Raw genomic sequence first — 143253 nt, 5'->3', positions numbered from 1 at the left:
ATTGCCCACGGTTGGGGTGCCATGCCACCCTAGCCCACACACAAGCTACCGGGCTGCTGTTAGCTACCACACGCCCAACAACCATGCGGGTTTGGTGCGCTAGCAACTCGACCAGCTAGTTATGCTCGCGTACATGGCGTGTTGGGCAGGTTGCCATGATGCGCATGGCGGCTTGGCCTAGCAGCCATGCTAGCGCTATGCGACTAGTAGCCCTATGGCCCTAGCCCATGCATGACTAGCACAATGCTAGGCCAATGCTTGGCTATGGCTTTGGGGTTTTGGCCTTAAATCGTGTTGTTTGATTATTTTACCCTCTCGTCAATTTCTAAAATCGACTCGACGCTCGACGCTCTAAGTCCGGAATCTGACGTCGAAGTACGTATCCTCTTGTTTGATGTATTAAAACCTTAGGCTTAATTCGTCGCCTTAGTTCAGTTGCACGCTTGGGTGTGACCCATTGGGTTTAGTTAAAGGAAAATTTTGAGATTAATATAATTAATCTCACTGATCGAAGATGGCCTCTAGATCAGCTTTCCGATCACTTGACTTCACTGAATAATTAACTCCGTAGTTAATTCTGAACCCTGTATCGGTATAATACACTTGTTCGAAGGACACTATTCCTTTCAATTTCCTACTTGTCCTTCCGGACAAGTGTGCAATATGCATATTGCCCTTTGTTATGTCGCTTAATGCCTCTTCACGAACTATAAGGTAAGATTTAACTAACGTTATCCTTATTACGTCCAGAAATGTTCCTCGAAATTCCAAGTTTAATTGTCAAGTACTAATAAATTCCAAAATTCATCTGAGCACGACCATGCATTTTCACAGTCTCGCTCTTCGAGAGGCCTTATAAACAACAAAGACATACTAGTATTTCCTTTTGTTAATAGGAGGACATTCCCAATCTTGTATTGTCAAGCTTCACTTACTAAGAGACCTAGCTGCCCGAGTGTCGCCTTTATAATCCTCTTTTACGGCAGACGTTTGACAACACCAAAACAGACTAGTACTCAAACAAGCGAACTTACAATACTCATGGTTGAGGAAAAGGTACCGATAACCATAATGAGATATATACTTATGACGATTCTTAAATCTATTAAAGTATTCTCATAGGTCGTCGATCCGATATAATTCGAAACCAATACCTGTGCAAATGATTTATGATGCTCATGTCCTTGTAGCACAAGAAACGATGCTATAAATCATACTACACACTAATCTCACACTGTCATTAGACATCCAACTTTCAAATGACCTCGATCAAGGATAACTTCGATATGACATTCAATGTTCACTTAATAGGTGTTTCTTTATCCAAGACATTGTCTTGATACCCCATATTGAATATCGTCAAATCGAATAGACTCATTATTTAATTATAAACCACAATTAAATAGTTTATGGAATAATAAGCAAAATTTTATTCCACTATGAAACTTTTCAACGTTTTATTTTATGATAAATGGTTTTCTCAAATGTTTAAGAGTAATACTCTTTAAAAAACATTTATAGAAATCACACCCATATCTAATATGCTTGATTTCTTTTGTGCAATTGTGAATGTTGTGGTTCACTTATTGCACAAGTTTAGTTATGATTACTTTGCAAATCTTATCATCTTCATTATCGAACACTTTCATAATAAGATGATAAAATTCAAGTATGTTATGGATTACATGTGATTTAGGATTTATTGTCCAAGAGATGGCTCCCACTCATCTTCATGATTCTGAGACCTTCAACTCGGCAACCTACAATCATCAAAGTTCAACAACAAACTATCCATTGAACAACTTCACTTTTATTGTCTTAAAGGCAACAATGTTCTCAACATATATTTCAACACACTTTCTAATGATGCTTTTCTTGGATTTTACTCCAACCAGCTCACAATGATTTGGGATCATTTATGATTATGGAAATTTACCTTAAATTCCAGCACATTACACATGGACGTAAGTCCATGTTGCCATTTTCAAGCCACGATGCATCTAAGTTCGTGCTTATAAATGGCTTCCTTATTATGGATCTAATCCTTGCTAAGGTTGTGCTTGCAACATCAACACTCAAATTATATTTGTTTTCATGCATCAAGAATTCATCCTTTTACTTAACCAAGTACTTTGGATGCTCTTGATCATAATCTAACGATCCATTACTTAGATTCAAGTCAATTGGTACTTTATACATGTCATGGTCTAAGAATGTAAGTCATGTGACGATTCCATATCGTAGCAAACATGATGGATTCAAATGCAGAACTATTTCCAATTTGATCCCACTCATGTGACTTTTAGTCAATCTAGTTGAGTCTCACTAAACTATTTGCTATTTGATACGGTTGAAAGTCTCATCTAGAGTCTTTCATGTTTGACTTAGTATTTTCCTAGCATATTCTTAGTTCAAACATTTACTTTGTCTTATACATATGGGTTGAAAGCCTTTTCAAGTCCTTCATGTTTAACACGGTAAATTCCTTTACTCGTTCAAACATTTTATTAAGTCTATTCAATAGATCTTACACTAGGCGAAAAACCCCAATCCCCGCCGGTTCAAACCACATATTCCCCACCGATTTTGAACCGTTCTTGATTTGGGGGGTGCTAAATCCTCAAAGATTTCCTACCGGTTTTAAACCGGTGGCAAAAACAACTTTTCCCACCGGTTTTGGAGTGAACCAGTGGCAAAAACTTCTGAATTATGTTATAGATGGAGCACTTTTCCCACCGGTTTTCAAGTGAACCGGTGGCAAAAGAGCACTTTCCCCACCGGTTTTCAAGTGAACCGGTGGCAAAACTTCATCATTCCCACCAAAAAGTCAGCGCGCCAGTTTGTATTTTGATTTTAATAACATTTGGCACCGGTTAACCGGTGCCCATTATACCTTCAAAACATAAAAATAAAAAATTGCAATTTTTTCACACCAAAATTCATCAGACAATGAACCCAGAAACGTTTCCCTCAAAAAAAAAATTTACACCAAAATTGTAATATACATTAATCACATATATATATATTCATCAAAAAAATTGTTATTTTACACCAAAAAAAACGCAACAATAATGAACCCAGAAAAATCCTTGAATCTTGAATATTTCTTCTTCTATGTGGAGTACTACCTGCATCAATTAAAACACCAAAATTAATAAAATTAGAAGAGAGAAACCTAGAAATTTAAATGAAGTTAGAAGAGAGAAAGTGGGACATTAAAAATGAATTAGTGCGAGTATGTAAAATATCCGAACCAAATTTGAGTGTTATGGCAAGTTGAATACGAGTTTAGCTTGAGCAACTCAATCTAAACATTAAAAAGCATAACCAAAACATTATGATATCATCGAAATGTAAAATCCGAAGATTAATCATAACTTTCAAGTACTTACAAAATCAAAATTTAGGGTTTCAAGTTTCAACTAACAACAAAGAGAGCTCATAATCATGAACACTAATAATCCATAATAAACCCAGAAATCCGCCATTAAAACTAGGTCCACCAACAACACCCCCTGCCACCACCACCGTCACACTCCACCATCTAACCACCTTAACCCCCACCTAGCCACCCAAAACTCACCACTGGCCCACCTGAAACACCACCACCATTGTACCCTACCCTAACCCCCCTAATCCAAGAAAAACCCAGAAAATGTTAGAAAATTCTAGAAAACCGTAAAAAACACAACAATAATGAACCAAGAAAAAAACAAAAAAAAAAACTAAGAAAAAACCAAGAAAACCCTAGAAATTTCGAACCCGGAAAAATCCAGAAACCCAAAACCCAAAAAAACCCAAAGAAACCCGGAAATCCAAAAATAACCCAGAACCCAAAAACCCACAATATTACATCAATTAAACCCAAAAAAATCAAGGCAATTTACCACTTGGTTCTAATGACGGTGGCTAATGCTTGCATGGTTCGAATTATGGACGGCGGCGTAGATGGTTGCTTCTTGATTGGTTTCGAATCTTCATGGTTGTTGAGAAGAGGAAGAAGAATGAGAGATGAGAGGGAAGGAGAGAAGAACGAGAGATCAGAGATGAACGAAGAAAAGTGAGAAAAGAAAATGAAGAGAGGAGAAAGGATGAAGAACAGATGAGTACAGAGAAGAGGGAAAAGAGAGGAGAGAGAAGAACAGATGAGAGGAGATCAGAGAATGAAAAGAGGCGGAGAGTAATTTAAGGGTTTATAAAAGCACTTTTCCCACCGGTTTGTGTTGAACCGGTGGCAAATCTGTTTTCCTAATTTTTTTTTTTTAACAAAAACAATTAGGATTTGGCACCGGTTTATCAGGAACCGGTGGCAAAAGTGATTATCCAAAATCAAGCCCACTATTTTTCCCACCGGTTTTTAAGAACCGGTGGCAAAAGGGGGGTGCCTTTTTCAATTTTTCTACTAGTGTTAATTCCCACTATGTACTAAGTATTGCGTTTAGCTTGGTCCATTATTGAAAAAATACTTTCAAATCTAAGCCATTTAGAGTTAGATAGCCATTTCACAATAGGGTTCTTAAACTTCTTATTGGACCTTATAAAATTAACTTTTGCTCCCATTAAACTTCTTATCTAAAAGAATTTTTATGTATCTCAAAAAGCCAAACCTTTTATTAACTTTACGAGAAAAACACATTTCAATTCCTACATGCAATGCTTTCCTCAATCCATCAATAGATTTCTTGAGCTTGCTTTCAAATCTAGCATTATTTAGATTTACAAAATCCTTTAGACTATATACAGTCTCTTCCAAAATCCCATTTTAGAAAGGCAGTTTCAATTTTTATTTTGTCATATTTCATATGTGCAATTTTTTCTTGAATAATCACGAAAAGACTTAAGCATTTCGATTAGTGAATAGATTTTATTAAAATCAACGCCGTGAATTTAATTATAACCTTTTCAACCAATCTAGCTGTGTATGCATATACATTTCCATATTTGTTAGTTTTCTCCTTGAAAACTTATTTGCGATTGATGGGTCTTTACCCTTCATGCAAATTAATCAAATTTGAAACATGATTTTTCAAACATAGTGTCTATTTCGGATTTTATGGTGTCTAACCATTTCGGAATTTGGATTTGTCATAGCTATCTTACAAGATACTATTCCCTTACTATCCAATATTAAATAGTATGTTTGTAAGTCTTAGGTCCATTTCTAACGTAATAGAAACTTTATAGGATTCAATCCAACCTTTTGGTGAATTCTATACCTATACGGGGTAATTGCATCAAACACTAAGTTTCAAGGCGTAAAGCCCTTTGATTGTTTTGATCGTACCCCAACACTTTTAAAGTTTTGTAAGTATGCAATGAATTCTCTGTAAGGCACATGTAAAGTCCTTTGAATATTCTTGATCAATCATTCTCATGAAGCCCTTCTAAAGTCTTCCGAGATTCTCAGTTCTAGTTTGTTGCTCGTCTCGATTGTCATCGAGTTCATTTTCCTCTCAATTGTCGTTTTGGAAATGTGCTACTTTCCAGAAAGACACCTCTTAGAGCAACAAGTATTATGTTCTCAATATTGGTTGTGGAAGTAATGCCCCTAGTCTCACTTGAATGATTACAAAGAGACTTGTATATTTTCTTTGGGTAAAAGTTCGTTCTGAAACAAATAGTTAACTCTCTTTTGAGCTATCTTAGCCCTTATTGAGCCGCTTAGCTCCCACTGAGCCAATGAGCTCCCACTAAGGCTAAGAGCCCTAGAAATTATAGACACCTAAAAATGTCTCCCCAAAACCAAACCCACTGATGAACAACCTTTCACTGCCGTTATTGGTTGGGTTGAGTATTTAATCTTTGGAGTGCTTAAATCCATATTCAATCCAATACATTTCATAAACCAACCAAATTCTTAGCCCATTTCCCCAAATCAACTTTACTTTCATTTGATTTAATTTCTATTTTATTATTGATTTTCCTTAAAGTACTAACGCGTTTAGTATTTTATAGTTGCATGCAAAAGCAATCAAAGTAAGGAATCATGTTCCTTTTGTTCCTATTATATTTCTAACAATTTTTGTTATGTTTGTCATATATTAATCGTTATTATGGTTAAATTTCTTCCATTGTTAATGTATATTTTATTTGTTTATTGTTGATCACCATATTGCATGTTAATGGGAATATGTAATTGAATATAACGCCTAATAAGATAATTTGGACGACTGGTTTAGGATCCTTTTTAATCTTGTTGTGAATCGAAGTAATCACAATATTTTAGAATTATATGTTGCATTAACATTCAACCAATTTAGCTTAATAATAATTTGGAGCAAATTGAATCTTTGTTAGTATGCCTTTGAGATGGTAGGAATTACTTTTCAAATAAGAATCGAGTAGAGGCCAATATAGGCGAATGTGACTCCATGACTCACTTCGTACCATCATCCCCGATCCTCTTTTCGTGGTCCGAACCATATGGAGTTAGTAATCTCATGGATTATGAATGGTGTAACCTTCACCGGTCAATCATTGTTGCCTATCGTTGTCCCTTTTTCGTGGTTGCTTTTTAGTGATTCGTGAACGGTTTACAAGTTCCTTAAAAACTTGTTGGCGGCTCCCTACTTTCCTTGACCCTAACTTTATAATGTTAATTCCCACTTCCTATGATTGCCAAGCATATTCACAACATGCTTAAGTAGGCGCGCTTCGAACGACACCTACAAACATATACTTGAAAAGATATAAACTATTTCTATCCATAACTGAATATGGTGTTTTTTCTTAGCTTCGACAATATTTTTTAGTGTAACATTAGTCATTGGTGCATATCTTTAAGAACGTTATAGGAAGGGATGTGATCCATCATCGTTCGAGTCATTTTCAAATGGCATCGAGGTCTCCGTGAAGACATACTATATTCTTTGTGGAGCTGATTATGAAATTTAAATTTCATAATCTTGAGATGATCACTCTTGGCTTAAGAAAACATCTCTTAATCTAATCTAGACGTTTTGATTTCTTGCCAAATCGATTCTACACTTCACAGAACTTATGAGATACTCAAGATCCAGTTTGTTTCAAATTTGATGAATATAGATATATTCATTTAAATTCTTGTGAAAACATTGAACTAATGGAATCCTCTTTATCTTTTGGAATTAATTGTCTACACGAAGTACAATAGTTCCTTTCTTTGTCGCTTTCAACAAGTAAGACTTTCTTGTCTTAGAACGATTCTGAATCGATCAACTTTCAAGAGTCTATGTAATAGGGCCTTGAGTATGTTCTTATTGATGTGACACTGCTAAAGATAGTCGGAACACAAATCATGTCCATGATTTGAACCTTGTGATGTTAGGGAAATGTTTGTTTAAATCAAGCATTCTTGACTCATGGCTTGACCAACCATGCCATTCAAATAAAACCAACAACTATTATTTTGTTACTTTGAATGTGAGTCTTTTCGTGTGTAAACAGAATGTATGCTGATTATGGAACATAATAACCATATTTGTTCCAGCCTTAGCTTAAAAGGTCTTTAAACAAAGCAGATAACCTTACAGCTCATGTAGCACTACTTACTTCATTTCAAGCTCGTAAGTCAATAACTTAGCTTAACTTCAATAATTTGGAGGTTACTTCAGAAGTGAAACACTTAAGCAGTATTTAATACTTGTGAAGATAATTTTCTAAGTTAACTACGATAACATGAACTCTTAGGTAGAATTGGAATCTTGAATTCTTTATCTTTGTTCCTTGTTTCCTATATTTCTTATCATACATCATCTGATAACTTTAAGAACTTCTTCTTTAAGTATTTTGACTTTTATACATTGTTAGGCATAATTAAGCATCTAATGCGCCGTAAAACAAAATTCTTTTCCTTTAATTTGTACTTGAATTACTACATCAATGAGCCCCACTCATTAGTGTATAAAGCAAAAAGATATATTGGTTGTCAACTATTGACAAATTGAGTTCTTAACTTAATACTTTGTGTTTATCAAAACTACCTAGTATATTGATTACATGATGTCCAACCGTCCTTTCGGACTTATCCATAAAAGTCATTTAAGAGAAGTTGTATGTTAGAAATGCCTTTTTCCTTTCTTTGAGAACTATTCTCAAAAGATTTCCTTTACCAATTGTTGGAAACATTATAATTCGATTTAGAATTCTACAAATATATATGCAAAGTATAACCATTCATCAAGATAACATAATAAGCTTTGTAATACATGCAGACTAGCAATTTTCAATTAACTTATTAACGTTTCATTCACACATTCATAAGTTTGTCCCATTTTGGCGAGAATAAAACCATTCCAAGATCCCAAAATCAATAAGTGATTAAGCATGCTTTGGCTTGTCTTAACACTTATTATTTAAAGTTAAGCAATCCAATTGCTAATAGTTCCAAACTATTCTTGGATGATAAGTCGTCACATCTAATGCCTTCTTGACGCTTATCTCATTTTCCATAACATCTAAGGACTTCTTACTGATATTGTTGAGTTTAACCAAACTGACGTGTATATGATGCCTTGCTTCGGAAAACCCCTCAACATACCTTACGTCCCTAAGAAAGTGATGATGCCTTGCTTTGGCTTAGCCCATCACCTACTTTCGAAGTTTTAGTAAGTGTCATTTTGGAAAGGCAATTTTAACACAATTTTCTTTAGGACTTAGAGTTTCTATGTTGATTTGATTTAAGTGAATTTAACTAATCATTCAACATAAGAAATCCTAACACATGCATGTAAATATCAATATATATAAGCAATATATAAATTATATATATAAATGCATAATGAACTAGCATGACCCCTTGAAAATTATCTTGAAGCATCCAATCTTCAATCTTCTAGGTCATCTTGGCACCTTTAGGCTCCATCTTCAAAAAAATGTCGTCTTTCTTGACTTCACCATCAAGCATGCAAGAACTAGATACTAGGAGTAATCTAAATTAACTAAGTACAAAAATATTAACGGCACGCAATCCGTATTTAGATTTATAAAAATATGTAACGGAACGCAGTCCGTATTTTCTATCCTAGTCGAGCTATACTAGTCACTTTTACAAAAACCTGCATAAGAAAATTTATAATATTCTATTCACCCATTCACTTCTAAAGTGAATGGCCCATGAAATTTTTACAAACAATACAAGCAATAATACAAAACTTGTTTTCAAACAAACGCACACTAGTTACTAACTTAGGTTGTTAATTCGATTAACATTCCTTATTAAAACTAGTCAAATGTTTATTCAATTATGTGAACTAACGCAATAAAGTTAAGCATAATTAAATCTTAACGAGCTCAAAACCGATTAATGAAGCTCCTACTAATATTCGCATCTATCATAATTAAATTAGTCCGATTAAATTTAATTAACCACATCGAGTCAAATTTTGGTCAAAAATTACGTAATTATGTTAAAACCCAAGGCCTAGCCTCGTTTTTAAAATAAAACACAAAATTGCAAACACGCAAGCCAAACCAGAGGCCAAGCACCCAAGCCATCAAGGCCGGATGCTGCTAGGCTGCCAAGCAAAGGCTGGGTGCTGGGTAGCAGTCCCATAGGCCTTGTGTGCGAGTGCTTGGCCACACAAGCATAGCAGCACACATGCGCGCCATGGGCAGCAGATGCTACTAGGCAGCCCTGACATGCGGGCTGGGTGCTGCCTAGCAACCGCTGCCCTTGCGGCACACTCGCACGACCTCGCACTACCCTACTCGCACACTCTCGTACACACGCACGCACGCACCTAGCTCGTTAGCAACATCGTTGCGGGCTGCGCGAGCAGCCCCTACAAGCCGAGCATAGTGCTGGAGGCTCCAAGCCTTGATTTTTGGCGTGGCTTGGGATTTTAATCTAATTAATATTTGTGTGACTTTGATTAATTCCAAATTGAATTTAGAATTAACATTTAAGAAATTTTGAATTAACATCAAGTTTAACTTAATTAATCCAAGTTTAGTGCAAAAACCAAAATTATTTCCAAGAACCATTCTTTAATAATTTTAGGTCATTCTGATACAATCAAAAATTAAGGCATGTTACATAATTAATTCATCCAAAGACTATAATTAATTATGAATTTATGACAAAACTAGTTGATTAAATTAATCAATCATCCAATGAAAATAATTTCTCTAACAAATGCTCATGCATATTTGAATATTTCAACCTTCCAATGAAGAATAATATTCAAGCATAAATATGAACATTCATGATTCTAATCAATTTTCAAAATGATTAAAACTCAAAGTATGTTCACTTTGGATTTTAGCAAGTCAAGATTCAATCAATAAACCATTAAAGATTCAATCTTTGGCTATTTTAAGGGTTCAAAAATCACATTTGACATAAACTCATACCTTTCAAGCAATCTATTGCAAGAATGAACAATTTTCAAGTTTATGTAAATTTTAGAGCAATCCAATTAAGCAACCAAATCATATCAAATCATGCTTAACAAGGAACATAATTGCAGTAATTAATGTCATAATCAATCACATAATACACTAATTATATACAATAATTAATTAAGGTTTAAAGATTTAAAATTTTCTCGTTCTAAACGAAAAACCCTTCGAAAAACACATTTCTTGGCAGATTTTGGCCTCTGAAAGCCTTTATTAAACACTATGTAGGTAGAGGGATTCCACCCAAAAAACACTATTTTTTAGTCGAAATCTGGGTTGGTACTCATAAATTAGCAATAAAACGATTTTATCTAATAAAACCGAGATCCTAATCTATTAGGTTGCTAATCCAGATTTTTAAATTTATTTTAAATCACCTTAATTAATTTTAGTCGCAAAAATCAAATGCACGAGTTTCGTGATACCGTTGTTGGGTTTTACGGTGCGCAAACACCGCGCGGAACCAAAACTCGCCCAAGGACCACATGCATAAATTAAAGCGACTAAACTAAAACATGCATATAATTAATAAAACAATAAACACATAATAGAGAGAGAGAGAGAGAGAGAGAGAGAAAGGGGGGGGGAAAGACGTTCATACCCTTGAAGCGTGTTTTCCACCTAACACGAACACGAGCCCACGAATGGAGCTAGAGCCTCAAATGCGACTCCTCCAACGCGGTCCACCGACGTGCACAAACTTTGGTCAATATTACTGGCTAGGGTAATATTATCACTACTAACAAGAGGATCACTTTATAAGGATTTCTCAATGGAGATGTCTTTTATAGAGTTCAACTCTTGCAATTAATTCTCAAGGCAAGCTTGGGTATTTATAGGAGAGGCATCTCCCATCCCATTGAAATCTTTTAAAGTGGGACTTTGCAAAGTTGAGAAAAGCTAGCATTTAATTTAATTCTAAATTAAATTAAATAGCTAGAACAAATAGTCAAGCAACACTTGTTCTACAATTAGAAGGGTTAGGTGAGGACCACTTACCATGCCTTGGAGAAGAAGCAAAGAGCCAAAAACCCAAAACATTCCCATGTAGTCGGCCCCAACCATGGGCCTTGATGGCAAGCCCAATTGGCTGTCATTGCCCACGGCTGGGCTACCATGCCACCGCAGCCCACACGCAAGCTAGCGGGCTCCTGCTAGCCACCAAACGCCCAACAGCCATGCGTGCTTAGTGCGCTAGCAGCTCGGCTAGCTAGTCATGCTCGCGCGCATGGCATGCTAGGCTGGCTGTCATGCTGCGCATGGTGGCTTGGCCTAGCAGCCATGCTAGCGCTATACGACTAGCAGACCCTGGCCTAGCCCACACATGACTAGCACGATGCTAGGACAATGCTAGGATACGGCTTTGGGGTTTTGGCCTTAAATCGTGTTGTTTGATTATTTTGTCGTCTCGTCGATTCCTAGAATCGACTCGATGTTCGACGCTCGGCTTTGACGCTCTAAGCTCAGAATCCGACATCAAAGTACGTATCCTCTTATTTAACATATTAAGACCTTCGACTTAATTTGTCGCCTTAGTTTGGTTGCAGCTTGGGTGTGACCCGTTAGGTTCAGTTAAAGGAAAGCTGTGAGATTAATATAATTCATCTCACAGATCGGAGATGGCCTCTAGCCTGACTTTTCGATCACTTGACATCACTGAATAATTAACTCCGTAATTAATTCTGAACCATGTATCGGAATAATACTCTTGTTCGAAGGGCACTATTCCTTTTAAATAATTAACCATCTCATGTTCAATTATTACCCTTTGCTTCAAGGTTTTAAACGCTTTAGTTAACCTTGTTGAGCACAACCAATTAAAAGTGTAAAACTTGATTTACCCCAAATTACCCAAGATAACAAATAAAACCTAGCTTTGGCATGACCTATCACTCACGATCGAGGGGTTGTTGGGTTTTTAATAATTGGAAAAGCAATCTTAATATTTCTGGGACCTAGATTTATTATGTTGTGATTAACTTAGTGAACTCTAGCGCATCATCACAAGCATCAATAAAACCTAGCATGCATAATCTACTAATACATAAATAAACAAGGCATAGTATGGCCCCCTAATCCTAAGAAAACTAATAACACAAAAGCTCCCACTTGAACCTTTATGGATCTCATCCACCTTGCTCCATTGTGCCTTCACTCTATAAACTTCTAAGACTAATGCAACCTGTAATTCTACTTTATTCTATTCACTACTTAAATAAAATAAAATAAATTACAAAAATACTTAATGGTATGCAAACCGTATTTAGATTACAAAAATACATCACGATGCGCAGATCGTATTTAATAATTGGGCCATACTAGTAATTATATAGTAACATAATATCATATATTATAAAATTGTCACATAATAAATATCACGTAAACATGCTTGCCTAAACTACAACATTGAAATGTTCATAATTAAGGAAATATAGTACCAAAATATCTCATATTTTAATCTGTAATTAGATAATATCATATATTATTCATGACCATTTATAAAATAACATATATTTTAAATTAGGCTAAGATAGAATCAAATCTTATTTTAATCTGGAAAGATAAATCATATTTATTCCCTACGATTATCCTAACTTAGGAAATTCTATCCTAATTACTAGCGAATTACAAAATTTTAAATCAATTATCTACTAAGATAATTATGGGATAATCTCATTATTAAACCAATTATTATCCATATGGAATCTTTTACTCAAAATATCCTAACAACCTTATCAAAATTAACAACTTTAATTTTTAAATCATCTCAAAATAAAATCTGATTTTAATTTTGAATTTTAAAATAAAATACATTTTTTTTTAAAAGTCGTGCGCCATCCATCGTGGTGTGGCCAACCGAAGCTAGCCACGGTGGTCGTACACCTTGCGGTGTACGCTGCCGCAAGGAGCAACTTAACAACAGCAGCCGTGCCGCGCAACTCTTGAACAGTGATGCTACTGCCTTATTACTCTCGGACCCCTGCTACCTCGCCCCTGCCCTTTCTCTTGGACCACCACCAGTGGCAGCCACCATGGTTGCGCCACCCAGCCGCGGCTGCTGCCCCAAATAAGCCACAAAAATAGGTTTTTTGTTTTTTTTTAAATTTAATGAAAAACAACACTTATTTAAATTAAATCAATTAGTCCAAGATAATTAAAATTAAAATCACATTCGAGTTTAAAATTAGGGTTCTTCATGAAAATAATTTCCAATTCAATTTAACACTTAAATTAAAACATTGATCATGCAAATTTCATAATTTATACATGAAATCAATTAAATTAAATTCATGAAACAATAAATAATTGAAATTATTCAAAACAAAAAACACCAAAATCGTGTTTAGGGGTTTAGGGTTTCGAATTCTCGGATATAGGGTTTAGGGAGGTTTTAATTTTCGAACATAATTAGGGCAAAATTCGGTCCAAACTTAGGCTAAATTCGAGCAAATTAAATCATATTTAACGATTCCATATGTTAAATCACATTTAAAATAATAATTGACCCATAATTAAATTATTCTCCCTCTTAATTGAATTAAAATTTGTGGACATCAAAGAATTATGATCAATATGCGTACATGCATTAGGCTAACTGATACCACTATTGGGATTTAGATAATCTAAGCGGAATTGCATGAATCATATTCATAAGCATCTAAAATAGGATGTATGCACAACACATAAAAGAAACACATAATTATACCTTTGAAGCGTGATTCCACGAGTGATCGAGCAAGAACAATTTGGGAGAATAAGAACCTCAAACGCGATTCCTCACTTGGTCCACGGGCTAGGATTGAACCTCCACTAATACTAGTTAGTCGAGCACAAACGATTCGAACCACCTTCTACAGAAAGAAGAGGAGAAGACCGAGCCACGAACCACCACTGTCGACCGCCTTGTGTTGGTGGTCCGTATGGACGTACAGATGGGAGGGGAGAGAGGACAGAGAGGCGTGTAAGAGAGGGAGGATTAGGATTTGGTTGCTTGCTTCACAATTCACTAATCTAGTATTATGTGACTTGCATGCCTAACCTAGGCATGACATCTATTTATACATCTCATGTATAATTAGAAACCTAGTGAAGCCCAAATACCTAATCCAACCCAAACTACTCCCTCCTTATTTCTCCATGTGGCCGGCCATATCCATGTGAGGCCAAATTAGTGAGCCTCTTACTTTGTTCAATCCATCACCCTTTTGTGTGACCTCATAGGATCCATTCTATTGGGCTTTAGACTATTTGACTAGCCCAAAGATCATTTATCATATCTAGCAACAAGCAATGACGACCCAAAAGAATGAACTTATCATCTCCATAATATTAATCCATGATATCTCTAGTAATTGCATTTGAAGAAGACATAAATTCTTCAATGCTCATAAAAGCTAAGGTTTCCTATCTTCAAGCTTCCAAAACGACCTTGCTTATAAAGCTCCAACATACCATGTTCCCTCATATGGCTAAGTGTTAGAATCCAACTCCTTTTTTTTGTATTATATGCTCTTTTGATGCTTTCCTAAAATTTACTTTATGTTTTCTAGGCCTTTAATCCCATTATTGTGTTACTGTCATCTCAGTGTTCACTAGGGATTCTATACATGTACTATTTAAAGCTCTTTAGAGGGCGAACGATTAATGAAATCCAAAAGCCTTCTACCAAGTGTTGCCTTGCTCTTATGCTTGTTTGTTATTAGACCTTTATAGATATTGTGTCTTACTTGCATAATAGCTCCCTTCCACACCAAATTGATGCTATAAGAACTCGTGGTTCAGATCCGCTTGTGCCGGCCTTGAAGTATCGGCCGTCAAAAGCCCCGACCACCCACATTTCATGGGCGCTCTTGAGATTAAATTTCCCGGTTGTGTTGCTTAGTTCTCACAAGCCGCACTTCTGCACAAAGACTAGCGTTCTCGCGCCAAAAGGCTAGAGCGCGCCGCATGTTCCGGTGCCCAAAATCCCGGACCGTGACACCAAGTATACAAGCTACCCACTTTTGAACCTTCCATTTCATAACCACAAGAGCACCTTTCACAACCTTCAAATTAAAACATTACCTTCTGCTATGTACTTGCACCCATTTGTGTCAAGGGTGCCAAGAGATATCAAATTCTTCTTAAACTCCGAAACATGATGAACTTTTGTTAAGGTTCTCACAACACTGTCAAACATTTTAATGGCGACCGTCCCAATTCCAATCACCTTGCAAGTAGCATTGTTTCCCATGGTAACATTACCTCCATTATACTCCTTATAGGAGCTAAATATATCTTTCTTGGGGGTCATATGAAAAGAGCAACCCAAATATAAAATTCATTCATCCTTTCCCTTGAATTTCCCATGATTGGAAACCAATGCACCACTATCACTTTCGGTGTCAACATAACTAGCCTCGGTGGTAGTTTGAGGGTCTTTGCCTTTTGTGTTCTTAGCATCATTAGTTCCCAATTTTTTCTTTTTCCATTTCCAACACTCCGTTTTAATGTGGCTTTTAATGAGACAATAATTGCAAGTCTTGTTACGGTTAGGGTTCGGTTTCTTTAACTTAGACCGACCCTTGTTCTTCCCTGCATTACCATTACTAGTAGAACCCTTCTCAAGGTTTCTACCTCTCATAAACAAACCATCATTGGAGTTATTAGATGATTTAGAAATTAATTGATTATCAATTAAGTCCCTTTGGGTTAAAGCATATCTAACATCATCTATACTCAAGTCGTCTCTACCATACAAGATAGTTTCACGAAAATGCTTGTAAGAAGGTGGTAATGAACATAACAATTTAATTGCAAGATATTCATCATCCAATGTCACATCAATATTTTAAAGATCCATGACAATCAAGAAAAATTCATCTAAATGTGACTTAAGTTAATTACCTTCCTAAAGGCGGATATCGTAGAGTCTACTCTTGAGTAGTAGACGGTTGGTGACACTCTTTGCCATGTAAAGAGACTCCAACTTCGACCATACATCCTCCGCAGTAATTTCTGGCAACTTCCCTCAATACTTCTTTCAAGAGGCAAAGTTGTATAGCTGACAAAGCTTTCAAGTCCATCTCTTCCCACTTCTCTTCCGTCATGGTTAACAGTTTCTCTTCTTTCCCTTCAAGGGCCTTGTGCACACCATTTTGTATCAAAATGGCTTTCATTTAATTTCCACAGGCCAAAGTTAATTACCTATCAAACTTCTCAATGTCTAGCTTCATTGTTGACATGAGTACTCAATACTCAAAAACAAAGAATCAAACAATTAACCCCAATAAAAAAAAACCTAAGCTCTTGATACCAATTGTTATGAAATAGAACTGTTTGGGACTTTGAGTTTGATTGTAATAACAATGCAAGTTAAATTGAGAAAGCAATTAAAATTAACAAACTAAAACACACAAGATTTGTATTGGTTCACTCAAAATGAGCTACATCCACTTTAGGGAGGGAGATAGAGCTTTTATTACCAACTTCAATGGAGGAAAGGAATTACAAGTATAACAAGAGATGAAGCTATGTGTGCTAATACACTACATGGTTCAACATCCACACACATGAGAGGACTTTATATACAAATCCTATATCTCATTATTCACCATCATCATTATGACTTAAGAATAAGAAAGTTGCAAGGCACCTATGTCACCATATTTGCATGTGCCCCTAAAGTCAATAAAGTAATCATGACACTAAAGTAATCATGGCATGCAAACTAGACTACTATGCATCATCATGACATGCAAGATTAGACTACTAGGCATCTTCATGAAACTAAAGTCATCATGACTTAGACTAGTCATCACATATAAAACTTTACCATTTCCTCTTCCATCATGTCGTAATCAAACCCCGATTACAAGTCACACATTAACACAACGAATGACTTGGAGATAAAAAAAAATTAAAAGTTATATGCTTACAGGTAGCTGCAAGATTCAGACTACAATACACACATCAACTCCCAAGTCTTAGCAATATTACAAAATATTTTAGAATAAAAACGATAAGTTTTCATAAAAAACCGACTATTAGGCACCTACGTTCTTATACTCTTTGTTATCTGGCTTGATTTCTTGATTTTCTTTGTCCTCACCAAATTCTGTTGTTCCGAAAGGTGAAACGAGACTCTCAACATAACACACTGTTCTATCAATATAATGAGGAAAATTAATATTGTTTCCTGTTTTAGATCTTCTTGAACTGGGTCAATTACACTATGTTGCTTCCTTTTATCTTCCTCATATCGGACTGAACACTTGCTGCTCTCATAGACTTGAAATAGATACATGCCTTTGTCGAGAGAGAAAATTTTCGCCCATGTATCCCAACTAACAAGTGACTTCAACAAGCACCCATTAGTCACAACTAATTGTATCCAACCGTTATCATAAAAATAACGATTGGATACAATTAACGCCATTAATTCTCTAAAAAGGTGGGTGTACGTTAACTTATTGAAAGACGGGTTAAAGTTATCTTATAAAGTATTTAAAGTTACCCTTTATAAAAAAAACCTTATTATTTTTCTAATAATAATAAATTTTATCTTACAAAAAACTTATAATGTATTAAATTAATCATATTAGCCTTTATAGTATGTAATCATGAATCTATAAGAAATTACACATTAAAATAAAATTAAAACCAACGACAAATTAAAAATTATCCTTTAAGGGGTTAAAGTTACCATAAAAATAGTTAAAGTTACCCTCAAACTGACCATCTTACAATAAAATTAACATACACCCGCCTTACACAAAACTTATTGCAATTTTTTATGAGGCGATAACACGTGTATTCTAGGGATACTTTTGGGGATTACATTAGTATAGTATATAGATATAGATTTATTGATTTAATATTGTAAATAAATTCAAACTTTAAATTCATAAATAATATAAGCAAACAATATACGAGTTCGATCTACAAATTTAATTTACACAAACTTATATGGGACAATAGATGCAAGAAGCAACATATTACAATATATGTACATAGTGGCGGATCCAGGATTTCCAATTAGGGGTAGCGTAGCCGTGCGTAGTTGTTTAAGAACATTTAAAACTCTAATTAAAACCAAACTTTATTTTAGGGATTCATATTGAACCCCCCAAAAACGATTAACAAATTAGTAAACCGAATGATTTTTTTTATGCAATGCAACACGTTAGTACATTGTTGTGCTCCGAATTAATTGACGATTTGATTTTGGACATGCATACATTTGACTGAGAACTTATTCAAACAATTACTAAGATATATTATACGTATCAAAAATAACTAAAATAATAATAATACTTTTTATGTTAATTAATAATAGTAATTTTGTACTCCAATTCATATTTAAATTACCATTACGGCTAATAAAATACTTCATACTCCGTAAATAACTTGTAAAATAAAAAAAAATCTTTATTATCAAGAGTAATGAAAAATTAAATTAATTTTAATCTTATTAATGCTTTTCTTATACCTATACATAGTTAAAGAAAAACACTTGTCCATATACTACTATGAAAGTATTGAGTGGCTGATGACTACGTTTATATTCAGTTTGGCAATTGAGTACTCACATAATGTTTACATTCAATTTTAGAATGATTCTTAATTTATTCAGCTCGGCATTACCAACTAAATAATCACTTTGCATCTATACTAATATTTTAAAACTGGAAGTTGGAAAGACACTTGTCCTCTTCTTGTTTTCCAAAAATTTCAGTCAAGCGTTTCTTCTAAACCCTTTTCTCTTCTATCCTAATTGATATGTCTATTTTAAATAGTGATTTTTCCCCCGTCCCTTGGTCATATTTAGAAGTATTTTTGGATCTATGGAGCTATTTTTATTACTAACATGCGTTTTCTATTGTTTTCGCAGCTTTGGTATTGTTTTATAAGAAATTTCAGATTTTGAGGCATTTCCCGGGATTATTTTAGCCACTACGAGCATTGGATATGGAGCGCACTCATATGACCGTTTTCCGAAGCCCAGGACAGTGTTAGAGTAATCGAGCCTGATGATTAAGGGCTCCGCAAAGAAGAAAAAACCAAGGCAATGGACTGAAGTTGTGAAGGTCCAAAGAAGAAGTCGAATTTGGGCCAAGCTAAGAGGTCTAAGGTCGAAAAGTATTAAGGTTGCCCGTGGTCTTGCCCGGCCGGGCGAGAGAAAGAGAAAGAGTTACACCCGGAGGCTCGCCCCGGCGAGGGAGTAGTAGCTGGCATGTGGAGGCACACCTGACCGGGCAGTCGGGCGCGCATATGTGCTGAAGTTTTCGAAGATTGTTTGTATTTAATTGTTCTAGGAAGTTTTGGATTAGTATAAATACGCTTTTGTTAAGCGAGTTTAGGACATTATTCATTAGCTTATTCCAAATTTTTTAGTTTAAGATTTTCTAGCAATTTGTTCTCTTAGATTGCGACTCTTTGGTTTATGCAATTCATATTTTCCTTTTATTTTGGTAACGATTTTCTTCCCTTTTAATTCTAGTAATTTCATTGCTTTAATAAGTTATGTCTATTTTAATTGCTTTGATTAGTTTAATTATGTGTGGGTAGTTTATTTCTAGGGTTCTTGGGGATCCGTAAATAATATGAAGGGATGATTTAATATTGTTGATTGTTAATGTTTTAGATTAATTTACTATTGATTGATTTACTCATGCTATGCAATTAGATTGGGTCGGGTTTAATTGTATGAGTTATACAATATTGATTCGAGATTCGACAGATGAGAATGGATGTTTAGGCTTAGTTTCAATAGGCAGGTTAATTTATAAATGGTTAATTCAATATTCGAGAGATGTGTTTTAATACCTCTAAGTTAATTCTGTGATTGTAATATGTAGCGAAAGCCCTTTATAATCTGGTTAATTTATGCATTGATGATTGATTGTTGTCCTTTATCCCGGAATATTATTAATCAGTGAACCTATGTCGTAGGCTTTATTTTATTGATATTCTCATAGTTTTCATTGCTTAGTTTAGTTATTTCTCTTAGTTTAAAGCATATAAAATCATATTGGTTACTTGGTAATTTAGATTATATTAATTTATCAGGAGTAAAAGGACGTTGTTTCCCTGTGGATTCGACCTTTCCGTATCTGCTTTAGTAAGAGGACTTAAGAATTTCTTTTGATTAGGTGATACGACTTTAGCTTGTCACTAATTCCCAAATGTATTAATCATGCAGTTCATGCCTTTTCCAAGTACAGTTATCGGATTTTATTTGTATCTTTTAGTTCTTTTAAATTTCACTTGTTGCTTATTTTTACTAAATGTTCTTTGCCTTTACCAATGATCATCAATTCAGTTTTTCTCTTCTCCAATTCAAGTTAAGGTTTATATATCATCTCCCTTCCCTTCTTTTTACAGCAATTCAATTTTGGGTCTGAATTGTATTTCTTTTCCCCAATTTTGAATATACTAGGGTGACTAACGCGCGCGCCATAGCTAGCCATGTTTAAGGAGCTTTTTCAGTTGTTGGCTATATTAATGAAGGAAAATATGTAAAAAAAATATTTTTAGAGTATAAATGTCCACACACTATTCTAAATAGTTCCAAAAAAAAAAGGCAATTAACATTAACAAAAGAAAAAAAAAACATTAATGAAGGCTACGCAAAATAAAAACTTGTACATATTAATGAGAGTAAACATGTAAATGCACATTTTAAAGGGTATAATTGGTAGCATACTATTGAATAGAGTAATCTTGTACTTTTTATAAGGTAAGGATTAACTTATTTTTGTTGAAATTATATTACTAGTATTATTTTTAGGGAAATTCTCAATGGTGACCCCTAAATTTTGCTACACCTCAATGGTGACTCTCTTGAAATTGAATTATACAAATTGACCTTTTAAAAGGTTTTTTTTTTTAAATAAAAAAGAAAAACACTTAGAAAAATTAACAACCACTAACCATCAACCCACACCACCATCTCTACCAGCCAGCCACCATATCCCTTCCTCTTTCAGTGCCGGTGACCCCAACTACCCCGACCACTTGGCCTCTAGACCGCCGAACACAGAAGACCATCCCAGGCCACCAAATTACCCTGAACCCCAAACCCCGACCACCGATCTTCCCTCTATTTCTTTCTTCTCCGCCCTCTCCTCCACCCTTTCTCTCTCTTAACTTCTGCCTCCTCCTCACTCAGAATTGAAACCTCAAACCCTAAACCCACCACCCCTCCTCGTCCGAAACAGCCTAGTTCGGAGAAGAACGGTCAGAGGTGATAAAGAATTGTGAGGTTAAAGTTCGGGTCTAGGCGGAGGGAAGGTTAGAGGAGATAATTCAACAGTTCAGGTGGGAGGTTCGGTGTTTCAGATGAGGGGGTTCAGTGGCTCGAGTTATGGTGGAGGTGGTGTTGGATAGGTTTGGTGGGGTATGAGAGTGGAGGTGGTGGCTGGATTGGTCTAGGCGGAGGAGAAAGATAGGGAGGATGTGGTTGCGTTGGGAAAAGGAGAGAGTGGGAGGGTCGTCGGTGGGGTTTGGGGTTTTGGGTGATGGTGGGGCTGGGGTAGCGTCGTCAGCAGGGGGAACGGGGAACCTTAGGTGCTGGCAGTTAAGGGGGTTGAGATGGAGGTGGTGGTGGTGGACTGATGTTGGGGCTAGCTAGGTTGGTGGTGAGGTTAAACTCTTTTGTTTTTCTTTTTTTTTTTAAAAGAAAAAAAATTCTAACCATAGTTAATTTGTATTTACAATTTAATGAAATAAGGTTATAAGTGAAATTGAATTTTTAAATAGGGTCATTTCGTATAATCTATTTTCAAGAGGGTCCCATGTGTGCGTAGCAGAAGTTGGGGGTCACCATTGAGAATTTCTCTTTTTTTCATGAGAAAAATACAAGTTTATTGCCTTGTTAAATAACATTGTAAATCTTTTTAGTAAATTTAGGCCCACAATTCTTGATATGATTACAAAAGTGTCATGCTGGTTGGATAATTTTGATAATTTATTTACAATTTTGTTATTTGATAAACGAATTTTGTTAATCAAGGTGATGGGGATAATTCCAAGTTTCTGATATTGAGAAACATGGAATGTATATCATGGGGTTAAGATCGTACTTTCACATATAGCTAGTTAAGGGTAAAAACATCTTTCTCTAAATTATGTCTAAATTCTATTGGAAAATTTGCCAATTGTAGCCATTTAAAGTTTATATTTTGTAAATTGCAGCCATTTAAAAAATAAATTGCAAATTGCAACCATTTAAAAAATAAATTGTAAATTACAGCCCAAAAGGACAACTAACTTGTTAATTGATACCCAAATTAATTTTTTTCTTGATTTGTGTGCCGAAAAATGTTCCGTTAAGGTTTTAGGGGTCATTATACCTCTTAAAAATCCAAATTGAGCACGAAATTGGCAAAAAATTAACGTAAGTGCCTCGTTTTGCGTATCATAAAATGTATTGATTTGTGGTAATTATTTTTTTGCCGCGAAAGCGAGGCACTTACGTTAATTTTTTGCTAATTTTGAGCTTAATTTGGATCCTTATGGGCCAAATGACCTCTAAAACCTTATTAAAACATTTTTCGGCACATAAATTGAGAAAAAAACTAAATTGGATGGCAATTAACAAGTTGTAAGTTCTTTTGGGCTGCAATTTATTTTTTAAATAGCTACAATTTGCAAAACATAAACTTTAAGTGGCTTCAATTGGCAAAGTTTTCAATTCTATTTGACGGAACGTTAATGAAGTTACCCTCCTTGGCTCCTTCACTCTTTGACAGAAGCAACAAATTTTTCGTTAGTACTCTACTCCTAGCCATTTTACCTCCTCTTCTCTATAGTTGAATTGTTGAAAGCCGTAAATGAAATTGCTGAAGCAAAGGCGTTGCTGTTGGCAGTTGTATTGTTAGGCTGCCGGCCGTGGTGTTGCTGTCGGAGTACATATCACACCTGTTGGAAGTTATTGTTCATTTAGGGTTTTAAAAGTTTTTGCGTTCGTCATAATTGAATTTATTAAGCAGTACTTTAGTTTATATTGGGGCTCCTTTTTTTTTTAGGAAAAATACACTTTAATAATCACAACTATTGATGATTTATTTCTAATAATCCCAACTAAGGTTTATTATCTATAATCTCAACTATGCTATGTGTTTGGCTCTAATAGTCCCAACCGATCAACACCAAATCAACGACTTGTTATAACAAGTTATCACGTGATTGGTCTAAAATTAAAAAAATAAAATAAACACAAAATTCAACCACCTTCCCCCACCGCCAAACCCTAACCCCACCCATAAACACGCCGGCAAGAAGCCGACCACCCCCCTTAACCACCGAACTGGCCAGCCACCCATCTAACCTACCCCCGATGCCCGAAACCACCCAACCAGCCACACCGCACCTGTACACCATCAGCAACATCAACCCCTTAATCCCCTTACCGCCAATTCCAAACTGCTCCACCGCCTACCTTCTCGCCATAATTGCAACGCCGACCTCAATAATCAACAACAACACGCAAGAACAGAGCAAATCGCAATCACCGGCAATGAGAGGGAAGATTGAGGGGTCTGCTGATGAGTCGATGAACGCGTTGATTGCTGCTGTCGGCCGGAATTCCTTAGTGGCGAGCGAGACCTGACTTGCGGCCAGAGTTTGATGCGTTGCTGGAAACCCTTGACTGGATTTGACGCGCTGCTGGAAATTCGGGGATTGAGAAGGTCGGATGGCGAGTTTAGGGGTGGGAAGGGATGACTGACCGTTTTTGGGGGGTTAGGGAGGTGGGAGGTGGCCGGTACCAACAATGTACCAACAATCAATTGGTATTAGTTGAGATTATTAAAATGTATTTTTTTTTTACGAACCTTTGTTTGTCTAAAGAATCACACAACTACACGAGTCTATAATTGGTTTTGCGGTTATGTCTGTGTATGTGAGAGAGGAGAGCAGAGAAGAGGAGCATGGAATTGAGTGAGAAGAATGACCCTCAAATTTCTACTTCGACCGGCGACGGCGGAGGCGGTGGAGGAGGGTATAGCATTGAGAACGTGAAGAGGGCAAAGCTAAATTCGACGTTAGCCGCATTACTCGACGATCCCATTCTCGCCGATGTCCCAAAGAAGCCATCTTTATCAGATGTCGACACCCTTATCAGTTTAGAGCTCGGCAGTGCCATGCGTATCACTGTCCTCAAGCTCGACTCCACTTCTTTTGGTATTCTCTCTCTTTTTCTTCTCTTAGTCATTTTCACAAACAGTTGGTGTGCATTCTCTTATTTGACAAATTTCTGCTCTTTTAGATGTGGTTGTCATGAATTCGGCGACGGTGAAGGATTTGAGGCTTTGTATTAAGAAGAAAGTTAATGAAATGGAACAATCAAAGATGGGTCATCGTCATATTTCTTGGTACTATTCTGTAACTATTAGATTTTTGGAGCATATACTCTTTTTTTTTTTTTTTTTTTTTTTTTTTTTTTTTTTTTGTGATTGTTTAGTTTATTGTTATTATGAGACTTCCTACATTCCTAGCAAAAAGATTAATTGTGAAACCAATTTGGAGTTTGGAAATAAAGGGATTAGCTGAAGTGAATGATTTAGTTAATGATTTACCAAGTTGACAAATAATGGTAAATTATAGTTTGGGGTGCTCTAGAGAACGTTTTCGTAGGTTGCCTTTCAATGAGGTAAAATCAATTATAGTTTGGGGGATGCTCTAGTACTCAGTGCCATTCTTATGCACCTGCCTCCCATGAGATAGGCGGCAGGTAAGAAGATTTGAATCACGGTTTACTGTTGTACTTGATGATGGTGTATTTAAAGCTGAAAATTGTCAATGCGGAGAAGAAACCATTTCTTAGGTTGCCTTGGTAAAATTTGTATGCACAACAACGTTTAATTGTAATACTATAATTAGTCTAATTGTACTTTTCTGACAAATTTGATCTTTAAGTGAAAGCTGCAATAATATAATGGTTTAGTAGTGATTATGTGATGTAGAGTTCCTTGTATGATGAGATTGACTAATGAGTCAAATGGACTGATTCTTCTTCTTGATGAGAGTGTAGAGAACTAGAGATTAATAGAGTGGTATTTGACGCTTCTAAATGCAGTATCAGTTGGATTTTGTTTCAGGTTCCTGAATCAATTTAGCTGCCAATCTGGGTAATTGATTAGTGAAAATATCTAACTGTAAACTTTGTTTTCAATAATAGTATCAGAAACTACCTTTGCAGTAAAGGAGCTGAAGAATCTAGTTCAAGATATCCTTGACATTAGTATTTCCTTAACTTACCTTTCTTGTTCCTATGTTCCTAGGGATAGGGTTTAAGGAGCCCATAAACTAGCTACTGAGGGTAGAAAAGGGCACTAACCCTTCTGTTTGTTTCCCCCTTGCCAAAAAAAATAAAAAAAATCTACCTTTGCTATATCTTGAATTATTTTGAACCAGTCTTTCTCATGGTTTCACTTTAACATGAAATGCTCATGTTTTGGTGCTTGAGGGACACTATACATTAGATTTCAGGGGAAGGTTTACTTCTTACTGTAAACTAATAATTAGCATAAAATATATTTAGACTTTAGAGCATTTTTGTATTTTATTCACTCTAAGCTGGTCTCACCTAAGTAATTAGGCTTTGGTGTTTGTTTAAGCTTGATACAACTATGATAACTGGCATTATATATTAATGTTTCAGTTGCTGTTTGCCACACATATTTTGATGCTTGATAATTAAGTGTATAGAATGTGACGAGCTAGTACTTCAAAGTCATTATAATGCCTTTGTATTCAGCATTTAAACAAATTCTTACAGTTAAAAGATGCTATATTTAACTTTTGAAATTGGATAATTTGGGAGTTAAAAAAAATATAAGAAGTTTTCTTTCTCTTAACCCACTTCCATGCTTGACTTTTAAATCTTTCACGCTGGCTTTTCCTGAAACTACTTAATGTTGAGATTACAGGAAACATGTATGGGCGAATTATTGCCTTTTGTATCATAATGAGAAGCTACTCAATGAAAGTGCGGCTCTTCAGGATTTTGGTATACGCAATAATTCTCAGGTACCCTTTGTTTCCCCAACTTTCCAGTACTTCAAATTTTGAGTTCATGGCATGCTGCACAACTGCGCCTTTTTACCTCAATTTGGAGAGTGCTTGCTTTAAATTTGACTTTTCGAAACAAATAAAAGCATCACTTTGCACGTGTATCTGGTTCTAAGGTGGAAGGATTTATTGGCTTGCATTCCTGTGTTATGCAGGTGCAATTTATACCTTTCATTGCAGCAAGGCAAAATAAGAAGCATACAAAGAGGAAAAAGCATCGTTTTTTCCATGGTTTAAACAAACGCTCATAAGGCTACAGTATATGAGTGCTAGATCACCCATACTTCCTACACTTGACAGCTAAAGTATGGGCTTTATGGACTTGTGCTCTATCTACCTTGATACATATTACTAGGTCCACTTTGCGTGCTGCTGCTCTTATATCTATGATATTGTGTTTCAGTTCTTTGGCTGTAGATGACTTTAGTAGTCCTTGAACAACCTCTTGTGAGTCTGATTTGATGACAATATTGGAGTAGGATTGTGACACTGCGTTAAGAGCTGTAAGGACAGCCAGCCCCTCTGCTTGGCTTGGAGTGCTAGCAAAAACTCGTTCTGCTCCCTGGAAGTTGTCTAGATGCCCTGCTTCTGCTACCCAAGCTATGGCAGCCTGCCATTGTCCTTTTTTGCCCTTTCTTGTCTCCTTTCAGGCTGCATCAACACAAATGGTAATAACAGGTTTGTTAGAGGCCCTGCCGGTGCTCCAGATTGGAGGGATCTTCGCTTTCTTCTGATTTGGTTCTTCTGGTTTTGCCAAGGATTTCTTCTAGGCAAGAGCTTTTTCCCATCTTGTGACGTCTGACTGTGCCTCTCTCTGTACGATGAAGCCTTATGCGATACTATGTGAGTTAAGGAAACATTGTAGGTAAAATTGTACATGATGGTGGTTGTACATGTCCCATACACAAGAAAGATTGCAGTGGGTCATCAATTGTTTAATGTAGCAAAAATCTCCCCAGATGTATCACTTTCTTGTACATAACTCCAGATTTATGTATAATTTCCCTCCACTTTTGTTATTCGTTCTTCGCGAAAGATAATAACTCTCGATCAAACCAACTATTTTTAGACTTTCATGAGCTCAAGAACAGAACAAAAAATATGGAAATAAAATTGATTTTCAGTTTTTGTATGATGGATAAATAACCTCACGAGTCATAGCTATGTTCGGAAGCAAACAATAGCTATGTTCACGTAGTGCATGCTCCCCTTATAGACACCCATGCCAACCCTTTAATCGTCACCACTGTCAACAGCCAATGCCTTACACCATCTCCACCATTGGCATAATCAACCATACCAACAGGCAACGGCACTTTGTTCTCATTGTCCTTCCCTTAAGAGCACCATCAAACACTCATCCGAACATTTAATAGAGGAAGTTCTAGTTTGGCACTCTTAGGAGATAAAGGATGGTTATCGTTTCTACTCATAACACATAGAGCAACATTTTTGTCTTTGGAGGTATGAGGATTTATGACTTGAGCAAATTGCTTCGATATAGCTCATATTGAAGTTTTATTTTAGATCATTCATAGTGATGAGAAAAATTTTCCTCGGCCATGAGAAACTTGGTAAAAATGAATACCAAAACTCATGCCCAACATTTGTTTGAACAAAATTTAATTTTTTAAACTCATACCTTATACCTTGTATGAAGTATAAGCTTGTAGATAGGACTATAGGAGTGTTTATTCGGTTTTCGGTTTGGATTTAGGCCAAATCCAATCCGATCCGAAATAAAATTCGATTTTTAATTTTCAAATCTAATCCGAATTTCTCATCAATCCAATCCGAATTAAAATTCGGTTATTTGAATCCAATCCGAAAATCCGAATTAAAATACATTGTAAATTTTTAGGGCCTAAAGTTATTATGAAAATAAAAATGTAATTATAAAATTTTTAGTCTTGAAAACATAGTTGTACATGATTAATACAAAGTTTTGAAAACATTGTTTTACATAATTTATATTAATGTACTTATCAACATAATTTTACATGATTAATATAAGCAATCCTTATTTATAAAAGCATGGTTTCATATTTCGGTTGATTCGGTTTTTTGGATCCAAACAAGGTCAATCCGATCCGATCCGATCCGAAAATTCGAATTTTCAAAAAATTCAATCCGATCCGATCCAATTTAAAGTTTGGATCCGATCCAAATTGATAATTTGGTTTGGATTGGTTGGATTTCGGTTTTTATCCGAATAATGGACACCCTTACTTGTAGATGCTCCCAAGAGGAGGTGATTATAACTATACCAAACATTTAACAGTCAGATAAACAAAAATATTCATTCTTGAACAAAGCCAACACAAGAGATGCAATAATCAACTTCCAAACCATAGCATTTTGATATCATTCATAATTGCAAACTTGTACCACTCTATAAACTAAAAAAAAAAAAAAACCCTATACTCCATTCCTCCCACTATCCAAAACCCAATGATCCAAATAATCAAATTCAAATTTTGAGTTATATAAACATAATAATTCAGTATAATTCAATTTTAAAATAAACTCAACCGATCTTACTAAACACGACTCGACCTTACCAAATAGGCGAACACGACTCAAGGTCTCACTTGAATTGACACCTCTAGTCCCAAGTTCAAACTGCCCAAATTCCTGAATTGAGTTTCACTCTTTCCCAACTCCGGGCTTCCGAGAAAAAGACTCGCCATCTATCAATCTCATTCTCTCTCCTGAATTCCTCAATCCAATTTTTTCTACCTTTCGGACACTGGGGAGCAACATCTTCAGGTTAGTTCAATCAATCAATCCCTAATTTCATAAATTTAGATCTCACTTGAATTTTTATACACTTTAATTCAATAATTCCAGTTTTTTTTTACGCACAATTTTCTTTTCAATTTCAACATTCTCAGGATTTGAATTCAAAGGCGAAGAAATTCGAAAATCAGCAACAAAAACAACGAAGATCATTGATAAGAGAGTCATTATTGGTTCATATTCGTCGTCAATCGAAGTCCTTAGGACATGAGTACTCCGGCACTTTCTGGAGTATGATCTCTCTCATCACTTTAATTTTGATTAATTTAAGTTTAATTTAGATCTATAAATGTTCATATTTCTAGCTAAGTGATTTTTGTTTAATTATTGAAAGTTCAATTTGCTAGATTAATTGCATTGAATTCATATTGTGCTAAATTGTAAATTCGCCTTTTGTTATATATTTACTGGTGTTGCTATCTTTTTAATGGTGTTGTTGCTTCGTTGTCGGTAGGGCGGGGGCTTATTTACTGGGTTTACGAAGCTGTGTAAAGGGCTTGCGGTGGTGCTTATTGGTGGACACATTTTAGTTCAGCTTTTCCCTCCGGCAGTCACTTATCTTGCTCTTATTCCTGCAAGGTACATTACACTGTCTTTGATGGGATAGATTATGTTTGTTACTTCAAGAATGTTTATGTTTGCTATATTATTGAAAAATGGAAATATGGGTTTTTTTTGTTAGATATACTATGTGGTAATTGGCATATGTGATGAAAGATAGCTATATAAGAATTTTTATGTCTTGAGGCTATGTTGACAATTGTTAATCATATATTAGTCGGTATTCTGAAGGCACTAGTGGCATCCTGTTAGAATTGATAGTTTTTTACTGCCTAAATAACTGGAAGATACACGGTGTGTAGACACTGGGGATTAAAACTGTACGAATGAAGTGTTAGGAGCTTGATTTGTACATAAATTTATTTTATGGGTAGTGAACACTAAATAATAAATATAGGCAAGAACTTGAATTTTGTTGGAACTCTCAAATAGTTTATTTTAACGCTTCTTGAGATCATAATTGTCCATTAATGCAAGAATCTCACTCAAATCATTCTTCATGATGTGATTGTGAAGGATTAACCTCCACCTAAAACGCAATTTTAGCTTTTTTTGGTCCTTGATGAATCTAAGTCAATCAGATGCTCTGTTAACTCCTCTTTGATGCATGTGTGGGATGAAGATTTGGATTTAAATGAATTAGATTCTCACCAAAACTCGAGGATTACATTCGAAGATCACTAGGTTTTCAATTGTTAATTTCTGGAAGTAATGGAAGGAACAAGGAAATGTGAGCGATATGAATTTAATCTGTGACATATAATATGAATTTAACAGAAATCGGAGAATAGCTCCATTATCTAACAATTAGCAAAATACTACAAGATCCATGTTTACTCCACTTGGGTTCACCTTTTGGAGGAAATCCACATTTGAACTCTTTTGATGAATTGTTTATTTCAAGGAGTCATTAGAAATTGATTGGAGTAAGGTCTACTTTTCTCTTGCTGGAAGCATAGCTTTGATCATAAATTTTAGCTGGTCTTGTCCATGATTTTGGCTTTTATTGAAAATAAGATTGAGAGGACGAAGAAGAATATAATTTGGTCTGGCATCTAGCAACATAAGAGATGATCATCTTGTGAGTTGGGATTAGGTGTGGTGTGGTAAGTGAAGGTAAAAAGAGGACGGCCTTGGGAAATTGGTGTCAAAAGGTATTGGCAGTTGTAGGAATATGGTTGTGACGTTTTCCTTGTGATTCTAAGTTCCTTTGGCATTGAGTCCTCAAGAAAATCTTGCATGCAAAGGTGGGATGCTCAAAATGCCTTTATAGTAACACATGGTTCTACTTGGAAGTTTGTTTGATTGTTTTCTAATCTTTTCTCACGTTTAATGAGGTTGAAGATAGGGTATGTTTGTGGTATTCAATTTTGTGAAGATGCTTGAAGGGAAAAGCGGATGGTTTTTTTTCGATAATGTTTTGGATTTACAATTTTGAAGGCTAGTACATGATAGGGAGTTTCAGGGGTTCTCTTCTTCACTGAAGGCTTTGGATTTTCACTTAGTTGCTGTGGAGGATCCTAGGGTATGGATTGGGATTCATCACTCTTTTTCTTGTAATATTTTTTTTTTTTTTTTTTTTTTTTTTTTTTTTTTTATGTTGCTTGAATTGACCCCCTCTATTTCCAGCTTTTCTTGTAGCAAACATCATTTGGAAGGTGAAGAATTCCTCTTAGGCCTTGCCTAGATTTGTTGGTATTGGGCCGGAATAATCATGGAACAATAGTTATGGGACTCCTAAGTCTCTAACTAAGCCTGGAATGAGGGAAAATGTTTGGGCCTGAAACTATTGCCACCTAGATTGAGACTGTCTGCTACATTTCATGACAAAGGTCTTCATTTGACTTGTATAAATCCAATCTTGCATTGTTGCTTTTTGAAGAGGAAGGTTTTTGACATTTACTTAGATCCTTGAGGGGGTTGCGTGAGAATTGCTTCTGCTCTCTTGATTATATGATATATGATGTTTGTGCTTGAGCTGCTTGAACTTTATAGTTCAATGTTTTTGATGGATTTATAACCACAGACTGTTTGATTTGTAGGACTATTCCTTTTGCATGGAACCTCTTAACAGCTGGTTACACTGAACAGACAATATATGGGGTAATTGCGCTGTTCATTTCTTCCTGGCTGACTCTGCTTATCCAAATATTTCTTTTTTATTTAAATTCTAAATTTTAAGATCTCCAGGTGGCAATTAGTGTATTTGCTCTGCTTTTCATGGGCAAGCTGCTTGAGCCGATCTGGGGTTCTAAGGAATTCGTGAAGTTCATATTTATTGTCAACGTTCTTACTTACATTTGTGTCTTCATTACGGCAATAGCTTTGTACTATGCAACTAGGCTGGAAGTTTATCTGTAAGTGCTTTGAAATTGTCAGATTACTGTGACTTTTTTTGCTTTATTCTTGGTTTTTGTGCTTATCATGTAATAGCATATTTTATATGTTTAATAGGTTTTTGGCATTTGGCAGAATATATGTATCCAAAATCCTATGTGTCTTCTATCTCATTATCAACTGTCCCAAGTTGACTGCACATAAATCAAGGGAAAAAAAATGGAGGAGCAATAATTAAGTGCCATGTGTTATTTAAAAACCTATTATGAGCATGTAGAAAGATTATGTAGTACATGAGTTTCTGAGTTAATTTGATTATGTGTATCTTTGGAGTTTGTACAAAATAAACCAACAAGGGATTGTTGATATGGAGTAGATTGGGTATTTTTGAACTAAATGGGAGCAATTTATCATTTTAAGTTTGTTTGTTGTGTATTACATGTTCATTCTGTTTGTCTCATTAAAAACTCTCTCAACCATTGTTTGATTTTCAATAGTGTGGTCCAGCTACCCTGAGGATACCCTCTACCTCATCACTATGTTTGTACTTCTATTAATGAAGATTAGTATCTTGTATTGGAATTATCCATGTCAGAAATTGGCATCTTTCTACTAAGCTCCACTTGAATGCCTTGAATTTATGTAACTGAAACTAAAATAGAAAGCCGCATTAGCTATTTTAAGACATAATGTAACTTAAATTCTGACTTTGATAGTCAACATGAGGCAATCAAAGTAGCAAGGCTTTCCTGTGTGATGGTGCTCCCTAGCATCTTTGGTTTTCTGCGTCATTGATGCCTAACATGCTATTTTTAGCTCTGCCCTGGACAAACTATTTTCTTTGTTTGATCAATTCTCCTCCTTTACTCTCTAACTCGCTTTTCTGCCTGAGTTCTCTTCTTTCAGCTACCTCTCCACTTTGTCATCTCTGTCTTGTCCTCCTTATCCACTCTTGCGACTCTTGAGCTACATCAGATATCTTTTGGCGCACATGTTTGTATCTTGTATGATTTTTGTACCCACTATTGCTCTTCCATTCATTTAGAGTTCATACAAACAAAATTCTGCTACCCAGTTCCAGGACTTTGCACTTTGCCAGCTACCGGTACATTTTTGGTTGTAGTGTTACTGATAGAATTAACAGTTTGTTATCACTGGATTTTTCAATCAAAATTTTATTTTTATTTTTTAAATTTACGGTTCTCAAAGGATCTTATGGTTTTAATAACTTGTTGTACTAATTAGGTTTGACTAGAATATTCTCCTGCACAGTTAAGTATGAGTTTTATTCCTTTTGTAAGCAATTAATGTTGGGTCTTGAAAGTCCTGGGAATAGGGATCTATGATCAGAGTGTATCTGTATAGGTGCCAGTCCATTATTGTCATTTAGGTTTAGGGAAGTGCTTGATTTTGACTTTAGCCATTTTCAGTTATATTCCTTGTCCTAAACCTTATCTGGATGTACAAAATCAGTTTCTTGTTAATCCCTGCACTGCATTAAGCTCTTTCCAATTCATTTACTGATACATAACCTTTTCATCTTCTGCAGCTATATGCCAATCTCTGGCTTCCATGGAGTGCTTGCAGGATTTTTGGTTGGTATCAAGCAAATCGTCCCAGATCAGGAGCTTTCTGTAATTGGCATCAAGGCTAAGGTATTTTTACCTTCCAACAATACTATCCATAAAAAGATGTACAAAATTTACAAACACCTAAATATGCAATACTGAAAATTTAAAATTCTGATTATATCACGGCTTTTGTGTTATTATAATGCAGTGGCTACCGTCTATCATGATTCTTCTGTCGATCATTGCAAGCTTTTTCTTGGCAGATTCGGCAGCTTACCTTCCCATCTTTGGTACATATATGAGCTGGATCTACCTGAGATACTTGCAGAGAAGATCAGAGACTAACTTCAGGGGTGACCCAAGTGACGAGTTTGCATTTGCCACTTTCTTCCCAGAATTTATAAGGTAACATCATTTTCACCTATTTAGGTCTCGGAAAGTAAGTTTCACTTTAAATATATCTGCATTTGATCCTCTTTTGTTGCTGCCAACATGCAGACCAGTTATCAATCCTATATCATCTATTTTCCATCGGTTGTTCTGCGGAAGATCTGATATTTCTAATGATGGCAAGGCTTATGAAATGGGAGGATTTCCACTTCCAGGTTCTGATACTTTTGAGGCATCAAGACGAAGGTAATATGTGTTCTTTTTTCTTTCACAAGCAATTGTCCATGCTATTTCCTGAATCGCATGCAGATGCTCTGTCATTGTGTTTTGACATTTGTGATTTTCATGATAGTTAAAGCCTCGTAATGATTTAAACTGTGCTAAGACTTGTGTCTTATCTATGATTTCTGTTGCCCCAGCATTAAATGAAAAGTTAAGGTTGCTAGGGAGATAGATTGGTACTATATGCATCCTCCAGTTTTAGTTTGTACTATAGATACGTAAGCACCATGTAATGAACTGATTTTTATGCTTAATATTTCTGGTTTAATAATGCAAGTAACTAAACATGAAAGCTTGAAATTTGATTGATAATGGCTGAAAGATTTCAAAAGATAGGGTTAATAGCTTAAGAGGGTGTTTGTTTACGGGAATAAAAGGGGTGGGATAAGGATTAAAAAATAAGGGTAGAAGAAAAGTAGTGTTTGTTTAGAGGGATGGGGATTAGAAGGGGGTTAGGGATGGGATTAAAACACCCACTTTTCCCTTCATTTCTATAACTAAGGGGGGGGGGGGGGGTGGTATAAGGGGAAGGGATAAAAAATGGGTTGAAAAAGTCCAAATAACCACTTAGTGAAATTGAAAGGGCAAGGAGAAAGGGTGGAAGTTAGTAAGGGTATGTTTATAATTTTATTACTTATCCCTAATTTCTTTCCCATACTTACCAAACATGGGATAAAAATTATTTATCCTTGTCCAACCTATCAATCCCCTATTTTTATCCTCCCTTCTTATCCCTCTTATTTCTATCGCTCCAACCAAACGCCCCGTAAGACTATTAGTCTTCAATAGTGAGTTTAGCTCACAAGTCACAACTCTCCAAAATGGCTTTAGGCCATGCCTCTCTCTAGGTTTCCCTAATAAATTTCTGCCTACCTCTTTGCCTTTCCCCTTCTCTTTATTTATACTAAAGCTAAGGACCATAACCTAATAATAATACTAGACTTCCCAAATTACCCCTCCTAAAGTTAGTCTATTACAATACCGCTTCCCTACACTTTCACCTTGTCCTCAAGGTGGTTTATAATCGGCACTTGAAACTCGGCCTCGGCAATAGTGATCTCTAATCCAACTCTTGAATGGGGCAAAACTGAGAGCGAGCTGCAGCGAGAATTTCTGTTCATAGCTGTAAGTTACTATGGCAAAAAAATCTGAATAATGTACCTGCTTGTCATGATAGTTGATTGAATTTTGGGTAGAGTTGGTATTTGTAAGGCTGTAGGTTGGGGAAATTGCAAAGAACATTTTGGTCTAACCCTTGGCCAAAGAAATGAGAGTATGTGTTAGGAGGATGACTACAGGCTGATGGTTTTGGGGGCTCAAGGTTAGAAGAATGATAGTGGAAACTTTGGGTGATGAACTTGGATTTTATAACCAATGTTGGATGGATGGCCCTAAAGTTGACAAGCCCAAAACATGAAGGATAAGGCAAGTCTAATTTGTAAGCAACTTGAACAATCCTTGAGTCACCCCAAAAGGTGATAGATTGGGCTTTGAATGAATAAGCCCACTTACTTGAGAATGGTTTAACCCACGCTGTATTACACCAAATACGAACAGGTTGCCATCCAAGCCATTCTTTAGTTCCTTTGACAATAATACCCTTAATAGATTTCCTTCTTCTCCAAGCTAAGGACAAATTCCACGAAGCTTCTCAAACACTCCACTTCTGAAATTTTCAGCACCCAGTACCACCCTTTTTTACCAACAGACCCGCCGCCAACAAAAGACATCAGTCCACCTTCGACGAGATAACCACCGCCGGTAAAACCACCAGCGAAATCACCACCCCTCTGCTGCGTGAAGCCACCACGACCAACACCACCTCTGCCATGGACGTTCCTGCACTTTCCACCACATTTTTCTACGGCGAGCCACCTATGTCCACCACCACTCCAACCACACGGACCTCCACCAGATTTTTCACCAGCAAAGGAGGGTGAACCATCACCGTTTCTTTCGCTTGAATCCTCTCCAGGTCCGCCGCCAGGCCCGCTTGCTCCGGACCCGCCTTTCACAAAACCTTCTCTGTTCAGGCCACCACTAGCGGTGGTCTTACCACCACGCTCATCTTTTCCAGCCAAAACTCCTGGACTACCGCCTGATCCACTACCATTGGCGCCGCCCTTTTCGAAATACCCTCCTGACCCACCACCGTCAAAAACACCAGCATCTCTCATTCGCACACTACAGAAAACACCGCTAAATTCACGAGCCCCACCACCTTCCGAAGCGCTTGCCCCTCCACCAAAACCAATTGCATCAGAAAACCCATTTTTGCCTCCACCCTTAAACCCATCTCTGAAATCTCCAAGCCTTCCACTAGATTTGACTTCTCTAAAACCCTTATCTACGCAATTCAACTCACCGCCAAGGTTTTCCGAACCACCAAGGGCTACACCCCAACAAAAATTCCATTTTCATCTTCTGACCTAGAGTGTACCTGCTCCACCTCTTCACTATCTGCATTTTCATCTTCGAATTTTGCTGGACGATCTTCTTCCTTAGTCTTCCTTGGAGAAGGGGCTTTGCTAGTGATTTTTTCTAGATCTCTTTGAACCTTTTCAAAGATTTCCTTCGTGATTTCTTCCATCTTCTCTTAGAATTTAGGAGATATCTCAGTCATTTCCTTCTTACTTGGTCGCCACAACTCAGAATATTGGAGCAGCCACTTCTTCAATTCTTGCCAATCACGAAATGGTTGCCATCGGTTCTCGCATTCGAACTGCTGCAATGCTTTGCCGACAAGTCCAATGATAGCAGCCTTCAATTTCACCTCATTTAACTGGAAAAATTGGAAGGAATCCTCAAGCTGAAGGACCCAATCTTGCAAATTTCTTCCATTAAACTCTGGAAGTTGAAGCTCACATCAGACTCTTTGCTCTTCATTGGGATCTGAAATTCCATGTTCTCTCTTGCTGGAAATGTGTGCATACTCTTCACAAATCCATTTTTTTTTTTTGAAATGAAAAACGAAAATCAGTACCTTGACTTCCCAGAACAGAACTGCTCTGATACCGAGTGTAATGAACTTATTTTTTGGCTTAATATTTCTGGTTTAATAATGCAAGTAACTGAACATTAAAGCTTGAAATTTGATTGATAATGGCTAAAAGATTACAAAAGATAGGATTAATAGCTGAAGGCTATTAGTCTTCAATAGTGAGTTTAGCTCACAACTCTCCAAAATGGCTTTAGGCCATGACTCTCTCTAGGTTTCCCTAATAAATTTCTGCCTACCTTTTTGCCTTTCCCCCGCTCTTTATTTATACTAAAGCTAAGGACCATAACCTAATAATAATACTAGACTTCTCAAATTAACAGAGAGTGTAAAGGAGCTATATGTTGCATAATTTTACATTGTTTTCTATATAGGGGTGGGACTTTTCAAACCGAACTGTAAAACCGTCCGTTACCGAACCGAACCATCACGGACCGAACCGTTTATAACCCGCTAATTTTAAACCGAAAACCGAACTGAACCGTATAATGTCAAACCGAAACCGAACCGAACCAATTAATGTTAACCCGTTACGAACCGTAAACCAATAACAAACCAAACCGTTTATAAACCGAAACCGTTTGAACCGATTAATGTTAACCCGCTAACTAATTAAACCGAACCGTTTATAAACCGAAACCGTTTAAACCGTAGGAAAAAACCGTTTAAATAGAACCATTTACAACCCGCTAACCGTTTAAACCGAACTGTTATAACCCATTAAACCGTTTAAACCGAACTATTTTCAAACCGCAACCCGTTTAAACCGATCCGATTACAAACTATTTAAACCGAACCGTTTACAATCCGTTCCATTCAAATTGAACTATTTACAGCCTTTAACAATTTGTTAGAATTCCACGAAATATATTTGATGTTTAATGTAATTTAACAGTACAATTTTTTTTACATATAATTATTGATTTAAATTTGTAAATTTTTTTGCTATTATAAAATTAAAATTATATTCTTGTATAACTAAATTAGGAGTTATAAATTAAATAAAAAAATGAAAAAATTTGGCCACCCACCCAATCCAACCACCCTCCACCCACCCACCACCGTAACCCACCCTAACACCACCCCCGCCGTCACCCCAGACCCACCCTAACACTACCCCCCACCCACCACCGTTACCGTAACCCACCCCCACCCCACCACCGTTACCGTAACCCACCCCCACCCCACCACCGTTACCGTAACCCACCCTAACACCACCCCCGCACCCACCATAATTACCGTAACCCACCCCACCCCACCCCACCACCCACCGTAAATAAAAAAACCCAGACCCAAACCTTACCCCACCCCATCCACCACCGTCACCGTAAATAATAAAAACCCAGACCCATACCCCACCCCACCTACCACCATCACCGTAACGTACTCCACCCCACCCCCTTAACAAACCCCACCCCACCCCACCCACCACCGTCACTGTAAAAAAAAAAAAAACAAAAAAAAAAAAAAAAAAAAAAAAAAAAAACAGACCCAACCCCAACCACACCCACCACCGTCACCGTAACACACCCCACCCCACCCCATACAAAAAAATCGAAAAAAAACCCAAACCCACCGTAACCCCACCCCACCCACCCCCACGAAACCCAACATCCTCGAAACCCCCCAACTCACTCTAATTGCTCACCCACCATAAAACTCCATCCCTCCCTCGAAAAATCCTCCCTCCCCACCCACCCGAACCCAGTCTAACCGCCGCCGCACCCACCCTAACTCGGCCCCCTCCGTTGCCCACAACTTGAAAAAAAATTAAAAAGAAAAACAGAAAATAAAAAAAGGAAGAACGAAAACACCTTATATATTAATCCTGAATTTGGCCTTGAATTTGGTTTTAAAAGGCCAAATTCGATCATGAAACAACTAGATCTAGAGTTTCGTGGTCGAATTTGACCATAAAAACCGTCGTGCGTGGTGCCGGTGGACGGAGACGGAGAAACGAGATGGAAGAAAGGAGAACATAGACGGAAGAAGGGAGAAGAAGGAAGAAGAAGAAAGGACGAAGGAAGAGGAGATGAGAGAGAAAACGAGAGAGCAGTGAGCATATTAGCAGCCATGGCTTCAAAAAATTGATAATATTACAGAAGAGGATTAAGAAAACGAGAGAGAAATAAAAAAGAGTACTAAAGAGACGATGGTAAGAGTGATCTGATTGGTGGAAAAGAAAACACACGGATCGTGAATTGGAATGTGTGCGATGATAGGTCGTTAGATGACATGCAAATCAATGGCTGATATTTAATATAAGACGGTGACACGGATCATGGATAATGGATTTGGATAATATGTTTTTTTTTATTCATAGCTACGTACTAATAAAAACACTACTGTACTCTTAACTTTATGTAACTTATAAATTGTAAGAAACACAAATGTTTGGAAATTGGAATTGATTCAATATGACATATTTAATGTATATTAGTTATATGTATATCAGTATATGTAATAAATAATAATGTATGGTACGATTGGTATCATACTATCATTGGTATGTATAGATAATCGATAAATGTATCTGATTATTAAAACTTAAAACAGTTGATGATCGATCTAATTGAATACTTTTACTTCCCCACCCGTTTTCTTTAACTTGCAAGTTGCAACATATATATGTTGCAGCCTTGTAGGCACGTAATCTTAAAAGGTGGTTAGAGAGGGTAAGACAACAAAGTAATTCAACAATATAACTTTAACACCAAAATTATGGAATAGTTACAAACAATTGTCAATTATTACTTTATTAGACTAATGGGAAATTGAATAATCGTGATTTTAATTAAACATCCAAATATAGTTCCGTAACATTAAATTATTAGTTTATTATAATATCAATTATCGATTTATCGTATTCAAAGTACCAATTCATCAAATCATGGTTATGACGCGATCTTTAAAACAAGAAGCTGATAGCCTGATAATATTTGATAATGAAACAATAATACATTAATACCTTATAAATTTGTAATAGACTAATATTTAATAAACAACAACAAGACTATAACCAAATTTGAAACATAACACATTAACATGATATAGAATGAATGAGAATTTCTGTAATTCTATATAATCTGATATCTGAATCGATTTATCGTATTCAAAGTAGCAACTCATCAAAACATGGTCATGACACGATATCTAAAACAATCCAACAAGAAGCTGATAACCTAATAATATATATTTAATAATGAAACAATAATACATTAATACATTATAAATTTGTAATAGACTAATATGATAATATCGAATAAACAACAACAAGAGTATAACCAAACTTGAAACATAACATATTAACATGATATAGAATAATTGAATAAATGAAGATTTGTGTAATTGTATATAATCCGATGTCTGAAAATAAAGTGACGAAGTCCCAACTTTATATAAAACGAAAATAGCTAACCGGTCAAAAATCTCTTAAAACCCAATTTCTACTCGATCCATTATTTTTTTCACCAACCTATGCCGACCCGCTAATGAAATGGAAATACTAGTCCCAACTTGATATAAAACAAAACGCGCTAACTGGTCAAAACCACTTTTTAGAACTCGATTTCAACCCGATCCAATTTAACCGATTACCAAACTAACCCGAACGATTTTAGCACCAAACCGAGTATAAACCGAACCGATATGAATCGAACTAGCATTAACCCGGGTAAACCCGCCCCTGAACCGACCCATTTTAAAATAATCCGTTCATGACCCGAACCGATATGAACCCGGACCGACGTTGACTCGGTAAAACCGCCCCTGAACCGATCCGTTTCAAACCGGTCAGATCATGACCCGAACCGTTTATAAACTGAACGGGCATTGACCCGGGTAAACCCGCCCCTGAACCGACCTGTTTCAAACCGACCCGATTATTAACCGAACCGTTTAAAAACCGAACCGGCATTGACCCGAGTAAATCCGTCCCTGAAGCAACCCGTTTCTAACCGATCTGATTATGACCCGAACTGTTTATAAACCGAACCGTTTATGACCCGAACCGAATTTAAATCGTACAAAAATAAACCGAAACCGAACCGACCTGTGACTAATCAAAACCGAACTGAACCGACCCGCCGTCTAAATGAAACCGTTTTAACCCGAACCGTTTCAAACCGAAACCGTTTCAAACTGAGGTCAAACCGAACTGCCAGACCGAAGTCCCACCCCTATTTCTATATCATCCCTAACATAATTAAGTGTGCAGTGGTACTCAAGCTTTGTATACACAAGGGGAAAAAAAACTCTGATCTCCATCCTCCTTTAGTCCTTTGTGCCTGACGTATCTATCCAGATTTTTTTTTTTTTTTTTTTTTTTTTTTTTTTTTTTTTTTTGACTTCTCAGCCCATGAAGAGTCTGCTTTCATCACCGTGCCACATTTATTTGCAAGGCTTAATGTAAATCATGCACTGTGATACCTGATTGCATCTTTTTTAATGGTTATCAAAATATGCCCAATAAGTTCACTCTGATCCACCTATTTCTATTCTTCTATTTTCTCTCTCTAAATCTCTTTCAGCCTCATTTGATTTCGTTCCCAGATGTGCAGCCTTCTGGCACATGAAAATCCATTTGTCCCATTTTTTTTTCTCCTCTTTCTCTCTTCATACCTCAAGCCATTCATTCCACTTCCCCAGCACCTATTGCAATCATGTCCTTTCATATAACATTAAATTATACCTATGAGGGATTGATCATTTTTTTTTTTTTTTTTTGAGAAAGGTAAAAAATTTTATTAATCACAAAAACAATTACATGGAGGCATCTAAGCCCCTAACCAAACTACTCTTCATCCAAGCTATATCACTAGCTCTAACTTTACAAGAAACTATATTACTAATTCTATAATATACATCTTTACAAACTCTATTCACAACACACTCAGGCCGCTGCATCTTGGCATTCCATATAACCTTATTTCTTTGCTGCCAAATACTATAAACCAGGGCTGCACAAACACTTTGCATCACACATTTCTGAAATCTGTTCTTCGCACTCCAGCACCATTTGTTACAGTCTTCTAGATTTCTGAGATGCATTACATTCTGTAATCTATCTTGCAGAATATCACCAATTTCAGACTATAAGTACATTCAAAAAACAAATGTTCCATAGTCTCAGCAGCACTGTCACACAGAGGACACTTATCAACATCAATACATCCAAACTGCATCAATTTCTTCCTTGTTCTAAGTCTTCCCCACATGGCCATCCAAAGAATGAATCGATGTTTGGGTATGTTAAATCTATTCCATACCCAATTACACCAGTTCACCTCAGGGTAAGTAGTCTGCAGCCATCTATAAGCACTAGAGACAGTATAACCTCTAGCATTATGTTTCCATGTAATTCCAGAGAAACCATCCTTTATCTTCTCTTTGACTTTCCATACTTGCTTCCATTGCCAACTAGCCTGAGTAGGGCAACTTAACCTCTTCCAGTTTCTGCCTCTGACATAATAGTGATTCACCCATCTAAGCCATAAGCTGTCATTCTTATTGGCTATGTCCCATACATACTTCCCAATAGCAGCTATATTCCAGATATCACATTCATGTACTCCCAAACCACCTTGTTTTTTTAGTTCTACACACAATATCCCAGGCTATTGGGGGAGCTCTACTATACACAGCTTTCCCATCCCACAAGAAATTCCTGCACAGAGCCATGACTCTATCAATTACCTTCTTGGGTAACAAAAAGATATTAGCCCAATATGTATGCATGGACATCAAAACAGAGTTGACCAGAACCACTCTTGCAGCATAAGACATGGTTCTACCTCCCCAAATTCTTATTCTAGCAACAATCTTGCTAATAAGAACCTGACAGTCATCCTGAGACAGCTTTTTTGCATTTATCTTGACACCCAAATATCTGAAAGGCAAAGTACCTTCCTGGAAACCAGAAGTACCAATGATCTCCTGCTTCACATCTTGCTGCACATTACAAAAATACACATTAGATTTCCTTCCATTAGCAACTAAACCCGAGGCAGCAGCAAAAGTGGCCAAACCCCTTATAATCAGAGATGCAGATCTCCCATCACCCTTACTCATGACAATAAGATCATTTGCAAATACTAGGTGATTCAACTTCACCCCTCTAAACCTTGGATGATAATTGAAATCTTTAACATCCCCTATTCCTTGAAAAATTCTTGATAAGTACTCCATTTATATCACAAACAGTAAAGGTGATAATGGATCACCCTGCCTCAGGCCCCTTTTGCCAGGGAAAAAACCTTTAACTTCACCATTAATCACCAGGGAGAAAGTAGGAGAGGTAACACACTCCCTGACTAATCTCACAAAATGAGCAGGAAAGTTAAGAGCATGCAACATGTCTTCCAGAAAACCCCAACTCACTGAATCATACGCTTTCTTGATATCTACTTTGAACATACAACCCGGAGGAGAATTCTTCCTTCTATATCTCCCAATCAAATCTTGCACAATAAAAATATTGTGACAAATTCTTCTCCCAACAACAAATCCTGACTGATTCAAGGAAATAATGTCAAGAAGCACTTTCTTCAGCCTGGAACACAGAAGCTTTGTAATGACCTTGTATAACACATTACAACATGCTATTGGTCTAAAGTCAGTGACAGAAACTGACTGATCACATTTTGGAAGCAAAACTAGATTTGTACAGTTGACTTCCTTAAGCAATTTTCCTGAGTCAAAGAATTCCTGGACAGCTTCACAAATATCCTCCGCCACCATACTCCAACTGAGCTTATAGAATGAACTATTAAACCCATCCAGGCCTGGAGCTTTGGTACCTGGAATCCCAAACATGGCCTTTCTTATCTCATCTTTAGTGAAAGGTGCATTCAGACCATTTGCTTGCTCCTGAGACACCTGCTTTCCAAGTAAAATAATGCTAGGATCCACCTTAACAGTACAAGAATGCTCAGTCCCCAATAACCATTGACAATACTCCACAAAGGCTTTACCAACATCATCTCTAGTATGACACCACTTCCCATTCATATCAGAAATAGCCACCACTCTCTTTTTGTAAGCATTAACTTTAAGGCTTCTATGAAAAAACTTGTATTGTCATCACCCATTTTTAACCAAGAAATCTTACTTTTCTGCTGTAAGAAAGAAAAGTAATCTTTTCTTAGTGTATGAAATCTGGCTAGCACCTCAGTTTCCTTCTCCTGCAAACTATGATCATTGTAATTGCTCATAATCTGCTTCTGAATAGCAACCAACTCATCTTTCACAGATAGAAATCTAGCTCCCACCTCAGAAATTCCCTTTTATTCAACCCCTTAAGAGCAGCTTTCATTTGTTTCAGCTTTTTCACAACCTGAAACATCTTCCCATGGACTCTAAAGCTCCAAACACCTCTAACCAACTTTTCAAATGCTGGATTGTTACCCCACATATCAAAGAACTTGAAAGGTTTTGGCCCAGACCTTACCTGCTCCTCAAACAGAATAATAGCTGGACAATGGTCAAACCAGAGTTCAGGATTATAGTGCGCACATAAGAACCAGGGAAATCTATAAGCCACTCAGAATAATACCTGCTCCTCAATCTTACTATATACCCTTGCTTCACCTTGCTGTTTATTAGTCCAGGTGAACTTAGCACCAACCTGAACCATATCCTGCAAATCACAGCACTCAACACAATCTCTAAAAGGTCTCATCTCCCCAAAACTTATCTGTCTTCCTATTCTATCATCAGCATTCAGAGGACAATTAAAATCTCCAGAGACAATCCAAGGCCCAGTGCAGGTGCTAGCAATGTGCCTTATCTGATCCCAAAGATCACTTCTGACATTAGCATAATTTGAACCATAAACAAAGGAGCATTCAAAACCCTTTTGCAGAGTCTTATTAACAATCCTTGTATGAATGATTTGAGGCCCGGGAAACACATTATCTACACTAAACAAATCTTGCAGCCAAGTCACCAAGATTTTACCTCCCTTAACCTGACTAAAATTTGTAGTCACACACCACCCAGAAAACATTCTCTGATACACAGCAGGAAAATTTTCAATGGACACTTTAGTCTCTAGCAGACAACATAAGCCAATATTATTCTGTAACAAATAATTCTTGATCTCATGTTGCTTATTAGGGCTATTTATGCCCCTTATATTCCAAACAATGGCTTTATCCATACCCCTTTTCAGGAGCAGAACAACCTGGAACTTCCAAAGTTACAGGAACAACTCCAATCAAGACCTGTTCTGACACTTACTCATCACTAGCAAGATAGGCAAAAGAATTTTGCAATCTAACTTCCACCCCCCCATTCTGAGCAGGCTGCCTAATAGGACTCACCTGCTTCTCATTATCAATAGGAACAAAAACTGGGTCCAAAGTTGTGAGCACATTCTCTGAAGGCTTCTCCACCTCTGGAACCTTTTTACCAGCCTTTTGAACCACCTTAGGTCTCCGTACCTTCTTCAATTTCTTAGTATGACAGTATTCCTCTGAGTGACCCAACCCCCCACATGCCACACACCATTTAGGCTTCCAATCCCAAGTTACAGGTTGTACAAACAAAACAACCTTCTCACCCATAAACTCAATGCTATCAGGGAATTTCCTGCTTCAATTCCATTTCTACCAAATATCTCACATAAGCCACCCTATCTCTGGCCAATGTAGCTGCATCAGGTTTAAACGGTTTCCCAATTAATCCTATTATCTTCTCTAAACAAGCCTTCCCCCAATACTTCAATGACAAATCATGAAGTTGAACCCAGATATGGACTTTAGTCACATCATGCACATTCAATTCCATCCCATCTTCCCATTGTCTCAAACAAACAGGTTTTTTATCCATTAACAAATTCGGGTGTGCTAAAGCTTTATCTCGTGATTCAACATTTAAAAAACGAATTAAAAACACTCCTCTCCTCAATGGAATCACCTTATCGATGTTAGCTTTTCCCCAAATTCTCCAACAAAACCCCTCAAAAGTTTTGATGTGAGGATTAGCTGCAATAGTAAAAGCAACTACCCCCCAATTCCTATAATCCAATTCAGCCTCAATATCATCCATAGTCAAATGCAAAACAGGTTTATCAACACATTCAGACCTAACATTGATAACAGAATCAATATGATGAGAAGAAACAGGTACCTGAGCATTCAGAGCAGAATCTCTGTTTTTCGAACCCAGAAACCCATTCTCACTAACCTTCAATGCTGTCATCCATTCCGATAACTTCGATTTGTCCCTAGAATTAGTTATCATTTCCTCCAAAGACTTCTCAGGAGACAAGATACAACGCTCCATTTCATCTTCAACATCGAACTCCAATGGCGGAATTTGACCCACATTTCCTCGCAATTTTGTTTTCTGTCCAACCGCTAATTGACTCATCGAATCCTCTCCTTGCTTGCTAATTTCTGCTGTCATCTCCTCCTTCATCGAATTCTGCTTCCCCTTCTTCCTCGCCATGGATTGATCATTTTTAAATAGTAGAATGTAACAATCTGAAATTCCTTGTTTTTGTGTGCTCACAATAATATATTTGGGAGTCAAATTGGTTTTTTAAACCCAAAAACCAAAAGTGATACAAAGTGTAATTTTGTATGTCCATATTAAATAGGGTGTAAGAAACTTTGAGAGACAAAGGGAGAAGCATCATTACTTGTGTGTCTTTACATTTTAAAATGATACTTGTATTATGACATTAAAACAGGATCAAGTAATTGTGGGAGATGTAATTCTAGACTTCCGAAATTAATGATCTATGGTACTTGGACTCGGGTACCCATGTTCGACACGGATACGTGTCCAAGTGTCCGACTTGGCTTTTTTGTGAAAAATTTATTTTGAACTAAAATAAAGTGGTCAACTGTCTAAGTGTTGTACTCATGTCCGAGTGCGTGACGCGGGTACTTGAGGTGAAATCAAGAGTTGGAGCAACATAGTTGATATTGAAGAAGAGGGTTAAAAGAAGATAAAGACGGATTGAAGTCAAGATGGTTACTTGGCTAAATTTGAAAGAAGAATAGCTCAACCTTTAGTCTGATCAAAGATGCAAAACTGAAATTCATTTGATTAATTCTGTACTTCTCAAATCAATGATGATACTACCTGTGAGTGTGACTGTATGAGCTGCTTTTGCTCAAAGCCCAAAATAAGCGGCTTCAATCTTAGATTCTTAGTCCATGGGGTTGATATGTCGAATAGAAAACCTTAAATTATGCCATACATGGATATGTGATTCTACAACTTTTTTATCAGCGGTTTGCTGAGAAGGGCACTTTGAGATGTTTCTTAGCTGCACACTTTAACTAGAAGGTATCTGTGTTGTCCGATTTTGATCTCCTTGGATCCAAAATCAACACTTTTTTCCTTTCTGAAGCATTTCTGTGCAGCAGTGCAGTATACCTTTTTTTTTTTCCTTGCTGTTTTGGTTTGGCTTTTTTTTTTTTTTTTTTTTTTTTTTCCACTGGATATACTGTCATAGTCACCATTGTGCTTAACCTCCATTTGTATTAATATATCAGGGAAAGAGGTGCTCGAGCACTGGAAGAAAGGTTAGCAACGGAAAAGTTTCCTGTTGCAACAAGTGCAGATGGATCGCATATTGATGCCTCTGAGGAAGTCTGAAACTGGACTGCTCCATTTTCAGCAAGCAGCTGAATGATTGTGGTAAATTTTATGGAGGTGGATTCCTTAAGTTTAGTTAGTGAAGTGAAAATTTTGATATTGTTTGACCTTTGAATGATAAACTAAATGAACTCTTTGGTTTCCTGGCCCCTGGGTATAATTTTTAAGAGGAATACTTGTTCATATCAAGTCGTTGGGAACTTCATATTGCTAGCCTTGTGGATAAAATTCCTAAAAGCATGAACTGGCTTCTAATTTATGCCATCTTTGATAGGAAAACTCGCTACTAAATGAAGTCCAACTGAAACTACCGGAGTACTAAACAAGTGCATATATAAATGATGGTTAAAATTTTTCCTTAAATCAGTAGCTCACGAGAACCCCGCCTGCCTCATGGCTGAATTATCATAGCCTTGCCTTTCTGGCAAGCCCTGCCTCTACCCCCCCTCCATTTTTGGAGCCTAGCAGGCTAACTGCAGTAGCTTTCTCATGTTTTCATGTTTATGGTACTAGCATCACGGTATCTGTAAGCTCCAATTTAGTCTTATCATCCTAGGGTTTAGTCTGACAAAATGAAATGGAACGGCACCGCTGATATATTGAAAATTGGAAGTCATCTTGTCTCATTTTTTTATTCATCATTCTCAAGCTGGCCATCGTGTGGATAAAGCTATAATGCGTGGCTTGTGTCCTTGTGCCTTAACATAACAGCTCGCAATGTATAACCTCTACTAAACAGCTTAATATCAATAGACTTGTCAAAATACATCTGCTTGATGATGTGATGAATAATATGTTGATGTAAAATCAACATAATTTTTCTAGTTGGTCACCTAGCATGAAGATCAACATAATCTTTCAAGTTGGTTACAATAGTGTTTCGGGTTGCTTGACTTGCTTACCCTATCACACAGATATTGGCTTCAAATAGCAGCCAAGGCAGTAATTGAAATATGATTACTTCTGGGTATCGGACATGAGGACATCAGCTCAAAATTTTATTCAACTAAACTAGTTGGGAGGTAAATATATACTCCTAACCTTTTTCGGTCTACTTAGTTATTCTGCAATGACATGAAAGGTAATTTGCATTATCAGCCAGTTTATATACTCTGTTTTTAAGCATTAAGATTTGAAACACTGTGTGTCTAGCACTAAGAAGTATTGTTGTTCTGCAAGTAATATAGCAATTTCTTCCAGTCAGTCAGTAAATTATGACTTGTTCGTGTTGCCTTTCATTGCTGCTAACTTCGCGTTGTATTCCCGGAGTTCTCTCTTATATCTTTCCTTATCCCTTTCCCCTATATTCTGATACACCTGCACTTAAACAAATAATCAAAGCAAATTTCGTGAATCAATCATAATCTTCTATATTAAGAGCCATATGATAAGGCCATATGCTTCAAAAATCGACTCACCTTTCTCTCTTCAGAGTTGAGATTATTCCATAATTCTCCGATCATTTTAGTAAACTCCCTCTCTCGACTATTAGGATAAAGGGATTTGAGAACTGAATGCTTCTCTGAAAAGAAGAAATTGTAGCCACTTCTGTTGGGTTTTGGGTGGCTGGGATCTCCACCCCATCGCTTCCTCTTACGCCTTCTCTTTCCTGATAGCTGGCGAGGTTGCTTATTGGGACCGTAAGGGACGATTGCCATGCTAAGATCATCAGCTGGAGAGGAGGAAGCGCATTGCTTATCTACAGGATGGTAAATCACTGCACTCAGCAGTTCCTGTCCTAGTTTGACAGAGACTAAATACCCGCAGTCGAATTTCCCATGAATTGTTCCTACTGCTGGAAAGCTCAAGGAACTAGAATCTGGAAAACAGAAGAACTTTTACTACTAATGACAATCAATCAATCAAAGCCATAATCTCATAAGTGGGGTCGTACTAATGACAGTATTTTGTAAATCTATACTTTATTCTTTTTACCTTGATTTTCATTGTCTGTACTTATTAACCTTATCAAAGCTTATTGACCCTTACCTAAACTCGGTTTAGTTGTACAAAGTTAATTTCACAGCATGTACTAGGGAAAGAGTGACAATAAATATCACTATCAAGTGAACTTTGAACTCTTTTAGGTGTAATTTTCTCATAATCATCACTATTCACTAGCATTAGGACCAAATGGGCATGGACTTGCAGAGGTAGGATTCCAATTTACAAGCTAATTCATAATTGCTCCCTTTGTCCTTACAAATTGGTCAGATTATTTTAACCTTTAATTAATAAGGATATGACATGATTTTATAAGAAGACTATTTTGTGACGGATGAGTCACTCGAATTCCTTATAACTTAAAAGTTGTGACATACTTCTCATTGGAACAATGTTTATCATAATCTATTGTTGTTTAAGGAAGCAACTTTTGAGGATTTCAGTGAACAATATATGCAATTTTTAATTCCGAACAATAAGAGTAAACAGTTCAAGGTGTATACAAAGCTAAGTTAAAACAAATAGGCGCAGTACCTGGTGGAGGAGTTGAGAATTCAGGGCTTTGTACATTAAAGAAGTAAAGTTGCTCATACTGGTAGAGAAGGCCAAGGTAATGCTTTTTTAGCACAGATGAAGCACTTGTGGCAGTGGCAGAAAACTTGAAAACTGAACTTATTTCCCTCCATTTCTTCTCTGAAACAACCTATAATTACACAAAATTCTGTAGAACATTAAATTTTAAATAGTAAAAAAAATAAAAGTAAAAGAAAAAAAAGTGGGGGTAAACATGTATTATCAACCTTATCATAGCCACCTCTCTTTGTAACTTCAACATATAACACATGCAAATCTAGCTCCCTTCTTCCAATTACTGGTACCCTTTTGGTGGATAACACAAAAAAAAAAATTATTATAACCTTATAATTTCCTTGGTAAATCAATTTTTAATCAAGTAAAATGAAACTTTAGAGTTACATAAATTAGATTCTACACTCGAGAATATAAATATTAGATGGCGTACGTGAATTTGGTGCCCAACATAGAATGGAGACTTTCGAGTGTATCTAAGAAGAGCTGAGGTTGGCTGATAACTTCTTCATGGGTAGCAAGTGGAGAAGGGTAGTTGTAATTCTCTTTTTCCGACGCTTGTAACATTGGTTTTCACCGGAAAAGGTGCCAGAAAATAATTATTGATTTTTTTTAAAAAAAATTTGGTAATAGTTGGACTTATGAGTGTACGAAGTAGTGTAAATAAACAAGGTGGTTACTTGGTTTCCAGATAAGATAGTGAATTAAGACAATGAGGAAATTTTCTGACCCCAAATATGTTTTAAGGAAATAAGGATTCATAAATATAAATGGCATATAGTTGGTGTCAACGGTTTACAATTACAAAACTTTGGCACTTCTTCCTCCTTAACAGCAGAGTTGTCAAAAACTATTAATCCGACTGCAATCCGATGGTATCTGAAGATATCCTTGGGTCGAGCCGGCCCGTGACACTAAACAGTGCACATACAAGTCATTGGATAATTTTTATCTATGCTATATATTAAAAAACAATTAAAAGAAGTCTACGTGTCATGTGTCACTCTCTTCCATTTGTTTTCCATTTTATGTCTTCAACTTACTAAAGAGTTTTATGTAAAATATTTTAACATGTAACCTTAAATGTTTTACTCCAAGTCAAATCATACATTATGTTTTCTTTTGAAAGCAAAATATTAATTTGTACTAGTGAATAATAAATTAAACTACTAGAATATTGAGTCACAAGTTATAAATGTTAATGGCTAGTCCCATATGATGACCCGGGGATTGCCCAAGTCCAAATATTAGTTATGTTATAACGGATGTAAGAAAGAACAAAGATCGAATGTAAAATAACAAGAAAAGCAGACACAAATGTACGTGATTCACCAACAATGCGTTGGCTACGTCCACGGACAGGCAAGAGTAATACTTTTATTGATCTTGTGGAATACACATAACAACTTTAAGACTAATCTTGAAAACAAATTGATTGTCTTTCGGATTTACAATGTTATCATTCTCAAAACTCACAAATGAGAAATAAACACAAGACTCTCATATTTCTAAATAATTACTCAACTAATGATTGTTGCGGCTAGGAAATAACTTAGGAGTATTTATAATAAAGAAGCTATTGGGTGAGACTTGCCTCACCAGTAGCTTCGTGAGGCAAGCCCAAAATTAGGAAAGTTCAACCTTCATAAATGATAAATCAATTATAATGATATTATTTAAATAGTAATTGATATCATCCAAACTAATTATTCATATCATCTAACCTAGAGTCCTAGACAATTAAAAACATCATCTAAATAGATACTTATATCATCCAACCAATTAATCTTATCATCTAACCAATTAATCATATCATCCATCCTATACACTTAAAGATATCACAAAACAATTGATCATATCCTTCAAACAACTAATTAATCATATCCTTCAAACAACTAATCATATCATCTATCCATTTAATCCTATCCTCTTACCATTAAAGCTATCATCCAAACAATTAATCATATCATCCAAATAATGAATGATATCCTCCAAATAGTATGTGATTTTATCCCAACATTTACACATATCATCAAACTAATATAAAGAATCTATGAAATAATATAAATTGAAATTGTAATGCTAAGCTCAGACTTTTCATTCACTCTTATACGAAGTAGTATTTAAAGCTGTAAAAGTGGTCAACTAATAAGCCACCATCAAAAATTCGGTTCATATTCTCCATTATCTAAAGATTGACAATTGAACTCACTGTAGGTCATACACACCAAAAACCAAGATTAATGGGTTTAAGAATTAAGATTGATACTAATTCAGTTATTTTGTCGAAATTCTTGATATGATGATACACCATGGAATTAAAGATATTAAAGATGTACATCAAAAATAATATCATAGTATCTTGTTGATATTATCTCTAATATATAGTACTGTCAAAAACCGAACCGAACCGGGGAAACCGAACCGATTCAAACCGATTCGACTGAGAACCGAACCGATTAAAAACCGCTTTTTTGAAACCGAAAACCAACCCGAACCGCATTTTAGTAAACCCGAAACCGAACCGATCCGAGTAACGTTAAACCGTTTAAGAACCGAACCAAATCTAAACCGAACTGAAGGAAACCGAATCGAAAATGAACCGAACCGTTTCTAACCCGAAACCGTTTGAACTGGCATAAAAACCGTTTACACCGAACCGTTTATAAACCGAACCGTTTATGAACCGAACTGTTTATGAACCAAACCGTTTATAAACTGAACTGTTTATAAACCGAACCGTTTAAAAACCGAACTGATTATAAACCGAACCGCTTATAAACCGAACTAATTATGAACTGAATCGCTTATAAATCGAACCGTTTACAAACCACTTACTACTAGCAGTGGTTATTGGGCGGGTCGATGCAGGTCATTAGCGGTCGGTCGCGGGTCAAGATGAATAATTAGCGGGTCAGGGTCGAGTCAGGGTCGAGATAAAAGTGAAACGGGCCATTAACTTCTACTTTCTGCTATCAGTTTATGCAAATATATAATGATAAACGAGTCTTAATTATCAGTCTTGTTGACTAATTAAGTATCAAATACGAAATTGCAAATTTCAATGTCACAACAACTCATCAAATCATGATTATGACTCTATTAACTAAATGATCAAATAAGAAGCAGATAATAATCTGATAGTAAAACAATAATACATTAATGCACTAAACTTTTATAATCTACTTCGTAATAAACTAGTAAGATCAGTATGGCTAAACTTGAAACATAAAATCATATGTATTTATAAAATTAATGAGAATTTGCATATAAAATGATGCCTCAATATGAAGTGATGAAGCCTCGGCTTGATATAAAACTTGTTAACTAGCAAAAAGTTAGAAAGTAGTATAAAATTTCAAACCAAAATTATTTGATTGGCTGAATCCAAATGACTCGATAAAAAATCGATTTTTTGTAATCAGAAACAGACCCGAACCGTAATTTAGTAAACCTGAAATAAAACCGATCCAAATAATGTTAAATCGTAGAAGAATCGAACCCTTTAACAAATCGAACCAGTTATAAACCGAACTAAAATTAAACCGAACCAAAAAAGAACCGAACCGTTTCTAACCCAAAACTGTTTAAACCGGGATAAAAACCGTTTACACCGAACTGTTAACAAACTGCAACCCGTCTGCACCGAACCGTTAACTACCTGGACTGTTTACAACCCGGACTGTTTACAACCCGAACCGAATTTAAACAGGGATAAAAACCGTTTACACCGAACCGTTAACAAACCGCAACCCGTCTGCACCGAACCGTTTACTACCTGGACTGTTTACAACCCAAACCGTTTACAACCCGAACCGAATTTAAACCGGGATAAAAACCGTTTACACCGAACCGTTAACAAACCGCAACCCGTCTGCACCGAACTGTTTACTACCCGGACCGATTACAACCCGAACCGAATTTAAACCGTTCAAGAATAAACCGAAACCGAATCGAACCGAAAATTATTTAAACCGAACTGAAACCGACCCGTAAGACATTTAAACCGATTTCAAACCGACCTGATTTCAAACCGAACCGATTTCAAACCGAACCGAAACCGAACTGTCAAACCGTTTTGAAAGTGCTACTAATATATCATACCTAGAAAATACAACATTTCTCTGAGGCAATTTATCAAACAACTTACGTGCAATACCAAGCTCGCCAAATTATTTTGATTTCAAAAACCTTACGAGTGACTCAGTGACGAGTGATGTTGAGTTGCGAGTGCTTACGTCGGTGAGGAGGACGACGATATTGGTGAGGAGTGTGTTAGGGAGGTCGTGGACATTGCAGATTATGGGAATTGGAATGGAGTAGTGAAAGAAAGTTGTTGGTTATGAGGGCGGCCTCACCCAATATTTTGTGTTTATAGTAACCCATAGACTAGAAAAGATAGACTCTGCGCATCTCTTGTACCGAATTCATTCAACCGTTTAATTTGTGTCTTAATTGTGTCTTCTCAACAATTCTAGCATATTTATACCTTGTACATATACAATAGCATAGACTAGTTATTCTAGCACATAGGATCGTATGCAACAACATATATCATAAAGTTTATTTATGTATTACATTGGAAAAATATAGGCTTCCAAATAATAAATGATACTCCCTGGTTCTCTTCATGATTTTCCAGTAATTTCAAAGATAAAATATACATTAATATTAAGAAAGATTCATTTTTATTCTAGATATTCCATATGTTAAAGCTTGACTCTTTATTCCACGAAATGATCTTACTAGGTCTTGCATGCTAGTCAGCTTCTGCTTCAGAACGTCACCCTGCAAATCATTAACACAATTACTATGTATTTTACAAATTAAAATATCAATTAGATAATTATTAAAGACTAAATATTATTGTTACAGGACCATACCAACCATAAAAGTTTAACCTAACGGTTGATGCCCATAATATGTTATATACACTATCATACTGTATAAAATTATGTTTGTTTAAGTTTTTTGACCATAAACTCAAAATAATCCAAGTAATATATTGAGTGAATTTTATTATCTAGACAAGCTAAGAGTAGTATAGTAATACATACTTATTGCAATCAATATCAGGGCTGATGTTGATCTTGTAGTTGACACCACACGCCTTAGGGAGCTTGTTAGCAAGGTCATAGTTGATGCCATAGGACTTAGCGGCGGGTTTGATGCACTTACAAGCTGCCTGGCGGTCAGGCCTAGTCTTAGCCAAGTTAGCCAAGTCCTTAACCCCTCCACAGCAATTAGCCGGGATGGATCCTCCTTTTTTCAAGTAATTGAGGCATGGCATGAGCATTGTTACCACCTGTCCACATGAAAAGGCTTGCACGGCATGAGGTGCAACCACCATCATGGTTATGAAGATTAGGCATACCGCCTTTTTAGTCAGCACGGTTGAGCTAGCCATCATAAACTGATCGGTTGTAGATAATTGATTTGACGAAATTTCTTTTGTGTAGGGCAACTAAAGTTGCAACAATGTTTTTACCGTGCTAGCTAGTTTAATTTGTACGTGTTACACAAATGATTTGGTGAATCCAAAAGAAGATCCTTGAGATATTTATAGATGGAATTTTATCGAGAGCAAACTCAAAGAGAAAGAGTCCCACTGATAAGTCCAAACTTAAGAGTAGTATAATTACATCACATGCTCTAAGTTTACTCATTACTTACAGAACGAAATAGGATTTGTGTTTGTTTGTGTATCTTTCTTTTTTCTGTTTTTAAGGGGAGAAAATGGTTTGTTAGTGTAAAGGTAATGCTTATATTTGAGCGTTTTTGTACCAACAGGTTGTTATGTTCTGATTTCAGACTTGGATGTGGCAAACACTCCTTAGATCGGGTTTGATTCAAGTCGCGTGTTATTATACTCAACTATCTATCAGCAACTATGATAAATCAATCGTAATCACATAAATGTGTGGTCTGAATCATGTTAATTACGGAGTATTAATTTTGATTACGTTTAAAATCAAGTCATTCAAGTACAGTTCAAGTTTAATTTGAATGATATTAATCGTATAATTTGGTATAGCATATCTCTAGTACCGGAGTGCTTAAGAACTTCAAACTCTAAAAGAGTTGCCATAAAAACTAGTACATCATAAATGGAGGGAAAGCATGCATGGTTTGTTATGTGTAGTCCTGTTTTGTAAAATTAAGTTAAGTGTGCTCCCTCTCTATCGAAATATGGTTATACTTTCAATTTGGACAACATTATTCATAAACTCTAGTTTGGCCATCATATGTGATTTAAAATTGGCGGCCACACCGTGTGGCCTGGTTACTCAAGTAAGTTACTCGTGTAGGGGTTACTCGAGTAAGTTACTCCTGATCGAGTAACCCCTGACCGAACCCCTCAAGTAACTCTTGACTGAGTAACCCCCCAAATAACCCTTGACCGATTAACCCATGACCGAACCCCTCAAGTAACTCATGACCGAGTAACACCTGACTGAGTAACTCGAGTATTACCGGCCATATGGTGTGACCAGATACATATAAAAATTTGTGTTTAAAATTTTAAAGGTAAGGTAAAATATTGTTACAAAAGATCTTGTTGGAAACATCTCAAACGTGTGCACTTTATTTTCAAAATATTAACTCGTACTACTGTACTTATAAATTTATTATATGCTACCTCCGTTTTTTAAGTTGACACATTTCTATTATCACGCTTGGCAACGCACTATTTTCACGATTAATATCTCAAATTATTGATAATGTAAAATTAAAAAAGTGGATTTTAATTAATAAAATGTACAATGAGACGATTCAGACAAGATCTCACATAACTATATCTTAACGTAGCTATAAATCGCAAAAGCTAGTCAAAGGGTAGTTTATAAATAGTGCAAAAGTCAAATAGTGTCAAACTAAAAAAAATGGAGGAAGTACATAGGACGTCTTAGAGATGATAATATTTAAAGTTAGATACATTGGCATAGTTGATTGAAAAGGTGAAGTGTAACCATTAATTTGAAACAAAAGAGTGCTCCTATAGTCCTATCTCCTAAATAAGATATTTTTCTAATGACATATGAAATTATGAAGTACCTCCTCCGTGTTTTTATCTTCCTACTTTTCGTTTTAATATGTACTTTTTTTTTATAATCATTTTACTTTTACTTTTTTCATTTTATAGTAAAGAAAATTACCATATCATTACTTACCTCATCACATAATCCACATAAAAGTATAGACTAATAATACCAATATTTATAAAAAAACGTTTTTTCAGCTACCTAAAAAGTAAAAACAGAGACCCACTGCCCAATTCATTTTTATATGAACATATTGAATGAGAAGAAATAAGAACAGTTTGCCTAATCTTCATGTATTAATATGAAACCATGTGGACAGGTATGCCTAATCTTCATGAACAGTAAATAATCCAATATGCACACGATGCGTGTGTTAATTAGAATAATGATGCGAAATTGGAACTATCGGATCTAATTATGATGCTATAACTATGTTCTTCCTAACTAGTTTTAGTTTCAATTCTTAGTGCCCAGAATTTTTGCTCACACCTACCTGCAACACAATGTTTGTATACAATTCTTTTATATATGTAGTATATTGAATGAGACTAATACTTTTCATGGAATAATTGATAAATATATTGAATGAGGTTAATATTTTTTCATATAATATAGTTAGACGACACGAACCGAATACAGAAAAAACGAGTTAGTGTCAAGGATTTTTAACACATTTAATTAAATGAGTTAACACGACACCACACGTTTATTAATTAAATCGGGTTAGTATTGAGACTCCACGACTCGTTTAATTTCGAACACGAACATGAAGGTCACAAATACGACACGATACGCCATCTCTAATTTTCATTCCGTGCCTAAGGTCCAGCCCACCTCTGTGAGTGTCCGAACCTTGGACATCATGGGTCATTAATTTTCCTCCCTCATTTTTTTTTTCTTCGCTTTCGAGCTTTTCACTTCTACGCTGTTTTATCTCTCTCCTCCCTTGAAGCGTACTCTGAGTTCTTCATTGAAGAGGCTTTGCAGCTTTCTATCCTCCATTGAAACATCTTCTTAGGTGAGATTTATTAATTGTTTTAATCATTGAATATCAGCTTTATATTCTAGGGTTTAGTTTCATAGTATCGTTATTTAGTTTTTTTCAGTAGGGTTCTTCTAATGTAGATTAATTGAACTATCGTTTAGAATTACTGAAGTTATGAAACATTATAACTAGAGGTTTTGCTGCTGCAATTGTACTAATTCGTATTTGCAATTTACGTTGATAGTCTTAAGCCAGAAATTTTTTGTGTGATTTTCGAGCCTAATTTGATGATTGAATCAAATTTGATTACTAATGTACTGCAGAACCCTTAAATATTAGGATGGAATCATGAATATGGACATTTTCTTCCTAAGCGAGGGCGGCTGCCCCTCCTGCCCTGGCTAAGGGACGGGCCTGATAAGTTGTTGGCGGAGTTCCATATGATTTCATGGAGTATGTGGGGTTTTTTGTCAATCCAGATTTGGGAAGCAATTTGATTGTTGAATTGTAATTTCAGATTTTTTTGGCAAACATTGTTTTGCCTAATCTGTGCCTTACCCATTTTGTGATTTTGATTTTGCTGTTTTCGGTCCCTGTATCTGTCTTGGTGCTACATTGCTTATTAGAAAGAGGGCTTTGGATCTTTTAGCTCGTAGTTGAACCTTTTTTTTTTCTTCTTGGACTGATGTTGGTCATACAATCTCTAAAGTTGATGTAGTAAGGCAGAAACCCCAAAACCCAAACCGTGTACTTTTTCCAAGTGCGAGCTAGTGGGTTCTCAGCCACCCTTGTAAGTAGACGGAATATATTTACTAATTTTACTAAAGATATCAATGTGTGGATGAGAGTAAAGGTACATCTGTAATGGTGAAGTAGCAAAAGTGGTGCCTTGCAAAACCCAACAGCTATGGCTGACTGGCCATGGCAGGTTGGTGTATTTAGAATTGTTGCAGTTAAAACAATTGCATGCTATTTTTGTTGTTTCAGAGCGAGAGATGGAAGAGGAGAGAAGAAAGAGGGAGAGGGGGGGGGGGGGGGGACTGTGTTGAATTGTGGTGAGATGATTGATGGATTGCTGGTAGTTGCGGAGGGGGTCAAGGATTTAGAAAGGGGAATGTAAGCAGTCAAAAGGCAGTGAAGTGTAAATAAAAAGGTTAAGGTAGTTTATGGACAACGGATTTACATAATCTTGAACCTTAAATGAAGTGTTTGTAATGCCAGATACCAAAGGCACCTGATTCATCAGTCCTGTCAAATGTGTTAAGTTGTCCAGGCAATTGTGCAAAACTTCTGATAGAGTAGCTTGGAATTTTTCCCTGAGTTATCAAGTATGAATTTAATCATAGAATACTGAAGGAGAGCTGCATGAATATAAGCTACAGTGTGAAACAAAATCATTCTGTCTCTTGTTTTCATACTCCTTACTTTTTAAAGTTTTATGTTTGATGAAACAGCTGTTCATATTGCAGTATATTTCTGTGACAGGAAGAAGAAATGGCATTGAATCATGTAAGGTCATTGAAAATTGCTATGAATTCAATGGAACCAATGCGGATGATTGGTTCAAGGACATATGCTGCTGGGAAAGCAAAAAAGGGGTCTAAAGGAGGTGGAGCTTCTGATGCTCCTAAGGTATCATCTCTCAGCAAAGAAATTAAGGCTACCACTGTAGTGGGAGCTAACATACTGAAGGAGGGCACAGATCCTAAGATACGACCAGACTCTGAGTACCCAGATTGGCTTTGGCACCTTCTTGACAAGCGAGCAGCTTTGAGTGAGCTGCAACGGAAAGAAGCTGAAGATCTGCCTATTGAAGATCTTAAACGCTATGTTAAGCTGGACAACCGAGCAAGAATTAAGGAAAACAATTCAGTTAGGGCTAAGAACTAGTTGAGCAAACCTTTTTTGCATTTCATCATCTTTGGAAAGTTGGAGGTGGCACCACACATGCCAGCTTGATTTCATAAGTGCAAAGTGAAGCCACTTGGAACAATATAGCTACCTGTCTTTGTTTCCAGCTGCAACTAAACATGGGTATATTGTGCCCTTGCTGTATCCATTTTTCAATATAATTCTATCTGTATTGGAGCAATTCACATTTTGATAGTCTCCAATACTGTGATACTAGCTTGCCCTCCGTATATGGGTAGGATCGTAGTAGTTCACTGGTTCCCTTTTGAGACTAGTACAATCATGGAGAAAAATCCCTGGAGTTTTTTGTTTCTGAGATTTCTTCACTATTATCTGAGTTGTCTTAATCCTGAATTAAACTCATCAGTCTGAAGATAGAATGCATTTAGTTGCTGAGAACTTGATGTTTGTGTATTGCTTGGCTAGATTTTGTCTTGTATTTGCCTCTCTGGCTCTTAGTTTGGTTTTAAGCACTTTATAGTAGAGATCTACCTGAAACTAAGTGAATTATGATGTAGCGACATTGTACAAATCTGGAACTAGTTTACTCAGCCAACTAGCATCATCTTAGTAAATGGTAAATATTCCATAAATTCCTTGCCAACACCACCCCCCTCCCCCCCCCTCCCCCCCAACACACACACACACACAAAATATAACAAAAAATAAAAAAATATTGCATAGTTTATTGTGAATAATGTATAGATCTGATAACTGATATACTCGGCCAATGCTCCTCTAATTCAATGACCTATAACAAGAGATTACATTCACTGAACCACCAGCATACATTGATTTTAGCCTTCAGTTTGCGTGCATATGACACACTAACATGAGTACTGCTGGCCAGTAGCTTAAGCTTAGCTAGTGTGGATTAGGAGTGATCCATATGGGTGACCCCCAATATAAAGGCAAGCTTGCATTATCTGGAAAACAGGGCAATGAACAAATGCATTTCTCCTCCAAATCAAACACCCCAACATCATTACTATTACAATGATCATCTGTGAAGTAAACACAATTTGCCTTACAGCCAGGAAAATCTGACGCTGACAATGCCAAGGATGCACTCTCACCTACAAACACCATCCCATCTCCCAAACTCTTCACGGGTTCCCAACACACACGCCCAGGTTCATACTCACTAAACCGATACACCTCAAACCCTGCTGTCCGGTATAGTTCACAGTATGTCCTGATGTCAACTTCTGTTTCCAAACATCGTGTCAACATCATTAACTCCCCATTAAACAATACCAAATACCGCAGATCACATGGTATCAGACTCACAGATTGCCAAATGGTTATGTCACAAACCCCTTCAACACCAACTCGGAAACTCCCAACATCCCCTACATGATTAACAGCATAAAACAAACCTTGAGATTCACTGTAAATCACATCCTCAGCTGTAAAATTAGAAACCGGAACCCAAACCCAGTGATCTTCAGAGATGTTACAGAAAACCAATTCAGTTGTTTTACACAAAAAAGAAGTGGTAATACCAAAGGCAAATGATGGCAACCCATTTGAAGGAGGACAAGAAAGAACCAGTTTCCGAATGAAATCATCCCTCATTTGCTTCAACTCAAGAGGGTAAATCTGACCAGTTAACTGATCTTGAATCAAGTATTCTCTACCAACATTTGAAAACCTGAAGGAGACGACACCAGGAAGAGCCGAAAGAGGTGGTAGGAAAACTTTAGATTTGCTAAGAGGATTAAGGCAGAACACTTCAGGGGTACCAGTGGTGAGTATAAGATTTCCATGGCACGAACCAAGGATTCGACGAGGGTAGGATGACTCAGGAAGAGATAATGTGTGGAGCTTATTAGTAAGGAAGTTGTAGAAAGTACGACGAGGGTCAGTATCAGTGACAGTGAAGTTAGTATAAGGGGTGATAGAGGTAGTAGGCGGCGGAAGAAGAAGCCATGGGAGTTGACATGGGAGAGTATGAGGTGGGGCTATAGGAAGAGAGATTCGCCATTTGGAACAAACCGCTCGAAGGCGGATGTAATCGGAGTAGATTGTGAGAGTTTGCGCGATTTTAAGGAGGATATCATCTGGGATTTCTGACCAATCTACTTGAATTTCTGCCTTTGCCATAAGAATTTGTTTGTTGGGGGTTTGAGTTTTGAGAGATTATTTGGAGTTGATGGTAATGCATGATGATCAAAGACGTATATTCGTGGACTTCTTAACTATCTTACGAATTCAAAGACGTTGTATTCGTGGAATTATTCACCAAAAAAATAAATAAAAATAATTCGTGGACTTGGATTAACCACTCTTTTGTTTTTCCAAATAAATGAATGGTTTGTGAATGCCGATACCAACCCAAAGAAATTGATCCATAACCAGCAAATTTAAAACTTGTCCCACCCAATATTACGATTTTTTTTTTTTGAAAGCATAATAGTTGGTAATTTGGTATGACCCGCTTTGACTTTTAGATTATTCACCACCCCTCTTTTATCCATCTTTTTGTGGGCAACTATAAAAACTGAGAGTCCATCTCTAGCGTGAGTGAGTCCCGTGCTAGGGTTCGTGAGTCAGTGCCATTTTTCATCAATTTTCTTGCGATTCTCACCAAATTAATTCTCCTGTTTGATTGAGTGTATCCCTGATAACGATGGGAGACGAATCACTGAAAGAATGGGAGAAGTTTAGGTTGACAGAGGATGAAAGAGTAGTTTTAGGAGGAGATTATGTTGAAATTGTTAGCGATGATGCAAAAGCAAAATTGCATATCACTATGGTGGGAAAGATGTGGACTGTAAAACCATATAATAATTAAAATTCAAGTGGATATAAACAAGCCTTTATGTAGAGGCCTGTTCCTTGATACTGGTCGAAATCAATCTCAATACTGGCAGACTTTTGCTTCTTTTGTGGGAGGCTTGACCATACGGAGAAGGAATGCCAACACAAGGAGAAAGAAGAGTGTGGTGAGGCGAAGACGGTTTATCAATACGGACCGTGGCTTCGTGCTTCACCAAGGAAGAGAGTTAAAGTGAGGAAGGAATTGGGGGGAGGAAAAAGAAGTGTTTGCTGTGGAGGAGGGGGGGGGGGTTTGATGAAAATATGAGGGAGGTGAATCACAATGATGCACTTGACAGAAAGCTAAGGAGAGTGAAGATTTTGAGAGGAGAGAGTAATATAAGAGAAGGGGAAAACCAATTAGCAGGGAGTAAAAGGCTTTCAAGGGAGGAGGATAGTCATGAAGGTGAGATGATGGTAGATGAGGAAAGTTAAGAAGATCACAATAAAAAAAACGTAAAGTTGCTGCTCTCAACTTGAATGTGGCGGACCCCACTCCGTGGAGGCTCTCGGTGACCAATGATTTACGTCTTTTTGTTGGAATTGTAAAGGTTTGGGGAGTACCTCGGCGGTTAATGCGCTAAAAAATGTTGTTATTCTTGAAATATGGCTTAGAGATGAAACCTGTGGGGATATCGTTGTGAATGCGTGGAATGGGGGTGGCGACTTATGCTCAAAAATTGCACACACCTCTATTAATTTGAGTGCTTGGAGTCGTAACAAATTTGGTGATTTTATAAGAGAGATGTTGTAGAGCTCGAATGGAGTTGTTGATGAGTGAGCATCAAACCGATGAAATAATAGCGCAGATGAGAGCACTGGATGTATGATAGGATGGATGAGTTGGAGAATAGAGAGGATTTGTATTGGAGGCAACGTAGAAGGCAAGAATGGCTTCAACATGGGGATTAGAATACTTCTTTCTTCCATCAAAAAGCTAGTCAAAGAAAGGCTCGAAACCATATTCGGGAAATTAAAGATGTTGCCAGAAATGTTTACAAGGAGGAAGAGCAGATTTCAGAGGTGATGGTGAAGCACTTTGATGACCTGTTTTCATCTGGTGGTCAATTAGAAGCTGAAATTGTCATTGACAAGGTGGATAGGAAGATTTCAGAAATGCAATTTTCTGAATTAGCAGCCCCTTTTACTGGTGATGAAGTCCGTGAAGCGCTTTTTCAAATGCATCCCACTAAAGCACTCGGACCCGATGGTATGTCTGCAAATTTTTTTCAAAAATTTTGGTATATAGTTGGAAATGATGTGATTAATCATACGTTGAATATTTTGAATAATGTAGGAGATGTAGGTGCTATTAATTAGACTCATATGGTTTTAATTCCGAAAATAAAAGAGTGAGTCTTTTGTTGATTATAGATCTATTAGTCTATGTAACGTTTTGTATAAAATAGTCTCAAAAGTGCTAGCAAACAGACTTAAAAAAGTACTTCCTACTATTGTTAGTGAGTTTCAGAACGGCTTTGTTCCGGATAGATTAATCATAGACGACATCTTGGTTGCTTATGAATGCTTTCATTATCTGCGGAAAAAGAAAACTGGTCAAACAGGTTTTTGGGTTTGAGGCTTGACATGAGCAAGGCATATGACAAAGTAGAATGGGAGTTTCTGGAAAAAATGACGAAAAAATTTGGCTTCCCAGAGACTATTGTGAAATATTATTAATTGTGTGTCATCGACCTCTTTTGATGTGTTGGTGAATGGACAACCATCTCGGGAATTCTGGCCAACCAGGGGGCTTTGGCAGGGAGATCCTCTATCCATGTTCCTCTTTATTATGTGTGCTGAGGGATTATTAGCTCTCCTTCGTGATGCAGATAAGGAAACACTCATTCATGGTATCAAAATTGGGAGACATGTTGAGCCAATTTCACATCTATTCTTTGCGGATAATAGTCTTCTTTTTGTTCGGGCAAATGAGGATGAAACGGAAAAGGTTCTTGAAATCCTTTCAACTTATGAGATGGCGTCGGGTAAGAAACTGAATATGGAGAAATCGGAGGTGTCTTTTAGCCGAAATATCGATTGTGAAAAGAAAAATAGGCTTCAGATGAAGTTATCTTTTAAGGCTGTCGAAGGACATGAGAAGTATTTGGGACCTCCAACTTACATTGGAGGTTAAAAAATTTAGGTTCGGGTCTGGAAGAAGCTTAAGGGTTGGAAGGAAAATTTTTTGTCACAAGTAGGTCGTGAAATTCTTATCAAGTCGGTGGCCCAAGCTATTCTGACTTGTGCAATGCAATGTTTTTCTATCCCCGTTAGTATCCTAAATGTGGTGGAAAAAATGTGTAGAAATTTCTTTTCGGGCCAAAAGAGTAAGAGAAGAGAGGATTTGTTGGGTGGCTTGGAATAAGATGTGCTGGGCAAAAAATCAGGGTGGTTTGGGGTTCCGTAATATGCAGGTGTTTAATAAGGCTATGCTAGCAAAGCAAGCTTGGAGAATTGTGACGAATGAGCACTCCCTCATGACTCGTGTTTTAAAGGCCAAGTACTTCCCTCACTCGAATTATTTTGAGGCAAAACCCCTGTCGAATATGAGTTTTACTTGGAGGGCGATTTTAAGTGTGCGAGATGTGATCGAAAAAGGTGCGAGAAAGATGGTGGGGAGGGGGAGTTCGATAAATATCTGGAATGACCCTTGGGTACCTAGATTGCCTGATTTTCGCATATACTCGAGTAAGGGGATTGGAGAAAATGTTCCAGAATATGTGTACGAGCTATGGGAGGACAAAAAATGGTGTGTTGAAACTCTTAGGAAGCTGTTCACACAGCATGAGGTGCTGGAAATATGTAGTATACCGACCCCAATGTTTGATGATGATGATGGATGGACATGGCATTATTTGAAGGATGGCTCATATAATGTTAGAATGCGTATAATGTATTAATTGAAGAGGAAAAAGGGAAAGCTTCTTCCTTTGTAATATGCACACCTTTCAATTAGAAAGCAATTTGCATGCCTGTATTCCACCTTAAGTGAAGCTCTTTGCGTGGAGGTGTGTTAAGAATGGGATCCCGGTGAGATGTAACCTGGTGGCAAGGGGAATGAGCACTGATAATATATGTCCAATGTGTGGTGAGGAGGAGGAAAGTCTTGAGCATATCTGGTGTCCATTTGTGACTTCAATTGGGAAATTTTCTGTCCTTCACCTTGACACACAATTTGAAGAGCAGAACAACTTTAAGGAGTGGTGTACGATGATAAAGGAAAAAGTCACAAACTCCAAATGGTGGGATACATTCTGGTGCTTGGCATGGGGTGTTTGGTTGAGGCGAAATAGTTGGGTGTTTGAAGGAAAAAGAAAACCAGATCCTGATGTCATTCATAAGGCTGTCAGCCTTGTGGGGGAGTATGAACACGCTCTGGAGAAGATCGCAATCCATCAGCTTGTACAGCCCCCAGGTTCAATTTGGGAAAATCTATGTTTCTCACTGTGAGAAACATAATTGTTTCTCACAATGGAATTTCTGTAAATAAATAGATGTTTTACACTTACAGAAATGTTGGTAATGCCCCCATGAAAATGACTTATATTAGGTGAAATGTCGGTAGTGCCCCCATGAGAAACATAAGCAGTTTCTCATCATGAGAAATGGGGGCCTCCTCGGTTCAATTTAGAAAGCTTCGTTGACTGGTACTTATAAGCTGAATACAGATGCAGCTATTTTTGGGCAGCAGAAGGCTGGTCTGAAAAGGGTTTTGAGGGATGCTACTGGTGATGTGGTGATGGCGTGTTGCTTGGTGATAGAAGGGGCTTTTGAGGTGGATGTTGGGGAAGCTATGGCAGTGCGGAAAAGTGCTTTATTTGCTAGAGAAGCAGGTTACAGCAAGCTTGTTTTTGAGACGGACAACTTAAAATTATTTCATCATATGAAGAAGGGTATCACCCCTCCAACAGCCTTTGGAAACATGGTGAAATACATCCTTTGAATTACAGCAGAATGTTAGCTCTTGTCTTTCTCTTTTGTCAAGAGGTCGGGAAATGGTGTTGCGCATAGCCTAGCCAATTTAAGTTGTAGTTTTAATGAATGTCGTATATGGCTTGAAGAGTATCTAGTGGAGATACATGAGTCCATCTGTAAAGACATTGCAGTTTTGATGGAGTATTAATATGATGTGCTTTGCTTTGCATCAAAAAAAAAAAAAAAAAAAAAAAAAAAAAAACGTCTTTTTGTGAATAAAATATGTAAAGAAAAACATATTCATGCATAACAATTGGTAATTTGGTATGACCTGCTTTGACTTTTAAATTATTCACCATCCCTCCTTTGACCATCCTTTTGTGAATAGTATGTAAGGAAAAACATATTCATATGAGATCTTTTTGAATTCGTCTTAATAAGTATTATCATAATGTATAACTTTTATAATTTTTACTTATGGAAAATTAAAATTATCGATTGTTAAAATTTTGCATTAGCAAGTGTGATAAAAGAAATAGGTCAAGTAAAAAAGAACAGAAAAAGTATATTACAGTGTAGCTTCATAAAAAGATGATCCAGTCGTTAAACTCTTATTCAGATATGGAAAAACTAGTAAAATTATTAGAAATGAAAATCAACAATTAATTTAAGAAAAATACAAACTTTAAAATTAATAAAGTACCAAAAAAAATTCATAAAATTGATTACAAAATGTTTAAAGTTAAATTATTTGATCAAAATATATTTCAGTAGACTGTTTGGCACGAGATCAAGAGCTATTGATAATAAAATAAAGGGTAATTCACAAATATCCTTCACATCTAACTTTTAATAATAATAATAAAAAAAAATAAAGTTAAGAACCTTTTAGTATACCAGGGAGTATATAATATAACCCATCATAGAGCTAAATTGGATACTCATGTAAGAGATATTGGTTCATTAAGGTCTTTCTCATTTATGTAAGGGGGGGAGGGTGGTGAACATGTGTATCATATACCCTTAAAATTGTAAACCCTATGTGTGAGTAAATTGTTATGTAAGTATGATTAAATTGTTATGTATGGAATATTGTTAGTTTTTTTAAAAAAATAATCTCGCTCACCGTGTTGAGCTATCTATTTAGCTCATTCACAATTACACAAAAGTATGTAATATAGAAGTTAACTACTACCTCCGTCTCTTTTTTTTTTGCCCTATTGCAAATAAATGGGTCAAATTTTATAAATTTTGACCATGAATTCTCATTATTCTGTAAGTGATAATATATTCATATGGGATCTTGTTAGAAACTTCTCAATGTATAATTTTATTAATATCAAGTTTTATAATTTTTACGTATATAGAAAAGGAGATATATACTTTTAAAGATGCGTTTTGGAGACCGTAAAAACTGAAAAGTCAAATGGGGCAAAAAATAAGGAATAAAGGGTGTACTCAGTATGACTAAATGATGTTCCAACGTGTTACTTTGAAGTTTGAACATTTGTAATTAGATCTAGGTTTAACCTAGGTCTTTCAATCACATTATCTATATAAGAACCTTGAATTTACTATATATTAAATTATTAATAAGCTTGTTTGGTTTAACTTGTGCCTTGTGCCTTGTGCCTTGTACACATTTGTACGTGATATGAGTCTTGACTTTTGAGTGATATGGAGCAATGGAGTATTGCTTTTATTTTTATTTTTTTTATAGGGTAAGAAAAAAGAAAACATTAGGAACCTCTCCTCAAAAGGGGAATTCTTAATGCATCAGAGGAAATAATAGGGTACAAAGATGAGGAAATACAAAGTGTAATGTCCATATTATCACTAATAAGATGACCTACATTTGCGATCCAATTTGCTGCTCTGTTTGCTTCTCTGTAAACATGGTTAATATCCCATTGTTGAAACCGTTAAAGAAGATTGAGGATGTCTGCGATGATGTAATCGATTTGCCATGGAACGAACCAAACTTCTTTGACTGTGTTGATTACTAGGAGATTATCTCCTTCGATGACTAAATGTTGAATCCCGTGTTGAAGAGCGAGAAGGATGCCTTTTCGGAGAGCTGTAGCTTCTGCAACAAAAACAGTGGTGTTGCCAAGGTTGAAGGTGTGAGCTGCAACAAGGGAATCGGTGATGTCTCTAATGATGACACCTACTGCTGCTGAGTTGTTTTTTAGTGAACCGTCGAAGTTGAGCTTGAAAGAGTTTAAGGGGGGTGTTTCCCAAGAAACCTGTTGACGCGGAATGGAATGGATGGGTTGGTGGTGGGTATGGGTATGGGTTTGGGATCTCTGCATAGGTGATCCGCTTAAAAAGGTATCTGTGAGAGTGCGACATTGGCACTCGTTGAACGCAAATTACGCTCTGTGGAAAGTTCGAGGCATATCTAATGTTTCATTTCGAAAAATAATAGAATTTTGTTCTTTCCATATGCTCCATAATAAGAAGATAAACTTTTTAAGTGTGGAGTTGTTCTTTCTGAGGTTGTTTAGGGTGGGTAGCAAGCCTCCATGTGTAAGAGAACTGCTTAACTAACTCTTGGTTAAAGGATGTTTCCAAATTTCCTTAGTTTTTTCACAACCGAGAAACAAGTGTTCGATTGTCTCTGAGTTTAAAGTACAAAGGCTACAGTTGCTAAAAGGAATAATTTTTCTTTTGTAAAATATATCTCTAACTCCAATGCTACCATGCATCAATTGCCATAGGATGATTTGAAGCTTAGGAGGGATATCGAGCTTCTAAATCCAACGGTGGGGCCATTTAGGCATGTCAAGTTCGAGATTGTGTGCTATCCAAGTGGCCGACATCACTGAGAAGTTTCCAGAGGGGGTAGGGCCCCATACTTGCGTATTTGTCATTTTTAAACTGGGTAGAGGAATGCCCATGATGTGTGCTACAATATGTTTTGGCAATAGGGAAGTGAGTTTAGGTTTGTCCCACTAATTTTTTGGCAAAATGAAGTCTGCAACTTTTAGGTCAATATCCAATTGGTGTCCTTGTAAGTTGAGAGTTTCTAGCAGGCTTTTAGTGGTAGCCCAATTGTCTATCCAAAAATAAATGTGAGAACCATTACCAATCTTCCACCGAATCCCTTTACGTAAAATTTCTTGTGGGCCAGCACTGATTTCCATATATGAGAATCTTTTGGTTGATGGATAATAAGAGCTAAAAAAGACTCCCAAGTAACGTCCGAGCGATGAATTCTGTGTCATGTTAAATTGGGTTGCAAGGCTTGGATGACGCCTATTTTCAATTTGTCAGGAAAAAATAATTGAGGACTTGTGAAAGTTAACAAGTTGCCCTGACATACTACAAAATTCATCAAGTATCCTTTTTAGGTTATTGTAGGCAGAAGAAGTGGCTTTACAGAGGACAAGACTATCATTTGCAAAAAGAAGGCAAGGGATATTGAAAGATCGAGGTGTAATTTTAAAGCTTATTCCAGACCTGCAATTCTTACTTTTTAGAGATAATTTTCTTATAAGAACCTCCATGCACAATATAAAAAGATAAGGTGACAAGGGGTCACCTTGTCTTAAACCTCTTGTGGGCTTAAACCATTCGGTAGACTCACCGTTTATCTTAAGTGAGTAAGAAACTTTGGTCACGCACTCGCGGATCTAGTGGATCCACTTGGAGGGAAAGCCAAAGGCTAAAAGGGCTTCCCATAAAAAGTCCCATTCAATCCTGTCATATGCTTTCTCCATATTTAACTTTAGAGCACACCAACCTGTTTTATTTTTCGATTTATGGAAAGTATTTAAGATTTCTTGAACTATAAGGATATTATCATAAATAGAGCGCTCAGGTGTAAAAGCATTTTGCAGGGGGCTTACAGTTCTTTGAAGGATGGGGCACAAACAAGCAACTATGATTTTTTAGATAGCCTTAAAAACTGTATTAACCAGACTAGTTGGTCGAAAATGATTTGGGGTTTCAGGGATTTCTGTTTTTGGTATTAAGGTAATGATGATATGGTTTAGAGACGGCGGTAGGCACCCATGAGAGAAAAAGCTCTTAATGGCGATGGTAATTTCCTTTTCAATCACTGGCCAATAAGATTGAAAAAACTTAGCCCCAAAGCCGTCTAATCCGGGAGCTTTAGTGGGATTTATGTCGAAGATATTGTTTTTATTCCATCATTGGATACAGGAGCTAAGAGGTTATCACAATCATCCTTTGAGATAATAGGATCAATAAAAGAGAGGTTGATATGTCTATTATTTGAAACCTCGGACTTAAATCTACATTGAAAAGAGTCAAGTAACAACTTATGAATCTCTTCACGAGATTTCACCTAATCATTAGTCGGAGATTTCAATCTATAAATTGCAGTAGAAGCTATTCTTTTTCTCATCTTATTGTGGAAGAAACGAGTGTTTCTGTCACCTTGAGATAGCCAATTTTTACGAGAAAACTTTCCACATTGATTTTGACCAAACAAAAGAAGCTTTTCTATTTAACGAATCATGCGATTAAGATGGCTAACTAGAATAGGATTAAAAGGTTGAGCACGCAATGAATTCTCAAGGTTAATAATTTTTTCAGCATTAAGTGATAATTTATTATTATTGTTTCCATATCTTTTCCGAGCCCAAGTTTTAAGTTCGTGTTTAATGCGAATTAAGTTTTGTTGAATTGTACAAAACCTAGATCCTTGTATCGGATGGGGTCAACTCTTTTTAACTATATCATGAGACTCTTTTTCAAGTGTCCAATGATTTTGAAAACGAAAGAGACAATGAAGGGTTAAATGGTCATTATAATGAGAATCATAAATTAATGGCACATGGTCCGAAACTGTGAAAGCTTCAAAGCGGAGTTGGCTTTTGGGAAATTGCGGAGAAAAGAGTAGTTACAAATTGCCCTGTCTAACTTTTCGTATAATACATTGTTGCTAGTGCATTGTTTCCATGAAAAAGAATTTTGAGTGCTTGGAATGTTATAGAAGATGTAGCAGCTAGGAAGCTCAGGAGTCTTTTAAGTTGGTAGGATAATAGAGATCTTCCCCCAATCTTGTCTTCTGGACATAACATTTCGTTAAAGTCTCCTAACACGAGCCATGTGATGCTTATATTAGAACTAAATAAGGTGAGGTAATCCCTAAAATTATTTTTATCAATTTCTTAAGCTGGGCCATAGATGCCCGTAATTAAGAAATCATGATTTAATGGCTTAAAATTGATATTTAAATGTGCACATCTATCTGTTAAGGTAGTCTGATTTATAGAAATATTCTCATCATTCCAGCATACCCATATACCCCCTGAATGGCCAACAGGTTCTATTACCATTTTGTGATCAAAATGTAAGGCCCTAAGAATTTTCTTACGATTATCAGCATTTGTCATGGTTTCTAGTACAAAAATAATATCCGGTTTGTGTTTATTCTTTAGGAAAAATTGTCAAAAATAATACAAACTTTGAATGATCCGCTAAAAACAAGTCAATCTTTTGATTAATTCTAATTAATACAAATTTTGGAAAGTATCCGCTTAAAACAAGTTATGATGTTAGTAACCTAATTAACAGGTTATGTGGGACACGTGTCATTATCTTATTGGTTTGACCATTTAATTTGTTTCTTTTAAAAGATTATTATTTTTTTACTTTACAAAAAAAAAAAACAAAAAAAAAAAAACTCCACCTATCTCCTACACCAACTATCAACACCACTGACGCCAGCCTCCCTCCCAGCCCCCCAGATCCCCCTCCCCCCCCCCCCCGCTCGTCATCCCCTTCCTTCTTCCCCGACAACAAGCAAACCCCCTTCCCTGGCAACCAGCAAACCCCCTTCCCCAAAACCCTTGCTCCCCCACAAATTCATTAAAAACCCATCTCCCACCCTCGAAAAACCCTAATCGAACCTCCCTAGCCACCACAAGGGATTCGGTTAGGGTATTTCGAGGGTAGGGGATGGGTTTTTGGTGGTTTTGCGGGGGAGGGAGGGTTTTGGGGAAGAGGGAAGAGCAAGAGGCAGATGTCGTGATGCGCGCGGAAGGGGGTTGACGCCGACGCTAGGGAAGGGGGATCTGAGCGGTGCCGACGCCGAGGGGCCGAGAGGGAGGCTGGTGCCGGTGATGGGTGGTTGGTGGAGTGATGTTTTTTTTTTTTAAATATTTTATTTTAGAAGAAATTTTTTTAAATTAATATTATTAACAATAATTAAAGTTGTTATTAAGAGTTAATTATATTGTTAAACCAATTTATTAAAAAAAAAAAATAATTTAACCTATCAGTTAGGTTGCAGCTAAAATAACTTGTTTAAAACGAATACTCCCCAAAATTTGTATTATTCAGAAATAATTAAAAGATTGACTTGTTTTTTGCGAAAGGCTCAAAGTTTGTTTTATTTTTGACAATTTTTCCTATTCTTTATATGTACTAGTTCTGCTAAAGTTTCAGGCTTTTCCCCCCCTCTTATGTTCCAGCTTAAAATTTTCACATGGATGATCTAAGTGTCATGAAGTGGGTCTTTGCCCCATAGTATCCATAGCGAGTGTCAAGCACTCGATTCCGTAGTCCATAGCGAGTGTCAAGCACTCGATTCCGTAGTCCATAGCGAGTGTCAATAACATTACAATGAGCGTTATTACAATTTACATATTTGATGGAAAAACAACTGAATAGAAATAACAATAAAATTACAGATGTAAAATCTGCATAGTAGCCCTCGTGATTTGGTCAGAGCTAGGACGAACAATAAAGGAAAGTGCTGGAAGTGAGACACAAGCACTTGTAAAGGCATTTTCTCTAGATGCAAAATACGTACAAGCGGCAAAGATCCGAACCAGAAGCTATCCTTTGAACTTGATCTTCCAATTTTAACTGCAACAAATACAGAGACTAGATGATGCCAGATGTAAGGGAATTGCAATATAAGCTTAAAAACAAACAAACTATAAGATCCTTGAAAGTTTAAAGGAGCCCAACTATGGTGTAACTCAAAAATTACCCTTGAAACAACATTGCTTACTTCCATGTTACTAACAGAGAAAAGGGAAATAGCACCATGAGCATTGAAAACCCAAACACCCAAAGTAACAAACCTGATTGATTTAGTGACAACAAAAGTCATGACAAAATTAGAAATAAAACAAGTAATTACAACAACATAATTGTTTAAATCATGGTACATTCTATTGATTTCCAACAAGGCAAACATAATCAAGCAAGAACCTTGAAGCGACTTGCACAATACTATCCAAATAAGCATACCCATAAACAGAACATAGGCATTCCAGAGGTAATTCCTGTCCAGAGCAACAAAGTACATCATCCAAGCAACAAAGCATATAAAATAGACAGGGGAGTCGCGTAATTCCTGGCCAGAGCACCAAAGGTAGTACATATAATAGCCTAAGATTCACATGCAAAAGCAAAATCAACTTAAGGAAGTAAATATAAGCAAAATGTTTCACAATCATGCGAGAAGGGGATGTAGAGTAAGGCAATAATTTAGACAAACAAGAATTCAAATCGTCAGAGTCGTTGAGTAGAACAAGTAACTGTGCTTCAGATTGGTTCTCACATAAAGCATAATAATAAAAATAAAAACTAAAACCAGAAAAATTAAAAGAAGAGATTAAAGAGTACTTCCTTGGATAAAGGTTGGACAAGTTGGGGCTTTGATGGTGAGCACCACCATATACGATGCTGCGTTCTGAGTTACGAGCAACCACACTTTCCTTATCGGCTTTCCAAAACAAGAGGGTTTCAATTTGAGCAGTTGAATTCGGATGAAATTGAAGCAGACCATGGCCAATGTGGTTCTTGAAGTCAGGGATTTGAGTTCAAGGGAGAAAGTTTCATGGTGGATATAACAAACAACGGATGGTATAGATCGAGCTAGGAGATGATTCTTGGTGAAACTAAGCGGTGGTGGGTTGGCACCGTTCTTTTTAATTTTTACAGATGTTTGGTTGTAGGCTTCCGGCAGCAATTGATCGGGCTTCGTCGGATGGGGTGTTGGTGGCGGGGCATGCAGTCAGAGGGGTGGTGGTTGCTTGTGGTGGATGCCCCGCCCCCCTTTTTTTTAATTTAAAAAACAAAATCTAAACAACTTACATTTCATCATTTTAACCCGTTGAATAGGTTAAAAATAAAATTAAACTGTTTTGAGAAGATTAATAATATATTAGTTGGGATTATTTAAAGTTAATCACTAGTTGTGATTAAAATGAGAACATCCTTCATATTTAGGATTATAACTACAAGGTACAATGCTAATAATTAAACCACTTTTTATTCTTACATTAAAAATTAACGGATTATAACATTGCCCCTCGATAAACGAAGGGTATAAAAGTTCATTAGAATCACTACCTCCAATTCAACCAGGTATCATCCCGTAGCAATTGCCTGTCTCCAACCATCGACTGCCATCTCCGACCACAGGCAACCTTTGACTACCAAGGTAAACAGATTTTTATTTCCTCTCTTCTTCATCATTCTCAATATTCTTTGTTTGTTCAATTTTTTTTTTTTTTTTTTTTTTTTTCTCAAGCCCTATATTTCATAGATCACTTTGTCTAATTTATTACTTTATTATGTGTGTTTTTTTAAAAAAAAAAAATAATAAATAAATCTTTCTGATGTTTGGCCCACGTTCCAAAAATTAACCTATTAATCTTTCCTCTTTCTTCTTAATTTTTTCGAATTTTACCCACCATTCCCATAGTTCCATAAAAAGCATCACACTGTGTGATTCACATAAACATTGTCTAGCAAAGTTGCACAATTGGCATATACGTAGTAGTAATTATGATGTTCATCAAAACAATTTTAATACATAGGTATTGTTCTGGTGTGGAATTGGGATAATAATCATGGGTCATTGCCCACCAGTCTTGGAACCGGGTACTCTAAGCCTCGGAGAGGGCCCCAGGATAGAGCATCCGAAGCTTAAATCAGTTAACAAGAGCATAGGAGATTAAAAGAGATAGAAGAAGGAGAGAGAGAGAGAGTCACGCCTTCTAACTTAAAGGTTATTTATAATACTTTGTCATAGGTTTGGCCTAGTGGACTTTTAACTTGCATGGTTCGTTGACATACTGAAGGGTTTTATATAAAGTAATGAGTTGGGCCATTATATATCCCCTTAATCATGAAAATATTCGATGTCCTCAAAGTGAGTTCATCTACGAAGTTGATGTGCTTGCTTAAATTGTAGGCCGGCTTGAAAACTCTCTAACTTGTCCTATAAAGTGGGCTTATCAACTTTATTGCACAATTCTTATTTTCTTAGTAAGCTACCGTTATGAAGAGCAAATAAATTATTACTTTATATAATGTCCCAACTCATTACTTTATATAAAAGCCTTCGGTATGCCAACGAATCATGCAAGTTAAAAGTCCACTAGCCCAAGCCTATGACCTAAGAAGTAAGAACATCTATCACAAAGTATTATAAATACCCCTTAAGTTAAACGATATGACTCTCTCTCTCCTTTTTCTATCTCCTTACTCTCCTATGCACTGGTTAACTAATTTAAGCTTCTGAGACTCTATCTCGTGGCCCTCCCCAAGGCTTAGACTTCGTTTTGCAGATTACCCGGATCCAAAACTGGTGGGCAATGACCCATGATCATCATCCCGATTCCACACCGGAACAGGTACGTGTCCTAGTGTTTGGCTCGATTATTTATGAACATATTCCATGTTTTTAATCAACATGAAACTTTGAAATATCTTCTCATAATGTATTTTATGCAACCATTGCATATCTTATTATACGATACAACCAAATACCTATTAACTAATCACACAATTTCAAGCTCCTTTTGTTTTATTAAATTCCCAATCCTCGCTCTATTTTTCTTAGGTTGTGAGAGACTTTCATAACCCCTTGCACAACCGTTGTATGAGAAATCTTATAGATTCAACAAGGGTACTTGAGTAAAGTTAATGTTTAAGTAACATAGATAATTTCATTGCAGCATGGTCAGAATTCCACAGTTGAATCAGGCAAAAGAATATAGAATTTACTTACTATCTAAAGCCAAATTTTGTGTATGATGAACTTAGTAAGCCACATTATTGGGCTGATTATAGTGCAATCCATTTCTACCTCTTGACCACGAATAAATCGATCACAGAACATATTAGATGATGACATTGTTACATGTTATAATATTTCACAAATACTTCTATTAATGTACTACATGTTGTAGGCACGAAAATTTTATTAAGTGTTACTTACATTGTCACGGTTAAGGTCAAATTGTTGACTTGTATATGTGGTTAAATATTAAATTTGTATTATAAGTTATTTAGGCCCATTTATATTTGTTTTAGTTAAGCTCATTTAAACAGACGGTAAAGCTCAACAAAATGGGTCCTAGACTCCTAGTTCAGCTATATATAGTTCTCATTTGCTGCTAAATAATTGTCTTCATGAAATATTAGTTCTGTGGCAAACATGGCAACTCTGAAGCCGCGAGTACTCAAGGATTAAGAGATTTCAGAAAAGTCGGAAGCCTCTCTAAGGATGACTGGACTGATGATATGGTCTTATTTGATGATGCACTCCCTCTCACACTTCTCTCTGACGAAGAAACAACCCAAGCTATCAAACGAGTAATCAGAGGAATTTCTGTTGCAATGACAGGAAAAATCGCTTATGATATGTTGCTGCTGGCATGGAACCTAAAATCCGAATCAAATCCTAATACAAGAGTATTTCCTGTCAGAACTATTAGATGTTAATCTAGAAAAATCTATGTAAAAAAAATCTAAACAAGAAACTTGTAGAACATGTTTCTAGAATATTGTTAGTAAAAATCTTAGGAAAAATCTAGAATTAGCAACCTAGAATAATCTCAAGAATTATCTAGATATGAATGTAATATGCTAGAAAGTGTATAATACTCTAAGTTTAGCTAGAATAGCCTAGAAACTAGGAGCTTGCAATGTCGGTACAATCACCGACTTACCAAGGCTATAAATAGCCACTTCTTGTACTTTGGAAAAGGAAGTAATGTAAGCTATATTCACTTAACAATTCAAAAATATTGTCTTATTATCCAACTCATCTTTACTCCTCTCCTAACTTGCAATAATAACCCACTAACTTTCGCTAATATTTCCAACATTTGGTATCAGAGCTACTCAAATCCTAAGCTTCCAATTTCCATCGATCATCTAAACTCCATATCAATACCTTCAAATGGCCTCCCCTACTCCAAACACAAACACAAACATTTTCAATCCCCAAGTTAATTGGGTACCTACATTTAAGGGGGAGAAGTATGATCAATGGAGCATGCAAATGAAGTCCATCTTTATCACCCAAGATATATGGGAAATTATACAAGATGGATATGAAAAACCCAAAGATGCCAATGAAGTGGCTTCTTGGGATGACACTAAAAAGTGTCAATACAAACAAAACAAAAGAAGGGATCATTATGCCCTATCTATAATATATCGTGGAGTTGATGAAACAATTTTACCAACAATCATGGCTGCTACAACGGCCAAGGAGGCATGGAGCATCCTGGAGACAAAATATAGAGGCTCAGAAAAGGTAATTCTCTTTAAACTTTAATCTTTATGGGGACAATTTGATAGTATGCAAATGACCGATAATGAATCAATTCAATCATATGTTGACCGAGTCACAAATATTGTTAACCAAATTCGATCTAATGGAGATACCATTGAAGATGTTAAAATAATCAGGAAAATATTAAGAACTCTTAATAGAAAATTTGATCATGTTGTGGCTGATATAGAGGAAGCAAATAAAGATTTAAACTCTGCCCTTTCTCAACGCATTTCTTTATCTCTATTAGCTCACGAAGAAAGAATTCGTAGATTTGAGGAGCAGCCAGTAGAACAAGCTTTTCAAGCTAAATTAAAATTTTCTAATAATGGTGAAAATAAAAATGGCCACGGATCAATCAAAAAGAGGAAATTTTAATAACCGTGGTAGGGGGAGAGGAAATTACAAATATCAAGGGAGCCGAGATAATAATCAAAATAACTCATATTGTATATCATGCAAGAAAAATGGTCACAACACAAAAGATTGTCGGTATAAATGCAAAAAATGTACCCGACATTGTCACTTCGAAAAAGATTGTTATTTCCGGCAAAAAGAAGAGGTCAATTTCACAGAAAATAATAACTTTCATGATCAGTTATTTTACACATGTTTAAATGCTCAAGAAGAGCAAAATGATGTATGGTACATAGATAGTGGTTGTTCCAATCACATGACCGGCAATAAAAATTCATTTGTTAATATTGATGAAAATATAAAATCACAAATAACACTTGGTGATGGAAGTAATCAAGAAGTTGTTGGAAAAGGAACAATCGTTGTTAAGACTAAAAATGGCTCCTCTAAATACATCCCCGATGTCTTTTATGTCCCTGGGCTTGCTCAAAATTTGTTAAGTGTAGGCCAATTAGTCCAAAAGGGCTACATGGTAAAATTTGATAATAACCAATGCCACATTTATGATAAGAAAAAGGGGCAATTAATCACTACTACTAAAATGGCTCCAAATAAAATATTTCCACTTAAAATGCAATTGGAGTCTAATACTGCCCTAAGTTCAATAATGGATGAATCCACCTTGTGGCATTTAAGATTCGGGCATTTAAATTTTGACAGTTTAAAACTGTTAAGAAATAGAAAAATGGTGATTGGGCTACCACCAATCACTAATGATAAGAAAATATGTGAGGGTTGTATCTATGGCAAAATGCATAGATCACCATTCTCAACCTCATCTTGGAGGGCCAGAGCTCCATTAGAACTTGTCCATGCAAATATATGGGGCCCTACCAAGAATCCGTCTCTTGGCGGAAAAAGATATTTTCTGTTGTTTGTTGATGATTTTTCACGCATGATGTGGGTATATTCTTAGAGAAAAAATCAGAAGCATTATCCCACTTCATGCAATTCAAAGCCCTCATAGAAAAACAAAGTGGGCATTCAATAAAGGTTCTACGAACCGATCGTGGGGGAGAATTCACAAGTAGTGAGTTCAACAAATTTTGTAAAGAGCATGGAATTAAAAAGGAGCTCACAGTCAGCTACACACCACAACAAAATGGTGTGGCGGAAAGGAGAAACAGGACAATTGCTGAAATGGCCCGCAGTATGATGCAAGGTAAAAATCTACCTAAATACTTTTGGGCCGAGGCTGTTCACACAGCTATCTACATTCTCAACAGATCTCCCACAAAATCAGTCATAAGCATGACACCCTATGAAGCCTGGCACAAGAGGAAGCCAACAGCTGAGCACCTTAAAGTTTTCGGGTGCATTGCATATGCCCACGTCCCGAAGGAGAATCGAGACAAGCTCGATGGAAAAGGAGAAACATGTATCTTCATTGGATACAGTGACGAGTCTAAAGGATATCGTCTCTATCAGCCCGAATCCAAAAAGTTGATCATCTCAAGAAATGTCATATTTGACGAAGGAGCACAATGGCAATGGAATGAGAACAATCTAGAGGTTCCAGCAGCAGTCATTCCACCACCAAGCCCAGATCAAGGAGTAGGCCCAAGTCAGTCACCAACACAATCATCAGCAAGTCCATCACCATCAAACAATCCAAGATCACCATCAAGGAGTCCAAGATCACCATCAAGCTCAAGTTCAACACCAGAAACAAGTCCAAGACAAGAAGTTCGAAGATCCCATCGAGATCGGCGTCCCCCAGGCTACTTAGAAGACTATCAATGCAATCATGCAATCATGGCACTCTTCGCAGGCGAACCACAAAATTTTCAAGAAGCTGCTCAAGATGAAAAATGGATCAATGCCATGAATGAAGAGATCGAGATGATAGAGAAGAATAACACATGGAAGCTCGTGGAGAAGCCACAAGATAAAGAAGTTATAGGCCTCAAATGGGTCTACAAGACAAAGTTCAATGAAGATGGCTCCATCCAAAAGCACAAGGCACGTCTCGTAGTCAAAGGCTACTCACAGCAACCAGGCATTGACTTTAATGAGACATATGCTCCGGTGGTCCGCATGGAGACAATCAGGTCAGTCCTTGCCCTTGCTGCACGGTTCAACTTATCAGTTTATCAACTTGATGTCAAGTCTGCATTTCTCAATGGGGAGCTAGAAGAAGAGGTGTATGTTGAACAACCTCAAGGATATGTAATCGAAGGCAAAGAAGACAAAGTTTATCGCCTTCAAAAGGCCCTCTATGGGCTCAAGCAAGCTCCTCGAGCATGGAACAACAAAATTGATGGCTATCTTCTCCAAAATGGGTTTACAAAAAGCCCAAGTGAGCCATCACTCTATATCAAGACTCAAGGATCAGATTTTCACATCTTATGCCTATATGTAGATGACCTCATCTACACAGGCACCGATCCAAGGATGATAGAAGAATTCAAGAAGGCAATGATGTCAGAATATGAGATGACAGACCTCGGAGCTATGAAGTACTTCCTCGGCATGCAAGTCAAACAAAGTCCAGGTAAAATAATTCTCTCATAAGAAAAATATGCTGAAGATATGCTCAAGAAATTCAACATGGACAATTGTAAGCCAATGGCTACACCAATGGCTACAAATGAGAAGCTCTCGAAGTATGATGGCAAACAGAAGATGGATGCATCACTCTATCGAAGCTTGGTCGGATCTCTCATTTATCTCACAAACACAATACCTGACATTGTTCGTGCAGTTAGCATCATTTCAAGGTTCATGAGTGACCCAAGCAAAGATCACTTAGCAGCAGCCAAAAGGATGCTTCGATACATCAAAGGAACAAAGAGCTATGGAATAATGTACGAGTCCGAGAACAACTGCAGGCTTACAGGCTACACAGACAGCGATTGGGCAGGAAGCATCGACGATCGAAGAAGTACAAGTGGATACGTGTTCCAGCTAGGATCCAAGTCTATCTCATGGTCATCAAAGAAGCAAGCAACAGTGGCACTATCATCATCTGAAGCTGAGTACATATCAGCAACAAGTGCGGCATGTGAAGCAGTATGGCTAAGGAGAATCCTAAAAGATCTACAACAAGACACAGAAGATCCAACTACTCTCTATTGTGACAACATGTCAGCCATAGCAATGACAAAGAATCCGGTCTTTCATAGTCTCTCAAAGCACATCGAGATACGACACCACTTCATCCGAGAACTAGTCGAGAACAAGAGATCAAGTTACAACTCTGCAAGACGGGGGAGCAACTCGCATATATATTTACCAAGGCACTTCCAACAGAAAAGTTCATCGAATTTAGAAGACAATTTGGAATTCAAGATTTTTCAGATTAAGGGGGAGTATTAGATGTTAATCTAGAAAAATCTATGTAAAAAAAATCTAAACAAGAAACTTGTAGAACATGTTTCTAGAATATTGTTAGTAAAAATCTTTGGAAAAATCTAGAATTAGCAACCTAGAATAATCTCAAGAATTATCTAGATATGAATGTAATATGCTAGAAAGTGTATAATACTCTAAGTTTAGCTAGAATAGCCTAGAAACTAGGAGCTTGCAATGTCGGTACAATCACCGACTTACCAAGGCTATAAATAGTCACTTCTTGTACTTTGGAAAATGAAGTAATGTAAGCTATATTCACTTAACAATTCAAAAATATTGTCTTATTATCCAACTCATCTTTACTCCTCTCCTAACTTGCAATAATAACCCACTAACTTCCGCTAATATTTCCAACAAGAATTGCTAGACCTGTCACCGGAAACCCGGCAAGACTTTCTGATTTTGAGTTTGCTCAAGCCAGTAATGGATCTCAAATTGTTGATTCAGTAGGGGTCCTGAGAAATACACTCGAATTTAACCGTGCTGGTTGTTACTATGCTGCCTCTATGCTAAGGTTGTTTACCAAAGATGCTGCCTCTTGGATCAAAGCGCAAGAACATATAAAGGGAAATTACAAGAAATTTACTGGTCTAAGATTTGATTTAGGGGAGTTTGACATCTGGGGTCCAAGTGTAGATGACCTCAGGAAACTGTATCAAACAAACTCGATATATCGTAGGATCCTGGGACAGATACACTACTTTGTAAAGGGCATTGAGGAAGGAAAACAAATGACTCAAATGCTTTTCGAACAACATCTTGCTTTTACAGGAATGCATATTGTTGAGTTATTCTGCAGAGGGTGTACAGGACTCAAAGCAGCTCGACCAGATCTTCTGAATGCACTGTTTCATGGCGGTAATCAAACAATACTTGAGCAGTTAGAAAAAATCCTTAAGGAGTATATGGGATCAGAGGATGAGGCGAAAAAAAGAGAAACATATAAGTTTGCTCGTCTCTATGATCCAATGATGTTCTCCTTCCTTCAAACAAAGAATTGTGCTGATATTGTACGTATTCTCGCCCATATTGACAAATTATGTGGGAATGTTGGTTCAGGAGATGTTATGGGATTGCAGCTATTTCCGTAATGAGTGATCTTAACAAAAAGAGATGGAAGCAAGTTGCACAGAAAATCTTTGATTACTATTCAAAACCTGGAATGAAGAATAACATCCGTGTGCCATGCCATTTTAAATGATAAATCTTGATCAAGATCAAACTCCTTCGGCCCTCAGTTGAGAAATTTAAACCAGAGATTCATGAAGTCACCGTTGTATGTGAAGGTTGAATCAGTGAAAGTATTAGATATGTGTTTGCAATTATTGACTCTGTTATTTTGCATATGTATCAATTGATGAATCAAATATAACATTTGTATCAATTATTGACTGTTATTTTGCGGACTTAATATATGTGTTCTCACATTCATCACATTCTATATACACATATTTTTGACTTTTTCGAAGTTTGTTAAAAATATATGGCACGCTACATTTGATCAATTTTCATATTTGACATATATTGTTCCACCATGGATTGGGTGTAAACCATATAAGAGGATCAATGTATTCAGTTTCCATTGAAACATCGTCTGAAAAGTATATAGTATTCTCTTCGTAGCTGCGAAAATCAGAAGCCTGAAATGATAAGGATGAATTCAACCCCAGAAACAGCAGCTTACCATGTAATGTTTCTTGTGACACCCATGAGCTACTGCTTGTATCAAACTTATAAACAACAACATTTTCAACATCTTTGTTGGTATACCGCGATACAAGTAAAAGCCCATCGTCATCCTCAGAACTGACAAGATAATCGCGCAGCCTATTATCAGGCTTTGCGCGAGGAATTTGAGCATCTATCACCTTAGTTGTCGGCTCAGGGCTATGAAGGTCACAAATTGTGAGTTCATCTCCATAAAGTCCATGAGATAACGCTGAAAGTATACCATTGTAATATACAGCATCCTCAGTGGATCTGTGTGCATCAGGGATAAAATTCAAAGGAACAAAATTCCAACGTGTATCACCCCTTTTGCAATAAGCTAATTGACTTCCAGATTGAATGATTGCAAGGGCAATGTAATCAGCTCCATCTGCAGGATAAGAGGACAATATTATCTTCTTCACATACCAGTCTCGCATCTGAGTTAGACTCAGGTTTTGTGGGTATCCGTATTGATTGCTTATCCTGTAATAGACCTCAGGGTTATCGAACAATTCAACATCAGAAAAATCAGAGAGCCGAGGCAAATCTATCCTGTCCTTGGAAATTGGGTTTAGGCAAAAGATTTCACCGGTTAACCCAACTATGATGAGGCAGCCATGGGATGAGCCGACAATCCGGTGAGGAGGAAAAACTTCAGGAAGGTTCACAGAGTATTTGCTGTCATCAGGAATAATGCTAATAAAATGACAGCATTTTTTATCTTGTGAACTTGCAGACTCTTGCAGTTGCTGTTCAAGCAGCATTAGCAGAGGAGGGATAGCTACACGGTGGCGTGGAAGCTTGGGCAAAGTCGACGCCCAATCTTGACAAACCAACCGGAGAGACTGATAATCAGGGATTGTTGTTAGTTTATCTGCTATATTTCCTAGACAATCGCCACAAATTTCAGACCAGGCCATCGCCAAACCACTCCAATATGGGACCATGTGCAATTTATTTATAGGCATAGCATTAGTTATGCTGACCTTTTCCATTTAATTGGCACTCGAAACCGGGCTTTATGTATGAACTTTTCTGCTTGCACTGAAGCTTTCTTGAAAGACTGTTCTTGCTGTTGTGTTTTCAGACGTCAAAATGATGAAATGTATCACATTTAATAACTTATTTAATTTATTACCTAAGTTTATACTGGAATAAATTTGTCCACCCTGTGACCTGCTCTGTACAATAAGAAACCATTGTGTGATCAACTTGCATAACTAAACAACAAATGTAAGTATTATATATTGTTAATATCATAGTGATATTTGAGAATTTGCAATAAGACACCAAAGCATGTCCTTGGTATAACTGGTTTTGCAATAGTTTATGCTAACACGGACATGTCTTTACATAAATTAGGTAATCTGTCAGCTAGGCAACATCTTCCAGCCCTAATTACTAGATAGAGTAGAAACTAGCACCACCACTAAACAGAACATATTCGACGAGTTCTAAGACCCTCTAATTTAACAAAAGCATCGATTAATACTCCCAAAAATATTAGGCTTGCTTGTATATGATCAAACTTTATTTCCTTCAACATGAGCTTCGATCTGTATACGTAGTTCTGTAGTGGGCTATTGAAGATTTCTATACAAGGTACCTTTCAACGACTTGTACAAATGTACTCTTCTGATTTTGTCAAACTCACCATCCAATAATAAAATGAAAGAACTAGTCGAGTTATACTTGTATGACATAAGGTAAACTACATATTAAGGCATAAAATCATTACTCAAGTACAAGATGATTTCTCTATTAGTCAGCCAAGTTCACACTAAAAATGCAGTATATTTTTATATGATCAATTGACAATGGAAAATTTCCTGTTTTTCACAGTGAGAAACGAAATTTGTTCTCATCAACAGCTTTTTTCATTATTGTGGGCTCCACAATTGAATAAAGTTGTTAGTTTATTTACAAAAATGCCATGTGAGAAACATTTGATCAAATAGCTTTTTCATAGCTGAACATGGACGAACCACAATTTTCAATGGCTCGGCTTTCTGCAAGTTAAAACCCAGGCGCTGTGGTCATATCAACCTAGTTGTGATCACTCTTCTCCAACTTGAAACATTGGATTAAAGAGCCAATGGTTAGCCCAATGATTCGAGTAGCCAAACCTTCACCAGGACAACTCCTTCTACCAGACCCAAAAGGCATCATTTTGTGTCCTATCTTATGACCTTCCACTCCTTCAAATCTCTCAGGCCTAAAACTTGTAGGATCATCCCATATCTTTGGGTCATTTTGTATTGCCCATAAGTTGATCTGTAGCATTGTACCTCGAGGAATATGACAACCTCCAACGGTACAGTCTTCCGTCATGAGGGACTAGGTTAGGGGCAGGGGGGTACATTCAGAGTGCTTCGTTAATGATGCATCGTAGATATGGAAGATGGTTAAGATCGGATTCTTCTAGTAATCTTTCATAGCCTATATGATTGTTGATTTCGGCTGTTAAGAACTTGAGGATTGTTGAGTAAGAGTGATAATGCCCATTCCATGGTCTCAGCTGATGTATCTGATGATCCTATTAGTAGATCCTGACAATGTACACAAAATAAAAATCGAATATAATGTTGTATAGACAACTTGTTACTAGAACATCTTTTTTTTAAAATGTGAACGAATTGAACAAGCTAATAACCCACTTTAGTTCACTTTTGATCTACTTGTAGAAAACGATTGTCAAGTATTCCCCTTTAACTTCCATTATTAGTTGAGATACTTTGACATTAGAGGTCAATAATAATTAAAGAAAAATTCTAACATCTCTACGTGTATCTTTTAGTTATACAAGTACGAACTACTCGTAATATAAAATACCAGTGATCAATATAATGTACGTATTAAGTTAAATTGTTGCAACTTTCTAACGTGATCTAGATGTAATTGTTGGAAGAAATAAATTTGTAAGCACATAGATACCAAAATGATGCCGAAGATGATATCATCCTTGCGATACTCTGTCTCTGACTCTTGCAGCTTAAGCAACACTTGGATCAAGGGCTTCATCACCACCATTGACTTCCCATCATCTCCATCTTCAACCTTCAACTTCTCCCTATGTTCCTCCATCACCTCCCTCAAAAACACCCCTCGCTCCGCCTTGAATCTCCTTAGCTCCCTCCCTTTCCACCAGTCTAACCACCTAAGACATGGTACCATATCTCCTATACAAGCATCATTAAACAAAGTCAACATTTTAGCCAACGTTTTCCTAAATTTATACTCTCCTTATCATCAACTCCATAATATCTCTTCCCAAATATCATCCTTGTCATTACATTCATCGAAAGCTCGTACACCAACGGCTTCATTTCAACGACTTCTAATGATGATAACGACGTACTAACTTTACGCATCAATCTTTGGATCATTAACCTCTCCTCATCGGAGCGTATGCTGGCGAGCAGCTTGAGCCGGTGAGACGAGAAGATTTCGATGGTGGAGATCCTCCGTAGCTTTCGCCAGTCAGGTCCATAAGGAGCCCAAATGAGGCTAGCATAGTCGTAGGCTAAGTGTTTTGCGGTGAGGAATCCACTTGGACGGTTGCAAAAAACGACGTCGTTTTAGGCAAGGCACTCCTCGGCAGCTGAGGGTGATGATATTAGGAGAACCGGACGTGAACCGAACCGGAGCGAGAGGATTGGACCGTACTGATCTGCAAGGTTGGCTAGGGTCTTGTGAAATGGTTCCTTGAGAATGTGGAAATGGCCAATTATGGGAAGACATGTGGCGGGGCTCGGAGGGCCTTTTTGTAAATTTTTCCGAAAGTGGTATTTTAATAGGTTGAGAACTAAGATTACTGATAGTATACAGTACAAGTATGTATTAATCTCCATGTTTGAATTTATTTATTTTTCTTAAGTTAACGTTGGAGATATAAGGAGGAGATTAAGACTTTAACTTGGAAGTTACGTTAGATTGTATGATTTGGTATTAGTGTACTTGAGTTGTAATATAAAACTAAGGAGATAAAGATCGAGTAAGATATGTGCATATGTATGTCACATTATGTCATTATGGGTTGACAAATTCATGTTTTTATGCTTTCTTTTCTATTAAGTAAGGTTTGACCCAAAAATAAATAAATAAATTTAAAGGAATATACCATTTACTACCTTCATGGTGGCCTCATGGAGGTATAAGGTATGCATGAGAGACTACTTCAATTCTCAAAGTGTGAACTATTAATTTCAGATTTTTTGATAATTGGATATTTCTACTACGGTCATGCTTAAAATGACTATCTTTATTCTTAAATCCTATTGGTTGATTTTTCCTTTATTTTAAATGCTTGGTCAAACCTCTTTTTTTAATTTTTTTTCTTTTCTAAAAGCATTTTCTATTTTCTAAGAATTAATTTTGGTTTTTTCTAAAATCTTTTTATCTTCTTAATTATTTAATTGAAATCACTTTTTAACAAAATCCAAAAATAAGATTAAATTAAAAAAATTTAAATCAAGAAATCATTCTTCATTGTTTTTCAACGTTCTTCGAGGTTCTTCATCCATGAATAAAATTAACCACTAATTCGTCATTTCTATCCCGTAAATTCATTCTAGCAACGACGAAGATTGAAATTATGCCCGATCTACACAGCGTCTACGCAAATTTTTAGTTTTCAAAAACTGGGGTTTCCGCAAATCTAAGTCAGGTTGGTTTTAAATCCTATACTTTTTAATCAACAATCTCAGTTAATGGATGCATGCGAAATAGACAATTATTCATAAACGAATAAAAAAAAAATCAATTATTCTATAATCTAGGTTCGTTAGGTAAATCTCGCAAGAAACCGCAAAATATTTTCTTTGAAACTCTGTTCGATCCAAAAAAACGAATATGAAGTTATAAATCTTGTTTTTGTATAAGGAATTCATCCAAAAACTCATAGGACATTACCTGTGACACACATATTTATTAATTATTGCCTACAACCAGATGTACATGATTAGCTTATAATTTAAGCTTTTGATAATATATGATCTTTGATTATTTAAGTCAATGAATGACTTACCATAACTAAGGTGCATATAATTTTACTAAAATAATGTAAACTATAATTATGATGTATATTATGACCTAATACATGTTAGTTGATTACCTCTTATATAAAGTCAAAGATTTTATTAGCTTATATTTCAACATATAGTTACATACTTTATATATATATATATATATATATATATATATATATATATATATATATATATATATATAGGGGAGGGATCCGGTAAGAACCCCTCCTTATGTAAGAACCCTAGTTATATAAGAACCAATCTCATCCGTAGGATTAGATTAGGATGAGCGGTCAAGATTAAAACAAAAAAAAAATCCCCCAAAACCCTCCCTAAACGTTCATACTTTTCTCTCTCCTCAAACTTTCAATCCTCTTTACTTTCTCTCTCCTCAAATCTCAAAATCTAGCCCAAATTGCTGCAAAACAACCTAAATTGCTCAAATCAGGTACGTTTTTCTTTGATTATGTTCTAATTTTATGAATTTCACATGATATTCAATTCGATTTTGTGATTTCAATCGCATGATGTTTGCAAACTGGCGATTTTGATTTTTGCGATTTGATTTTCATGAATTTTGCATGAGTTAAAGCCGATTTTGTATGTTTTTCTTTTCGATTTTGTTTAAATTTCTATGAAATTAGCATGATGTTCAAGTGGATTTTGTTTTTACATTCGATATATTTTTGAGTAAGTTTGAGGATAGGTTTTTTTGGATAAATGGCTAGTCATTTTTATTTATTTATTTATTTGCATCTTTTCTTTATGAAAAAATTCATATTATACTGAACGCCCATGACACAACCCAGAGGCCTCGAATTACCAGCACATATTATTATTTTTGAGTAAGTTAGATAGCTTTAGTGTTCGAATTTAGGGTTCAATTTTAGTTCGATTTTTGTTCGATTATTTTGTTTGATTTTTGCTCGATTTTAGTTCGAATTTTGCTTGATTTTAGTTCGATTTTGCTAATATTTTGAATTATTCAATGCGAAAATGTACCGAAGAAAATTCAATAATAGAGCATCTAGAACAGAGACAACATAAAATCAGTTATCATCCCGACCCATCGCTGTCAATTCGTTCATAATACGATGTGACATTACAATCAAAGAGGAATCATAAAAAAGGCGTAAAATTAGAATGTTGTCAAAATGACTTTGATCGATATGCTTGATCGCAGTGACATTGCTTGATTTTATGAGGCTGGTGGTTAATTTCTTTGAGGTTTTGTTATAAATTTAAACCAAGACTGAGGCATGTTAATTAGCTTTTCATTAGTAAACTCAGCTAACAGCATATGGTACTCGACTTCTTCCCCATGCTAGACCTTTGCAAGGTTTGACTCCATCAGCAGCAACATGACAATTGGCTTTGGTGAGGATTTATTTCTTTGGTGACTCAGATTCCTTTGTGTTCTCCAGGCCTTTTATGGTCTTATACTTGAGTTTCTCTAGTTCATTGGGTCTTCATTCTACAATCAGCTTGCAACCCTTTCGTTGCACTCCAAAGTGATGAATGCTGCCTGTGTGATTGTGAATTATGTTGACATTTTTGTTCTGCGGTGATGTATTATAGAATCAGCAATTCAGCATATTGGGAACTATGCATTGTATTTCGGATCCTTTTGCATGGAGTTCACTTATATATCGACTGTGCATTTTAATGGATCCTTTAGAACATAGGGGTTGTTAATTGGTTAGGGGTTGTTAGTAGTGAACTTGTGATTGCAGGGCTGAAAACAAACTTTAGAACATAGGTAGAAAAAATTTGGAACATAAGAAAAAATTAGAACATAGGTTGAAATAATTTAGAACATGGGCTGAAAATAAACTCAATCAAACCTTATCATGTTTCTGTTTCATTTGTCTTTTAAATTTCTAGTTTACTCATTCTATTTTGGGTTTTTCACTCTCTAGCATGTTCTAAACTATTTTTCAGCATATTCTAAATTATTCCTATGTTCAAAAATATAATAATAATGTTGGAATGTTACTAATGTTTTTGATTTCTTAATGTTGCAGTAAAATGCAAGGCCAAAATGAAGAAAAATCAGAAGAAGGAGTTACTAATATACAAGAAGAAGAAATTACTTATGTAAGAAAAAGGTAACTAAACTAATGTTCTAAACTTTACCTATTATGTTTTAAATTTTGTTCTAAAGTTTTCCAATATGTTCTAAAGTTTTCCCTTAAGTTCTAAAGATTTGTATTATGTTCTAAAGTTTTCCATTATGTTCTAAAGTTTTCCATTATGTTCTAAAATTTTCTCTTATGTTCTGAAGATTTGTATTATGTTCTAATATGTATCCATTATAGTTTATGTTCATCTTATCCCTTTATATTTGCACTCTATTTAATGTTAGTTGTATTCTAATTATTTTTAATTGTTTTTAAAGGAAAGTTGAAAACGTTGAAGCGGAAGTAATTGATAGATCGGAATTTGAGAAGCATATTGAAAGTAAAAGTGTTGCTATAAGACATAGAAAACTTCCAACAAGGCTTCAACCACCTCGAAAATTGCAAAAAAAGGAAGGAAGAGAAAAAGATCAAGAAGAAGGAAAAGATCAAAAAGAAGAAGAGGGTAATAATGTTGAGGATGATGACAAGAATAATGATAGTAAAGATGATGGTGAGGATGATAATAAGGGTGATGTAAAGATGAAAGAGAAAGATGAAAAAGAGGAGATGGAAGATGATAGTGAGGAGGAACAAAAAATCAATAAAAAAAATCAAACTCAGGTAATAATACTCTTTAATCTTTACAATCTTTATTTTTATGTTCTAAAGTGCACGCTTATGTTCTAATTTTGCTTATCTATGTTCTAATTATGTTTATCTATTCATGGTGAGGATGTGAAGAAGAAGAAAAGAAAGATTGAAAAAGAAGAAGATGGTGAGGATGTCCAAGTAGTAGAAGCTAATGAGCAAGATAAACTAGTTAAGAGGCAACCTTATCAAAGAGTACCTCCTACTCAATTCATGAAGGATGTGTTGATAAATCTTTCGGAAAAACAAAAGCAAGCTATTCGGAACATTGGTTTTGGAGGCTTTTTGGAATTGGATTTACCAATCCATATTAATTCTACGTAAGTAGTAGAATGTTATGTTCTAAAATCATATTCTAAAATCATAAGTATTATCAATGTTATGTTCAAAATTATGATTTGTCATGTTTGAATTGCTATACACTAATGTTCTAAATTATAAGATTATGTTCTAAATTAGTTATGCTCTAAATTTTGTGCATATGTTCTAAATAATATGATTATGTTCGAAATTAGCTATGTTCTAAATTATGTGCATATGTTCTAAATTGTATGATTATGTTCTACATTATGTGCATATGTTCTAAATAATATGATTATGTTGTAAATTACTTATGTTTTAAAGTTACTTCTTGTATTCTAAAATTATGAACTCTCATGTTTGAATTGCTATACACTAATGTTCTAAATTAATTTTTTGTTATGTTCTAATGTATGTTTATTATGTTCTAAAATAGACTTTTTTTATTATATAATGTTCTAAATTATGTTCAAAAGTTTAAATATTATACTAAATGTTTTAATCTTCTATGTTCTAAAGATTGACTATTATATTCTAAATATAGCTGTATTGTGCTTTAAATCTTACATTTTTCATTATAATTCTAGGTTGACAGAAAACTTGGTTACGAATTTTGACACGGAGAGATGTTGTTTGATGTTACCAAAGAGAAAACAAGAAATCTTTTTGGAGGCAATTGATGTTCATTTGGCTTATGGGTTGCCATTGGGAGGCAAAAGGATTGAGCAACCAAATGATGAGTCAAATCTGAAATGGAGCAAGTTTCTAAAAGCTTGGAGAAGCAAGTTTGGCCTCAAAAAAGTATGATGATATAATGTGGTTATGTTTTAAATTTTATGTTCTAAAGTATGAATTTTATGTTATAAATTGTATGTTTTAAAGTGCTTTGCTTATGTTCTAAAGTGTTTTTTGCTTTAAAATAGATCTATTATCTCCATAGGTTTTAATTTATATGTTTTTTTTTTACCTCTAAAAGGGAAGTCCAACCAACAAGAGATTGATTGACAGAATTCAAGAATTGAAGAAGGAAAAATCAGTTTCTGATGAATTTCTTTGGAACTTTGTGGTATGTGTTGTCAATTGTTACATTCGATCAACAAACAACCCACAACTATACATTAAATTCTTGTATAGTTGTATGGATGTAAAGAAAATTGCTGAATTGGATTGGTGCACATTTGTGATTGAGCACTTGAAAGATTCTGTAAGTGTATGGAAGAAGGGAAATTCTTACTTTACAGGTCCTTTACCTTTTCTAATGGTAAGTTTTAAATTCTTACCATTATGTATATATATTATTCTTGTTATGTTGAAAATGTGTGAAAAATATTCTAATTAATTCTTAACATGTACTAAATAGGTATTCTATTTTGATCGTCTACAAAGAGGAGGGTTAGAAAAACCAAGAAAATGTCCACTAATTTCGGTGTGGACAAAGGAAAGGATTCAAGTGAGATATAAGTTTGAAAAAGATCATGGATTTGGATATGGAAAACTCTTGGAAAGAATGGAATCAATTGTGGTATGATATTTGTATATGTTTATGTTTAAACACTACACTTTATGTTGTTGTTTTCTAAATTTTATAATTTATATACTAGAAGGCACCAAAAGGAAAAAAGAAACAACCAAAACAAAAGGAAAAAGAGAAGAGAATGGAAAAATCATCAATAGGTTCTAGTTCTACAACTTCTCGAAATGACATGATGGTATGATTTAGTTTATATTGTAAATTATATTTTATGCTCCATTTAATCCTTTTCTGTTAAATTATCCATGTTATGTCCTTTATGTTCTAAAATATTTTTGTGTTCTAATGAAGGGCTTTTTGAGCAAATTTGGAGATTTGGCAAAAACACTTTCCTCGAATGTTAAAGAGATGTATGGCATGTTAGAACAAGCAAAAGATCTTTTTGTTGAGGAAGAAACAACAGGAAAAATGCAACATCTCATAGACAACATATGGTGCAAGTACACAACAAAGGTATTATAATTATGTTCTAAAGTATTTTCTGGTTGTGTTCTAAAGTATTTTCAGCTTATGTTCTAAAGTATAATAAATTTATATAAATATTATGCATATTATGTTCTAAATTATAATTTCTTATTTTATAGACATTCGTGAACCAAGAAGAAAAGAAAAGCCCTTCTATACTCAGCCAAGATCAACATGTCTTCGATGAACCGGCATTTATTGAAGAATTGGATATGGTTATGGATAAGGCATGGAAGAAATTCGAGGAAACAAGGTCACCAAAGTCACCGACAGTTGGTAATTTCACATGTACATGCTTAATTTCCAAATTATACTTATGTTCTATATTAGATGCTTATGTTTTAAAGTACTTTTTTATGTTCTAAAACATGCGCTTAAATCACATGCTTATGTTCTAAATTATATGATTATGTTCTAAATTAGTTATGTTCTAAATTAGTTATGTACTAAATTAGTTATGTTCTAATTGTTAAGCAGATTTGAGATCAAAGGAAGAGGAAAAAGATAAGAACAAAGAAGAGAGAAATGAAGAGAATAAAGACAAAAACTTGTTGATTCCCTCACCAGTAGTTGGTAATTTCACATTATTTTCAAATTCATTTTTTATGTACTAATATTTACTAGATATGTTCTAATATTACTTCTTATGCTCTAAATTTTTTCTGGTTATGCTTTAAAGTTAATTCTTAATTTTTTATATTCTAACTATTTCTAGGTTGTCTCCTAATTGTATATATTTCTTATGTTCTAAAGTTACTTTTTATTTTCTAATTATTTTTTGCTATTTTCTATAATACTTAATTTTTATGGTGTAATTGCTATGAAAATTTGGGATCAAAAGAAGAAGAAAAAGAGCAGTACAGAAAAGAGAGAAACGAGGAGGAAAAAATTGAGAAGAAAGAGAAAAGGAATGAGGAGTCACCAAAAACCCCAATTCCTTTAAAAAAGAAGCAACCTTTTGATATAACTCCTCCAAGTTTCAAGTTATTGACCCCCTCACCAGCAGTTGGTAGTTTTACATTATTTTCAAACTTTTTTCTTTTGAAATAATATTACTAGATTTGTTTTAAAATTACTTCTTATGTTATAAATTTTTTCTGTTATGTTCTAAAGTTATTTCTGATGTTCTAAATTTTTTCTAAATCAGATGCTTATGTTTTAAACTACTTTCTTATGTTCTAAATTATGTGCATATGCTCTAAATTATATGATTATGTGCTAAATTATGTGCATATGCTCTAATAATATGATTATGTTCTAAATTATGTGCATATGTTCTAAATAATATGATTATGTTCTAAATTAGTTATGCTCTAAATTATGTGCATATTTTCTAAATAATATGATTATGTTTGAAATTAGTTATGCTCTAAATTATGTGCATATGTTCTAAATTGTATGATTATGTTCTAAATTATGTGCATATGTTCTAAATAATATAATTATGTTGTAAATTAGTTATGTTCTAAAGTTACTTCTTGTGTTCTAAATTTTTCTGGTTATATTCTAGTTATTTCTAATGTTCTAAATTTTTTCCAACTATTTCTATGTTGTGTCCTTATTGTTTCTACTTATGGTTTGATGTCCCAGAAAATCAAGAAGATAATGAAGCAGAACTCACTTACGAAGAAGTGACAGCAAATGTTCTAAATTGTGCTTTTCTAAATCCAGATCATCCACCTACATTGGATGAAGAGGAGAAGCAAGAAGAGGAAAAAGAGGAGAAGAAAGAAGAGGAAAAAGAGGAGAAGAAAGAAGAAAAGGAGAAGAAGAAAGAAGAGGAAAAAGAAGAGAAGCAAGAGGAGAAGAAAGAAGAAAAGGGGAAGAAGAAAGAGGAGGAAAAAAAGGAGATCCAAGAGGAGAAGAGAGAAGAAAAGGGGAAGAAGAAAAAGGAGGAAAAAGAGGAGATCCAAGAGGAGAAGAGAGAAGAAAAGGGGAAGAAGAAAAAGGAGGAAAAAGAGGAGAATCAAGAGGAGAAGAAAGAAAAAGAAGGAAGCAAGAATGAAGAGAAGAACAAAGAAGAAAAAAATGAGAACAAGAAAGGGTAATCATTTTGTAAACTTTAAAACAAATGTTGGTTATGGTTTAGTTAAATTTTAATTTAGAACTTGGTAATAATAAATTTTGGTTTGATTTGGTTATGGTTTTTGTTATCAATAAATTTTGGTTTGATTTAGTTATGGTTTTTGTTATCTATGTGATATTTTTTAATTGAATTAAGTAGGAAACAAGGAGAAGAAAAAGGAGAAGAAAAGACACGGAAAAAAAGAGGAAAGGATAAGCTTCCAATGTACTTGCGTTCACCTTTCATGGTTGAACATGAAAAACTTTTCAAGAATGTGGACAATAGAAAGGTAGCTGAGTATGCGTTTGCTCAAGGAGATAATAAGTAAGACTTTAAAACTTTAAAATTATATGCTTATGTTCTAAGCTATATGCTTATGTTCTAAGCTATATGCTTATGATCTAAGCTATAAATTATGTTCTAAACTTCATTCTTATGTTCTAAACTGCGTGTTCTAAGCTACGAGATTATGTTATAAAGTACATGTGTAAAACTATATGCTTATGTTCTAAAATAGGTACTTATGTTCTAAACTATATTCTTATGTTTTAAATTATGTGTTTATGTTCTAAACTACATGCTTATGTTCTAAACTACATGCTTATGTTCTGATTTTATTGTTCTGATTTTAGGGAGCTTTTGTATGCTGATAACATGGGGACAACGATTACGAGAGATGAGATTCATAGTCTCATAGAAGATAAGCACATGTTGAACAATGTTGTGGATGCTTATGTTTGCCTATTGAATTTTGAAAATAAAAGACGTGGTGTAGACAAGAAGAGTAGATTCTTTTTCAGTACTGAATGCTATGTATGTTTTCGAACTTAAAATTATAACTATGTTCTAAGAGTAGATTCTTTTTGTTTCTCATATAGATTATACTATGCACCTATGTTCTAATTACTTATGTTTTAATTTCTTTTTCTTTTTCAGCTCATATGTTGTACAGAAAAATACTTCAAATCAAATGAAAGGCAAGATGATAGAATGAAGGCTTTGTTTGATAGAATGCAACAAGAAATGACAACGACCGAAGTAACAAGCTTCAAAAGCATTCAATTGGTAATTTGGTATCTTATTATGTTGTACTTTTTTCTTATTATATGTTCTAATTATTGGTTTTGTTTATGTTCTAATTATTTTTATCTATGTTTTAAAGTATCTACTTATGTTCTAAACTACTTATTTATCTTCTAAACTACTTACTTATGTTCTAAACTACATGTTATAAAAATTATATGCTTGTGTTCTAATCTATATGCTTATGTTCTAAAATGCATGCTTATGTTCTAATTTTGCTTATCTATGTTCTAATTCTGTTTATCTATTAGGTTTTCTTCCCGGTCGTTTTACCAGATCACTACTATTTGCTGTGTGTCAACTTTGTGGAAGGAACATTTGATTTGATTGACAACAGATTTCTTCCACCAAATATTCCTTTTCACAATAAATATGGAAATTACCATAGATTAATGGTAAGACATCAAGTTTACATTTTTTTAATTATACTTTTGTTCTAACTTTTGCCTTATATGTTCTACAGTTTTTCTTTATGTTCTAAAGTTTACCTTATATGTTCTAAAGTTTATCCAATTTTTCAGTTGAATGCATTTGCTGATTTCGTTCACTCAATTGACTCAAATATAAAGAGTGACTTTGTATCCTCCTTCAAAACAAGAAACTTGAGTATGTCATGGAAGAGCAATAAGAACAAACATGATTGTGGAGTGTTCCTGTTGAAGCACATGGAAACATATGAAGGAGAATCTGTAAAACAATGGAATTCGGGACTAGAATTAGACAATGTAAGTTTAAAACATAAGATACATGTTTTAAATTAGTTTCGTTTATGGTTTTGGTGTTATGGTTTTAGTGTTGTGGTTTGGTTTGGTTTGGTTATTGTTTAGATATATTATGGTTTATTATATTTATTTATACTTATATGCTAAATTATATTCATGTTCTAAATTATATGCTTATGTTCTAAAGTATTTCTGTTTATGTTCTAAAAGTTACTCTTTTTTTTTTTTTTTTTGCAGTTTGACCAAATGTTTATGTTTATGTTCTAAAAGTTACTCTTTTTTTTTTTTTTTTGCAGTTTGACCAAATGAAAAAATTAAGAGTGGAGTATTGTGGGAAGATAATAACAGCAGAAGTAAATGAAGAACGGAACAAAGTGATTAGGAGATCAAAAAAGTGGTCAAAGGAGAACAAAATGGATATATGATTGTTAAGATCTTAAGTTTATATTTGTAGAGAGATATTTGCAAAGAATATAACAGTAATTTTTTATGTTCTATGTATTTACCTGTTACAAGAAATATATTGTTGAATCATATTAAATGCTAAAATTTTAATATAAAATATATCATATAAACTTATATGCTAAATTATATTCATGTTCTAAATTATATGGGTATGTTCTAAAGTATTTTTGATTATGTTTTAATAATTATATGCTTATAAAGTTAGGATATTAGAATATATTATTATATATTAATTTTGACTTAAAACTTAAAGTGTAGAACATTAGAACATAAGAAAATTAAAAAAAAGTAACAAGAAATGACAACAGCCAAAGTAACAAGATTCCAAAGCATTCAATTGGTAACTTGATTCTAATTATATCTTATTATGTTGTACTTTTTTCTTATTACATGTCCAAATTATTGATTTTGCTAATCTTCTAATTATTTTTATCTATGTTCTAAAGTATTTGCTTATGTTCTAAACTGGCTGCTTCTAATCCATTACTTTTGCTTTATTTTTCCTTTTGAATACAATGCATACACTCTTTAGTGCATATCTAAGAAGGCATATGTAAATCAATGTTAAGAAACTTGAATAAATAAAAGTTGATTAAAGCAAGATTCAACTAAATGTTGTTTAATAAAGGTATCTAAAATGCTTGTACTATCATTACTCGTAGTACAAATTGACTTAATAAAACAACTTATAATTACGAAAAGGGGGGAAGATGAAAAGACAGGAGATGTTATAAAACATTATAATCAACTTTAATTAACATAAAAATTGATAAGAAAAACACTAGTAGAGATACTCTGAATAATAATTGGACAAAAAAGAAATAAAAATATATTGTTTCTAAAAGTAAATAAATTGAGTTCTTATATTTTAAGAATTACATGAATAATATTTTACGTGCTAGTAAATGAGATATTGTTTCTAAATATATAACATCTCATGCAACTGGATTAATAGTATATTCACCAACCTGTAAAGAAAAAAAAATAAAACAATATTAGAACATAAGCACATAATTTAGCATTAAAAAATGTTATAACATGCCATTTCTATTAGTTTAGAACACATGATATTATATAGAGTAAAAACTTTAGAACATTTAAAGAAACCTTTAAAACATATAAAGAAAACTTTAGAACATATAAAGAAAATATTTTGAACATAAAGAGAAAAGTTAAAATATAAAGGAAAACTTTAGAACAAAATGAATAACTTTATATTCTAAACATTAGAGCATATTAAATTACACTAAAACAGAAAGAATAAACATTAGAACATAGAGAAAACACTTTAGAACATAGAAAAGTAACTTTAGAACAAAGAGAAAACACTTTAGAACATATTGAATTACTTTAGAACATATATGAATAACTTTATGTTCTAAACTTGCTTAAAACATAATTACTTTAGAACAAAATAAATATAAGAAAATTAAAAATAAAGTTTACTTACAATATCACTTGACTTTTCCAGGGCAATTACGACTATCATGATAACCAAGCTCCCCACATGCTCTACATAATCTCTTCTTCTTTTGACTTTGTTCAATAGACTTTTCTCTGTCACTCTTCATTCTTTTGTCACTATTTGGAACATGAACCTCATTTGGAACATGGACATCATTTGGAACATGGACATCATTTGGAACATTTACCTGATTTGGAACATGAACCTGATTTGGAACATGGACATCATTTGGAACATTGACCTGATTTGGAACATGAACCCCCGTGCCTTTGTTCTTCGAAATTTTAGGAGGTTTGATTAAAACATTAGAAGGTAGACTAGCTCCAATAAGCATTTCAATGTCTTTAACTTTGCTCGAAAGATTGTTGCTTCCATTTGTTTTCTTCTGTTCCAAATCTACCCTCATGGCTCGAAGTTTTTTGACAAGATCACTAAGATCATCTTCATTGTTTTGCACTAAACTCACACAAGCATGAATTTCAGACCACAAATCATTTAATAACATTTTCTTATCTACTGCATTAATACATTCCTCCAACACATTACCCTCTAAATCAAAAATGGGCTTCTTATAAGCCATTGTACACCATCTATTTAGAATGTAGGCCTTGGGAATTTTTTCTAACATCCTTGCCTTCCACACCCAAATCATATGCCTACAAGGCACACCATCACGTTCAAATTTTTTACAAAAACACTTGGTATCAAAGGTAGTTGGATCAAAAACAACATCAAAAGTCCTCCTTCTAGTTCCTTCCCTCAAATTGAAAATGTAAAGCTCATTGTCCTTCTTCATCTCCTCAACACCACAATTAAAACATCCAATTTCAAGCTCATATTGAAATTCATAGAAAATTGTTGTTGTAAACAATATAGAAGCATCTTTCTCTAAAGGAATTGGAGTCTTACACTCCGGACGCTTATTCTTCGAATCATTATCCATTTTATTTTGAGTGTGCCTTTGAGCATCCAATGCACATTCAAACCTATAGAAAATAGAAATTAACTTTAAAACATAGAAGATAATTGTAGAACATAGAGTGAATTACATTAGAACATATAAATATACATGACATGTTTATTATGATCTAAATATTATTAAAACATAAAGAGAAAAAGATAACATAAAAGAGAATTATAAAATAAATAGTAAAACTATAAAGTATAAAAAGAAAACTTTAGAGCATACAAGGAAAACTTTAGAACATAAAGAGTAACTTTAGAACATATATAGACAATTACTTATTACCTCATGTAGAACTCAATCAAAGTGAGATGGGGATTTGTGAACATAGTGAAAAAATTATTTTCACTTTCTGATCTAGATGTGGTTCTCATAATGCCACCCAAAAATAAATCTCTGAAATACGCTGGAATCCACATATCACGTATGTTGTACATGTATGCCAACCATTCATGATCGTTCAAATGGAATTCTGAAATAACTTTGTTCCACTTTTCTTCAAATTCTGCCGGCTCAATCTCTAAATGCCAAACACATGAACACAATTTTTTCAAGAAATCAGTGTCTTGGGCAATCGCCCGACCTACTTTTTCAGGCACCTTTTTCATAATATGCCACATACAAAACCTATGTTCTGTAGTTTGAAAAACATTACGAACATCAACTTTCATTGCAGGGTCTTGATCGGTAATCAAACACACAGGCTCGTTATTTCCCATTGCTTTAAGAAAAGTTTTGAAAACCCATTCAAAAGATGATATATCCTCATGAGCTACAAAAGAAGCCGCAAAAGTAACACATTTTTTATGATGATCAACTCCAGTAAATGGACCAAAGATCATATTATATCTGTAACATACACAAATTATTTATGCAGAAAATAGAGGTAAACTTTAGAACATAGAGGTAAATTGTATAACATAGAGGTATACTTTAGAACATTAAGGATAAACTTTAGAGGATAGTAATTTAATTTAATTATTAAACGTGGCAGTAATATAGTTGTTTTAAAACATAATGAATTACTCTAAAACATAAACACTAAACTAAAAATATACAATGTAGCTTTAAAAACTTATAAGTAAACTTTAGAACATATAGACATAATGTTTAGAACATGATGGATATTAGTTTAGAACACAAAGAATAAAGTGTAAAACACAAAAGCATAATGTTTAAAGCATAAAAGCATGATGGATATATTTTAAAGCATAAGGTAGAACATTAGCAATATATGTTTAGAACATAAGGCATACATAGTTTAGAACATAAAGAATATTTGTTTAGAACATCAAAACATGATGGATATTTGTTTAGGAACACAAGGCATGATATTTAGAATATAAGAACATATGTTTAAAAAATTAATATGTAAAAGTAAAATATTAATTACATTATGAAAGAAATTTATATTTAAAACATCACCTGTTTGTTTTGAATGTGGTATCAAAAGAAACCATATCACCAAAAAGTGCATAATTTTTTCGACAGATTGGATCAGCCCATAAAGCTCTACAAAGTCTATCTTCTTCATCAACATCATAGGAAAAAAAAAATGCACTCCATAGCAATTTCTTATTTTGAAAATTATCCACAAACATTTGGGCATCTGATCCATCAATAAAAGCCTTCAAATCTCTATAAAAATTTTTGAAATCTTGTTTAGATGCACCAACATTATCATGTGATCCAGCTAATTCTTTCATCATAGTATAAGACCTCACAGGACCAACATTTACCTGTTAGAAAAAAAAAAATATTACTAAGATTAAGAATTAACTTTAGAACATAGTAAATCAAAACAAAAAAAAACATTATTTAGTACATAAAAATAAATCACCTTTGAATTATCAACAATCAACTTTTTATGCATAATAAGCATTTTTCTATTATCCTTCTGAAATTTTGCACAACTTGGAGTATATAAAGGATGATTATGTTCTTCTTTGAAATGAGTTACAACATACTTTCCAGCATCATATCTCATACATATGTGAGCATTGCATCCTACACGAGTGACTAAACGTTTCCTAGTAATACGAACTTTTCCTTCTTCATAAACTGTTTGTTGAGCAATAGGTTTTCTTATTGCCCTAAAACCTTCCTTATTGCAAACTCCATATTGAAAAGCAATTATATCTTTGTTATTCTTCTTCCTTTTAGTAGTAGATTTCCTAGAAGTAAACCCAGCGGCATTTGCATATGCTTTATAAAAACTAAGACCCTCTTCAGGATCTTTAAATATCATCCCCAAACTGGGTTTTAACTCCTCGGGAACACTTGGAATCCATTCCTTAGTGGTACCACCAGGGCTAAATGATCCAACAACCTCTAGAGTACGATAAATATCACCAACTGCATTAGAACATGAAAGTAAACATTAGAACATAAAAATAAACTTTATAATATAAAGAGAAAGATACATAAAAAACTTTAGAACATACAGAGAAAACTTTAGAACATCAAAGATAAACTTTAGAACATCAAGGATAAACTTTAGAACATATAAAATCAGGGACATACTTATAACATAGTGAATTACTTTATAACATACATAATAAAATTTACAATAAAGTGAAAAAATTAAACTAGAAGGTTAACTTTAGAACATACAATGAAAGTAAACATTAGAACATAAAAAGTAAAATTTAAAATTAGAAGGTAAACTTTAGAACATAGAATGAAAGTTTTAGAATATAAAGAGAGAGATATATAGAAAACTTTAGAACATACAGAGAAAACTTCAGAACATTACAGATAAATGTTAGAACATAGTAAAGAAACTTTAGAACATGTAAGTAAATTGAAATTAAAACATTGAAAACAATAAAATTACCTGAATGAGTAACACAGGAAGAAGGATAATTAGGTTGCACACCATCTAAATCCATCAATATGCATAAACCTATTTTGAAAAACACAAATTGTAGCAAAAAAGCAACCAGAAATTAAAATCCATTAAAAATCAAAAATCTGGAAAACAAAATAGGATAAAATCGAAAACGATGTTGAAAAACTCAAGCAAAGGAAAAAAACAGAAAAATCTGGAAATAAAAAATCTGGAAATAAGCAAAGGAAATAAAATCTAGAAATAAAATTTGGAAAAATCTGGAAATTGAAGAAGAAAAAGAAAACTAGAAAACGAAATTGATGAAATTAATGAAAAAAACTCAAACAATGCTCTACCCGTTGAGCTAGTAGGCTAATGTATATAAAACACTTGAACTAGAGGAAAAACTACTAACAACTATATGAGATAATCACAAAAGTAATTTTTTTTTGTTTAATCATATCCTTTTGCACTTCTAAACACTATCTTTAGCATCGTTTATTGTAATTTGATGATCGATTACTTGCATTAAGGTGGGTTCATTATATTGGCTATATAATCAATCTATCATTAGTAGTCCTTTAAAGCAAAAGTTATCCCAAGTTAAGACTAGTGCTAATTAAACAAGCTTTGACAAACATGCTAAGATTGTCTACTTTAGAACACAATGAATTACTTTAGAACATAAAGAGTAAACTTAATATATGCTAAATAAAAGTTTAGAACATGCTAAGATAGTTAAATAATAGTTTAGAATATAATGAATTACTTTAGAACACAGTGAATTACTTTAGAACACAAAGAGTAAACTTTATAACATAGATGGAAAATTTTAGAACATAGAAGGAAAACTTTAGAACATCTTGAATTATTTTAGAACATAATGAATTACTTTATGTTCTAAATTTCCTTATAACATAGTGAATTATGTTCTAAATTTGATTTGCTTAGAACGTAGTAAATTACTTTATGTTCTAAATTTGTTTAGAACATAGCTATGTTCTAAATTTGCTTTTGCTTAGAACATAGTGAACTATATAAAATCTAGAAATAATAAAATTAAAAAAAAAAAAAGGAAAAGGAAAAACCACCACCACCCTTTTCCTCTTCCCAGCCACCAAATTCGCCGCCGTCGCTACCCTAGCCGCCACCTAACCTTTCTCTACCCAGCCAACCCTAACCTCGCCGGTGAACAGATCCCCTGTGCCGGGGACCCACCCAGCCTCCCCACCCCCCTTTTTCCTTTTTCCTTTTTCCTTTTGAGAAAAAATTAACGCATCAAAATCGCAGCATACACAAATCGCAAAAAGCTGGAAAATTTTGAGAAAAAATCGCAGCAAATAAAACAGCATCGAAATCGCAAAAGAAAACCGAACAAAAAAAATCAAAATAAGAACAAACAATTCGAACAATCAAACAATCGAATTGATAAATAATCGAGCAAAATAAATATACATCGAATAGAAAATCGCCAAAAACAAAATCGAATAGAAAATTCGCAAAAAATCGCAAAAATATTGACGAAAACATGAATTAATCAGTAAAAATCGAACATAAATCGCAGCAAAAATTGAGAAATAAACGCATCAAAATCGCAGCATACAAATCGCAAAAATCAGGGAAATATTTGAGAAAAAATCGCATAAAAACGCAACAAAATCACATCAAATTGCAGCAAAAAAATCGCATCAAAATCGCATAAAATTCGTAGCAAAATCGCAGCAAAATATTCGCTAAACAATATTGAGAACAATTACATAGAAAATGCTCAAAATAATCGCATGAAATTAATCGCATCAAAATTGCATGAAAAATCATTAAATTTAAAACAAATCTGATTATAAAATTAATAAACTTACAATAATTAATCCAAAATCTGTGAAAATATCGTGATGAATTTGATGAACTTTCGCCAATCTGTTGAACTGAGGAGAGGGAGAAAGCTGAGAATTTTAGAGAGAGAAAGCTGAGAGTTGAGAAACATAAAATAACTAGATGAAGGAAGAGGAAAAAGAATTTGAATAAACTCCTTCAAATTACAAAAATGTCATTACTAATCATTCATTTTGAGCGGTCAGATCAAGCTAATTCCACGGTCCAGATTAGTTCTTATATATAATGGGTTCTTATATAGAGGAGGGTTCTTAAATGAGCCTTCCTCTATATATATATATATATATATATATATATATATAATAGAGAATGGAAAGCGAGGCGAGAGAGAACGAGAGCAAAGGGCGAATGGTCTTTCTACTAAAGAGAACGACTTGCTTCGCAGGTCGAATAAGAAAATTAAGAGAAATTCCTCAGAGATTTCTCCTACTTTGTAGCAGATTCCTTGGGTGAGAACCAGAGTAAGGAACAAACCTCCCCCTGTATATTCAGGAGGCTTCTGGTTGGAACAAAATCCTGAGAAATGACATGGAAATTGAAGGCTTTGACGAGGAGGAGGTCTCCGATGATGACATACCGCTGGACTGTGACTCGGATGACGAAAGTTGTCCAACTATTCTCCTAACCAAGGAAGAAAAGAGAAGGCTAAGAGCGCCGTGGAAAAATGCCCTAATTATCAAATTATTTGATAAGAGGATGAGTTATGCAGTCTTGGTCAAACGATTGAGATTAAAATGGCAATTAAAAGGAGATATCGCATTAACTGATGTTGGGCATTATTACCATGTGGTTAGGTTTAATAACATGGATGATTATGATTGGGTTTTATCCCAAGGTCCTTGGCTAATTGGAGATAGCTATCTAACAATTAGGAAATAGGAACTGAATTTTGTAGCTGATGAAGCCCCGACCAAGACATTGAATGCGTGGGTGCACATACCATAACTCTCGGTGGAATATTTTGATAAGAAGTTCCTGTTTAAGATTGGGTCGAAAATTAGTTAGGTTATTAAAATCGATCGCAATACTGAATCAAGGGATCGTGGACAATACATCAGATTTTGCATTAAAGTGATTTTGACAAAACCTCTTTTGTCAAAGTTTAGGCTAAATGGTAGAATCTGAAAAATCCGGTATGAAGGGTTGCGCCAAATTTGTTTCAAATGTGGTCATCTTGGACACAAAGAAGATGGATGTAACTTGTTCAGGATAGATAGAAGTGGAGATGATGCTGGTGAATCTCCAGATGGGCATCCTGCAGTAGGGAAAGGGGTGCAAGGCAATAGAGAGCGGCCTGAAGAACAGGGGAAGTATGGTGCTTGGATGTTAGTTCAACGCCCCCAAAGGAAGATTGCCCCCAAGTCTAAACCTCACCAAGGCAAAAAAAACAGAATAATAATTCTAAGGCTGCTAAGTATAATTCTAGTAACAATGGAGGTAAGAATACAATAGTTAATAATTTGAAGGGAGGTAGTAGCTCAAGGAAAAGTGTCTAGGAGAATTCAGCTACAAACCAGGGATCTAGGTTCAATGTATTGAATCAGGGAGAGGAGATGGAAGTAGAGGACCTGATTTTGGAAAGAAATAACACTTATGTGGTAGTGGACGAGAATCTAGATGTGAATGATTCGGTGATGGATAAAAGTGTTGTAAACTTGGGAGAGGATGAGAATTTAGGAAAGAATAAAGGAGAGAATTTTTTTATTCAAGGAAATATGGAGGGGAACATGGTAAGTGATGAGATGGAGGATGATTCTGTAATAGGATTGGGAAGCTCTCTAGATTTGGTAAATAAAAAGATTGAGGAGAATATCTCCGATCAGAATAAATATAATCTTCTTGTTAAAGATATAGCAAATAAATCTTTTAACCAAGATACTATCTTGAATAAAAATAAATCTCCTTTGCAACTTAACAATATTGTGAATAATTTGGATCCTATTGATTCTTCAAAAGAACCAAATTTTAGCAAAATTTCTTATTCAGCAAGTGGAAAGGAGAACCTCATTGAGATTGCTACCTCAACACCTTCTGTACTTCGTGGTGAAAGAGTGAGCTCGAGTGTGGGTAATGATGATGCCTTACCAAGTACCAATTACATTGGTTACAAGGATTCCCAGGGAATACGAAACATTCATCGACTACCAGACGGAGGGGTCGACCTTGGTGTATGCACATCCTATGGAGAACAAGATGGAAATGGAGGCGAATACCTTTCTACCTCCTCAGTTCAACCCGGCCGAGATGTTGGCGAGGTTTCGTCTTCCGTTCGAGACGGATGGTCCAATGAAGGCGTTGCGCGATGCTTACCTAAGCATGATGCCTAGAGTGCCTTTGGAGATTTATGATAGGTACCCGAACTTCCCAAGTTTTAATATGTCGATAAAAATTTTAGTTTGGAATGTTCAAGGGGCAGGGAATAAGCTCAATTCAATTAGAGAGTTGGTGCGTATCAACGATCCTATGGTGTTAGCACTTGTTGAAACTCATTTGAGTGGTGAACAAGCCGATAATATTTGTGCTCAAATTGGTTTTTCGGGTTAGATAAGGGTGGAATGAAGCTCAAGGTTTTAGTGGCGGTATTTAATTATTTTGGAGAAGGGAGCATGTGAGTGTTACTTTATATGATGAAAACTCTCAACATATGACTATCTTAATTAAGAAAAATGGTGATGATCCATGGCTGTTCTCGACAATATATGTAAGCCCTGATAATAGTCTGCGTAGAGACCTATGGAGAGAGCTTGAAAGAATCCATAGCAATTATTCTGGCCCATGGCTTTTAGGAGGCGACTTCAATGAGACAATGCCGATTGATGAGAGGAATGGTAACAACAATTCTGAGATGCAGAGACGACGTCTAGAATTTTCTAATTAGGTGAAGAATAATGGTCTTATAGACTTGGATTGTACTGGACCTAAGCACACATGGTTTCTGGGTTTAACCCTGGACACTTTCAAATCGGAAAGACTTGGCAGGGGCCTTGCTAATGAAGAGTGGAGGTTATTATTTGAAGAGGGAGCTGTTCGAAATCTTCCAAAAATTAAATCGGACCATGGTCCGATTTTAATTAATACTAATGGATTTGCCCCAATTTCAATGGTGAATAGACCTTTCAAGTTCCAAGCGGCTTGGATGCATCATGAAAAATTTGAGGATTTTGTGCATTCGACTTGGGATGAAGCAACCCATATTGTTCCTAGTTTAAAGGAATTTGCAGTGAAGCTTGAATGTTGGAACAGGGAAGAATTTCATAATATTTTTTGCAAGAAGGCAAAGCTATGGGCTAGACTAGAAGGAATTTAGAAATTATTAGCACAAGGGAGACAACCTCATCTTATCAAGCTTGAAGGCGAGTTAAGGAAGGAGATGGATTAAGTTTTAGATAAAGAAGAGATGCTTTGGTTCCAAAAATCTCGTGTAGAGGCGATCGTGTATGGAGATAGGAATACAAGGTTCTTTCATATGACTACGGTGCTAAGAAGAAAAAGGAATAGGATAGAAACTTTGCGAAATGGAGAGGAGGTCTGGGTTACGGTAGAAGAACAAGTGCAGCAGCTTGTCCTTGACTTTTGGCAAAATGTTTTCAAAGAAGAACGAGTTGGGTTTCGAACGATTTGGAAAATAATAATCCTGATTACTTCCCTATTATTGGATCGAATGACTGGGAGAAAGTTAACAGGCCTATAAAGGAGTGTGAAGTGTATAAATCTTTGAAAAGTATGAAGCCTTTCAAAGCACAAAGGCCGAAAGGGTTCCAACCGGTGTTCTTTCAGCAATATTGGGATCTTGTGAAGCCTAGTGTAATCGAATTGGTGAAGAGTGTTCTTGAAGGACATGAATTCCCTGAGGGTTTAAATGACGAGTTCCTTGTCTTGATCCCGAAAGTGGATGTGCCACAACAAGGAAAACAGTTTTGTCCTATCGGTCTATGCAATATTGTGTACAAATTGGTCACCAAGGTAATCGTCAATCGATTCAAAAGCCTTTTGCCTTCGCTTATTTCTCCTACACAATATAGCTTCGTGCCCAAAAGACAAATTACGGATAATATAATTATTGTTCAAGAGATGCTTCATACTATGCGACATAAGCAAGGTAGAGTGGGATATATGGCGGTGAAAATCGATTTTGAAAAAGCTTATGATAGGTTGAGATGGAGCTTCATTAGAGAATCTCTTCTTGAGCTTAGACTTTCTGAAGCAATGGTGGATGTGATAATGCATTGCATTACTTCGGCTAGGTTGAGTATCTTGTGGAATTGAGAACTGATGCCCTATTTCTCTCCAAGCCATGGCATGTATTAGACAAGGGGATCCCCTTTCCCCATATCTATATGTTATTTGTATGGAAAAGCTACGGATAATTTTGGGTGGAGTTCGAATGTTTGCTTGGTTGGCTATTCAAGATCGTATTATGACCAATAAGAATAGATACATATGCGATCTTATTGATGACTCTCGATGTCAAGCTTGTGGGGCTGGGGAGGAGACTACGGATCACATTCTTAGGCACAGCCCAACAGCAGTAATGGTATGGCGCAAGCTAGGAGTTCGTGATAGGGAGAGATTGGGGATGGAGTTCGAAGCTTGGATTGTGAATAATATGGATATAAAGTTGCACAAGGGTGAAGAGGGATGACCACGGATGTTCCCTCTTACGATTTGGTGGCTTTGGAAGTGGCGTAATGCAAGGTGTTTTGAAGGTGAGAATCAGTCGATCAAATAGTTTTTATTTATGCTCGTGTTGCTTTGGTTCGAAAAGCGTGGGATCGACATGTTCATATTCACTCTCCAGCTAAGATGGAGAAGGAGGAAATTTATGTGAGATGGGTTCTACCGAGGGAAGGTTGGGTAATTTTGAATTCGGATGGTGCTGCGAAGGGGAACCCAGGGAAGGCTGGTGGAGGTGGATTGATTAGGGGCCATAGAGTGGAACTCTTCGAGGTATATGCCATAAACTGTGGGAATTGCACTTGTACTAAAGCTGAATTGCTTGCTGTTCTTAGGGATTTAGCAATAGCTTGGAATAGAGAGCATAAGTGATAGAGGGTCTAAACACGTAGTTAAATGCTTAAAACCTTATCAAAAAAATTTATAAACACTCGACCAATCCTAAACCAAGTATAGGGTAAGTCAAGGGTCGAACAACGAGGAATAGAAGAAGTTACTATAGCTTAAGGTCAAGCTATTTCGAAGAATAAGAAGGATGTTGAATATGACTAAGTATGGTCTCAAACAACTAGAGTAAAGAGGGAATTCAATATCAAAAGCACTAGGGACTAGGCTCCACACACAATCATGATGGTTATGCCAATTGAGGGGAAATCAATCGACCAAATGTTGTAAAGGAGGATAGTAATTGCAATCAAGAGAACTCAAAGGGTTATCTCCTAGAATTCAAACTAGGTTTCCTCTATGAATGACTAGAAAAAAGAATCACAAATCAAATTCAATCAATAATTGCAATCCCTAAATTAATGGTTCCTGTCATTAGAAATCACAATGCAATCTAGCTTGACAACCAAGGTTGATCACTCCTTAACAATTCAACCACATGCACAATTCTATCAACCAATTTAATCACAACATTCAATCGATCAAAATCCATCAATTAACAATAATCCATCATTCATGCATGCTTCACCATCTCCCTAGCAAGGAGTCTACTCACTAAGCATATTGAAATTGAAGAACAAAACTAAGTAATTCACAAACATCGTCATCTTAAACTAAATCAAGTAGAAATTCATATTAATCAAACTATTAACCAAAAGATCAACAAGTCAAACAATCATTCATGATAAAAAGCAAATTCAAGCAATGAAGAGAAAAAAAAGGAAGAAAATCTCACTAATTTTCATTGATTGAAGGAAATCCAAACTTGATTGAAGCAAATGTTGAAGTACAAATCAAAATCCAAGAATTTCTGTCTCTAAAATCTAAGAGCTCCAAAAATAACTCCATAAAAAACTTCTCTCTCTAGCCTCTCTCCCCTCTAAAATATGATTGAAGTACAGGCGCGCCCTTTCTCCGGAATGCGCGGTCGCAAAAACGGGGTACGGAATAGAGAGCTCAGGAGGCGCGCCCGCCCATGAAGTATGCGCGCCCGCACCCGATGAATGCGCGCCCGCGCCACTGGAGCATGGGACTTCCTCCATGCGTTCTTCAATGTAAATGGTGTGCTCCTCTTGATCGACATTGGGTATGGCAGTCCCAAAATGAGTTGACGGGGGGTTCAACATCATAATTTCATGTGAGCGCAACATGAGAGCGCAAGCATCAAGTCTTGGAGTAAGCCATCCCTTGCTTTGTGAGCTATATGAAAGCTTCCACCTTGCACTTTGAGAATCTTCTAACCCGAAGAATCACCATGAAGGGCCTTGGACTTCATCTCAGACCTGAAAATAAATAAAGGAAAACAAGTAAAAGGGAAAAGATGATAAAATCCACGAAAACACAAGAAAAAGGTAGAAAAGACTAGAATGAGACCAACTAGAGAATAAAAGACTAAAACTAAGGGAAAAAGCATGAAGAAAGCTATTAAAGCAACTAAAATCATCCCAAAATGCCATAAATGGCACTCATCAAACTCCCCCAAGCTAAACTTTTGCTCGTCCTCGAGCAAAAACAAATGCAAGTAGGAGTAGGATGAAAGATATATTCAAATAAAGAAAAAGGAAAAGAAGGGGACAAGAATATACACTAACTCACTTTCGTAGGAATCATGGTTGTTTTTAGCTACAACAAGCCCTTAAAACCCCTAAGTCGCCAATGATGATGCCTTACCAAGTACCAATTACATTGGTCACAAGGATTCCCAGGGAATACGAAACATTCATCGACTACCAGACGGAGGGGTCGACCTTGGTGTATGCACATCCTCTGGAGAACAAGATGGAAATGGAGGCGAATACCTTTCTACCTCCTCAGTTCAACCCGGCCGAGATGTTGGCGAGGTTTCGTCTTCCGTTCGAGACGGATGGTCCAATGAAGGCGTTGCGCGATGCTTACCTAAGCATGATGCCTAGAGTGCCTTTGGAGATTTATGATAGGTACCTGAACTTCCCAAGTTTTAATATGTCGATAAAAATTTTAGTTTGGAATGTTCAAGGGGCAGGGAATAAGCTCAATTCAATTAGAGTTGGTGCGTATCAACGATCCAATGGTGTTAGCGCTTGTTGAAACTCATTTGAGTGGTGAACAAGCCGATAATATTTGTGCTCAAATTGGTTTTTCGGGTTAGAGAAGGGTGGAATGAAGCTCAAGGTTTTAGTGGCGGTATTTGGTTATTTTGGAGAAGGGAGCATGTGAGTGTTACTTTATATGATGAAAACTCTCAACATATGACTATCTTAATTAAGAAAAATGGTGATGATCCATGGTTGTTCTCGACAATATATGTAAGCCTTGATAATAGTCTGCGTAGAGACCTATGGAGAGAGCTTGAAAGAATCCATAGCAATTATTCTGGCCCGTGGCTTTTAGGAGGCGACTTCAATGAGACAATGCCGATTGATGAGAGGAATGGTAACAACAATTCTGAGATGCAGAGACGACGTCTAGAATTTTCTAATTGGGTGAAGAATAATGGTCTTATAGACTTGGATGGTACTGGAACTAAGCACACATGGTTTCTGGGTTTAACCCTGGACACTTTCAAATCGGAAAGACTTGGCAGGGGCCTTGCTAATGAAGAGTGGAGGTTATTATTTGAAGAGGGAGCTGTTCGAAATCTTCCAAAAATTAAATCGGACCATGGTCCGATTTTAATTAATACTAATGGATTTGCCCCAATTTCAATGGTGAATAGACCTTTCAAGTTCCAAGCGGCTTGGATGCATCATGAAAAATTTGAGGATTTTGTGCATTCGACTTGGGATGAAGCAACCCATATTGTTCCTAGTTTAAAGGAATTTGCAGTGAAGCTTGAATGTTGGAACAGGGAAGAATTTCATAATATTTTTTGCAAGAAAGCAAAGCTATGGGCTAGACTAGAAGGAATTTAGAAATTATTAGCACAAGGGAGACAACCTCATCTTATCAAGCTTGAAGGCGAGTTAAGGAAGGAGATGGATTAAGTTTTAGATAAAGAAGAGATGCTTTGGTTCCAAAAATCTCGTGTAAAGGCGATCGTGTATGGAGATAGGAATACAAGGTTCTTTCATATGACTAAGGTGCTAAGAAGAAAAAGGAATAGGATAGAAACTTTGCAAAATGGAGAGGAGGTCTGGGTTACGGTAGAAGAACAAGTGCAGCAGCTTGTCCTTGACTTTTGGAAAAATGTTTTCAAAGAAGAACGAGTTGGGTTTCGAACGATTTGGAAAATATTATTCCTGATTACTTCCCTATTATTGGATCGAATGACTGGGAGAAAGTTAACAGGCCTATAGAGGAGTGTGAAGTGTATAAATCTTTGAAAAGTATGAAGCCTTTCAAAGCACAAAGGCCGGATGGGTTCCAACCGGTGTTCTTTCAGCAATATTGGGATCTTGTGAAGCCTAGTGTAATCGAATTGGTGAAGAGTGTTCTTGAAGGACATGAATTCCCTGAGGGTTTAAATGACGAGTTCCTTGTCTTGATCCCGAAAGTGGATGTGCCACAACAAGGAAAACAGTTTTGTCTAATCGGTCTATGCAATATTGTGTACAAATTGGTCACCAAGGTAATCGTCAATCGATTAAAAAGCCTTTCGCCTTCGCTTATTTCTCCTACACAATGTAGCTTCGTGCCCAAAAGACAAATTACGGATAATATAATTATTGTTCAAGAGATGCTTCATACTATGCGACATAAGCAAGGTAGAGTGGGATATATGGCGGTGAAAATCGATTTTGAAAAAGCTTATGATAGGTTAAGATGGAGCTTCATTAGAGAATCTCTTCTTGAGCTTAGACTTTCTCAAGCGATGGTGGATGTGATAATGCATTGCATTACTTCGGCTAGGTTGAGTATCTTGTGGAATTGAGAAATGATGCCCTATTTCTCTCCAAGCCGTGGCATGTATTAGACAAGGGGATCCCCTTTCCCCATATCTATATGTTATTTGTATGGAAAAGCTACGGATAATTTTGGGTGGAGTTCGAATGTTTGCTTGGTTGGCTATTCAAGATCGTATTATGACCAATAAGAATTGATACATATGCGATCTTATTGATGACTCTCGATGTCAAGCTTGTGGGGCTGGGGAGGAGACTACGGATCACATTCTTAGGCACAGCCCAACAGCAGTAATGGTATGGCGCAAGCTAGGAGTTCATGATAGGGAGAGATTGGGGATGGAGTTCGAAGCCTGGATTGTGAATAATATGGATATAAAGTTGCACAAGGGTGAAGAGGGATGACCACGGATGTTCCCTCTTACGATTTGGTGGCTTTGGAAGTGGCGTAATGCAAGGTGTTTTGAAGGTGAGAATCAGTCGATCAAATAGTTTTTATTTATGCTCGTGTTGCTTTGGTTCGAAAAGCGTGGGATCGACATGTTCATATTCACTCTCCAGCTAAGATGGAGAAGGAGGAAATTTATGTGAGATGGGTTCTACCGAGGGAAGGTTGGGTAATGTTGAATTCGGATGGTGCTGCGAAGGGGAACCCAGGGAAGGCTGGTGGAGGTGGATTGATTAGGGGCCATAGAGTGGAACTCTTCGAGGTATATGCCATAAACTGTGGGAATTGCACTTGTACTAAAGCTGAATTGCTTGCTGTTCTTAGGGATTTAGCAATAGCTTGGAATAGAGGGCATAAGTGATAGAGGGTCTAAACACGTAGTTAAATGCTTAAAACCTTATCAAAAAAATTTATAAACACTCGACCAATCCTAAACCAAGTATAGGGTAAGTCAAGGGTCGAACAACGAGGAATAGAAGAAGTTACTATAGCTTAAGGTCAAGCTATTTCGAAGAATAAGAAGGATGTTGAATATGACTAAGTATGGTCTCAAACAACTAGAGTAAAGAGGGAATTCAATATCAAAAGCACTAGGGACTAGGCTCCACACACAATCATGATGGTTATGCCAATTGAGGGGAAATCAATCGACCAAATGTTGTAAAGGAGGATAGTAATTGCAATCAAGAGAACTCAAAGGGTTATCTCCTAGAATTCAAACTAGGTTTCCTCTATGAATGACTAGAAAAAAGAATCACAAATCAAATTCAATCAATAATTGCAATCCCTAAATTAATGGTTCCTGTCATTAGAAATCACAATGCAATCTAGCTTGACAACCAAGGTTGATCACTCCTTAACAATTCAACCACATGCACAATTCTATCAACCAATTTAATCACAACATTCAATCGATCAAAATCCATCAATTAACAATAATCCATCATTCATGCATGCTTCACCATCTCCCTAGCAAGGAGTCTACTCACTAAGCATATTGAAATTGAAGAACAAAACTAAGTAATTCACAAACATCGTCATCTTAAACTAAATCAAGTAGAAATTCATATTAATCAAACTATTAACCAAAAGATCAACAAGTCAAACAATCATTCATGATAAAAAGCAAATTCAAGCAATGAAGAGAAAAAAAAGGAAGAAAATCTCACTAATTTTCATTGATTGAAGGAAATCCAAACTTGATTGAAGAAAATGTTGAAGTACAAATCAAAATCCAAGAATTTCTGTCTCTAAAATCTAAGAGCTCCAAAAATAACTCCATAAAAAACTTCTCTCTCTAGCCTCTCTCCCCTCTAAAATATGATTGAAGTACAGGCGCGCCCTTTCTCCAGAATGCGCGGTCGCAAAAACGCGGTACGGAATAGAGAGCTCAGGAGGCGCGCCCGCGCATGAAGTATGCGCGCCCGCACCCGATGAATGCGCGCCCGCGCCACTGGAGCATGGGACTTCCTCCATGCGTTCTTCAATGTAAATGGTGTGCTCCTCTTGATCGACATTGGGTATGGCAGTCCCGAAATGAGTTGACGGGGGGTTCAACATCATACTTTCATGTGAGCGCAACATGAGAGCGCAAGCATCAAGTCTTGGAGTAAGCCATCCCTTGCTTTGTGAGCTATATGAAAGCTTCCACCTTGCACTTTGAGAATCTTCTAACCCGAAGAATCACCATGAAGGGCCTTGGACTTCATCTCAGACCTGAAAATAAAGAAAGGAAAACAAGTAAAAGGGAAAAGATGATAAAATCCACGAAAACACAAGAAAAAGGTAGAAAAGACTAGAATGAGACCAACTAGAGAATAAAAGACTAAAACTAAGGGAAAAAGCATGAAGAAAGCTATTAAAGCAACTAAAATCATCCCAAAATGCCATAAATGGCACTCATCAAACTCCCCCAAGCTAAACTTTTGCTCGTCCTCGAGCAAAAACAAATGCAAGTAGGAGTAGGATGAAAGATATATTCAAATAAAGAAAAAGGAAAAGAAGGGGACAAGAATATACACTAACTCACTTTCGTAGGAATCATGGTTGTTTTTAACTACAACAAGCCCTTAAAACCCCTAAGTCGCCAATGAGGACGAGTGAGGTCTCGTAAGGGTTTCCAAAGAGCTTAACCCATAATTCTCAAATTAAAGCGAGGCAAAGCATAAAAGGAAAAATAAAATTAAAAAAAAATAAAAAGAACACAAATGCATTTGAAATGGACCTTTGCAAATGACCAAATACAAATGAATGCACAACTTCCTAAACGAATAAGGGAATGCACGTTCCAAGATACCCGAGGTTGATTGAAACATAAAATATGCTAAGCATAGAGAACTACTAAGACACAATTCACCTTCATCCCAAACAATCTTACCACGTTCTCCCTACTAGTTTCAAATCCACCTCTAGTGAGCATCTCAATGATTCCTCAAAGGAACCGGAAAAGAAGAGATTCTAGGGCTACTCGACATCTTGACTATGCAAGCCGCTCCATGGGCTTGACTCCCATCTCCCTCCACCGACTTGTGTCTCAACCATAAAGGTCAAAAGGTCTTGGAAAGGGTTGTAACGTATAGGCAAAGAGGGTAAAGGTAGGCTAAAATTTGAAATTTGGTGGTATACCTAAAATGTGAAGCAAAGGGTGATCAATCTTCAACATCATATTCAAGCAATCACCAAACAAAAATACCAACACCCCCAAGCTTATTCAAATCAAAAATCACAAACATATATACAAAAAGCGTAAGAACGCTTCCCCCAAGCTTAAATGGAGCATTGTCCTCAATGCTCTAAACTAGGGAGATCACACTTACATCAAAATATTTTTGTAATTTTCATTTTTTTTCTTTTTTAATTCTTCTTCTTTTTTTTTTTGTGTTTTTTAAAGCATTTTCTTTTGCTCTCTATTATACTTTATTGCTTTGTCCTCGCCTCTTTTAACTATGGACGGCTTTTTCAACTTGCATTCGCCTTTATTCACACAATTTATATACAACACAAACTTGCTTAGCAATAGAACCAAATAACCTTGTTCATATTCCCATAAGCACGACTAATTGCTTCACAAAAACCAAAGATGGAAACAAAAATAAAACAAATGGCTTAAAAGCTAGTAATATGGCTAGAAAAGAGGATATAAGGCTCAAATCGTTAGCAAGAAGGCAAATGTAAACCCAAAATCAAAAATATTAAATCCAATCCTAGAAAAGGAAAAATTACCACCCCGAAAAGATGTCTTTGTCCTTCCAAAATGGTTCGGTCGCGATCTCGGGAGATAAAAGTCAAGTTCTAGATAAAGTAAGCGATAGTCAAGGGTCCATGTGCCGCTCAAGCAATAAAGGGGTTGAAGGCTAGGAAAATGAAACCTCACATGGTTGTAGCAAAAACTCACTACCAGCTTCAAACCCACTATAAGAAGCAACACCTTCTTACCACAAACAAGTAGACTAGGGCTTCAAGGTCCCAAAAGTTCTAAACACACTACCTTAGCATACTCTATCCTAGAGTCAACCAAGCATATTGTCAAACCGTGCATACCGTTACCATATAGGAAGTCATTCATTAAAAAATATAAGTCCAAATGGTATTATGTCCAATTCATAAGCGAATGTAACCAGAAAAACAAAACAATGCCTCAAACAAAAATCTTTATGGAATTTTTAATATTCAAAAGGAATAAAAAATAGAAAAGAAATGAAAAAAGGAAAGAAAAAGAAAAGGATAAGAAAAAAAAAAGAAGAAGAAAAGTAAAAGAAAAGCACAAAGATGCATGCAAAATCATATAAATCCCAATCGACAAACAAGTGGTCATTCGACTACAACGCCAATGACCCCAAATACCCTTACGGTGTTGATAGCAAACATCCTCGAACCGTTAAACTCTTCTAAACTACTCCTAATCTAACCAAACAAGAAAGAATGATAAAGAGAGAAAAATAGAAAGATTTCACCAAACGATCCAAGCTTGACTTATAAAGGAAGCAAAGAGAAGCTTACACCTCCATGTTGCTCCAAGAAGCATAGCAAGATCTATATGGCAATGTGAGAAAGAAAATAGACTATACACAAAGAAAAATGTTAGTAACTTCAAAACAAAAACGACAAAATAAAGCTATACACTAAACTAGAAAGAATCTGGATTTAATTTGAGGGATTACTTGGATTCATGGGTATGGATTTAAAAGGAGCACAATCATCATCATTCATATCATCATAAAAAATGATCAAAAATCATCATCAACAAAAATCATCAAAACCATCATATCATCAAAGCTTCACCATCATCACAACAACAACCGACAAAAGCATCAATAGCAAAGGAGAAGCATCATGTAAAACAAACAAAACAAGCATATGGACGACAAGCATGCTAAAAACACACACACACACCCTACTATGAACAAGAAATCCCCTAAGCTATAATGAAAACATCTCAACATCCCATCATACAAAGCAAATGATCAACCAATGAAGGGATAGAGGAAAAAGCACAATTATGGGACTATTGGCCACTAGGACCAGCCCCGCCATCATCATCCTTCCTATCATAGGCTTACCATCACCCCCCACAAGACGGTACGGGATCGTGTTGTGGTAGAAAATATGGATAATTAATCGTGGGGGTGATTTCGCCCCGTTAACACTCGTATCAAACAAAGCTTGTTGTTAGAGAAACATACCTTGTTGCATCTCCATGAGCCCTCGCATGCCAAATTACATGCTCTTCATTTGTGTGTGCATAGCCGCCAAATCTTGTTTGAAATTGCCTTCCAAGACAAGTTGCTAGCTCGTTATTTGTGCTTACAAAGCCGCCAAATCTTGGTTAGAGCCTTGATGTTGTTGTCGTTGTTGTTGTTGTTGTTGTTGACCATCATCATCATACTCATCCTCCTCCTCAACACCCGGTAACCGATTACTTAAAGGCACATACCAAACATTTGGAGCATCCCTTTGCAAAGAGGTCAAAGAAGGGTTCGAGAGATAACACCGATGTTCATGCCTCACTAACCAATCAACTACATCATCATCACCATTCTTTGCAATGAAGTTCACTTGCTTAAATTGGGGGATGTTGAGGTAGATGTCGTTTGCATCGCCAAAGGGAGTGTAAGAAGCAAGGTAGCGGGAGTAACCAAACCTTGAAGCCAACCTAGTTACCATACTCCCACAAGTAATCTCGTCCGTTCTCCTTCTTCCCACCATAGATTCACAACTCCTCATGAAGAGATGACCCATTTTCACTCCCTCGCCACTCTTCTCTTGTGGCTAACCAAAGAACCATCAATTCAATTTTGGACATTTTACCCAAATCTTGCTTGGGGAAGACCGAATACCCCAAAAGCCTATGCAAAACACGAAGACATGGTTGGTAAATGTCACTAGCTAAAGTGTAGCGAGCGGTAAATTGCTCCTTCCCCGAAATTGCATTCCACCAAGCGAACTCCGCATCTCTATTGAAATGTTCATGCTCGGGGAATAGAAGATCGAGATCGGGGTTAAAATCAAGGGCCTCATTGAATTCTCGGAGGGAAAGGGTATGAGGGACAATGAAAAGTTGGAAAGATATCTCAAAGTCGGCATCACCAATTGTAGTGGTAGAGAAAGAAGCTAGAAACTCCCTTGTGGGCTCAACATATGTTCGGTAGGCGAAATTTACAAATGTGCCTATCCGAAGGTTTCCAAAAAGCATCCACAAATCCTCATTTATGCCCAATTTGATCATGTGTTCTCTATGATAATGGCGGGAGGGTCTAATGATTCTCTTTTTAATGTCAGTGTGAATTGGTTTGTGCAATGGGTTTTGGAATTTTAGAGTTGGTAGAAGTAAGGGTTCATTGGAGTTTTCTGTTTGAGGTTCATTTCGGGGCTCTTCAATCCTCACTTGGGGTTCCTTCCCCTTCCTCTTTTTTGAAGTCAAATGATCTCAAAACTCTTGACATGATTTAATCAACCAAGATGAAAACCCAACAACTCAATTAAGTAACCACAATCACCACCAACACCAATATAATCAACACCACAAAACTACCACACCAATCAAACCAATGAATGCTAACTTTTAAACTTCACCAAAATCTCACTAAAGATGAAAATAATGCTAAACAATCAGCAACAACAAATGTTAAGCATGAAAGATTAGTAAACAATAACAATAAGAATCAACACTATCAATCAATCAACAAAATACCCAAAATCAATACTACTACTATTCACAAGTATTAAACAATCAAATTATCATCCAAATATGATAAAAAAAAAAAAAACTAAAATAAGAGTAGAGAAGATGATTATACCATACAAGAAGCAAGATTAACCAAGTTTGGAGCACCAATTTACAAAAATTTGAAAATCTTTAATTTGCTCTCCAATGGAGATTGAAGCTTGAAGAAGAAGAAATGGTGAGTAGTAGTATGGAAAGTGGTTAATTTGAGGAGAATTATGTAGAAAATGATAGAATTGTGAGGGAAATTGTTGAATTAAGATGATGTTTGGGAAGATTTGGGGGTTAGGGTTTGAAGTGTAGAGTGAGAAAGAGTGAAAACCGTAAGTTGGGATAATAAGAAATGAGGAAAAAGAAAGGAAAGAAAAGCTTCGGCTGGGCTTTATGCGCGCCTGCGTAGGCCACCTGCACCCCCGTGCAATCTTGATGTGCGCCCGCACGTGGGTTGCACAGGTGATCGCGCTCCGAAACTGCTCTCTGCTTTTTCCTTAGAGCACACGCACACTTCATCTGCGTGCACGCACACCCTTAAATTGCCTCTTTCTCCTTCCTAAAACCTTATTTTAGCATTCTTAATTGCATTTACCTTCCTCAAATGGCTCAAAACAAGGAATATTGAGCACAACTCTCATTATAACCGCTAAACTCCTCTAAATGATGCTTCATGCTTGATCAAATGAATTCAAATCGCATGAAAATCACCCTACAAATGCAAACACAAAAACAAGTGAAGAAAAGAGAAGATGAGAAAAGAGAAATGAAAATTAAAATGAAAAGAGAAAAGTTAGAGGGCCGGGTTGCCTCCTGGAAAGCGCTTGCTTAAGGTCCTTAGCTCGACTCTACCTCCAAGTCATGGAGGATCAAAGAAGACCACATTGTCCAAAGTGGTGGAGAGGGAAAAGTCATTTCCAAGCTTGGGCAAAACCACATCATGAGACATATCATCTTGCACAATAAAAACCGGATCAAACTTGTTAAGCTTCAACTTCTCTTTCTTTTTCTTGGGAATTATCTTTCTCTTCTTTGTTTTCTTCTTTCTTGGGGTAAAGAACTCCATACCGTCAATGCCACTACTCACATCATCATTCAAAGCAAGTTCAAACCAATTCGGCATCTCAATCACATCCTCAACCCATGAGATCTCTTTCTTTCCATCACTAACCAATTTGCTATCAATGCTTATAGAAGTACTGTCACAACCTTCAATGACATCATTAGTAGACAACGAAAGAATGCAAGAAATATCATTCAAATGAAGCGAATTAATGCACATAATTCCTTGCACAAAAGAAAGGGATTCATGCATGGGTTTAAGCTTGAAACTAGCCGAATCATTACTAACACACGAGGTAATAATGCCACCTTTCACATCTACCAAGGCGCCCGAAGTTGCTAATAATGGTCTCCCTAGAATGATAGGAATGTTGTCATCTTCCGCAATCTCTAGCACAATGAAGTCAACGGGGATAGTGAACTCTCCTATCTTGAGGGGGACATCCTCAATTTTACCCTTGGGGAACTTAATAGAATGGTCGACCAATTGTAGGGTTATGTTGGTTGGGAGGAGCTCACCTAGCTTAAGCTTTTTGAAGACAGAATATGGCATTATGCTAACACTAGCACCAAGTTCATAAAGAGCATTTTGAAACACTTTTCCATTAATGTTGCAAGGTATTGAAAAATTGCCCGGATCTTTCATCTTCTTGGGTAAGTCAATGTGGATAAGAGCACTACAATACTCCCCAACCTTTACCGAGTCCACCTCATTACACTCTCTTTTGCCACTAAAGATTTCCTTAAGGAACTTAGAATATTTTGGCATTTGTATCAAAGCATCGGTGAAAAGGATTGAAAGATGAATTTCCTCAAGCATGTCAAGAAATCTTCCAAATTGATCATCAATCTTGCTCCTCAAGAACTTTTGTGGGTAGGGAAGTTTGGGTTTGATCACATTATTTTTACACACTCTCTCCCATCTTGACCTTCTCATTAGCAACCTCAAACTTTTTGCTAGACACATCATGCTCATCATCATTGAATGATTCACTCACCCTCTCACCTTCTTGACTCTTCCTAGAAACACTCTCTTCAAGGACCTTACCACTCCTAGTAGCGATAGAATAAACCGGTTTCTTAGGTTCAATCCCTTGAGAGGGTAGATAAGTAGGACTAGCACTCTCTTTCAAAGTGTTATCTAGTTGAGTGATTTGAGTTTCAAGCATCTTGCTATGTGTCATCATTTCATTGAATTTCTTATCACTAACCGTCATGTATATGTTCAAAATCTTGGTTTAATTTTCAATTATCTCTTCCAAATTAGACCTAGAAGAAAAAGAAGGTTAAGCATAGGAATTATCATCTTGTACTTGGGTCTTTGGAGCAAAACCGGGTGGGAGGACCCCTTTGAGCATTGTTTTGAAAATTTCCCCTATTTTGATTGTTCCAATTACCCCTATTTTGATTTTGGCCATAGCTTTGATTATGGTTACCATAACCTTGATTATGATGACCATAACCTTGGCTTTGATTTTAGCCACTATAACCTTTGTTATTATAGTTACCCCGAAAACCTTGGTTTCCTTGGTTCCTATAACCGCTGCCTTGGTTATAGTTGTTAAAATTGCCTTGGTTGTGATAGTTCCTATTCCCTTGACCTCTTTGATTATCAAACCTTGAACCATTTTTGTTATTAGACACATAATTCACATGATCATTCTCATTACTATCAAAATCATCATATCCATCCGAAAAAGCATGAGGGAAATTAGAAGAATCATACTCATACGAACCACATACATCACAAAACAAGCATCCACAAGGCATGTTATTGGAAGTAGAAAGAGGAGTAGAGTTGGAAGATGTACCTCTCCCCTTATTTTAGGAGGGGAAGAGTAGGTGTTAGAGATGAAGCACTCTCCAATTTGGCTTTGATGGAAGTCATCTCCTTCCCTAGATTTGAGATTTGTGAGGATAAGTTGTTGATGGCATTGAGGTGATCAACGGAGTAAACCGTAGAGTCACTCTTGATTGTTGATTCTTTCTCACCGTCTTGCCAATCCATGTAATGCCTCACTACATCTTCAATGATATCCACAAATTCCTCTTCCGTTTTGTTCATAATAGGTCCTCCGGCTCCCGCATCAAGACAAGACTTCCCTTGAGGGCTTAGACCACCATAAAAGATTTGAATGATTTGGTAGGTAGGAATTCCGTGGTAAGGACACTCCCTTTGATAATCCTTGTACCTTTCCCAAGCTTCATAGAGGCTTTAATTAGATCTTTGCCTGAAACTTTGGATAAGTGCTCTTGCCTCTGCCGTTTTCTTTTGGGAGTAAAATCGGGATAAAAATTCCTTAGTAACCTCATCCCATGTCCTTAACGAGTTCGGCTTGAGTTCTTTATCCAACCATTCCAAGGCACGTCCTATGAGGGAAAAGAGAAAGAGCTTCAAATGAATGAACTCTTGTGAAAATCTGTTCACTTTGATAGTGTTGCAATACTTCTCAAATTCTTTGAGATGGTTTAGAGGACTCTCGTGATTGGCCCCATTAAATTTTTGCCTCTCTATCAAAGTGATCATTGCCGATATAATTTCAAAATCATTCGTCGGTGTTGTAGGTGGAGCAATCCCGCTCTCGAACCTATATGCACCCGGAATCCCTAATTCTTTCAATGCCACTCTTAAGTTTTCTTCCATTCTTTCTTGTTCTTATTCTTGTCTCGGAGGACTTAAGGAACGCCTAGAAACTCTTATCTTCGTAATTGTCCTCTCTATTTTCGGATCAAATGGCACTAGAGAACGACCACGTGCTTTATGCATACAATATCAAAAGAAACTATTAGTAGCACGGGTACAAATGTAGCCAAAAAGGGAAAATTCTTTTTGTGTTTTTTTTTCAAATAAGATTACATAAACTCAACAACTATAGCAAACAACTACGCCATTCCCCGGCAACGGCGCCATTTGGTAGAGGGTCTAAACACGTCGTTAAATGCTTAAAACCTTATCAACAAAATTATAAACACTCGACCAATCCTAAACCAAGTATAGGGTAAGTCAAGGGTCGAACCATGAGGAATGGGAGAAAGGTTACTATAGCTTAAGGTCAAACTATTTCTAAGAATAAGAAGGATGTTGAATATGACTAAGTATGGTCTCAAACAACTAGACTAAAAAGGGAATTCAATATCAAAAGCACTAGGGACTAGGCTCCACACACAATCATGATGGTTATGCCAATGGAGGGGAAATCAATCAACCAAATGTTGTAAAGGAGGATAGTAATTGCAATCAAGAGAACTCAAAGGGTTATCTCCTAGAAGTCAAACTAGGTTTCCTCTATGAATGACTAGAAAGAAGATTGCAATCCCTAAATCAATGGTTCGTGTCATTAGAAATCACAACGCAATCTAGCTCGAAAATCAAGGTTGATCACTCCTTAACAATTCAACCGCATGCACAATTCTATCAACCAATTTAATCACAACATTCAATCAATCAAAATCCATCAATTATAATTTAGCAATAATCCATCATTCATGCATGCTTCACCATCTCCTTAGCAAGGAGTCTACTCACTAAGCATATTGAAATTGAAGAACAAAACTAAGTAAATCACAAACATCATCATCTTAAACTAAATCAAGTAGAAATTCAAATCAATCAAACTATTAACCAAAAGATAAACAAGTCAAACAATCATTCATGAATCAAAAGAAAATTCAAGCAATGGAGAGGAAATAAAGGAAGAAAATCTCACTAATTATCATTGATTGAAGGAAATCCAAACTTGATTGAAGCAAATCCAAACTTGATTGAAGCAAATGTTGAATTACAAATCAAAATCCAAGAGTTTCTCTCTCTAAAATCTAAGAGCTCCAAAACTAACTCCAAAAAAAAACTTCTCTTTCTAGCCTCTCTCTCCTCTTCAAAAATATGAATGAAAAAAACTCTCTATAGAATAAATAACTAAGGAGAAATAAAGTGGATGTCCAAAAGAAACCCGTACAGGCGCGCCCTCTCTCCGGAATGCACGGTCTCGAAAAACGTGATACGGAACAGAGAGCTCAGGAGGCGCGCCCGCACGTGGAGTATGCACGCCCACGCCACTGGAGCAGGGGACTTCCTCCGTGCGTTCTTCAATGCAAGTGGTGTGCTCTTCTTGATTGACATTGGGCATGGCAGTCCCGAAATGAGTTTACGGTGGGTTCAACACCATACTTTCATGTGAGCGAAGCATGAGGGCGCAAGCATCAAGTCGTGGAGTAAGCCATCCCTTGCTTTGTGAGCTATATGAGAGCTTCCACCTTGCACTTTGAGAATCTTCTAATCCGAGGAATCGCCATGAAGGGCCTTGGACTTCACCTTAGACCTAAAAATAAATAAAGGAAGACAAGTAAAAGGGAAAAGATGATAAAATCCACGAAAATACAAGAAAAGGGTAGAAAAGACTAGAATGAGATTAACTAGAGAATAAAAGACTAAAACTAAGTGAAAAAGCATGAAGAAAGCTATTACAGCAACTAAAATCATCCCAAAATAATGCCATTTGAGTGCCATAAATGGAACTCATCAATAAGAAGGTGCAAGTGTGTGTCGATTCGGAGGTGGTGGTCAGAATGTTGGTGGAGAACAACTCCCCCAACTCTCCTTATATTCATATCGTTTGAAAGTGTTGCGCTCTCATACTCTCGTGAGGGGTGGGAAGCAACCATTAAACATTGTTACCGTGAGGCAAATCGGGCCGCGAATTGGCTAGCCAGTTTCGGGGTAGAAGCGTCCTAACCTATCACATTTTTCTCGGCGGTCCCGAAGGATCTTGAAGCTGTTTTATTAGAGGATTTGGGAGGTGCTACTCGTCCTCGGATGGTGCCTGATAGGACTTAGCTCTACTTTCGTTTAGCTAATGTCTTAGGAGCTTTTGTTTTTGCTTTTCTTTATTTTCTGTAGTTTGTTTTTCTTTGTTTCTTCGTTTTTTATTTTATTCTTGTTCTGGGCTTGGCCCACTTTCTCACCAAAAAAAGAAAAAAATATATACTTTATTATATATCCAATATAATATACAAATGATATATAATCTATAAATATATACAAGTGAAAAGGCACATAGAATATACTTGTTAGTATAGATATGAGAATATGTTTTGATCTTGTATACATATGATATGAGAATACTTCGCTTAGAATATAGTTGTTAGAATATATTCTAATCTTACAAACGGATTAGCTAAATTTAAGGAGCTAATTATACACATAACATATATATCATATTACAAAATCAAAATATATTCTAAAAATATACAAATGAACATACTTTATTTGTCCTTTCAAATATGTTTACCAAAATATTTTCGCATTAAAATAAGTTTAAGGAAAATAATTTTTTTGGTATATTACGATTAGCTTAATTCTAGGTAAAAAAAAAAAAAAAAAAAAAAAAAAAAAAAAAAAAAAAATTAAATTTAAAGAACTTATCATAATTCAAATGATCGATAATGTTTTTTTTTTTTATGAAGTAACATCCACTTCCACCGTTTCACTAAGAAACTATGCAAAACCACAGAAGTAATTCATTGAATCTATGATATGCCTACAAGCTTGAAAGCATTAGTCTATTAATTAGTACAATAACACAACTAATTCGGTTCATCATATCCTATACAGTTCGTCTTGTGTGTGGCTGGCCACACGGTGTGGCCGGTTGTAAAAGAACAAAGTAACCCAACACTGAATGAGTAACCTCTGTAATATTGACCAAATAACCTCTATAACACTGACAAAGTAACCCTGTAACACTGACCGGGTAACCTCTATAACACTAATGAAGTAATCCCCATTATAGCTGGCCACACGGTGTGGCCAGCCACATATAAGAATTTGTATATCCTTTATGGTAAAAAATAAAGGATATTATGTTTTTGAAAAACTTAACTAACTAAATTTTTTTTCTTATAATTGTGACTGTATTTATTTTATTTTTATTTTATTTCTTTTAAATTCAAATATATTTTTTTAACTTACAATAAAGTAATAAACAAAGTATGTTTATGTTGGTTTTAAATTAGGCAAATGATAACAATTTATTAAACACGAAGACATGGTTGGTAATAATCAAGAATTTATGTTGGTTATAAATTAGGCAAATGATAACAAGAATCTTTGACATATCATACGCATTCAAAAATAAAATATTCCAGATAATTATAGGTCAACACCAAAATATTTAAAAAGCGAAGTATTATTGAATATTTAAATTACAATAAAGTAATAAACAAAGTATGACAAAGTATGGACATATGGTCGGAGGCAATAAGTAATAAAGACGTGTGTCATAGGTAATGTCCTATAACTAATTGGGCAAATTCCTTATACACAAACAAGATTTATATTTTCATATTGGTTTTTTTTGGATCAAATAGGATTTCAAAGAAAATATTTTGCGGTTTCTTGCGAGATTTGCCTGACAAACCCAGATTATAGAATAATGGATTTTTTTTTTTCGTTTACATATAATTGTCTATTTCGCATCCCTTGACTGAGATTATCCAATTAAAAATTATTATTCTAGGATTTTAAACCAACCTAGATTTGCAAAAAAAAAACCCAATTTTCGAAAACTAAAAATTTTCGCAAACGTTGTGTAGATAGGGCATAATTTCAACCTTTGTCGTTGCTTGAATGTATTTACGGGATAAAGATGATGAATTGGTGGTTAATTTTATTCATAGATGAAGAACCTCAAAGAATGTTGAAGAACAAGAAGAACGGATTTTTGATTTTAAATTTTTATTTTAATCTTATCTTTGGATTTTATTAAAAAGTAATTTTAATTAAATAATTAAGAGAATAAAAAAAGATTTTCGAAAAAAAAAATTAATTTTCAAAAAATAGAAAATGATTTTAAAAAAGAAAAAATTAAAAAAGAGGTTTGACCAAGCATTTAAAATAAAGGAAAAATCAACCAATAGGATTTAAGAATAGGAATGGTCATTTTAAGCATGACCATAGTAGAATTTTTATTGATAATTAACATATATCGGAAACATATGAAGTTAAGCTATAATCAATTCCATTGAGGTTGAACAATTTCGTGTCATCTAGTTTTGGTATTATTTATGTTCAAGTCAAATCAATTTTAATTTGAGTCATTTTGGGTATGATGAGTCGGGTTTGAGTCCATGGAGCTTGATTCGGTCCTTGAAGACGTCATCTTTCTCTTTATTCTTCTTTTGATGTAGTGAAAAGGTCTCATGTTACTAGGGGATGAAAACTTTGTAGTCCACCACCTCGCTAGATTAGTACCCTTCGGTGAGGAGCACATGTTGGTTAATCACATAAGAGTAACTCCAATGGTTGTAACTAGGGACTTGCTTGCAATTTCCAAAAGTCTCTAGCTATTAGCTTGACCATTGGAGCTAAAAAAAATACAATTTGCTTGAGAAAATTTTTAGAGATTAATATACTAATATAATTAAACTTTTAAAGATAATTAAGAAAGTTAAGCTCATAAATAGCAAGCCATTAGCTAACCATTGGGGCACAAAATAGCTACACAAACAATTAGCTTAAAATCTTATGTGGCAGGCAAGCTTATTTGAGAATTCACTTACCATTGGAGATGCTCTAACAAGTGTGGGTTATATGTGCCTTTAGGCTTACCATCTGTAATTGTTTTATTTAACCAATTTTTATGGGATGTACAACATTTGTTGCATAATACTCACAACGAACGTTTGCATTTTGCACTAATTATATCAGTAATTTGACGGTATCTTTTACAGATATATAAAAATATATGTTGTCTTGTAAAATATATTTATATTAGTTAGTATGTTTTTATTATATTACCCTTAAAGATTTAATTCATTATATTAAGCCTTGAAGATTTCTTAATTATTACATTAATCTTTAAAGATTTTTTATTAAATAATCTATATATATACCTAAGTATACTTTTTTTTAGGAATCAAAATACTCGTATCTAGGTATACTTTTCGTCACATGGAATATATCCGTGCATCAACACGGTTACGTTCTAGTTAATATGTATGAAATAATTACAAATATTAATAATTAAAGCTATGTATTGACAAGTGTACAAACAGTGATGTTTTAGACCCTTGCTTTACCATAAAGTTGTTATCAATTCCTTACATTACTTACAATTAGGCCTTTAAATTCGGGTCAAAGGATAGGATTCAGGTTAGATTTTGAGCCGTGCTTAAAAAATATAGCAAGTACGTAGTACTGTAAATATCATTATAAAATATGAAAAATGGATCAAAATTAAATTGAGTTTGGATTTGGTCAGGTTGTCGGTAGGGATGTCAATAGGGCGGGGCGAATGTTGGCCTTCCCATCCCCATCCCCACCTAACATTTTCATCACTATCCCCATCCTCATCCTCGCCCTGGCGGGTACAATTCCAAAACCATCCCGCCCCACCCCTACTTGGATACCCACCCCACCTAATCACTACCAAAGCCTCGCCTAATCCCCACCCAAAACCCGCCTAATCTCCGCCTCTCAAATACACAATCCTACATAATTAATATAGATTACAATTAAAAAAAACCATTCTCAATATTACACACTTTTTTGTTTATAATATAAGTGTATTACAAAGTATTATAATTAATATTTTATTTTACATAACTATTTTTCCGTCCCTTAATGATAGTCCATTTTGGCCAAATTTTAGTCACAAAATGTTCACTCCATTTGCTTTTTCCAACAACCATTAATATTAATTTTTTACCAAAATTCCCTCCAATTTGCAACAATATTTGTGCAAATACTTTTATTACCTTCTTTCTACTTATTTTGCATATTCCATGTAACTTTACCTATCCAATATACTTTTACTACTTCTTATTTAAGTTTATTAATTCTCGTAAAATTTCACTAAAAGGGATTATCATTAAAGGACGGAGGGAGTATAAAAGTATATAATTATAGACGTGGGTATAAGGTGGGGATGGGGCGGGTACGAAGTGGGGCAGGGCGGGGATGGGGCGGGTACACTCTAAAATCCACCATCGCCCCATCACCCATGGCTGGTATGATTTTTATCCCCATTCCCGCCGATATGTTTATTTTATATAGTGTTTTACCCCCGTCCCTTGGTCATATTTGGGAGTATTCTTGGCTCTTTAGAGCCACTTCTATAACTAATATGCGTTTTCTAATGTTTTCGTAGTTTTGGTATTGTTTTATAGGAAATTGCGGATTTGGAGCATTTTTCCAGATTTATTTAAGCCACTACGAGCATTGGAGTAGGATCGCATTCATATGACCACATTCCGAAGCCCAAGGCCGCGTTGGAGCAATCAAACCGGTGATTAAGGGCTCGGTGAAAAAAGAAGAGTTCGAGGCAATGGGCCAAGCTTCAAGGCCCCAAAGAGAAAATCCAGATTGGGCCAAGAGAGTGGCCCAATCGAAGAAACTCCCTTGCATGGGAGCTCGCCCGACCGGGGAGTGCCCTCGCCCTGAGGCGCGCCCGGCCAGGCAAGGCAGAAGAAAGAGAAGCGTTCTCACCCTGAGGCGCAACCGACCGGGCACGAGTGAAGATCTTCTCACCAAAAAGGCAGGCCCGGCCAGGCAAAGCTCAGCCCGACCGGGCGCGTGTTTTTGAGGTGTGTTTTGCGACTTTTAATTTTCGCTTAAGTTTAAGATTTCTAGCTTAATTATAAATACGCTTTTCTAAGCGAGTGACGATGACCTCTCTTCTCATTAGTTAATTTCTCAGACTTTAGTTTTAAGCTTTTGGTTAATACTCTTGTTTTCTCTCTCTACACTTTTAGTTTATGCAATTCATCATCTCCGTTTATTTTGGTAACAATTTCTTCCCCTTTTATTTTCAATAATTAATTGCTTGATTAATTATGTCTTATTTATTTGCTTTGTTTAGTTTAGATTTAAATATATGTGAGTAGTTTTATTTCTAGGGCTCTGGGGATCCATAAATAATATGAAGGGTAATTTATTATTGTTGATTGTCAATGTTTGATTGATTTCCTATTGATTGATTTAACACTATGCAATTGGATTTGGCCAGGTTTAATTGTATGAGTTATGCAATATTGATTCGAGGTTTTAGAGATGAGAATTGATGTTTAGGCTTAGTTTCAATAGGCAGGTTAATTTATAAATGATTAAGTCAAGATTCAAGAGATGCGATTTAATACCGGTAGGTTAATTCTGTGATTGTAATACGTAGCGAAAGCCCTTTATAATATGATTAATTGATGTATTGATGATTGATTATCGTGTTTTACCCTGAAATATTATTTATTGGTGAACCTATACCCTAGACTTTGATTTATTGATTTCTCCCTTATTTAATTTACTTTACTTTAATTATTCTCCATAGTTTAATTCCCATAAAAATAATTTGGTTACTTGATAATCTAGATTATATTAATTATTTAGGAATAGAAAGACTTGTTTCCCTGTGGATTCGACCCTAATTCCTATCTACTTTAGTTAGAGGATTTAGGTAATTCTTTTGATTAGGTGATACAACTTTAGCCTGTCAAAATTTGGCGTCGTTGCCGGGGAGACGGTTTTATTTTTATTCCTGATTATTTTTGTAGTCTAGATTATTTTCTTTCGTCTTAGAGAACGCAAGTTTGTTGGGACAGTTTCTCATATTTGTTTATTTAATTCTGTGTTTATCCCCAGGAGTTCTAGATAGGTTATATTCCATTCGATTTTGAAATTGAATGTTCTTTTACATAGACAGAAGAACCTTTCAAACAAGTACGAGCTACTTCTGAAGGCAATACACCTTTGGAACCCCCATCTAATTCTAGTGACACAGAAGTTTCTTCAGAACCAGAATCAGAGATGACGGCTTAACCACCTCACAAGCTCAACGCCGTCTCTGACGGATTTTCCACTTCTTGCTCCTACACCTAATCTCGAGGGAGTACAATTCGAGATTAAACCCCAGTTTATTACTATGATTGAAAGGAAGTAATTAAGCGAAGCTAAGGGTGAAGATCCAAATCTTCATATTTTGGATTTTTGACAATATTGCAACACTATTAGGCAAGCTGGGGTCACGCAGGACCAAATCAGGGAGATTCTTTTTCCCTTTTCTTTATGTGGTAAAGCTAAATTATGGTACAATGGATTGAATAAAACTACACTTGGTATTACTGACTGGGATACTCTTGCTTTGAATTTCTATAATAAATATTACCCTGCAGAGAGGACAACTTTATTAAGGAGTTCAATCCAAAAAATTTCCCAAGAAGCTAATGAAAGTCTATATGATGCTTGGGAAAGATTTCAGGATATGCAGAGAGAATGCCCCCATCATGGATTAGCGCAGTGGCAGATAATCCAAGCCTTCTACAACGGGCTTGGAAATTCATTTAGATCAATTCTTGACTCGACAGCCAATGGAAGATTTATGAATCTTCAAGTAGATCTCGCAGGAACAGTTATTGAAGTGATGACAATTCATAATTCCCAATACGGGAATCCTAGAGGTTTTGCAAACAAGGGGAAACATAATGTCGATTCCGTATCCTTTGTGCAAGCCCAATTAACCTCTATTTGCCAGAAACTAAATAATATTAGTACTCCTATTCCTACTTCTGTAGCTAATGTTTCTGCTGTCAATAATACTAACGATGCTTTTTGTGAAAATTGTGGAATTGTAGGTCATTGGGAACAAGATTGTAGAAGTTCCATGGAGGAAGTTAATGCCTTCCAAACCTATAGGCAAAATAACCCATACTCCAACACTTATAATCATGGTCTCCGAAACCATCCATATCTTTCTTACTGGAGTACCAATGTGTAAAACCCTCCACAACAACCACAACAACAAGCGCCACAACAAACACAGCAAAAATATTACCAACCTCCTAACCGAAGGGCCCAACCACAAAATCCACCTCCATCTACTAACCTGCCTTGTCAGAAATTAGAACGATGTTAGCTAGTATGCAAAAGCACATGCAAAGTAGGGATGCACAAATTGATCCGATCTTAGCTCACAATAAAATCATGGATAATCAAATTGCGCAAATTTCCTCTACTCTACAAACTCGCTAGTAGGGAGCCCTACCATCACAGCCAGTACAACCTACAGACCATGCAAATGCAATTACTCTGAGGAGTGGTTCACATTATGATGGGCCTCCTATGCCTAAGGATGATGAACCTGTTTTAACAAAAATTGCTAATCTTGATTTTGTTATACCAAATGATCTTGTTACTGGCCCTACAGGGCTCCAGGGTAAAACTAACATTTCTGATGATACATTGCAGGTACAACTCTAAGGAAAGTTACAACTCAAGACAAGAGTGGAGATGTACAGAAACCAGTTATCAAACTGCCATTCCCTAATAGACAATTGAAGACTAAGTTGGATAAGTAGTTTGGTAAGTTTATGGAGGCTGTGAAAAACTTGCAGGTAAAAGTTGCAGTCACAGAGTTAATTACACAATTTCCTGCATACGCCAAATTTATGAAAGATATTTTGACTAGGAAGAGAGCCTTTAATGAGGTAGAGATTGTAGCTTTTACAGAGGAATGTAGTGCTTTATTGCAAAATAAATCTCCACCTAAATTAAAGGATCCTGGTAGTTTTTCTATTCCTTATCATATTGGTAATGTCTTCATTGATAAAGCATTATGTGATTTGGGTGCCAGTGCTAGTGTTATGCCATCGTCTGTGTGTTTAAAGCTTAATATGGGTGATTTAAAAGTTACTAACATTACTTTGCAAATGGCGGACCGTTCTGTTAAATACCCTTTAGGTATTCTAGAGGATGTCCCTGTTAGAGTTGGTAAATTTTTTATCCCTGTTGATTTTGTTGTTTTAGACATGGCTGAGGATACACAAATTCCAATAATATTAGGTAGACCTTTCCTCCACACTGCAGGAGCCATTATTGATTTAAAAATGGAAAACTAACTCTATCTATCGGAGATGTTAATATCACTTTTAATCTAGGGAAGGTTTTGAAAGGTCCTATGTTAGAGGAAAATTGTTGTAGTATTGATGTGATTGATGTTATTTGTGAAGATAGCTTACCACAGATCCTTGCGAGGGATCCCTTGGAGGAAGTACTTTGTGGTGATTTTACTATAGGTGATGTTGGTATTTGGAGCAGTGAGGTGGATGCTATAGAGAAAGCTCTCGCACTTGAAGACCTTGACCCTCAGGAGAGCAAGAAGGTAGTAAAATTAGTTCAGGAATCAAAACCTGTTGAGGTTAAGAAACCTGAACTAAAACCTTCACCCTTCTCATTTAAAATATGTATTTCTTGATGAACAGGAATTACACCATGTGATCATTAGTACTGCACTTGATGACCCATAAACTTCCTAACTTCTTGAGGTTCTTCGAACCCACAAAAGGGCAACTGGGTACAGTATTGATGACCTCAAGGGTATTCGCTGATTTTTGTATGCACAAGATGCATTTAGAGGACAATCACAAGCCATGTATTCAACTTGAGAGAAGGTTGAATCCTAACATGCAGGAAGTAGTCAAGAAAGAGGTTATGAAATTACTTGATGCATGTATTATCTATCCTATTTCTGACTCAAAGTGGGTGAGGTCCTATACAGGTAGTTTCTAAAAAGAGTGGGATGACTGTGATTAAAAATGATAAAAATTAATTAATTCCCACTAGAACTATAATAGGGTGGCATATGTGCATTGATTATCGTAGATTAAATATTGTCACCAAGAAAGATCACTTCCCTCTCCCTTATATTGATCAAATGTTAGAAAGGTTAGCTAATCATAAGTTCTTTTGCTATTTAGATGGGTACTCGAGATTTTTCCAAATTCCGATTCACCCTGAAGAGCAGGAAAAGACCACATTTACATGCACTTATGGTACTTTTGCATATCGTAGGATGCCCTTTGGTCTATGTAATGCCCCTGCTACTTTTCAACGTTGCATGATGAGTATCTTTTCTGAGTTCATAGAGTCTATCATGGAAGTCTTTATGGATTATTTTATTTTGTATGGGTCTTCATTTAATGCATGTCTAGCTAATCTCACTAAAATTTTGAAAAGATGTGAAGAATGCAATTTGATCCTAAACTGGGAAAAATGTCACTTTATGGTGACAGAAGGAGTGGTTCTTGGTCATATTGTATCTGATAAGGGTATACAAGTAGATAAAGCTAAGATTTCTGTGATTGAGCAATTACCTCCACCAGTTAATGTTAAGGGGGTTAGAAGTTTCTTAAGTCATGCGGGGTTTTATCGTCGCTTTATCAAAGATTTTTCTAAAATTTCTAACCCAATAACTCAGCTTTTACTCAAGGATGCCACATTTGATTTTACTGATGAGTGTCTTGAGGCTTTTAACAGGATTAAGCAGGCTTTGATATCGACACCTATCATATGTGCTCCCGATTGGAATCTTCTTTTCGAGATTATGTGTGATGTCAGTGATTTTGCAGTAGGAGTCGTGCTAGAACAAAGAAAGAACAAAGTTTTGCATGCTATTTATTATGCAATTAACACTTTGGACGAAGCCCAAATCAATTATGCCACCACGGAGGAGTTTGTTGTTGTGATTTATGCTTTAGAAAAATTTAAATCATATCTAGTTGGTTCTAAAATTATTGTTTTTACTGACCATGCAGCTTTGAAATATCTTATAGCCAAGGCGGAAACAAAGCCTAGGCTCCTCCGTTGGGTTCTCTTGCTCCAAGATTTCAACGTGGAAATTAAGGATAAGAAGGGAGCAGAGAATGTTGTCACAGATCACTTATCGAGGATCAGTTATGATGAGGATAAGGAATCTCTTCTTATAGATGATTCTTTCCCAGATGACCACTAGTTTACAGTTGTAGAACAACACCCTTGGTATGCTGATTATGCTAATTATTTGGTGGGCGGTACTCTACCTCCTGATTTGTCCTACCAACAGAAAAAGAGGTTCCTTTTATGATGTTAAACATTATATTTGGGATGATCCTTTTTTGTTTCGGGTGAGTGTGCAGATGGACTATTTCGCAGGTGTGTTCCCGAATGGGAAGTTCACGGTGTACTTACAAGATGCCACAACTCACCATATGGAGGACACCATGGTCCCACTAAGACAGTAGCAAAGAACAATGATTCGGGTTTCTATTGGCCTACCATGTTCAAGGATGCTCACTCTTTTGTCCAAGCTTGTGACTCTTTCCAGAGGACTGGCAACATCTCGCGGCGGCATGAGATGCCTCAAACCGGTATTTTGGAAGTTGAGATTTTTGATGTTTGGGGTGTTGATTATATGGGACCTTTTCCCTCATCAAAAGGGAATCATTATATCCTTGTCGCCGTTGATTATGTATCTAAGTGGTTAAAGTGATTGCCACACCTACCAATGATGCCAAGGTGGTCCATAAGCTCTTCAAGAAAACCATTTTTCCTAGATTTGGAGTCCCTAGAGCCGTTATTAGTGATGGAGGATCTCACTTTCATGAGCGAAAGTTAGATACCCTTCTCAAGAAGTATGGTGTCTACCATAGGACGAGTTTAGCTTACCACCCCCAAACTAGTGCCCAAGTTGACGTTTCTAACCGTGAGATTAAGGCTATTTTAGTGAAGGTGGTAGCAAAGTTTATGAAGGATTGGAGCGATAAGTTGGATGACACTCTTTGGGCGTATAGAACCGCATTTAAGACCCCCATTGGTACTTCCCCCTATAGACTTGTGGGGAGAGCATGTCACCTCCTGGTGGAATTAGAGTATAAGGCTTATTGGGAAATAAAGAGCTTAATTTGGATGCTAAGTTAGCGGGAGAGAAGAGGCTACTACAACTTAACCAGCTAGATGAGTTTAAGTTGATGGCCTATGTTAGTGCACGCGTCTACAAGGAGAAGACCAAGAAATGGCATGACAAGATGATCATTCCGAGAGAATTCAAAGAGGGTGATAGAGTTTTGTTGTTCAATTCTAGACTTAAACTTTTCCCAGTAAAGTTAAAGTCAAGGTGGTCGGACCCTTTTACTGTTAAAAGGGCAAACAAATTCGGTTCTGTGGAGTTATATGATGAACATGGTGGTGATTTTAAGGTAAATGGCCAAAGATTGAAATTATATCATGAAGGGGCAACTATTGGTGCAGTTGAATTACTTCACCTAATCGATTCCATCTCATCTTGATCGACATATGATAAGAAGGTCGTGCGGGACCTAGATAAACCAACACTTTGCGGGAGGCAACACGTATTTTCTTGCTTTTTGGAATAGTTTTTCCCTTTTATTTGTCTTTTTAGAAGAAGAGAGGAGGGAATTTAATGTGTTTTAGAGTATTTTGTACAGGTTGGAGAAAAAGCGAACCAAATTTTGAAGAAAAGAGGGAAAAATCGGACTCATAGTGTTGTAGCGCGCCCGACCGGGCATGAGAGGAAGTCCGTATGCGAGCAAAATTCGCCCTAACAAACGAGGCGCGCCCGACCAGGCGCGAGAGAAAGAAGGATTTTGGCATACAAATCGCCCGACCGGGTGAACATTCGCCCTATTAGGCATGAGAACAAAGATCGAAAAAGAGTCAAATTCTCCCGACCGAGCGAGAATGGCCCCTGACGGGCGCGAGAGGAAGAAAAATTGGAGTCTTAAACTCGCCCGAATGGGCGTGAGCCCAGCGAATTCAACAACGCCAATTCACCCGACTGGGTAAGAGACCGCCCGACTAGGCGCGCCTTTTTTAACCCCGTTGCTTTCCTCTTCTTTCTCCTTTCTTCTCCTTTCTTCCTTCTTTCTTTCTCTTTCCTCCATAGTTTCTCTCTCTAAAACTCAAATTTCTCTACCTTCTCTCTAAGATCCCTCCTCCAATTCTCACCCAAATTCAGAAATTTTTACATATTCCTTCTCCTCTCTTCATCCTCTACATCCCTATACTAATTTGGTTCGGTTTTGAGCAAATTTTTTTTTGAAGACCCATATACAAGATGACTACGAAGAGGGAAAGAACTCAATTTGGCCGTGGTTCGGGATCAAGTACTCCATACGACCTAGATTTGCAACTACTACAGTGGCCAACGATCAAGATTACAACCTCGAAGCAACGTCAATGGCTCATTAATCTCTAGAAACGCGAGGTAACTCCCTCTCGGTAGTTACACCGAGATACTCTTGAAACTTTAGGATCGGATTATTTGAGCATGTTAGGAGGTTTATGAATGACATAGGAATGCGTAAATTTGTTGATATGCATTATCGCACATATCGTGAAATTACTTGTGAATTTCTTTCATCTTTAAATGTTGTTCAAACAACCAATGGACCGGTTATGCATTTTAGGTTGAATAATAGAAATATTAGTTTAACCTATGTTGAATTTGAAAAATTGTTTGATCTTGATCCCCATCCCCCTACTCAATGGCATGAGGACTATAAATCGATTGACATATATTATGATTTGACGGATTTGCCTTGCCCGAACTCACAACATGCCAGTGCACGACCCTTTCACCACCCCGTCCCTAAAATCTTCCGAAGATTTTTCGGGGACTTGATTTCTAGCTCGTCATGAACCTCACAACACCCAAACCAACAAGCTAGCTATCCTAGGACATTATGTTTATGGGTACAGGAAATTAAACATTGCTAGATACATCATTACCCATTTAAGCACGCCAATGCTTGTAGTAACAATGTCAAGACCCATATCCATTGTGGCGGCCTAATCACTAGGATAGCACTTAAAAAGGCGGGGTTTGTCTAGTCTAGGTATGAGGGGTTGACCAATTGTGGGGGAGGGACTCTCATGAACTTGTCTTATCTTCAAAGATTAGAATAGGTCAAGCCAAACCACCAACAGATTCTAGAGTGACATGTAAGGGTAGGAACGACCCCTTTGCCCATCTTTCCTCTTCCTAACCCCGAGTTGATCGCCTTTTCCCCTGGGCAAGATTCTTACACTTATGATATTCTAGTTGCCCATGACTAGGGCCGGGCACAGCCCCGACCACGTGCACAACCACCATCTCCACCACATGTGCCTCAACCACCCCCACACCAGCCTAGGCCAGACCCCGAGACCATTTGGGACCTACAGAGTATAGGTCAGGCTATAGATGGGATAGAGGAGACTCAGGGGGAGCTTAGGACATAGGTAGGTGACATTAGGAGGCTAGTTGGTTCCCTTGACCAGAGGGAGGGCTATGTTGAGCAGAACACGGGTAGGGGACTTTATCCCATGTACAACGACTATGCTCGTCATGGTGCTATTCCTGCTGACTCCCTTTACCCTGACTGGCTCTAGCCACCACCCCAGGGATACATGGATCTCGACTCCGTGGTATTTACACAGACTACTCTTCATTTTCTGGCTACGGCCAAGACTTTCCTTTTGGGGGGATGGGGGTAATGTTAACCCTAATTATTTTTGTGGGAGTTCTTCTAGTGGTGCAGGTGGTAGTGGAGGAGGATTTGGGACGATGGATGAGGATGGTGGTGATTAGCCATGCTGCGGCTAGTTCCCGAGCCAATGAGGACATTGTTTGATTTTGGCTTGGGAGAGATTTTTGGATTAAGGTATCTTTATTTTCTCTCTCTTTTTGTTTTTGGTGTGTTTAGTATAGTTTTTATTGCTTTCTAGTGTAGATTTTATTGTTTTGAAAAAAATTGAAAAGTACAAAAAAATTGAAAAATAAAAAAAATACAAAAATACAATCCAATGAATGATAAATCATGCTTCCCTGCACCCCATACACGAAAATTGTTTTGATTTGATTCTTGGTATATGATGATGAGTATTGTGGATAAGTTAGCCATGATTTGATATTTGATTGCTTAGATGTCTTAACATGAGTCAATTTTGTCCAACTATTTGTGGATTTGGTGCTTAGCTAGTTGATTTGGTTAGGAATTGTGTGTTAGTTCCTGGTATGTCAATGAAGTTGAGTATTGGTTTGCAACTTTGAGTAATGTTTGTATGGCTCCCTATTATGCAACATTGAGGAGGACGAAGGCATTTGTTCTCTTAGGTGGCCTTCAGATGATTTTAGATACATTTGTTCCCTTCTTGCTACCCATGTTGTTGCCTTAACTTTTTATTGTTTATTAGCCACATTACAAGCCGATTTTGCCCCATTGGTTACTAGTCCCAAGCTTAGCTTGGGGGAGCTATTAGTGAGTGAGGTGAGGAAGTTTATAGTGTGCTTGTTATTTGCACAATTTTGGTGGTGTTGAGAAGTTGTTTGTTCTTGATTGTGGTTTATTTTGATGATTGTTGAAAGATTAATTCTCTTGAAAAAAATAAAGCATGATGTTGAAAAAAAAGAAAGAAGTTCAAGAAAAAAAGAGCAAAAGAAAAAATTTATGTAATGTTCAAATATTCTAAGAGAAGGTTGTTCAAAAGAACAAGAAATCGAGTATTAAAGAATTCAAAAGTTTGTTTGGTTCGCTCAAGTTGTTAATTATTATATTTTTATGAGCGAGATTGTAAGAGTTGGAAATTGTTGATATTATAGGTTGTTTGGTGAATATTTGGTTGAGTTGAGTTGTGTTGGAGATGATTGTTCATTATTTATTTTTGACCGTGGTTTATTAGGATTGGCTCCCTAAAGCATGGCTTTACTCTCACATTTTCCCAAATTTATCCTACCTTTTACCCTAACCTTACGTTACAAGCTTTAAAGACCTTCCGACCTTTGTGCATAGAGTTGTATGGATGTGAAATTAGTTGTTTATCAATGCAAAGAATGATTTGATATATTCCGAGTCTACTACTAGGTTGAGTGCTTGTTTTCTTAAACACACGAGTGTTGTGAGTTTGGGAGGGCATTGTTTACATTAAAGGGGTTGGATGGAGAGTGATCGGATGCATCTTATATCCGCCACATAAAGAGTGAAGAGTGCGTGAGCACTAGTCTTGAACTCCATATACACTTGTGGTTTGCTCTACTTGACAATTGTTAGGGAGGATGAGTAGTTGGATGGATTTGATTGGTTGACTTTGATGCATATTTGTTGGATTTGTCTTGAATTGGTTATGCTTGGTTTTAATTGATTTTTGGGGTGAAGTATGTTTTATTTGTTCATTGATGAGCTCTTTGCTTTGGGACAAGCAAAGGTTTGGCTTGGGGGAGTTTGATATGTTCATTTTATATAGTGTTTTACCCCCGTCCCTTAGTCATATTTGGGAGTATTCTTGGCTCTTTAGAGCCACTTCTATTACTAATATGCGTTTTCTAGTGTTTTCGTAGTTTTGGTATTGTTTTATAGGAAATTGCGGATTTGGAGCATTTTCCCGGACTTATTTGAGCCACTACGAGCATTGGAGTAGGATCGCATTCATATGACCACATTCCGAAACCCAAGGCCGCGTTGGAGCAATCAAATCGGTGATTAAGGGCTCGGTGAAAAAAGAAGAATTCAAGGCAATGGACCGAGCTTCAAGGCCCCAAAGAGGAAATCCGGATTGGGCCAAGAGAGTGGCCGAATCGAATAAACTCCCTTGCCCGAGAGCTCGCCCAACCGGGGAGTGCCCTCGCCCTGAGGTGCGCCCCCCGGGTGAGGCAGAAGGAAGAAAAGCGTCCTCGCCTTGAGGCACGCCCGATCGGGCACGAGTGAAGATCTTCTCACCAAAAAGGAGGGTCCAGCGGGGTAAAGCTCCGCCTGACCGGGTGCGTGTTTTGAGGAGTGTTTTGCGACTATTAATTTTCGTTTAAGTTTAGGATTTCTAGCTTAAGTATAAATACGTTTTTCTAAGCGAGTGGCGATGACCTCTCTTCTCATTAGTTAATTTATTAGATTTTAGTTTTAAGCTTTTGGTTAATACTCTTATTTTCTCACTCTACACTTTTAGTTTATGAATTCATCATTTCCGTTTATTTTGGTAACGATTT

At 36.1% G+C, this 143253-nt stretch overlaps 14 protein-coding genes and 1 pseudogene across 17 annotated transcripts; 6 read left to right on the top strand and 9 right to left on the bottom strand.

Moving 5' to 3' along the window:
- Window positions 1-23238: 23238 nt before the first annotated feature.
- LOC110721646 (U11/U12 small nuclear ribonucleoprotein 25 kDa protein-like) lies at window positions 23239-27455 on the top strand. 2 transcript variants are annotated; one of them, XR_002511443.1, is made up of 5 exons: window positions 23239-24546; window positions 24632-24737; window positions 26295-26394; window positions 26592-26741; window positions 26840-27455. XR_002511443.1 is itself a non-coding variant. In XM_021900840.1 (4 exons), exons 1-4 carry the CDS (start codon window positions 24294-24296, stop codon window positions 26685-26687), a joined length of 555 nt encoding a protein of 184 aa, XP_021756532.1. In that variant the 5' UTR covers window positions 23240-24293; the 3' UTR covers window positions 26688-27455. The 2 variants fall into 2 exon arrangements, 1 of the variants encoding a protein (XP_021756532.1); XM_021900840.1 differs by having other exon boundaries at window positions 23240-24546; window positions 26592-27455.
- Window positions 27456-29023: 1568 nt separating this feature from the next.
- LOC110721645 (rhomboid-like protein 19) lies at window positions 29024-49078 on the top strand. Of its 2 annotated transcripts, XM_021900839.1 has the most exons (10): window positions 29024-29205; window positions 29331-29466; window positions 29690-29814; window positions 31839-31899; window positions 31987-32153; window positions 33683-33788; window positions 33913-34109; window positions 34203-34340; window positions 47883-48027; window positions 48900-49078. In XM_021900839.1, the coding sequence occupies exons 2-9, from the start codon at window positions 29443-29445 to the stop codon at window positions 47983-47985; spliced, it is 921 nt and encodes a 306-aa protein (XP_021756531.1). In that variant the 5' UTR covers window positions 29024-29205; window positions 29331-29442; the 3' UTR covers window positions 47986-48027; window positions 48900-49078. The 2 variants fall into 2 exon arrangements, with proteins under 2 accessions (XP_021756531.1, XP_021756530.1); XM_021900838.1 differs by lacking the exon at window positions 48900-49078 and having other exon boundaries at window positions 47883-48189.
- Window positions 49079-49180: 102 nt separating this feature from the next.
- LOC110721325 (high mobility group B protein 9-like) lies at window positions 49181-51229 on the bottom strand. The gene is made up of 6 exons (XM_021900463.1): window positions 50951-51229; window positions 50730-50808; window positions 50433-50632; window positions 49996-50017; window positions 49404-49820; window positions 49181-49302 (listed from the first exon to the last, which is right to left on the bottom strand). The coding sequence occupies exons 1-6, from the start codon at window positions 51082-51084 to the stop codon at window positions 49198-49200; spliced, it is 957 nt and encodes a 318-aa protein (XP_021756155.1). The 5' UTR covers window positions 51085-51229; the 3' UTR covers window positions 49181-49197.
- Window positions 51230-55054: 3825 nt separating this feature from the next.
- LOC110721345 (non-specific lipid-transfer protein 1-like) lies at window positions 55055-56427 on the bottom strand. The gene is made up of 2 exons (XM_021900481.1): window positions 55575-56427; window positions 55055-55305 (listed from the first exon to the last, which is right to left on the bottom strand). The coding sequence occupies exons 1-2, from the start codon at window positions 55925-55927 to the stop codon at window positions 55293-55295; spliced, it is 366 nt and encodes a 121-aa protein (XP_021756173.1). The 5' UTR covers window positions 55928-56427; the 3' UTR covers window positions 55055-55292.
- A 1928-nt stretch (window positions 56428-58355) lies between these two features.
- LOC110721643 (54S ribosomal protein L37, mitochondrial-like) lies at window positions 58356-61049 on the top strand. 2 transcript variants are annotated; one of them, XM_021900837.1, is made up of 2 exons: window positions 58356-58578; window positions 60015-61049. In XM_021900837.1, the coding sequence occupies exon 2, from the start codon at window positions 60040-60042 to the stop codon at window positions 60433-60435; it is 396 nt and encodes a 131-aa protein (XP_021756529.1). In that variant the 5' UTR covers window positions 58356-58578; window positions 60015-60039; the 3' UTR covers window positions 60436-61049. The 2 variants fall into 2 exon arrangements, with proteins under 2 accessions (XP_021756529.1, XP_021756528.1); XM_021900836.1 differs by having other exon boundaries at window positions 58358-58578; window positions 60031-61049.
- A 271-nt stretch (window positions 61050-61320) lies between these two features.
- Window positions 61321-62562, bottom strand: LOC110721324 (F-box protein At2g26160-like). Its single transcript, XM_021900462.1, has one exon. The coding sequence runs from the start codon at window positions 62560-62562 to the stop codon at window positions 61321-61323; it is 1242 nt and encodes a 413-aa protein (XP_021756154.1).
- Window positions 62563-66360: 3798 nt separating this feature from the next.
- On the top strand, window positions 66361-67222 carry LOC110721323. Its single transcript, XM_021900461.1, has 2 exons — window positions 66361-66694; window positions 66948-67222. Exons 1-2 carry the CDS (start codon window positions 66361-66363, stop codon window positions 67220-67222), a joined length of 609 nt encoding a protein of 202 aa, XP_021756153.1.
- Window positions 67223-84033: 16811 nt separating this feature from the next.
- On the bottom strand, window positions 84034-85155 carry LOC110721321 (putative F-box protein At5g55150). The gene has a single exon (XM_021900460.1). The coding sequence runs from the start codon at window positions 85153-85155 to the stop codon at window positions 84034-84036; it is 1122 nt and encodes a 373-aa protein (XP_021756152.1).
- An 854-nt stretch (window positions 85156-86009) lies between these two features.
- Window positions 86010-88315, bottom strand: LOC110721642 (annotated as a pseudogene).
- A 2476-nt stretch (window positions 88316-90791) lies between these two features.
- On the top strand, window positions 90792-95961 carry LOC110721320. Its single transcript, XM_021900459.1, has 11 exons — window positions 90792-91370; window positions 91661-92003; window positions 92124-92350; window positions 92918-93131; window positions 93307-93591; window positions 93691-93852; window positions 93932-94039; window positions 94153-94314; window positions 94446-94602; window positions 94804-94899; window positions 95837-95961. Exons 1-11 carry the CDS (start codon window positions 91291-91293, stop codon window positions 95959-95961), a joined length of 1959 nt encoding a protein of 652 aa, XP_021756151.1. The 5' UTR covers window positions 90792-91290.
- Window positions 95962-96331: 370 nt separating this feature from the next.
- LOC110721641 lies at window positions 96332-99268 on the top strand. Its single transcript, XM_021900835.1, has 7 exons — window positions 96332-96370; window positions 96551-96715; window positions 97024-97204; window positions 97328-97456; window positions 97726-97869; window positions 97996-98199; window positions 98493-99268. Exons 2-7 carry the CDS (start codon window positions 96615-96617, stop codon window positions 98619-98621), a joined length of 888 nt encoding a protein of 295 aa, XP_021756527.1. The 5' UTR covers window positions 96332-96370; window positions 96551-96614; the 3' UTR covers window positions 98622-99268.
- A 66-nt stretch (window positions 99269-99334) lies between these two features.
- Window positions 99335-100988, bottom strand: LOC110721640 (protein FAR1-RELATED SEQUENCE 1-like). The gene is made up of 2 exons (XM_021900834.1): window positions 100112-100988; window positions 99335-99629 (listed from the first exon to the last, which is right to left on the bottom strand). The coding sequence occupies exon 1, from the start codon at window positions 100920-100922 to the stop codon at window positions 100116-100118; it is 807 nt and encodes a 268-aa protein (XP_021756526.1). The 5' UTR covers window positions 100923-100988; the 3' UTR covers window positions 99335-99629; window positions 100112-100115.
- Window positions 100989-101371: 383 nt separating this feature from the next.
- LOC110721319 (protein FAR1-RELATED SEQUENCE 5-like) lies at window positions 101372-102954 on the bottom strand. The gene is made up of 2 exons (XM_021900458.1): window positions 102516-102954; window positions 101372-101939 (listed from the first exon to the last, which is right to left on the bottom strand). Exons 1-2 carry the CDS (start codon window positions 102797-102799, stop codon window positions 101372-101374), a joined length of 852 nt encoding a protein of 283 aa, XP_021756150.1. The 5' UTR covers window positions 102800-102954.
- LOC110721318 (protein FAR1-RELATED SEQUENCE 5-like) lies at window positions 102826-104110 on the bottom strand. Its single transcript, XM_021900457.1, has 3 exons — window positions 103927-104110; window positions 102953-103445; window positions 102826-102829 (listed from the first exon to the last, which is right to left on the bottom strand). Exons 1-3 carry the CDS (start codon window positions 103979-103981, stop codon window positions 102826-102828), a joined length of 552 nt encoding a protein of 183 aa, XP_021756149.1. The 5' UTR covers window positions 103982-104110.
- An 18163-nt stretch (window positions 104111-122273) lies between these two features.
- LOC110721317 lies at window positions 122274-123245 on the bottom strand. The gene is made up of 2 exons (XM_021900456.1): window positions 122483-123245; window positions 122274-122368 (listed from the first exon to the last, which is right to left on the bottom strand). The coding sequence occupies exons 1-2, from the start codon at window positions 123243-123245 to the stop codon at window positions 122274-122276; spliced, it is 858 nt and encodes a 285-aa protein (XP_021756148.1).
- Window positions 123246-143253: the final 20008 nt, after the last annotated feature.

This window comes from Chenopodium quinoa, unplaced genomic scaffold (genome assembly GCF_001683475.1).
Source record: "Chenopodium quinoa cultivar QQ74 unplaced genomic scaffold, ASM168347v1, whole genome shotgun sequence".
NCBI classification, from domain to species: Eukaryota; Viridiplantae; Streptophyta; class Magnoliopsida; order Caryophyllales; family Amaranthaceae; genus Chenopodium; species Chenopodium quinoa.
The sequence above is the reverse complement of the archived record's forward strand: the minus strand, read 5'-3'. Positions and strand labels throughout refer to the sequence as shown.

What these genes read in the sequence shown, in the direction of transcription:
- LOC110721324 (XM_021900462.1), bottom strand. Translation starts at nt 62,562, where the DNA reads ATGGCAAAGGCAGAAATTCAAGTAGATTGGTCAGAAATCCCAGATGAT.
- LOC110721321 (XM_021900460.1), bottom strand. Translation starts at nt 85,155, where the DNA reads ATGGCCTGGTCTGAAATTTGTGGCGATTGTCTAGGAAATATAGCAGAT.
- LOC110721323 (XM_021900461.1), top strand. Translation starts at nt 66,361, where the DNA reads ATGTGTGGTGAGGAGGAGGAAAGTCTTGAGCATATCTGGTGTCCATTT. An exon ending in TCAGCTTGTACAGCCCCCAG is followed by an intron (nt 66,695 to 66,947) that starts GTTCAATTTGGG and finishes AGCTGAATACAG; the next exon opens with ATGCAGCTATTTTTGGGCAG.
- LOC110721641 (XM_021900835.1), top strand. Translation starts at nt 96,615, where the DNA reads ATGTACTTGCGTTCACCTTTCATGGTTGAACATGAAAAACTTTTCAAG. An exon ending in TTTGCTCAAGGAGATAATAA is followed by an intron (nt 96,716 to 97,023) that starts GTAAGACTTTAA and finishes TTCTGATTTTAG; the next exon opens with GGAGCTTTTGTATGCTGATA. An exon ending in TTTTCAGTACTGAATGCTAT is followed by an intron (nt 97,205 to 97,327) that starts GTATGTTTTCGA and finishes TTTCTTTTTCAG; the next exon opens with CTCATATGTTGTACAGAAAA.
- LOC110721317 (XM_021900456.1), bottom strand. Translation starts at nt 123,245, where the DNA reads ATGCCAAAATATTCTAAGTTCCTTAAGGAAATCTTTAGTGGCAAAAGA. An exon ending in TGTGAGTAGTGGCATTGACG is followed by an intron (nt 122,369 to 122,482) that starts GTATGGAGTTCT and finishes TTATTGTGCAAG; the next exon opens with ATGATATGTCTCATGATGTG.
- LOC110721645 (XM_021900839.1), top strand. Translation starts at nt 29,443, where the DNA reads ATGAGTACTCCGGCACTTTCTGGA. An exon ending in CTGAACAGACAATATATGGG is followed by an intron (nt 31,900 to 31,986) that starts GTAATTGCGCTG and finishes TAAGATCTCCAG; the next exon opens with GTGGCAATTAGTGTATTTGC. An exon ending in TAATTGGCATCAAGGCTAAG is followed by an intron (nt 33,789 to 33,912) that starts GTATTTTTACCT and finishes ATTATAATGCAG; the next exon opens with TGGCTACCGTCTATCATGAT.
- LOC110721643 (XM_021900837.1), top strand. Translation starts at nt 60,040, where the DNA reads ATGGCATTGAATCATGTAAGGTCATTGAAAATTGCTATGAATTCAATG.
- LOC110721319 (XM_021900458.1), bottom strand. Translation starts at nt 102,799, where the DNA reads ATGATGAAAGAATTAGCTGGATCACATGATAATGTTGGTGCATCTAAA. An exon ending in ACCACATTCAAAACAAACAG is followed by an intron (nt 101,940 to 102,515) that starts GTGATGTTTTAA and finishes TGTATGTTACAG; the next exon opens with ATATAATATGATCTTTGGTC.
- LOC110721640 (XM_021900834.1), bottom strand. Translation starts at nt 100,922, where the DNA reads ATGAAGAAGGACAATGAGCTTTACATTTTCAATTTGAGGGAAGGAACT.
- LOC110721345 (XM_021900481.1), bottom strand. Translation starts at nt 55,927, where the DNA reads ATGATGGCTAGCTCAACCGTGCTGACTAAAAAGGCGGTATGCCTAATC.
- LOC110721325 (XM_021900463.1), bottom strand. Translation starts at nt 51,084, where the DNA reads ATGTTACAAGCGTCGGAAAAAGAGAATTACAACTACCCTTCTCCACTT. An exon ending in AGAGAGGTGGCTATGATAAG is followed by an intron (nt 50,633 to 50,729) that starts GTTGATAATACA and finishes GTGTAATTATAG; the next exon opens with GTTGTTTCAGAGAAGAAATG. An exon ending in CATGCTGTGAAATTAACTTT is followed by an intron (nt 49,821 to 49,995) that starts GTACAACTAAAC and finishes TAGTAGTAAAAG; the next exon opens with TTCTTCTGTTTTCCAGATTC.
- LOC110721318 (XM_021900457.1), bottom strand. Translation starts at nt 103,981, where the DNA reads ATGGATTTAGATGGTGTGCAACCTAATTATCCTTCTTCCTGTGTTACT. An exon ending in TTCCTGTGTTACTCATTCAG is followed by an intron (nt 103,446 to 103,926) that starts GTAATTTTATTG and finishes GTTCTAATGCAG; the next exon opens with TTGGTGATATTTATCGTACT.
- LOC110721646 (XM_021900840.1), top strand. Translation starts at nt 24,294, where the DNA reads ATGGAATTGAGTGAGAAGAATGACCCTCAAATTTCTACTTCGACCGGC. An exon ending in GCTCGACTCCACTTCTTTTG is followed by an intron (nt 24,547 to 24,631) that starts GTATTCTCTCTC and finishes CTGCTCTTTTAG; the next exon opens with ATGTGGTTGTCATGAATTCG. An exon ending in GTATACGCAATAATTCTCAG is followed by an intron (nt 26,395 to 26,591) that starts GTACCCTTTGTT and finishes TGTGTTATGCAG; the next exon opens with GTGCAATTTATACCTTTCAT.
- LOC110721320 (XM_021900459.1), top strand. Translation starts at nt 91,291, where the DNA reads ATGCAAGGCCAAAATGAAGAAAAATCAGAAGAAGGAGTTACTAATATA. An exon ending in ATAAAAAAAATCAAACTCAG is followed by an intron (nt 92,004 to 92,123) that starts GTAATAATACTC and finishes GAGGATGTGAAG; the next exon opens with AAGAAGAAAAGAAAGATTGA. An exon ending in CTTCTCGAAATGACATGATG is followed by an intron (nt 94,040 to 94,152) that starts GTATGATTTAGT and finishes GTTCTAATGAAG; the next exon opens with GGCTTTTTGAGCAAATTTGG.